We start from the raw sequence: 144179 nt of genomic DNA, 5'->3' as shown, positions 1-144179 counted from the left end.
AATGTCCCCTGAAAAATGAGTGGATCAATTACAATACAGTCGAAACCCGTTGACTCAAACCCAGAGACCGACCAAAATATTTCGAGTCTAACAAATATCGAGCCAATCGGGAATGCCTTCAAAGAGTTAAATAAAATCGGTCCTTTACATCCAGTTTGATCCGAAGAAGAAATCGAACATACGGGTTTCGACTTTAGTCCTACTGCAAATAGACTAACACTTCGCTGATTGTTCCGAACTTTGTTAAAGACGACAACGTTGTTAACGACATCGCTGTCAACTATTTACTGAACTGAATATTCAATGAAGACACTTATTATTTGCAATATTTAACTTTTAAGGTAAACTAAGCTACCGATTACAACAACAAAACAATCGGCCCATTGCTAGTGAAAATATCTTAAAATTGTAACGGAATCACCAAGGCCAATCGACGCAAAAATTGTTAAAGATATTTAATACAATGCATACTATGAAGCTGTCATAGTGATATAGTGGTATTAACCTTTGTAGATATTCTGGCTTAATAATATCCGCTAAAAGGGAGAAAGAATATCGCTAGGAACTGTGAATTTTTCCGGACTAATTGCTTCAGCCGTAAAATCATCATGCACTCTTTTGCTCGAAATTGCGAATAAAAATGTAATCTTTATGTAAAAGCTTAACAAAAGGTGTCATCAGATGACTGTCTTTATGGGCCAAATGAAGATAGACTTAAGATACTTGTTCGCATGCGAAATTTCCCAGACGGAATTATGTTATGGTTATGAAAGTGGTGCGAATAGGAGAAACAATATGTACACATACAAATATGTATCGCTGCATTTTGATAAACTTACATATTCTACGTGATTTCATTAATTGAGTGTATGACTTTTTGATATTTTTGCACATAAACATACATATTCGTCGTGTAATTTGTTGGTTAACTTTCAACTAATGTTTCACTTTCTTCAATGAATGGCACTCACAATGTTTGCAAAATACGTTATTTAGCAGTTACGCAAACACATAAAAACATGTTTGTGGCAAAACTATGTTCAGCATAAAGTCCGATGGCGTAACGTTTTGATTGTAAACAAATACTAATCAAACAAACAATTTAAACAATCGTTTTTTTTTTTTTTGATTTGCAACTATTTATCGTTTGACATAATTTATAGGAATGGAAACGTGTCTAAAATTTTCATATTTGTATTTAATAAATGGCATACAGTTAGTCCTATCAAAGGTAGCAACAGAAGATTAATTACAAAACAAAGAGTGCAGTGCATGTTAAATGAAGTATTTTTTGAAGAAAGGATTGAGTTAAGTTAAAATACATTGTTTATATGGCAATAGTTATATCTCATTAAATAATATTTTTCGGTAGTCAATGTTTAGTTTACCAACGTTCTGTTAATAAAAAAAAATAATTTGAAGATAGTTTCAAATATATCGCCAAATGGCAACCAGTACGTTACATATAACGCGTTTGACTCCTCATGAGGTACGCTGGTACACTGCGTGTTATACATTCCAAACGATAAATGTTAGATAATTTCACTTAAGGTTTGTGTCCTTTAAATAACAAACCATATATCGGCGAATGTACAGCACATTGTAGTACGTATTAAGTCTTCCGCGATGTCTCAGCTCTTGCATTCGGTGATCGCACCCTTTTTTATGTTTGCTGCTGTTCGCCTAAGGCAAATTAATGTTGTCGCCTCTCTTCCGATCCGCTTATAGGCAACGCTATTAATCTATAGAAGTTTACTTTAAAAAAACTCTGGCTTCCTCAGAGTGACAACGTCTTCTATGTGTTGTAATCCCATTGACATATAAAAAGTATGACACTGTATTCTGATTCGAGTTAGAATTGAAGCATGTGTTGATATGCTATGAAAAATCACATTTCAATCTGAGACTCTCTTCATAAATGTCACCAAAGAATTGTATTGTCGATTTTCAGCAAGCTTTTGATAGAACGTATGTGGAGTTCAAACATCTAACATGTGTTTCATTATGTAGAGTCAGGCTACATTACGGGTTTCAACTAAAGGCAGTGCACTTAAGGCACTTTTTACCTGTTATGAAAGGTCAATATGAAGACAAAACAATAAACAGTTTGATAATATCTTTGTGGTTCCTACGTCATGGTATTGCTTAATAATCACCTTTCATGAAACAGAAAAAAAACAAAACAAAAAACCCCACACAGTCTTGATTCCAGTGACGAACGAAACTCTAGCCTTCAATCTTTCCAAGGAATGTCATCAGAATGTTTTCATTGGGCATCTTATTTTGAACGATAACTAAACGGGACATAATATTCTTGCACGAGCGATACTCTAGCGGGAATCCAGTGAAGACGAGATCAACTTATGTGCGCAATATTTTCACCGGGATTTGAGACTTTCGATAAAATGAAATTTAATTCAGTTACCATAAAAGTGATTTTCCTATCCATAATTCCGTAAAATTACTAGCTGATTTTTAAAAGTGCAAGTTATTCTATCTCTGCTAAAATTTTGAGCTTTTTTAATGCAATTCTTTGTTTTTGCTCACTTAAGGTATTGGCCATGTAAAACAACTCGGGAAACATCGGGTAACATCGACATATATCGCCACTCGCCGTAACAGATCGCGACGAACATCGGGCGTATTCGGCCTGTACCGGATGTTGCTATTTTTAGAAACAGAAGGTATTTCCCGGCTATTCATAGGTCAATAATGGAATTTCTACATCGTAGGATTTGGAAACATTGTGATGTTTTTCTCATGAATATACGTTTAAAATAAATAAACACTAAAAGTACACGCTGACAGTTGATTACGATACATCTAACAATTTGAGTCATTACAGTTAAACATGGATTATAAGTGAAATATACGCGTAAGAGAAGATTTTCTCTCAAAAAAACGAACTGTCAACAATCGGCATGGAACTGGGATATTCGTATCAAAGGGCTCTGAATGTAAGTATCCTTGAGCAGTTTTATACGTGGATGTGTTCAAAAACGTTTGTTTTTTAATTTATCTTTGGAATTCTTAAATCATTTTTATTAGCTAAATGTCTAGACAGCATGTTCATATTTTACATGTACTTATGTACATGTTACATATTTTTATATGTACTTATGTACATAACTTATGTTTATGAATAAGATATAATATGAGTATGTAATCTTTAAATTGATTGTTTTATCTTAGAAAAATATTAGACTTAAAATTTTGTTTAAAAATGATGTGTTTTGGTACGTGACCTATTTCTAACATACCACAATACATGTACATACCCGTTATTTGTTTACAAAATGCATATTTTCAAATTTAACCTGTGAATAAAAGTTGTATGTGGTTTGGGGCTTGAAGACGCATCTGCTAGGACACTATTGACATTCATTGGCTTGGTGTTGGTCTCGTTAAAACCCCATACTGTTGTGAATCATTATCAACCATATACACAACAACTACACATTTGTGCCTACCAACCCTTACTCTTGGCTAAAACAGTTTTAGTGCAGAATGTATAATACTTGTGCATTTGTATTTTACGGTGGTAGTTTCTGCTGGTTGATAATCAGAAGTCTAATTTCTTCCAGGCAGGAAAATGACTGAATATTACTGAAAATTACTAGTCAACAACACTGGGTTATGAAGAATTCCAGCCTGCATTAAATACTATTTTGGATCCTTGAGAGTGGATTTGACAGCCATGTCCATCCACAAGGCAGTTGCATCTGATCGAGATGATGTGAGTATTCCATATAAAACATATTTGATTTGGTTTTTGTTTTTATAAACCTACTGTATTCAATAATCAAGTGGTGGTGGTGGTGGTGGTGGTGGTGATGGTGGTGGTGGTGGTGGTGGTGGTTTTGGTGGTGGTGATGATGATGATGATGATGATGATGATGATGATGATGATGATGATGATGATGATGATGATGATGATGATGATGTTGATGATGATGATGATGATGATGAATTTTATTGATAAATTTAATAATTTTCTTTATATATATACATGTATGTATCAGCTTGTTGTTGTTTTTTCAAAATAATGTCGAGAAATATTAAACTGTTTATATTTTATTTTGTATATGTATGGCAGTATAATTATCTATACTAATTAGTTAGAAAGGCTTTAAAGTACAACTTTTTTTCCTTTACAGCACTAAACTTTCTTGAAGTGTAAAGTACCTGAAGGTGCATGAAAACCAAATCAGCATTGACTCAGCATTGAGTAGTTATCATCTGTGCACACACTACAAGTACAAAGCAAGGGAACAGACCAAACTTCAAATATTGAAGAGTGAAGAATTATTGTGAAAAAACTAATTGTTAGAATACCAATGACAAAATAAAACAGATATACATCAAATTACCCACAGAGATTGTTTACATGTTATAATATTAAAAAAAAACAACATTAGTTGAGAACTTTCACTCTGATATTTTTGGAGGGGCGAGCCCACGTAGTGTTCTTATTTCATTACATATTTTAGTTTAAAAGTACACTCAGTTGTTTTAAACTCTGTATTCTGTGTTAGTATCATAAGTAAAATTCATTTATTTGAAAGAGTACATTTTATGAATAAGTCCAATTAAGCTTTATAATTTTTTACAAGAAAATGGTTGATTTTTAAGCATTTTATTAGCTATAAAAATGTATGGTAACATGACATTATGTATATTTTCTTCAAAACTGGACGGTAAACTATCATAAATTGTCTTTTAAATTGTTCAATAGACATCATAGATAATATCTAAAATGATTTCAGCAGCTTGCCTTATAGTTAACTATTTTTTATGAATTTTATAAAACTGCTATATATTTTCAAACATCGAAAAACTGCTCTTTTCCGAAGAATCATAAGATCAATCAAAATGATTTTTTTTCCATGTGTATCAATAATGTGTTCGTTTGAACTTTAGTTTTCTGTTAACTGAAGTTTATTTTACCAGAAACTGTTGTGTTTATTTCATAATCTCTGATAATGCGAAAAAAATTCAAATATAGACAAAATATTTACTTGTCGCTCTTTGTAGCCCTTGGAGTTTGGGGGTGGGTGTAATGAAACATAAATAACTTTTTTAATTCACGGTAAAAAATCTTCAAAATTTGGATAAAAGTCCCATAGTGTACCGTGATTATAACTTTGTTGTCGGTTAAAGCTTTTAAAGAAGTGTGTATTACGCGGCTAAAACCTTAAAAAAATAATTAAATCCAGCGTTAAGTAGTTAAGTGTATAATAATCACATTAACAAAACTGATATTTGATACAATACACATTTTGAGTGTTTACAAATTCTTAGCGTATTAGTTTGCAGAACGATATCATTAATATTGTTAATAGAACTATCACACTACAATTATTCTACATATGTTTTAAAATGATTTTCACGTTCTACTTAATTCATTTCTTACAACTTTGTTTTGAATTTAAAACACTTTTTGCAATTTTGCTTTAAGTGTTGAGTTGCTCATGGAAAGTATAAGATTATCCCGATATGCATGTAAAGTATGATAATGTATGGTTGATAAGTGTTATAGTTAAACAGTAACTCCAACCGCTGTGCACACGACATACTGTGTGTGCTATCTGCTGGTTATAACGTCATAAAGTATATTAAGGAAGACTGTCTTGAAACGATAGACACGATATAGCAACATTAAGTCAACATCCATATAGGTTAGGTAAATATCGAACATTGTCGAAAGCAACTTACAATATTAGCTAGGACCAAACAACCTTGCATGTCATGACCTTACTAATGTCAATGTTGACGGAAAAAAGTATTTTATTAAATGTTTTCGAAAACATTGGCTCGTTCCAGGATAAACAACTAAAAAAGTTGTCAAAACGTTCAATATGTGAGAGTTCAGCTTTAAACTCATCAAGAATGGTTCTCCTGACTTAAGCTGGTAAAAATATAAATTAAAACGTATGTGTTTCAATATAGTTACAAACTCCTGTGCATTAGCAATTACACAAATGGTACCGTTGTAAATTATGAAAACGGTAAAAAATAGACTTTAGAACTAGGAAGATTCCCTGAAATTGACGTCATTGTTGCCAACCAATCTCAATGTATAAACGTGGTCTCTTTTGATTGTAAATTTGTACAATTAAATAAAATATGTTCAAACAGGGCTTATCTATATACAGTTAGGGCAAGATCTTCAGGCGAATGTTGGTCTCAACCCAGTGTCCTGAATACTGTAAGATTTTGAAATTATTTGAACACAATACAAGGAAAGCATTGTTCTCAAAATATAACCTTTTGTGTCACTCCCTCACTGTATTTGTTTCAGGGTTCCGTGAATACGTTTCATGTATACATTTTGGGTCACCTAATCTTTATTGACTCTTCCTGTTTCCTATTCAAGCATAGTTGGGAATCGAACGTGTGTGGCCGCCATCTTTGTTTTGGATAAGTCAGTTAACCATACTCGGTCGGTTATTTATTTCCAAATCACACATTTGGCAGCTAATGGCTAATTATCACTCGAATTAAACGAAATAAAAGGTTGATTGCGGGGACTGAGACTTTTAAAATATATTAATTTAAAATTGTAATTATAAGTAGTTTTGCGTTTCATTTTTATATGAACAGTCGACAAAATATAAACCTCAATTACATTAATATAATGGGTTGGCATATTATGATTTAATAAATAAGACATACGCCCATTTACTACAGATGTAACAATACAATACAATACAATAGTGATTTATTTATAATGCATAAGGCCACCGGCCCAATATACAAATATACAGTGTTCAAAAAGTGATGTACATGATTTCATATAATATAAATGGTATGCACAATTTACAGTTGTATAAATTAAACAAATCAATGGAAATGATATATATATATATAATATGTGAGTTTTAAACAGAATATTTTATAACACATATATCTAATTAATACTATTTATGTAGACCTCTCGTAATTCAAATGATGATTTTAAGAACTTAGATAATGCAAAAATAGAAGTGATACTGTCGTTTGCCATCAATTTAACAAAACGGCGTCCACTGCTAACAATATTTTCTATATTCAATAAATATGTTGCTCTTAATTCATCATACAAAGGGCAATCAATAAGGAAATGTATTTCATTTTCTACAACATACACATTTCGATTGAGACAATATGAACAGAATCGGAAATCTCTTTCAATAGTTTGATGTCTCCCTATTTCAATATTTAGAGCATGACTTGAGCATCTAAAATTGGCTAATATCCTTTTGTATTGAAACGGTATTGATGCAGAAATATATGTCTCTGGCGTCAGTGCTGATTTAAACAGTCTATAACACAAAGCTTTTGGGGAACTATTGATATCCGCCATAGTCTTCTGATTATAAGTGTCCGTCAACCTGTCCGTGAACAGTTTTATGAACATGTCTACCTGTCCTATTTCCTGGGCAATCCAGGCGTATCCGAAGCCATGTTGGAACAGCAGACGTTTAACGCGTGTCGCCCACGTGGTGCGTCCGCTTTCGTCCAGGTGCAGCAACATCTCGTAGCACTGACGAGGGTTGCGGTCACGTGGCATCTGTGTGAGTTTAATACAGTACCGTATACAACGTGACATGTATGTGACTGAGAGCGGATGTCGGCCACACTCACTTAGTGCAAAAAAGTAAGCGACGTTTTAGTTGATACATGACACTCGCTTACAAAATGTTATTTGGACTTTTTCGATCTGGTGGCTGTACTCGTATCCCCATATCTCAGACGAATAAGTCAATATTGGCTTCACCATCGCATCAAACAACTTGAATGCATCATTTAGATTGAAGTAGCCGAATTGCTCTTGATACTTGTAAAGCGTATTTAATGCCTTTGTAGCCTGTATCGACAGTAACTCTTTAGTCTTTGTGTCCACGATAATGTAGGTGTGAAGTACGAGCCAAGATACTTATAACATTCATTAGTTCATACATTCTGCGAGAGATTTCCTTCGGAAATTTAAAGGACATCCAAATTATGAACTCAACAGTTTAATTGAAACTAAGCAGACAGAGTTAAGAATTTTGCAATGTTGCCAACGACCACTAGTATTGTTGTTTAGGTGATTGCCTTGTGTTCTAAACAAGTATTTTTATTGTTGTTGTCCCTTCAGTTTTCATTGTATTGTTAAGAGTTTTCGAGAAATATTTAGATATTCAATAAATAGTTGCAAATGCATTGGAGTCTGTTAAGTATCCAACGAATTATTACATCATGTAACTTCACAAAGGCTAGGCAAGAGAAACTGTATTATTGTCTAGCTATGAAAGTAATAGTTCATGTCACAATAAATGTTAACAGTTAACTTCTGATTATGTCATTGGCTTTCTATTGCATGTTAAAGTTAATTGCAAAAAAGTGCACGCGACATGTTTACATATACAACTAAACTAAACACTGTCAGACAGTGGCTTGTATATATTTTGAATTAGCCACATACATACAATAGTCCCTGTTCGTGATGAAAGCTAGAGACAATCCTTGCATATATTCATTTTAGGTAAAGATTTGCATGTGGAAGGCTAAGAAAAGGGAGATGTCAAATATGTTCATGTGTTAAATCCGGAGCGTTATATCTAAAAATAATGGATTATTATATATTTCCAAACCACTTTGAAAACAATATTTATAGCAAACATATGATTAATTTTGAATCAATTTGTTAAAACAATGAAATCAAATTTAACGCAAAGACTTATGAAGTACGACCAGCTTCTAATATGTAAACATTGCATGTGATATATACATTGTGAAGTACAATTCAGATTTAGCATATTCAATGACAAATATGAAGGCATTTTAATCTCACTGGTACACAACTATTTAGTTCCATTTACCAAACATTCTGTTCAATCATTTCTGCAATCATTTAAGACGCCGGTTAAAGTTTCCGCATTGTCGTAATTGTAATGTAGACTGTAAAATCTCCATTATGTTGTGAAGTCTTCTAAGAGAAGTGCACCATGTACGAGAACCACTAGTATGCAAAGGACTTTACAAACAAAGCTGCGTCGTAATACCTGCGGTGTCTAGTTGTAATTTGTATCTAGGGAAACAATCTAGATATATAAGACAGACGCAAACGCGGCTTTTAGTTGTAATCATTACAACTAATGCTCTCTTTCCATAACCTTGTATGGTGGTTGTCCTAACTTATAGGTACAAACGAGCAACGGTGACATGATCTCTTATATGAATATATGAGTGGTATTAAAATAAGTTTGCAATTATACCTATACTGGTACTGAAAAAAATTAGCTAAAATATATCAAAGTAATGAAGCCACAGTTTGTATAACCATAAAAAAGTCATTAATTTATTTGTATGAAATAATTGCTATGAGCCAATCCAATTGATACACAGATATAGCAATGCTTTAAAATCTCTGCAAAACAAGGAAACATACTGTCTATCTTTCGGGAAAATATACTGCAGACGTAAAACTATAATGCACTTTTCCGCTTGAATCTGCGCAGAAGTGAAATCTGTATGCCTAAGCTTTTACCCAAGGTGTTATCCAATGGCTGTTTGATGGGCCAAATGAGGATAAACGGTCCTTCAGAGACTACTATGATCGCATGCGAAATATCACAGACGACATTATGTCATGATTATGCAAACGAAGTGAATAGGTGTTAAAATACGTCGTATGGTCTGTTGAAATTTTGATATAATTGCATAATGTATGTTTGTTTATTGCAGTTAATATATTTCATATTTGTTCTTAAAACGAACTTCACAATAGCGTATTGAAGGCGCGTATCATACCTATTGCACGGACACTTTGCTGTTCATATTATATGAACACTCGAATCGATGATGCGTATTACTATATTAAGAAATATCACGAAATTCAATAGTCTTAACCCTTTTATCGTTAAGAAATTTACATCAAACACCTTATTTGATTTGAATTGCGGTTACATTTTGTTGTTTTAAGGTGAGAGAATTAATAATAAGAAAGGATACATGTTATTGGGGATAACTGTACACTTATGAAATAACTATTAAAGATGTTTAAGTCCAAGCAGAGGTAAAAATGAACTACTAAATGTCTTAAACGCTGTTCGTGATGAATGATGTTGTACCTGATTTGGTTAGGTTTTGGCTATAACATTATAAATATACGACAATAATGGTACTTTAAATATAATAATTTTCGATATATAATGTTGTTTTCAGTAGCGTTGTCTTAACCGAATAAAATAAGCTTAAGATTATTCCAGATATATCTTCAAATAGCAACCTTCAATTTGCATTCAGGTCTTACAATCAGATTCCCTTTCGCACGTTATTTGTCACGAAAGGAAGAATCATGTCTCTGCATTTATAAACAGAATCAGTCGTTCGCATTTAGTTCTTCATTAGTATGAAAACGAAGTCTCGTCTCGACTCTTTTATTCGACCATGGTGCACAAATTAAGCTTTTGCTGCGGTAAGCCTTAGGCAAAATAATCTGCTCTCGGCTTCTACACTCGACATAAGGAGTTGTCTATTGATAACAAGCTTTTGTTAGAATAAACTACTAACCATGTTATGCATTACGGAGAGTCAGGCAACAACTTGAACCTTCTGGAAAATAAATAGCTGTTAGACAGTTTGGTTAAGACGTGTTTGTTTTTAGGACGGGCATTCCCTTCAGTGTTTTTAATACATACTCGGGACACAGAAGTCTATATTTAAAAGATACACATAGGGTAAAGTGAAGTTTAGAACATTAAGAAAATAATAAAAGTTCTTGGAGAACTCAATCAACTAAACAAATTAATATTTCGTTATGTTTTGCCACAAAACCATGAACTCAGTGTGCGCTGTAGGTCAGCTGCAGCTTACAAAATACCATCCGTCATAAAAGTATTCTTATATGATAATTTCATTTTTTTTAAAGTTTATGAAACAGAGGTTAAAACAGATATAAAACAATAATTTGAAATTATACTTCGTAACATTTGACAATACATAATGAAAAACAAAATATGTTCGTTATTTATTGCTTAAGCTTTTATTTGACAATGTTTAAAAGTAATTGTGTGTAATATATAATGCTTAAGTAATGTAAAACACTACACACACACGTGCGCGTACTCCGTGACGTCTAGGAAACTGCTTGGTAGCTACCATGCTAAATAACAAAGATATTATATTAAGGGGTCTGGCACGATATGTCAATACACATGACCGCTGCAAAAATGTCATAAACTATGTGATACAGCCAATATATTTTTTTTTGATAAGAATTTGCACATTTTAAGTTTAATATATTAAACTTAAAGGAGGTTCTGTTAAGGATGAATATCAAATTCTAGGTGCATGTGTAAAGACATTTAGAAGTTCACCAGTATGGACTCGTTTTGGACATCCTTTGTTTACGGAGTGGATTGTCAAACTGAATAACCAATTATACTAATGCCACCATTGGAATGTAAATCCTTTAATTCAACACATTCAACCTTGCTTCTACTGTTGCCGTACTTTTTTATAATGTATTTTAATATAGAATAATTTCAATTTCACAATATACAATGGTTGAGTATAAAAGGATAAGCCTTTGCAAAAATACATGAACAAAAGACAAGTGATGTATGTATAAAACAAAATACTCACGACAGAATAGGAAAAGAAGCTATAACATTTGACCCAGTTTCATCACCCTGCTAAGCGTCTTGCTGTATTTGATTAAATGTAAAAGAGAACATTGCATTTAACATAAATAAGCTCCTGTCTGCGAAGGGAAAACATATTTACGAAGGTGGAATGTATTTAGGTTTTCGGTATTAATCAATGTGGCATGTCAAAATTGAAAGTAAATAATAATGTTTGATTCATTTTTATACATTTTTAAAGGGAAAGTGTTTTAGTTTTAGATTTGTCATTCCACTATGTACTTTACTTGTAGACCTCTGCTATAAAATCACGACTGCAAGGACAAGTCCGGTATCCACAAGTTAATCCGATTTGAATTTAGAGGGATCAGCGAAATGTCAACGAGCAAACAAACAAGACTTCCACAATCTAGCCAAAATAATTCAACATTAAACTTTTGTTTTATTTTAGTACGTAACTTCATTATTATAGTCAAATATCCAGGTTGTTTGATTCAGGTGGATTGACTACTCCAATGTTAAACACCAACCATATGATAACGTGGATATCTGAAATGTCATTAAGTTCTAAAATATTTAATTGTAAAGATTTATCAGATAACGAACACAGTTGTTTTTCTCAGAAGTGTGTGTAACTATTTTGTTCGCATGTTTGCAAATCATCACAAGTTTAAGAACAATCAACATACGGAATATCTATGAGCATATTTAAACAAAACAATTTATCTTTTTTTGTTCTCTATTTTCTTTACTTATTATAAAGAGAGGCTCTAGCAGTGATTACCAACTATTTATTGTTAAATAGTGTCATTCCCATTAAGACTCGTTATTGTCAAGAGATGGTAGCAATTTTAATAAAAAAAATACTTTTTACTTATCTTTTATTATTAAAAGGGTAAAATATATTTAGTTTAACCAGGACGACTCCTTGTTGAAAGATATTTCCAACGCTTTAATATTGGTAAATGAAAGACAACTGCAACGTTCCCTTTCCTTTTGAATATTGTGATAACAAAAAGTCTTACAAAATATGGGATTCCTGATCCATTGTGAAATATTACTGCATTGCAATGTCTTAATTGTGCATTTCCGAATGTAAAATATCATAATTGTCAAGTGAGACGAGACTTTTCTGAAAACATGTTACTATTGCTAAAAAAATCAATGTCATGGCTTTAATTAATTGCCTATTCAGGTTATATTAAAACTAGAGATTGCTTTTTTGAAAAAGCGCTTGTCTCCCCTATTGTGTGGTCGTAGCTGAGAAAAAATAAATGATGGACATGAAATTTGTAACTTTGGACTGGAGACAAACCAACAGTGAAGTTTGGTTTATTCGATTATATTAAATAGTGAAGAGAAGAAAGTGTTGTTGATTAATCATGGAAAATGTAAACAAAGTTTGCATTGTATGAAGTTCCTGGGCGCAAGCGTTATTCAATTATTGATCGGAAACCATTTTTCAGCTCACAGTCATCGTGACCATGACCTTTTATCTACTGATCACAACATCAATAGGGATCATCTACATAACCAACTTGCATACCAAGTATTAAGTTCTTGGGTGCAAGTGTTCTTTAGTTACTGAGCGGTAACCATTTCTTCAACTCAAGGTCATGGCAACCTTGACCTTTGACCTACTAATCTCAAAATCAATAGGGGTCATCTACTAGTCATGACCGACTAGCGTACCAAGAATGAAGTTCCTGGGTACAAGCGTTCTTAAGTTATTGAGCAGAAACCATTTTTAAGCTTAAGGTCACCGCCAACCTATCATTTTTTACCTGAAGGTAACCTTGACCTTTGACCTTTTGATCTGAAAATCAATAGGGGTCATCTTCTAGTCATGAACAACTAGCTTACCAAGTATGAAGTTCCTGAAACCAAAGGATCTTTAGTTATTGAGCGGAAACTTTTTCTTCACTTCAAGGTCATGGCAACCTTGACCTTTGACCTAGTGATCTCAAAATCAATATGGGTCATCTTCTAGTCATGACCAACTAGCATACCAAGTATGAAATTCCTGGTTGCAAGCGTTCTCTAGTTATTGAGCGGAAACAGTTTCTTAACCTCAAGGTCACGGTGACCTTGACCATTGACCTCCTGATCTCAAAATCAATAGGAGTCATCTACTAGTCATGAACAACTATGAAGTTCCTGGGTACAAGCTTTCTTTAGTTATTGAGCAGAAACCATTTTTAAGCTTAAGGTCACTGCCAACATAACATTTTTTACCTGAAGGTAACCTTGACCTTTGACCTTTTGATCTCAAAATCAATAGGAGTCATCTAATAGTCATGAACAACTAGCATACCAAGTATGAAGTTCCTGGACCCAAAGGATCTTTAGTTATTGAGTGGAAACCGTTTCTTCACCTCAAGGTCACGTTGACCCTGATCTTTGACCTAGTGACCCCAAATTCAATAGGGGTCATCTACTAGTCATGACCAACTAGCATACCAAGTATGAAGTTCCTGGGTCAAAGAGTTCTATAGTTATTGGGCGGAAACGAAGTGTGACGTACTGACTGACTGACTGACAGACTGATGGACTGACTGACGGACAGGGCAAAAACAATATGTCTCCCCATGAATGGGGGAGACATAAAGATATTACACGCAAATGATTTTTACATGGAAGGTCACCACGACCTTGACTATTGACCTTGTTACCCCCAAAACAATTGGGATCATCTAGACATCATGACCAACCTCACTTCAAAGTTTGGTGAACCTAGATCAAAGCATTCTCCTGATATTGCACGGAAATATTTTTTTACATTAGAGGTCACAGCGACGTTGACCTTTGACCTTGTGACCCCCCAAAATATAGGAGTTTTCTAAACCTCATGATCAACCTCCCTACCAAGTTTGGTGAACCTAGGTCAAACCATTCTCAAGATATTGAGCGGAAATGTTTTTTACATTGGGGGTCGCCGCGACCTTGACCTTTGACCTAGTGACCCCATAAACAATAGGGATCTTCTACACCTCACGACCAACCTCCCTACCAATTTTGGTGAACCTAGGTCAAACCGTTCTCAAGATTTTGAGCAGAAATGTTTTTTATATTGGGGGTCGCCGCGACCTTGACCTTTGACCTAGTGACCCCCAAAACAATAGGGATCCTCTACACCTCACGACCAACCTTCCTACCAAGTTTGGTGATCCTAGGTCATGCGGTTTTCCAGTTATCGATCGGAAACGAAGTGTGACGTACGGACGGACTGATGGACTGACGGACTACCGGACTGACGGACAGGGCAAAAACAATATGTCTCCCCCAGAGAGGGGGAGACATAATAACGGCATAAACAGTCCAAAAGCACTGGTATAAAACTGACACAGATAATTGTGTAAAACATGATCCCTTTGTCATTTTCAAGAACTAGACATACCAGAAATATGTATTGACGGGAGTGTTATATGTCTTTTTAGTGATGGCGATTTCTTTATGTTTGCGTTCTTTTGAGTAAATGTTAAAGAATTGGTTGCCAATGAATGTTAGTCCCCATTTACAATATCATGTGTGACAACACCACAAGGATTCAACTATGAGATAATGTAAGGTTAGACATTATTGTTAAACTAAAGTAGTAAGTCATGCTAGAATCAATTATGACAGTATTTTTACTATGTAATTGGGAAACACATATTTGCAGATCACTTTTACGAGGTCAAACCATAATGTAGATGCATCGCTAAAACAATAGCAATATATCAAATGCTACTTTATTTACCAAGATAATGCAGCATATACATTCACACATTGAGGAAACGCTAATGCGATGATTCCCTTGTCCTTTCATTTAGTATGACTTAACGACGTATAATGTCCTAATCAAGTATTTAATGCAAAGGAATTTTGTAACTACTGTGACACGTTCCTTGCAATAAAACATAAGACTTTAAAGTCGTATTGCCTGTATGATATATATGAACACTTAGACGAGCAGTACTGACTTTTGCTTATTTTCTTCTGTAGTTTTTGTTGACATGTAGTCAAATAAGCATGAATGTATGTTTCTTGTAGATGACTTAGGCTTTCATATGTACTTATGCGGTGTCCTATTGCCTTTATGTATGTTATTTAAAATTAGAATGTAGAACTTTTTTCAATCAGAACGCAAAACTCACAACAAAAACGTCTACAACAGACCGGTCATTATTGTTTGAATTTAAAAGACAACCCTATAAAAATCCTAGTTAAGGCGATGACTTTGACAGCGACTATAGCTTTCATTAACAGAAGACAATAATTTGATCTTAAACTTAGAAGACGAGATTCAATTATTTTTGCCTCAAGTCCAGAGTCCAATAGGATATGTGTCAGACTAATCTACTTCCGTACGAGGTATGAAAACTCTAGCACTTTAGGAGTTTTCTAAATATAATTGAATAACCTTTGCTCCTTGCTTTGAGACTTATAATTTCAATACAAATTCCTTCTTTCCGTAAAAGTATTATTAAAATTGTCATTTGGCCTAAAGGCCTATCCCCTTTCACCAAATTAAAGCTATTATCATGTACGTAATACCTTATAATGTAACTCCAACGGTAGAGGGGATAATGTTGGCAGCGTCATAAAGTAAAGGAGCAAACAAATGCGTTTCCCTTTCCCCCCAAATTTCTGTGATCCTGTACTCATTGAAATGAACGGCATCTTATCGACTCATTTACAAACTTCTATGTTAACAAAGTGTAGCGTGTACTAATATCTAACATTAAGTGGCATTTCAAAAATATCTACTGATATTAGTACCATATTATCAGCAATTAGTACCAAAACATATCGCAACTAAAACACTTGTGCTCAATGGCAAAGTGAAACATAATTAATCTTGATTGGGAATTTATTCCAAGCACACCAATTCTAATCGAACAAAACAAGGGTTCATACCAATGAAATAGAAAACATTTCATAAATGTAACGCGAACAAGACATGTGAACATGAAAAGGAGATACTTAATATTACAGATATACCAGTTGAACAACACAGGGGGACAAGCAAAAGAGATAACAACCATTCACTGCAGCAATATAAAGTGAACTAGACAGGGGACATGTACAGGAGATAACAACACTGCTGCAATTTAATATATAACAATATAAGGGGTAATGCAAGGGAGATTATAAGTATCTTCCATGGCCGAGAGCGTAGGGTATTTTGCGGAAACGAGGTTTACCGAGTTTCCGCAAAACAACCTGCGCGAGGGTTGGGATAAACCTATCTTACACATGCGGCTATAATAGATGTTTTTCCTCCCACCTCAAATAAACGAAATTAAGTTGTTTTTTTGGCTTGAACTCTTTTGTGCGTACAGAAAATAAATGCGTATGGATATGTGAGAATTCGTGGTTGTCATGGATATGTGTACAGTGATTCTGAGTATGTTAACAGTCAAATCGGTCTTTAAATAGTTCTTAGGAGAGTGAAGTATTATTCCTTGAAAGGTGCGTGAAAAGTTTTTTATGGTGCCATTTGACGCGAGAAATAATTAATTAGCATTCTAAATATTGCCACAAGACACGGTTTTGTATGATGCTACAGACGACAGTTTTCAAAAAGGGAGGTAATTACATTATGATGACCATTAAAAAGGAGGTTCCATACGGATATTTTGCCCATGGGCAAAATAAGAATGTCTAGCATGGTTGAATATTTGGATCTACTTATCTGAGGTGGGAGAAAATAAATACTTTAACGATGCTAGGCGGATAACACACTGGGACAGGCAATACATCACAAAGAATACAGCAATACATAGCGCGCAAGACAGGGGTATATGTAATTGAGATGACAAAAACTTCCATTTTGAAAACACACATAACAGCAACTCGCTGAAACTGATTTAAACAGAATTTGTTAAAATTAGCCAAACCAAATTATGGAAATTATCAATTTATAATAGCGTTACGAATGCTGTTTGTTCTTATGTGTTTTTTTTAAGTTTTAAACAGGTTTAGAGTTTCAATCATAAATACTAATGATCGATTCTTTACAAAATGATATTCAACTTCAGCTTGAGCGCAAGTGAATATGGTTTAGTTTAAACATACTAAGTGCCCCTCGTTTGCATTATGTTGCGCGAAAGTGTGGTATTGCTGCGATTGTCGTCGTCATCATCATCATCATCATCAACATCATCATCATCATTATCATCATCAGAGATGTACACCTAAATATATGGAAACGTTTTTAAATCATCCTTTAACATGTAAATCTCTCTAAATATGATGCTGTCCAAAAAAGCAACTGAAAGGTTTCTACTAGAGTGAACAACACTCATCGAAAAGATGGATGTTTATCTTCATTAATGAGTTATTATATTACTATAGTATACGTCCGCTTTGTTTTCATTATAATAAAAGGTTGTGTGAACCATTTGTTTTGGGGATTTAAAAGCATACATAATTGCTCAAAGCAAGACCGGCGACAATATATTCTCCCTAGGCTTACTGTCAAGCGCAGCGGTTGTCGTGAATATAGGAAACGAATGACAAGAACAATGGGATAATCGTGTGCCTGTTGTTTGCTTTTAAGAACCAGTGGATAATGCAGATATATGGAGCAAGGACTATGCCAGACACGCCAGTTCCAAAGTACACAATAACAAGAAACATGTTCGGTATCCCGGATGTTAATCAGGTCTAAGAAATAAATGAGACCGATCTGGTTTACATGAATATTTTTCTTACAACAATTAATTGTATGTCCATGAGTTATATTACACAATACTTGAGCAATCACTTTTCATTTTAAGAACTTTTTTTATGAACGACTATAACGGCGTACCTGTTAATAATATGTGTAGCTTATTTTGACGAATCAATGATTAAGCAAAACGGATTGATAGCCTAGACGGTAATATTTGTAGCGCGATGATCTTATAATTTAATACATGTACAGAAAAGTTAAACAAGTCAAATAGCAATAGACATGCGTTGCCTGAAATGAAGCTACGAAATTTAACGCACAAATACTTATACATAACCTAAGGCTAATATTTTATAAACTTCAAGCAAATGTTTATTGTGTCTTTAACATTGCAAAGATGTGTCTATTCGTTTATTTATTAAGATGTTAAACGACTTCTATGACAGATGAGACAAAATTCTGACGTTAATACACAATATCTGCCTCCTTTTACCGGTAATGTCTTTACTTTACATGATGTTCAATCATTTCTGTAAATCTGTACTAATCAAAACTGCGATATGACAGAGTTGTATTCTGTCATATCTGTAAATGCAAATGTTCCATTGAAACATTTTAAGGAAGGTGTAAAATATGTTTTAGTAAACCATAACGAACATAGGATAAAGACACAATTTTGCACATTATAGCGTTTGCCCCCAGGTAACAATTACTGTTTTAGATCGAAAAAACGCAGATGCAAATACCTATTTGAACCTTACATAAGTATTGTCAAACATTGTATGTATAATGAAAACTTATCACATATTCTGTAAGATAGTTCATGTTGACCTGATGAAGTAAGTCAAATTGGAATAGACCTACCGTAGTGATGAACACTAACCTATAACTCTTATTAAACTAAGAGTACGCTTCAAAATTGTTTAGCTGAAGCATAACTGTATACCTTCCCATAATAAAAAGCATCTGCGTCCACAACCCAAGTCTATGACATTTAAATCAAGACGATAGTCGCTGACAAAACTATTCAAGTATCATGTTGTTAACTAGAGTGCAGGGTAAGTAAATAGCGCTCTAATGTATCCGCACGCGGAATATTGGTTTGTTTAACTACGCCTACTTAATACCTTTCCGATATGAGTGTTAATGATGAGATCAACAACAAAAAACACCCTCAAATACGGTTAAATAATAATTAAAGTATATTGCATTGGTATTGCTAGTGAAAATCTGTGATATTCAGTTTGCGTGTATGAAAACAGCACAACGTTTAAAATAAATGGAATATGAATGACGTTCCCCAAGATTTGTAAAACAATGGACCAAAATGATCTTTATTTGCTTCCGTGACAAAAGAAAGAAAGGATATTGCGAGGATATGTCGAAACTGACCGATTATATTCCCGTCATCCGTAATACTATTATGCACCTTTCCGCTTCAAACGTGAATTAGTGTCATCTTTATGTAAAACCTCACACATCGACTCGCCATTTTTATGGCCAAATGAAGATAAACTCCTCTTTAGAGGATGCTATGTCGATCATGCGAAAATATCTAGACGTCAGTATTATATATTATGCAAATGACGAAAATTGGAGTAACAGTGCGTGCACTTAATTGCATCGTAGACAAAATCGACATAATTGCAAAACGTATGGTTCTCCATGAATTGTTTAATGTTGCAGTTCATTATGATCATATATCAGTGCAATGAAAACAACGTAACTAACGCATATATTCATCTTCGTACAGTTGTTTGCCAATTATATATATGCTTTCCATAAATTCATCACGTAATCGCCTATTTGCATTGCCTTATACAAGAACGGAGAAATGGAAACAACGAAGAGAGCCCATTGTTCATGCAATGCTAATGATCAAATAGATTTTTCCAATTCAAAGAACGAGAATTAGCCGTAACAGAGAAACACCTTTGTTCATGCCACATCGACACTCGACACCATGATGTCAATTCAAAGATCGTAACATAGACATAGCGGAGATGCCCCAGGTTCATTCAGTATGAAAGCTCGAATAGGAAATGCCGATTTAAAGAGTGTCATACGCCATAATGCTTTAATAGAGAAATCCGTTATGCATGCAGACTGAACGCTCAAATCGACGATGCCGATTCAAATACCGTTACAAAGCCATATCACAGAAACCCCGTTGGTCGCTTATTACGAACGCTTGTATCCATGAATCCCACTACTTCAGTAGACTTTGGCGAAATTTACTATTAAATTAAACTATTGGGCTGTAAACCTTAATTAATCAAACAATTAATATGTTCTTTCAACTTGTTTTTGTTTTGGGTAAAAAGTCGTTCGTTGAGGACAAATATGAAAGAAGTATTTTGTTCAGCATAATGTGCCAATTTAAATAACAACAATCTCTTTGATGTTCAACGTTCAATAAATGAAATTCCGTTAGTACTTAACGTGGTAATTAATGGATGAAACAATGTGATAATTTAAATAGGACGATATTGGTATTTTTGAATATTATAATCATTGGTTCCATTTATCAACGTACTTTAAATACACCTTAGCTCCTTACTAATATCTTCGACAAACGGAAAGTTCTTCTTTCATGCGACGAGGCATACTGATCATAGCCTTTATGTATCAGAGCCTGCTAGTTGCACATTCAGATTGATGTCATGAAAGGAACAAGCATGTCTCTGCACCATTGGAAAGAAAATTAAAATCCTCATTTAGTTCTGAATTGGGCGACGAAAACACATTTTACATTTGCAGTAGTCAATCGAAACACCTCGATATTTTACATCGAAAACAATATTTAATGTATATGGACGGTCTACAACGTCAGACTTTTCACATTTAACTATGCTGCAACTAGATCACGTAAAAACATATAGAACTGTTAAACATAACGACATAACTCGTAGGAATCTGAAGTAATAATGCAATTATAATCTTCACTGAAAATCTATTTGAACTGAGTAATGCAAAGAACACGCCAAAGCACTACCATTTATTGATAATATTACTATTTATTTAACGGACTACTTCCGAGGTTGTTTCAAATTTTGAACAACGATTTTTTTAATACTCTCTGTTTTTCATCAGATTTATTCATTTCACTTTGCCAAAAATAACACTACTTTTAAAGGTGGGTTTCGAAAACGGCTCCAGATTACCACCCTCATCGTATTTCATGTAAAAGTTGTGACAATGAAAACAATCTAGTTAGGTTCAAGGCAAATCAAAGCATATTCCAAGAAGATTTAATAAATTGCACACCTACTCTATCACTACGACAAAAATATTTTCGGTCGATAACAAGATTCGTATGTTTGGTTCGGACTCTACAAACATACAATATGCACTGTATTGCATAACGGAGTCTCATTACTTATGTGGAAAACTACAGAAACAAGCTCAGTAGCAATTTTTTTTAACATAAACCCCGTTTAAAGACATAGGTTAAACGCCAACGACATAAAACACAAAAAAAAATCACAAACAAGAAACATGGAACAACAGCGCAATACTCCACAAACAGCACAGTGCAATATATACTATATATAAAACTAGGTATTTATCAAGGATTGTTGGGTACCCCTTGGAACTGTCAGTAAAATGTAAATTTACTCATGTTACAAATGTTGTAATGATGTGACTAATGTCGTATCATGCCATAATATTACAATTATGGTTGCATAATAAGTCAATTTGTTACGTAATGAAAGGTCTTTTAAGAAATGTGACCCCTTGAACCATATATAAAATAAGAATATTTTACTTTTTAAAGTCTGGTAATCACACATTATATTATTTCGATACTGTTTGAAAGCAATTATACAGTTCTTGTCAAGCAAATCAAACTAACATACAACGATTTTCTCGAACATGCGATTCTCTCGCGAAATTTGAAGTGACTCTCTTATGTTTTTGCAAAATTCATTTTCTGATTGACGAAATCAAGTGTGAAAAATCATTGTTATTGGAGTGTTAAAACTAAAATCATAGCCTGAACTCTTCAACAAATGTATGCTCAAATTCTGTCCTTGAAATCCACGAATTTGAATAGCGTTAGTAACATAAAATATAATTGTTCTGCAATATCTGTATCAAAAGGTAGAATAGTCATAATATAAGTGTTTTCCGATGCGTAACCGGGGAAAAATCAAAACATGAGCTAGTCCCTTTAACGAGACGAGGGACTCACTGGGAAGATATTGTAGAAGTGCTGTAGCTAAATGGCAAGGTCGATATTTGTTTGGAAAGGTTTAAAATTGGAAAGGGTGGTCGAAATCTAATTATTCTTAGAATTTTAAGAATGCATCACGAAACATTTTGGCGGAGGCAAACTTGTTACGCGCTCGCTAGCATTCAGGAGCAGCCTTTCCCTCATCTATTGATATCTGGAATCAACGAATATTAATGCCTCCTGGTCATTCATGATCTCTCTTGGTAATTGGTCTGACATGATGCACTGATTAAATACGGCATAGCACTTTCAAGTTTTCTTCAATCTCGTTTCTACAGCCCCTCGGAAAGTGTTTACTGCTTTACAAATTCAGCGTACGTAGTGACTAAACATAAAAGCTTTCTGTTGTAAACATAACAGTTGAAAACGTTGCCGAAATTATATTATAGGATAACCGGATTTTATACGAGTCTGGTGTTTGAAAATTAATTAAGAATAACATAAATCTATGTTTTTGCCAATTAATTATCGCAATCATGGCCAGACTGACTTTTCCAAGAAAACAGTTAACATATATACTAAAACTTGGTGACCGGCCGTTAAGGCAAAAATACTGTCCGGTAGCGTTTTACAGACCCAGATGAAGGTAGGTCACGGCTGGAAACAAATATTGCGATTTGCTTTAAACCTATAGTAATAATTATCCTTTCGCGAATGACCGCTAAAATATCTGAAAATGTCAAACTAAGTATCTTCGTATGGCGGTGATAATTTGTAATAAGAGTCTAAATCGTGTTACATGTAAGCGGTTCTAAGTCATTTTACACGAGTTACAACCACCGTGAAACAATTGCTGATTCCCTGCGGATAAATTCAGAAAATTGTTATAATTTATCAAGACCCAAAATCACTACCAATATTTGCTAGTTGTACTTGTCATCTTTACATTGCTGTTATTTTAGGATACAAGACGAATTACTCAACTAGTTGACCAGCAGCACTATTATAGAAAAAAAACAAGGATAAATCAACGCACAATGGCACTTGGATAGTATTAATGGCTTATCAAACTCGTTTTTTTTTTCTTTTTGACACGTAGCAGTCTGAATCATAAACGTTCAATATGGTCACAATAACTATGTTGCTTTGTAACGTATTAACCATATTCTGCCTTAAACACCTACGGCAGAAGATACGTTGAATATGTCAGAAGCCATATCCAAACAATAAAACAGCTTTATTACAAACCTCACAACAGAGACGAGCCACTTTGCTGAAAACGTATCATGTTTCATTAGAGACGTACGTAGGACGAATCTATATTGTCATTTTTATCGACAAATTTTAAATAATTTGAATGAATTGCTTTTAGTTGAATCCAGTTTTTTTCCAGTACGACGAAAACTGTTGTCGCTCCCTTGAAACAAGTTTGTATATTTTGTAATACAAGATCTATAATCTCTTCATGTCATGTAAGTATTTATGAAAATACACGAAGCTGATTGTTGCATGAACTGACAAAATCTAGAATAAATTAAATGCAAGTCATTTTGACCATTAAACCAGCCGATCGACTATAATAAAAGCTGGAATTTTCCCATACCATTCTCTTACTCCGAACGTGACCCTTCCTTTACATAATTGTGTCACGATCATGTCTCAATGGTATTATATTACTACATGGACTGTATATCGACAAATGATCCGAAATTGTGACGGATCCATAGTGAAGTAGTTTGGTGGTAAGACCGCCGTCATAACACTAAACATAACTAAACTGTCATCGGGAGGGAGTTTTACGGAGTTTGCTGGGTGCCAATGTTGTGCATTGGCTATTCTTTGTCACTTTTTAGTATTACAGCTAAGTTATAACTAATTTCAAAATAACAAAATGAGGTCCAGGATGCCCTCTCTAAACTATTTATTGAGAGTGCTACTTCATATTGATATTTTGGTTAAATCTGAGCGATGCACATAATTTATAGCTTTTAAACTTTAAATTCAGTCCAATATCTGTATTTAGAATGATGAAATTCATAAATATATCAAATATTAAATATATTTGCTTGATCAAAAACTTGCTAACCTCCAGCCTGATGCAAAATTTTAAAGTGAGTGAACTGTCTTAGAAGAAACGATATACCTTTTTATTTTTCAAATCAATTAAATTTGTACTGAGCTTCAAGGAAATATATGGTTCGTCATAAACGTGAAACGCTAGAAATAACACTTTTTCCAATCTAAAGTGCTGTTTGTTTGCATTGAATGTTTAGGAAAATTGATTAGTATTGTAAAACATAGAACGGCAAGGAACCAGGTTAAGCCCTTATACAACTTATTTCTGAGGGTAACATCACACATGAAGTACGGTAAGATCGTAAAATACGCACGCATCAAGTAAGGATAATCTGTTGTGAAGTGTATATGCAACATGTTGTTATACATTAAATTTCCCTTCCTCTTATGAGAAACATGTTATAGTATTTAATGTTTAACTTATTAAACAAATAGCAATTCAAGGGTATAAAACTTCATGCACACAAAGTCATGTTTTATTCCATTTGATTTAAAACACATGTCTTCCTACAGCTTTTTGAATTTTTCGCCGGAACGCAGTGAATTCTGCTTAACCTTTTTACCAATAACGTTAATAATTATGTCTTGCATAGTATGTGATTTCATTTGATTTCTTCATTTTGTTCATATTATAATTTTGCCTAATCAGTGAGGATACCTGGTGCCGAAATAAAATGTAATGCTCTGAATAATTTCTGAATAAAACAGACGTTCATGGTGTGTACAAAATTATTTGACTTAATTAACATATACTGATTAAATGGTTTGAATGTAAATGCTCGTTAACGTTCATGGCACTTATAAAATAAAACAAAAACGTTATTTTGGCTATTTATATTTTGTTCATACAGAAATCAAGCTATACATTATTTGCTAGTAGAAATCCTATTTTGGAATTGTGCGAAATGGAACATATCGTTGAGTGACTATTTAAGATTTTAATATGACACAAAAAAATCACAAATATAGGTCAATTTCCCCTTCAACCCTCTACACAATTGAAAGAGCATGAACATATGTCTATGCTTTGTTTGGTGTGCTGTGATAGCTTTTCAATGTTATTCTAAAGCACAAACAGCTGTTAACTGAACGATCATTGCCAGCCTTTGACATTCATGGAGACGTTCTACGGTATGATGTGCGATGTTCGTAAGTAAAATTTATGTTTAAGCCTACACAGCTATCAACAATTGGATTGCCACCTATTACATTTATGAAGACGAATGTGTCTAGGAAATGGGCACTGAAAGTTCAATGAACAATAAACTTTGAAAGCTTGCTTGAATTATTGAAATTTATGAAAGCGCATACCTTAATGTCATAGTAAATAAGGTTTTCTTTAGTTTCAGTTGGGAATAAATTGTTGACAAACGACGAGTTTTTTCTCAACTGAAATGACCGTTCCAAGTTGGTTACTTTCAACATGTACACATGTTTATTGGATCAGTGTTTATTGTCTTGTGGCGGTGGGCACTCTTCGTTGTCTGTCAACTCATCCTGAATCCTTGTGCCATTCGGACTGCATTAAAACATTTGCTTCATTGGATTTTCTGTTTCGTTGGTACAATGACTTCTACCTGTATAGTCCGTACATTGTACTATTGGCTGCGTGGCTTCTAGCTGTATAGTCCTTATATTAGAATAATATGTACATGGCATCCCCCTGTATAGTCCGCTGTATGTTTAGTATTGAAATTGTAAAAATAGATATTATTAGTTGAAACAGTTAATTATGCAAATGGATGTAATCTTACGGGACAACAATTGAAAAATATCAAACACAAAACTATGACTAACATGTATTAAGTATACCATATGTCAAGGAATGGGTCCATATTTACATTAACCAATATTAAAACAAGGTTTTTGGTTAGATGAACTTTATGGAATATTTATATACATATATATATATATTACTCAGTATTACTATGAGATATCCTACACAGGCCAAGTTCATCAACTCTGAGTAAGATTTTCTGTCCATTCTCTCATGAGGTTGACAGTAATGGCACACTTATTTACTGTTATTTGGATCCGTTTAAATCAACTTGTAGTAATTTCCAGAATATTGCGATTATTACTGAGCGCACCAAACACTTTCTAAGACAATTAAGATACTTCTGAATATATTGTGTTTTTTTCTCGAAAGTAGGCTAAGGCCAAACCAAATTGAAATTTTGCTTAGTCTTAGGCAATTCCAAAAACATCATTCTATCAGGAAAAACAACAACAAAGTACCTTAAAACATAGTAAGCTTGATACATTACACTCTTTCGGTGAATTGTTCAATGAAACCCTTATGATTCTTTTGTGTGTCTATATTATGACAAGGAATCTAAATGTTCACAGTGACTGTGAACACAACTTTCTTTGACTCATGTTATCCTTATTATTGTGGCTTAGTTTTGAGTTGTGTAATAATATTGTTTATGTGTTAGTTATTGCTCTCCTCTCTTGATGGCGATACATATAACTCATTTGGCATTAGTTTAATCGCTGAAGAAAATTGATACTCATGCAATACAAATGTTTGTTAGAGCATGACACACGCTATGGGTTCGTCTTTTTTGCGAGCTCTTTTTTCATGATTTATTTTGTTTGGCTCTTAATCGTGGGGTTTGACCAATGTCTGTTTGACGACGGTATAAACCACAACACTTTTAATAATCTACTTTCATATATGTTTTCTTTTTGTATTGTGTTATGGCGTGGTGTGTTTTAAGTGTCTGTTAGGATACTAAACACAGCTACCGTTTACTATTTGGTTACTAGGCTTGTAAGATTTTGGCTACTGAGCTTGTTTCTGTACTTTTTCATATAAATGCTGTATTAACAGTTTAACATTGTATTGCTAGAATCCGGGACGCCTTTTAAATCCCTCAATTAGTGAAGGCATTTGGCTATGCTTTACATACGTGACAAGATAAATTTACTTCAAATCGCAAATATGTTTCGTCGATGTAAAACATACACACAGAACTAGTGGTTTTATATCACTCCCATCACATAGTACATGTATGTGTTTTGAGGCCAATAACATGAATAATACATTTTTTTAAATATTTATACAAGTTCAAGAACAAGTATATATATTTTCCAAGCTACATGGTTATAATTTGATCAGTACAAATCACAAGGAAGAGCTTCTTAAACACTTGATATACTAATAGAGAAACTTATTTACCGAAGAGTAATAAGTCGTGCCTTTTGTCTGTACGCTACGTTGCTACTTCGAGAATGTCGTAGTAAATAGAACAGTCAACGTCAACTTTTTTAAATTATATCGTCATTATGGATTATTTCTGCGGCCATTTGTTACGCCATTTTAAATGTATCTTCGTCCAAAATAATCTAAGAGTAGTGGAAAGTATATTTTTCACAAAAAATACAAAATCAGTTTGTGCCTGACAAGTCACCGGAGGAAATTAAGAAACTGATGAGAAAACCAACATATTCGGATATATGGCATTAATCAATGCGGCCATTTTAAATGATAATGATCTGTAACACTTTCTTAATATATAATTAAAATGTTAAGCATTGTTAAACTAAGTTATGGTTTCCAATTTAATGTCGTGTCCATGTTCAAAATATTATAAATACTGATCATTTAAACCTACTAGCTGAACAATTTCTAAACATCACAATGCAAGGTTTGAACTACAAGGACAAACTGTTTCAATAAGGCATATTAAGGGCCTAATGCAAGCACCCAAATGACAATGACTGAAACGTGAAACTTTTATCATGAAAGTTCTTTTTTTGGGCATTCAGAAAACAGTAAACTATTCCGGAAAATGTTGAGTTACAGACACATATAGCACTCGAAAAGAAAAAGAAGGCAATTATCGGGAATTACAACGTCGTGATTTAAAGATATACAAATTATAGTAGATAGGTCGGTTATTTCTGTCAACGACGTTGAGTTGAAGGGAGAAACTGTGTATCAAGAGGGGTAAGAAAGGCATGTATGATATATCTCTTAACCTACTTCTCCAAATATTGTAATCTCAACAAAGACGAAGATATATACTGTGTATGTGTTGAGAGTTTGGTGTGTGCTAAACGGATCCATCAATTGCCACATAATCCATTGTTCAAAACTGTTTACAAATAAAAAAAAAGCATTGAACGAAATCAACTGATTTAGACACAAGGTGAATGTGTATGAGTTATTACAAGCATACTCAAACAAGCTCTAGTTACGAAACAATTATCAAATGACCTTTGTTCTCATAAATACATTTAAAGTAGCAGACTTACTTAGACGCATGGGACTAAACAATCATTAAACATATTTAGCAAAGTAACGTACTCATTTAATAATAAAGACACGAGTTAATGCAAAACAACGGCCTTGCTATCTATTCCCTAGATCAAGATCAAGTATAAAAGTTTGGCTTATGGGCTTGTCCCTGTAGTTTCCATTGTAGAACTAGTGACTGATGTTAAGCCATCAACTGTTTAACAATGTTAAGTACGCATTTATAGATAAAACAGTTACAGTTAATTAAATAAAAATTGTCTGTTAGGCTTTGATATTTGTGCCTTAAAAGTCGGTCAAAATATTTACAAAAAATTGGTTGTTTGGCCCTCTATAGTTTTCCTTGTACAGTTATGCACATCGGATATACATGTCGTGTTTATATGGTAACTGACGTTACGAAATTATAGCTGTGCTTGTAAGTTTTAACTAGGATATTCTATATACATATAATGTTCAAGTTAAAACCGCCTAGACACTGATTGGAATTGTGATTTGATGCATACAGATGTGAGTAGGGTCGAAAACTAACTACGTGATTTAGTGAGTGGATAAGTAAACGTACAGAGTGTGACTTTAAAATTCATGTAAAAATGCATGTCCGAACACTGATATCTGTACCCTGCAGTGCATAACTAACTAAGTTAATTAACAAAAAAATAACGAATGTAACAGCAAACAATTTCATCAAAAGGAATCGTATTCCAAAGACAACTTAAGATTGATTAATGATTGATTAATCTTGTTGTGTAAACACGATTTGAAAATAACGTCAAGTGGATAATTTAAACTATCAAGATACGATTTGAACAACTTTACGATCCGCCTTACACTGTCAAGGACAATTATCGAGGAATAACTTAATCTGGTATTTGCACTGATCCATAACTTCATTGAAACTAATTGAAGAAATAATTAAAATTGCAATATCTGATCAACATTACGAATGCAGAACCAATTGTCCTTTTGAAGCACAGTATCTGTGATTATTTTAGTTATAGATTACTGAATTAATTCAATTGTGTCTGTTTAAACCGCCATGGCGCAATTGCTAGGCAATTTAGGATACTCAGTGCTATAAGTATCTTCCATGGCCGAGAGTGTAAGATAGGTTCACCCCGACCCGAGCGTAAGGTGTTTTGCGGACACGAGGTTTACAACGCAAGAAATATTTAATTAGCATTCTAAATATTGACACAAGACAATGTTTCTATGATGCTACAGACAACAGTCTTCAACAAGGGTGATAATTACAATGTGATGACCATTAAAAGGAGTTCCATACGAATACTTGTTTTATCTTTGCCCGTGGGCAAGATAAGAATTTCTAACATTGTTATTTTTTTGGATCTACTTATCTGAGGTGGGAGAAATTATAATTTTGGGGGCCTATTACCGATATCCTACTGATAATAAGCTTATCTTTATATTCTGGCTTCAGTCCTCAACCATTATTTGTGCCTGACAGCACGAGGAATACTCGCCAGCATAGTTATTAAATTGTCTATATTTTTGTAGATGTTTTAGTTTGTACAATGATGCATAATTTGGGACACTTTATGGACACACTTTTGTAATCCTAATGATTATATGGGCGAGCTAGGTTGAAGAACTGTCTTTATATGAATGTGTCGTGTTGGTATGCCCCGGTGTAGCTACTGTTTCAAGTAAAAGTTGCACTCATCTTAATTGTATCCTATATATTTGTTGAACCTAGCTACGCTCCGACAGTCCATGTGCGCCATCACTTACTGAGTTCTGGCCATGACCGAATGAGCAATCACTTCACAGTTTTGTATCTACATTCGTTAGGCATCATTTCATTATTCCAATGTTAGGGATAAGTGATCATAATATTTAATGACATTTTACTTTCATTTTTCGCATTTCATACACATGTCATGTATGTACATTTACTGTAGATTGCTCCCAAACCTGCTGATATTGAGTAAGACACATTACACTCCTTTAAAAGGCGTTTACAACGGCATTGTGAAACCGCAAATGACTATTCCCGCGAGAAAATGTATTGATATGATAAAGTTTACAGCTACCGGGATAAGACGACCCGTGACAATGACCTAAATAGACGTTTCATCGACGACCAAAATGACGATGAGCTGCGATTTCAGCAACAGTTTAACAAACATCCGAAAACTTTAAGGCTTTGCATTGCGTTACAGACTATGAACAGGTGATGGAGACGTCGGTTCATTAGGGACGGCAGCGTCATGCAAAAATAAGAGCTAACCGAGGTTGAGCAAGAAACAGGTTACAAGCAGACTGGCAGTTACGACCAGGACAACTCAATAGCGAGAAACAGTGGTGCATTGTGAGGAAAGTAACACTCATACGGATTTAATCTAGGCGGTACTGACCCTTCGGGACAAATGACGGTCCGATTAAGCTGTATCAGTATCTTTGCGACTGGATTCATTCGATGTCTGTACCGTGATAAATGAGGACTTGAGGAAAATAAGTCTTTCAGTTGGTGCGTGCTACGAATTGGTTGAACATTAAGTTTTTCAGGTTGAATACTCACAAATTAGTTTTAGCCTTTCGATGAACTCCTGTTTGGCCGACACTCCCAAGATCGTGACTGTTCTGATGTGGTATATTAATATTTGGTGCGTGTGTGATGTAACTACGATGTCTGTCTCTCGCTCAGTGCATGCTTGGCTTTAGTCTTGTGTCTATTAAAAAATGTTTGCTTACTGTTTGACTATTGGGCTTGTCTCTGTAGTTTCTATTAACATATTAACGTATCATTTACTAATAACGATATTTTGATACTTGTGTCCTGTGTGTGTTGCCTTTCGTTTAGTGTTTCTTTAGTATCATCAATTGTGATCCTAAATAGGATGTAGGTTGTGGTTTTGGTTCTTGTTGATAGAACTTCGGGTATTCATGAAATGATGAAATGTATCATAAAGTAAAGGAGAAAGAGCGAAAGAAAGTTCTTAGCATTATTAAAACTAATTTATAAAACCAAAATCTCCCAACACATCCTCCAATCCCCGTGTTATTTTATGATGTTTAGATTACCTGCGACTCATAAGACTAAAATGGAATCACTTGGAAGTCTTTGGAGTCTTCAGTTGCGACATAGGAACACAAAAATAAAATAACTCAAATCCCTTCTCTTGTATTGCTTTGATTAATTGAGTAACGACCTAGTGTCACTAAAATGAAATAATTGTAAACTTTAAGTTTTTTAACTGAGAATCCCTTTCTTAGATTATACTTATGTATTCTTTATTAGAATTGAAGTGTACAAATGTGTTGGTGTCATTGTAAATTGACGTTCATTTTCAGGTGTGTTAGTTTTTGTTATAAAATTATGTTTTAGATTTTCTTCGAATGATACAGTGAAATACTATAGGAATAAGCAATAACCCTCATTCGAGACTTTTGAATCATTTTAATGCTAATTGTAGCTAGCTTAAGAGTTTAAAAGAGCCTGAAATGTTAAACTGACATCAAATGTTCGTTCCTCAACTATTTATTTATGAACATATTATAATTGTTATGCGATTATAATTTTGTCTGCTTTCTACTTGTGTCCTCCGTTGTAGCGTAATATTGCTTTAAAGTGATAAAATGAATCCACTGAAACGTACAGGTAAGTTAAAGCAACGAAATCAATACTAACGAGACAACAATTGGAGAAACAATATAGGGCAATCAGTATTAGTATTTACCTAGGGAATAAAAAGCGCATTTTTCAACGAACAAACCAATATCTAAACAATAATGTTGGGTACTAGGTGAATTTCGTGTAAAATATATGAGCACCTCATTATTACGATGTTATTTCTATCAGTCTTGAGCACCAAGGTTGAGTTCTCTCTCGTATGGTTGTCAGAAAACGTCTATTCAGTTACTCTAATATGTATCCGTTAAAACTACAACCTGCTAGTTTCCAGCATATTGTGTTTACTTCTTTAAAAATTAATGTGAAACTCAACAAAACCCAATACATTTGATAAATGTCTGATTATATTTTTTTTCTCCAAAGGATGCAAATGGGTTAAAGGCTTAAGAAATAAATGAAACTCATTCACTACGACCAAGATTTGCTAAATATTTAATTTCTCCCCTCGTATGGAAAATTTTCTAATAGCCATTGGAATTTGCCAAACTCCCGCGGAAGATCTTAAATCCAATTTGTTGCCAACGGTAGAGATCAAATTTGGAATTAAAAGGCTCATACTTTATAAAATTTACCATGCAATCTTACACAGTGCTTCTATTGAAGTGGATGTCTCAAATGATAATAAAAAAATGTTTGTAAATAAGCCGGATTTGCTTAATCGATATTTACTTTACTAAACCGATGCAGTTTAAGCAGATCTGCTGCTGTAGTTTGTTTCTATTCGCAATGTCCTTTGAATATGTGTCCTTTACCAGGGGGTTTAAGACATTTATTGTTTGCTCATTCCAATGCATAGGTTATCCGTGTTTGATTATCTGCCATCTTATGTGTTTCTATGTCAGTGTCAGTTACGCCTTAAACATTCGGACCTAATCGTGAATATTTTATAGTTTTGGTAATTGGGCTTGCGAGCAAATAATTTAATACCTAAACGATGGTTTAACAAAACAACATTTATTCGGAATAAGCCAAATTATATGGCAGCAAATCACCGGTGTCAAAAGTGTTTTTTGAAGCGAAAGTTTATGCAGTTTCATGTTCATGTATAAACATTAAATTGAGAAGTAATACGAGCGATCTTCCAGTTTCACCAACCTTGCAAGGACATTCAATGTCAATACTTGTCAGACTTACATAATATTTGCAATTCGAAAAAGCGAAATCATATTCATATAGTATTATTATGTTTTTTAACATTATTTTACCGGCAGTGTCCCCTGACAATGTCAGACCTATCCAACTATGTAATGTTGTGGTTCATCGAAGTTAGCGTCATAGGCTTAGCGTACATCTAAATATTGATTTGGTAACTATTATAACAGCTTATTTACCAAAAGTGCAGAGATACAATTTCAAAACTTAGTTGATACATCATATTTTCATGCCATGATCTATTGCAACACTTTTTTTATCGCAAATAATTCTCCCACCACGCATTTTATTTTCTGTCAAATCTTCGAGAGAGTTATCCTTTTTTTCTGCAAAGTTGCAAAGGAGAAACTCATAAGACGTATACACATATGTATATAAAGCGCCGTTCTTAATAAATTTTCTGCATACTAAGAGAGTGTGTGTAACTGTATGCTGGTTTGTGAGAAAGGGGTTCAACGACTGCACACAATGAACACAACGTAAGATTAGGTTAACATTCGTACAATGATACTTTTAAAATATACTGTAGACGCCACCTTGTAGTGATTAAATGCTTTTCTTTTTTTCAATAATCCAGACAATAAAGGTACTATTTAACAAAATACATCGAATTCATAACTCACCCATACAGAAAGTAAAGAAAAGAGGAATTTCAGTCTGGCTTTGTTCTAAATGCTCTCATTCGGTTTATAAGGTTAGTACGGCATAAATAATACACACTACTAGTAAGTGCATTTCCAATTGTATTAAACGGAAAATTAATCAGACGATGGAGTTAAACTGTGTAATACATCTGATTCGGATCAAAAAGTTCACATTTAAAGGCATTCCACAGTGCAAATGTGGGTGGGGAAGGTAAAAACTTGACACATTTCAAAATGTTATGTTTTATTTAGTTTTGAGCAACGATCTTTTTGGGGAGTAAAACAAACATGGGCGTTTCAAGAAATAAATACGTGGTAACAAATTCCCACGTTAAAAAATCACCCAAAAATCGTTATTTTGTATTGCTATACAAACAATATTTTTTTGTTTTAATTTGATTATTTAAATCGAATGAGGTAAATATAAAAATGAATTTTTATTATTTATCTTTTGCATATATCAAGTGAAAATCTGTATTGTGCCCCTTTAAAGGACCGTGCATGTTGTATTTGAAATTCGTATGCTCTACGAACTATGTATGTTGTGTCTTGACGATGTTCATGTACCATGTATCATGTACAAGTCAATAGAAATACTTCTGTTTGTCAGTTTGCCATGTATTGTTCATTGTACACTATGTTATGCACATTGGAGATACACAGCGTGTGTAAATCCTTTGCGGCGCGTTTATCGTAATTTGGTATACGTTTAAAGCTACAGTAAAAACCACAAAGCCACTAGTCAGAATTGCGAGAGAGTCATACAGATATGCTAAGGATCGAGAACTAACCATGAAATGAACGGATACGTGAGCGTACAAAGAGTGACTAACTGTTTCACTCATTTGTACAAATGCATTTACAAATACTCGGACAACCGAGCTCTCCGTTGTGACTGCACTAATGTAGCGCAATAGCCACACAACTCTCCAGAACTTTCTATAACTCTAAGTCATTAACCAACAAATGTTCCCATGTTCATTCTTTTTTTAAAATGTTCTATCTTAATACAATAATAAAGTTCAAGGTACAATATAACGTCCTCTATCTCATTACCAAAACCTAACTCAAATCCAAACCGTACTCAACCCGGAGTATCCGGCCTCTCCACAATACTCAAAACGAATGAGTTTAAATACTCTGAATATAGGTCAATACTGTCATAAACACAATTCACCATAGTATATATTTTGACAGACACATTAACTAAACTACGCCTATTAAAGCTTTTATAGCTATTAAACGACATCTTCCTTACAAAAATAGCAATTCCTTATACAAATATGTACAATGAACTGTCTTCACAGAATTGTTAACATTTGCCCAAAATGAGCACTATAGCTTGCGTTCTTCAGAAAACAAGGATCTTTTGTTGTAAAACCTACAACAAACTATATCAAAAATACATTTGCCTATAAAGCAATGGAAATTTGGAATTCTCTTCCTACATACATTAAATGTCAAGATAAGCTACCAGCCTACATGCATTAAAAGGCTACTTATTGACAGAATAATATTATCACTTATGAAAAAAAATCTTGACACTTTATTTAATTCACATTATAATAAATAGTTTATTTTTTACATGAATTGTGTTAATGTTAATGTACGTATATGACATTCTTGCAACAACTTGTAATGGATACTACCAAATGTGTAAATGTTGAAAATATATTGATTGAATGTAGTTTTACTGAATATATCTACATTATTTACAAGATGAAATTATTGTAATCTATAATATAATCATCATATTCAACTGAGTTGTGTTTGTCGAAGAAATGTTATAATTATGTTGAATTACATGAGAAAAGTATGATAGTGTTAGTGTGATTGTATGTTTTGTATGTTGCTTAATATGTTAGTTAGTATATGTGTTTTTGTAATACTTTTTGTGTGAAGGCCATGCTGGAAATAAGTAGTATGTATGTAATGATTGTACACTTAGTATGTAACCATCGTTAAAGAAAGTTGTTGTTATTATTATTATTTTTTTTATTATTATTATTATTATTATTATTATTATTATTATTATTATTATTATTATTATTATTAATTGTTTTGAATGGTCATATTCCATTAGACAACCATATGCTGTTGACAATTAACATGCCCAAGATGTGCGCTAATTAGTATTTTGTTACCCATTAATTCTGAATTAACATCGGTAATAATGTGACCATTAGATATTACTTTGAATATATGTTTTGTTAAATAAATGTTAGTTTAATGAAATAAAGTTATCTTTATACTTTAAAAGAGACTCTGTTACTTTAACCATTTAAACTCTCGTTACGCGACACTAATATCCGCGAATCTAACGGATAAGTTGAAACCCAAATAATTGTAACAGTAGTCAATCACTCAACAAAGAACCTCGTTCCTAAGAAAAGTAAAGTAAGATTAAAGAAATTTATTGTTCTAGATGTGTGTGCACAATTTCGCGTCAAGTGGACAATTGAAACTCTATTACACGATTTGAACACCTTTAAAATCAGCCTTAAAATGCAATTGGCAATCTCGAGGAACAACTTAATGTCATTGCACAAATCATTTGCTTTATTCATACTCATTGAGGAAATAATTGAATTATATTCCCTTATCAGCAATCTGAATGCATTTCAAATTTTAGTAATAGATTACGACTTTTAATTGATTGTATCTGTTAGCACATCGACGGGGTAAATTGGAGACAATCGTGATTGTAATTGCGGGCGGCACTGTGTGAAATGGCACGTTCTTGAGTGCCTATTGCCGATATTGTCCTAGATAAATTAGACTTCACTTCCGGCTTCGGTACTCATCCTTGGTTTGCCGATGACAGCTCGATGATTATTGGCTAGCATTTGTATTTCGTTATAGACATTCTATATTATTATATACCCCTCTTATACTCACTGCTTGGACTTCTGAAGTAACGACAAAGTGCCATTATAATGGTGTCATTAAAACCTCGCCACTCCTCTCCTTATATATCTGCCTAGGATTCTTTTTCCTGGGAATCAAGACCGCAAAGTACGTAAATATCTTATCTTAAATGCGTTCTAAATATCAATTTACAACTCAATGTACAATACAATTCAGTGTCCATTTATGAACTTTATGAAGATAAATGTGTCTAAGCAATCTTTGTTAGATATAAGGAAGACAAATATGTTGATTTGTAATGCGTTTTAAATCACATACAACTTTCAACACAACGTGCAATGCGATTCAGTATCTACTTATGAAATTTATGAAGATAAATGCGTCTAAGAAATCTTTGTTAGAATTGAGGAAAACAAATGTGTTGATGTCATAGAAAATTGACGTTAATATTCGTGTGCTTTGTTCGTGTGTGTTTTGTTTCTAAATTAATTATTGTCTAGACGCGTATCACCTGATACATAAAATACACAAGGACGATAGGAATTCGTTATTGAACTTATTGAAAATATGTTTATTTCAATAATTTCAATGATATTTGTTAGTAGGCTAAGCCTTTAAAGAAACTTGAAATCGTGTGACAAAACATACTAAATTCTAAACTTAACTTAAGGTGTGTGTTGCAAGTCGGTAACCCCATCGTTCATTGATGAAGATGTTTTAATTTCTATGTGATATATATTGGTTGCTCTGTGCGTAATATGACTTGAGCCTTGAGTATTGTGTCTCTGGCCTCAATTTCTCGAATCCTTTTTAAGCTTAACAAGCTTATTTCAATAAGATCAAACTTAAATGTGATTAAGGTAAATACAATCTGGCTATAGAGTGAATTCCTATTTAAAATCTAACAAGGCTTTATGAAATTAATATTACGCGAATTAAAGACATAAGATTAGTAAATTCTGTTATGAGGGACATATTAAGTTACGAGAAACTGGGGCCAGGTGAACAGTGAAATTTTGAGTAACTAGGGCTCTCCTCGTGTCTTGTGATTTATCGTTTAAGACTTCCTTTAATTGATAAAATCACAGAAACTGACATCTTATTTAAAGCAACGGAAAAAAACTAATAGGACACTAATTAAAGAAAATCAAACAAAATGGGGCAATCAGTAGAAGTACCTTTCTAGGAAAATTACAATGGTTAAGACTTACAAAACAATATTTAAACAATAATGTTGGTTACTAGCTTTACTTCGTTTATAGATGAGCACCTCAGTATAATTACGATATAATTCTATCAGGCTATGTGCACCTGCTTTGAGTTCCTTCAGGGATATCGTTGGCACTAATGGCACACTCATTTACTCTAATTTGTATCAGTTAAAATCGCGATGTCCTAATTTCCAGCATTTTGCGTTTATTTCTAAGAGCTTTATAAGTATGAAACTAAACAAATCTAAACACATTTAATGGGTGTCTGAAATGATTTATATTTTCTCCGAAGGATGAGAATTGGTTTATGGCTAAAGAAATAATGGAAACGTATTCACTACGACTATTTGTTAAAGCATAAATGCTGCTGTGGTTTGCTTCTATTCGCAATTGCCCTTTGTTGCGTTAAAATTTCGAAGTTTTTGTGTCCATCAGAAGGCGGTTTAAGACATTTTTTATCAATATATCCCCATTCATATGTCCTTGATGAATTTTTACATTGCGTGTTTCTCGTTAAATGTTGGGAAAGGCCTGTAGCCTTGTGCCTCTAAATCCTGTTGTCGTTTAATATATGGTTACTTGGCTTACGAGGAAATCATTTAATTGCTTGGAAATGGTTAAATGGTTAGTTTTTGAAAGTATGATATCTAAAGGTATGTACGGAAAATTAGAAACATCTTATCATTGACAAACTATAGTTATATTATATATTCTAATAGACATGGGCTGTACATTTCTGTAACTATAATGACGAATCTACAAACAAACTTTAATTCCACAAAATAAATTAGTTTATATGGCAACATGATATTGGTGGTAAATTGTTATGTTGCAAATTTTCTGATATTGTTGACTATTGCAATGTTCGACCTAGCATTATGCAGCGTACATTTGTATTAATCATCACTTTTAGAAATACTGACAACGTGCGTCCACGTCAATCCTAAACAAAGTCAGTCAATGTGTCCCAATTGATTTTTTTTACATTAATGCATTGTTCTGAACAAACATCATAACATTCAGCATTCATCTGTTTCAGAATTATCCAGCTATTCGTCATAAATTTCAAGACCTTTCCAACTATGTAAGTAATGCTCTGCGCTGACAATTTACTTCGACGGCTTAGCGTACATCTGTATTATTGTTTTGTCTAGTACAATAGTACAATGAATTATTATCTTAACAGCTAATTCATCAAACGTTCAGAAATTTATATATGAATAATGATGCAATTGATACATAATAAATCAATGCCTAGACATATTCGAACCATTCATCATCGCAAATTAGTCTACCACTGCGTGTTCTTTGTTCTGTTAAATTGTGAAGTCAATTCTCCATTGCCATTTCAATTTGTAAAAAGATAGACTCATTAATATAAACATAGTTCATATAGATAGGAAGTGCAAATTGCACGAAGCGCACACAGGGAGCAGTGATTGATGAAATACTCAAACAGAACGTGCATGGGAATACACATCTGTATGATAAGATACTTTACAGTTTCAAGCTTCAGTAAACTCATGTGCATACATACATATAAAGAGAGGTATATTATATTCTAAAGTGAACTTTGTTTGAAATATGGTTCCTAATCTAACAAAATAAAACATATAACATTCTGGATTCAGTTTCATAACACGTTTAAATGACAATATATTTGGTGTTTTTATAGTTAAAAAGTATTCATGTTGTTTGTCTTTCGTTACTTTATTACAACAATCTAATAAATAATGAAATTCATCACCGATACGATAAGCATCACAAAGATGCCGTTTGATGCATTCAGGCTTATACTTCGTCGACTACGTTAAATCCTCTACGACAGGGAAATGGTTGTTTCTTATTTTTTACTACTAAGTTTGACAGTATGGGCGGTGTTTTGACCAAATTTCAAATTCAAATTCAAACCTTTCTTTAAACAAGGTATAATTTACACAAGTATTTGGTCAAATAAGATCAGACAGTTGCTGCATAACACTATTCTGTATTTTGTATTTGGAAATTTGTGACTTTGCCACACTTGATAAAAAAATATTAACATTTTTAATCAATTTAGAGTCATTAACTTTTACATTTGCACAATAAATGAGTCCACTCATATAACATTTTAAACTGCAATTCAATGCTTATGACAAGACAAATGAACCCATTAATTGGCCATTCGTGATACTATATCTCGATGTGACTTTTTTTAACGTATCAAAACTAAATGTACATTCAGTAATAATGCTGGCTTGGCTCGCATTTCCCGAGGGTCGAAGTAATTTTGCCGGTCCCTCGGAGTTCGAGCCTGCGAGGTTCGAATGTATTTGCACAGGGTTGACACCCGTTTCACAATATGTCAAACATGTGGGCGTGCTACATTTAGCATCTAGTGAATATTTATGAAATTTCACTTGAACTTGTTCTAGAACATAATTTGAACTAAATCCCCAACATTCATAATCGACAACTAAAAGAGGTTTTATCCTTTTGTTAAATACAGACTAGTATTCATAAGTCAATACCTAGCATATATATATATATATATATTGACTTTTTAAGCAGGCAAAATATGCACTTTGTTGCCCGTTTGCAATATTGTCTTTTGTTGATCAATACGAACCACTTTTACCAACACTAACAATTAAATATTTAAATTGGTTACATCTTTTGTTTCATTATATTAAGAAACGTATATTAAGAAACGTATTGTCATTTACATCACCTTTAGAGAAAAACAACAATCTTAAGTTTTCATTTTTAACAGCTAAATTTTACTTTATGAACTAATTCCTTTAAAGGTATAGTGGATTCTGGAAATTTGTAGCTGGTTCAGACAAAATCGTCAGCATAAAATAGTACAAACAACTTTAAAAAATAAAATAATCTGTACTCATTTTCATGTTGATCAATATCAACATCTTTTACGACCAATTTATTTACATTTTTTTTATGCAGATCATAAGCAAAAGTGAGAATATTCCAACTAAGTCTCATTGATTTTTAAACAGCGTTTTGCATGTCCACTCTTTTTCATAACACCATTTTTAAAGGTTTCCTTATAAAAGAGTCTCTGTTGCTTTGTGAACAGGACATTCAACGGATGCACACGATAAACATGGAGTACAATGGCTACTTTTACTTGTACGTGATCAATAATATTGGTTTATTACAGCGTTTTGAGGTCGTTTCCATCTGCAAAGACCCGTAAAATGGTTTACAGATCGAGTGCGAAGCACGAAGGTTGAAAACTATTTTATGGGTCTTTGCAGACGGTAAAGACCATCGACCGAAAAAAGGTGTATTATCGTTATTTTTCGTAAAATACAGACCTTCAGTTACTTTAATGGTTTAAATAGCTGTTAACAGTCATGAAAATGGCAAAAAGATCAATTAAAAATAACCTCAGGTTACTTGGGTGACGTCATTAGCGGTGTAGTTTTTTTTTTTAATCGCTTGATCAGGGCCGACACAATGAACTATAGTTGCAATTGCGTTTCAATGCCGTTTTTAAGTGTTCAGTCGATTAGAATGTGCGTTTTTTTAGAAGTTATACCGTATTTCTTGGATTATTCACACACAACACCTATCGGGTAATCGATATATCATATGTTTCTTCTTTAAACATGGTTATAGTTTTGCCACTAATTTAAACCGGAAAACTGCGTTCAAATGGTCTGGCTTAAACGCCATTGAATTCAATCATGGATTTAACATGTAAATATTTATTTATTGCATACAACGTAATTGAAAAAAATCCATATTAGTGGTTTGTTCTGAATGAAATCGGTTGAAATAAGGCGGGAAGAAGTTGAATTGAAAATTGCAAACTCAGATCGTTTAGCATTCATTGGTATGATGTGGACCCTGACAGGACGTATGTAAAACAAAACAAAAACAATCAATAAAGGCACGTAAATGTACTGAATAATGCGAATTAACTTTCGATAACGCCCCATTAACACAACCATATAACGGACGGAAAACACACATATTATGCAATAACTAGAGTTTAATACACGGCGCAGCCGGGCCGTTTTCTCATTATCCAGAGAAGTGATATATGTGGGATTAAGTGAACTAAAATAATAGAATAAAATAAAACAGTTTATTCGGATTTATGCGTACAGTCCATCATCCATCAACATGGTCATAAATATATATAAAATACTCAATATACCATTTAATGTATTGCATTTAAGATACATTACAAACATATCATATATATACTATTTACTATACTAAGAGGACAATACATCAAAACATGTATATAACCTTTGTTAAAAGCTTAGAAGAAACATATCATGTCAATTAAATATGGCTGTGTCCATACAACACCGTAACCATTGATATACAACACGTTTTTGACATTTGAAAACCAGTTGTTATTCTTTTATATTAAATCAGTAAATCATTCAAGGAACATACATGTTATGTTTTAATTATGCAATTTACAGTCTTCCCAATTCTATATAGATAGCAGCTTTTCTTGCAGACAATTTAACACCGAAAGTCGATTGTAGAGACGACAATGTATATGCTCTGAATCTTAAGATATTGCAGAGCCCCAAACCTCTGATTAATGATTGAGTATAGACACTACAAACTCATTAAAACATTTACATTTTGTCTTCACTGTAAAACTAAAATCTTCAAATTAAACAAAGGCAACATAATGTCAGTTCTGTTAGCTGCTATAAACAAGTAAGATAACGACTTGCAAATGACAGTGGGGAACTTCATCATGGATCCGAAAAAGAAAATGTCGGATGCTAGCGATATGACCTCCAGCAAATTACATGCAGGAATATAACGTCAAAACGTATTTATTGAACAAAAACATAGTTAACAATATGCAGCAAGTCTTCGTTATTGAAGCCGTAAGGTCTTTAGTTTTAAGATAAAGTTTCCATCACGAGTACTCTTATTACCGTTGTGTCTTATCATTCCATGTGGGTAAGAACTACGATAATGCAATGACCTTTATCTATCGTGATGTCGATGAACTCTTGATCTGCATTATAATAGTGATATTTACATCAACCTTTACGATAGCAGTCTTCGTGAATAAGTTGCTGGATGGCATGTCGCTGGCGTCCAACACTTTATTATTCGGATCCACGATGAGTTTCCTCACTGCTATCTTCAAATCGTGTTTGTATTTGTTGGCTGCAGATAGTGGAAGGGGCATCATGTTGATTTTGACTTGTTCCCTTCTTTTTGTTTTGATCAACTCGAAGTCCGTCCTGATATGGGTTTTGTTACGTAAGTTGCACTTGAACAATGGCTTGAAATTCCGAACGTAGCCGGTCATGTGCTGATAGAGTTCCACCAAATATCCAATGGGAACTGTCTGTGCAGCATTGTGCAATTGATCGTTGTAATACCAGATGTAGTGCATGTTCATATTCTCGTACATTTTTGTGTTAATGTTCAACACTTTTGGCTGGTTTGGAACACTGCAAAAGGCGTAGAAGATGGTGTCATTATTTTTGAAGTTCTATAACTTTGTGGTCATGTCCAAGAACTTGTACTTTTCGTAGTTTGACATGTCTGTCTGCAATTGATAACTCCAATACGTATGGGTCACACTTTGAACGGTTGCATCAAGTACACGTAAGTATCTGGTGCAGTCTTGGTCAGCTGTTGAAGCGGGGAACCTCACTAAGACTTCGTGTTTGTCATCATGTATGTTGCTTGTATTCTTTAGATCATGTAAAATGATGTATGATCGTGGCTCGTGTTGACATGTTTAGTGTTGAAATAATGTTTTTGACGATTCTGGACCATCTGGTGTCTAGTCCATAGCATACACAACTCAAAACAGTAGGTGTATTGCCAGTCTTTGCAATTTTATTATGACAAATGTGTCTAAGTGAAAGGAAACTGAATTATTCATGAACAATAAACTGAGAGAAAATTGCTTTTATTATTAAAATTACGAAGACAAATGCGAACATGTCATTGTAAACTAGCTTTTATTTTATATTTAATTTGAAGAGAACTGGAGAAAATTATACCCATGGAGGACAGTGGTGTAAAATGGCATGGAAGTACATACAATATTCTTTGAATATGCCTGAGATATGTAATAACAATTTCCCAAATATAATCCTAAACTTTCACGTTTGTTTTAAGACTGATTTAATATTATTTTAACAAGCACAAAAGAATAAAATTTTACTGATTACTTATGTTTATAAGGAATGTTGTATTACTGCAAACATGATCTTGATGTATATCGATTTAACATATAAAGATTTATATTTGACAACTTTCTTTTGTGCATAAGTCTGATAATTATTTATTTATTGTCTGCCCGGTATGGAGAAAATGCTCCCTCTCTCCCTCCCTCACTCTCTCTCGTTCTCTCGCTCTCTCGTGGCCTTTTTTCATGTAGCTGTAAGTTGATCAGTATGACTAGTAAATAGAAAAGAATTGTTTGTTTCAGTGTCAGATGCTAATATAGTTTACAGAGCGAGCATCAATTGTTATATACCACGCGTAGCGTATTCGCGAGGGAAATACTCATATTTCACAGACCGAGCACTAAATGTTATATATCACGAGTAGCGTAATCACGAGTGAAATACTCATATTTCACAGAGCGACCACCAAATGTTATATACCACGAGTAGCGTAATCACGATTGAAATACTCATATTTCACAGAGCGAGCACCAAATGTTATATACCACGAGTAGCGTAATCACGATTAAAATACTCACGATGTAGCGTAATCACGAGTGAAATACTCACGATGTAGCGTAATCACGAGTTAAATACTCACGAGTAGCGTAATCACGAGTGAAATACTCATATTTAACAGAGCGAGCACCAAATGTTATATACCACGAGTAGCGTAATCACGAGTGAAATACTCATATTTAACAGAGCGAGCACCAAATGCTATAAACCACGAGTAGCGTAATCACGATTGAAATACTCACGATGTAGCGCAATCACGAGTGAAATACTCACGATGTAGCGTAATCACGAGTGAAATATTCACGATGTAGCATAATCACGAGTGAAATACTCACGGGTAGCGTAATCACGAGTGAAATGCTCACGATGTAGCATAATCACGAGTGAAATACTTACGATGTAGCGTAATCACGAGTGAAATATTCACGAGTAGCGTAATCACGAGTGAAATACTCACGAGTAGCGTAATCACGATTGAAATACTCACGATGTAGCGTAATCACGAGTGAAATACTCACGATGTAATATATATTTCTATATACAACAAAGACATTTACTGACATGTCATTACCAAAACATCCCGTGCCAAATTGTATGCGCACGAAACATCATTTCGGAAATGACGTCGTTGATATTCTGGCACAACGGCTAGGCATTTCTGGTGAAGGCCGTGCTCGAAAAGCTTCTCTTGCTCATCGAATGGGCATTTCCGGTGAATATAGCCATGCTGGAAATTCCCCATTCTAGATGAGTCACACACAACAATACGCGCCGCTTTTTATTTCATGGTTAATCAAGGTACATGTGAGCTCAGGTGATTTTGGTTTGTGGTCACCAATCCGGTCAAGGTGATTTCTTCCGGGTACTCCGGTTCCCCCATGACATAAGACCACACTCTCGCGTTAAATCGTGCCAACGATATTGATTAATATTATGTTGTAATAACTTGTTCCACAATCGTTGTCAAATTAATAGGTTTAAATATAAACATCAAAAGTAAAGTATGTCATTTCCAGTGAAGGACGTTTAATTGCAAATGAAAACAAAAAATCGTCAAAAACGCGACTTTTAGAGAAACGAATTGACAATGTTCTTAAATTGCTACGCGTTATGTCGTGAGTCTACAACGTCGAACGCTTTTTTTGGTTAAATGTACAAAATGCGTTCTAGCGACATTTTTTTCCACAAAATGATAATGTTATCATTTTTATTACTGAGTATTCATCTCCCGGAAAACACATAATAAAATATACTGTAATGATATAATCGCAACAGACCAATTGCACAAGTTTTGTGCTAGATTTACTTTTCCTTCTCCTTTCAAGTTGACAATAATGGCTCACTTATTTTCTCTAATTGTATCTTGTAAAATTGTGACGTAGTATTTTCTAGAATGATGCGTTTTACGTATATTGACGGCGCTGATTATTTCCCAGTACATTAAGTGTATATCTGAAATTACATCAAAAATATACCGGAAGTAAGTTAAAGCCATGCCAATTTGATGTTACTCTCAGTCAGGAAAACAACAAAAAAGTACCTTGAAAAAATCATCATCGTCTGGTTTCTTGCATAACAAACGCTTAGCACATAAATTTTTAGGTTCGTATAATACAAACAAATTTATCTTATCCCAGAACCCACTTTTTTAATTTATTAAAAGACATTTTATCACTCCTTATATTTGATAATTGTTTATTTTATTTTTAGGTTTCCTACCCGCCCCCTTAATATAAAGTAAATTTGGCAAGCCCGGCTGGATTTATGGGGTAAATTATTTATTAAACAGATGATTATATTATCTGTTAGAGCAAAACATATACTCTTTAATAGACTTTGCGAGTTGTTTATTTCGTGATTATTTTTATTTTGGCTACGCCAACCATTCCAATTACACTTACGATTTCTGTTTAACATTTATTTTGAAAACGTGCATTTGGTTTAAACAATATTCATTTCGATATAATATTTACAATTAGTTTAGTTCTACAAATTTGAGCATAATCGAAATTAACAAAGACCAAATACGTAATGCATTGAAACAGAAAATCATGTAAATTATGCACAAAACAATAGCGTTCACAGAATTGAGAAGAAAGCCTTGAGGCTTATACTATGTCTCTCTTCTTGCATTCAAACGTGAGCCCAGAAAATAGTTTCTCATTAGTTTATGTTTCACATATTGTAGATCAATGATTATTGACGATAGAATGTGTGTTCTGCTTTTAAATGTTATTAGAAAATGACTAACACGTATCAAAATAATCTATCTTGGATTTAATACAAATGTTTGATATTTTTGTAAGCTTATATATATATATATCAGACGTTATAAATTATTCAATCACAAACTGTTATCCATCTAAACACACATGGTTACATTAGTAACATTCCTGAAAATAAAGTTTCAAAATACTTTTCGATACAATTGCATAAGCATTTATCTAGAAATTTCTTACATAGTGGTTTGGTATAATAACAGCTCATTTATCAACAGTAAAGATATATAATTTAAATTTAATCTTTGAAGATCCATTGAAAACTATATAATCGCAAATAAGTCTGCCACCATATATTTGGTTTGCATTGTCATGCCAGACGCATTAAGATGTTCGATGTACAATGAAGATTGTTCATGCAATTTGCCATAATGTTAAATTTCGAAACAGTCGATAAAGATAAGAATAGCAATTTCAGGAAGCGCATTCAGAGAGCAGTGATTGAGAAATTAGTCTAACAGGATTGCATGTATATACATAATTGCATGCTAAAATATTTTATAATATGACCATCATAAATCTTCACACAATGCCTATCGCAAAATACGGTTAGCCATTCCAGTACAATATTGCCGTATTCCTCTTGACTGACGTCACGTCATAATATGCATCATTGCGCGATGTATGACTTATGAGACCATGTGTCTTATGAAATTATTATTTGCAGATTTGAAAAATCTGAAAAACAATCGCCGCGAGTCAAATACATCATCCCGGATATAAAATCATTACCAATAACACAATCTTATACGATGTAATGTTTATTGTGAAACTAACAGATCCTATTGATGCAGAAAATGCACGCAAAGTGGGATGAAGTTTCAATGAGTACTTATGGAACTTCCCCAAACATAGTTTACTATAACTACCACCTACTATTGTATTTATTTTTATAAACATTAATATATATGCATTGATGTCGAGGGACCAGATAAAAAATATAACACTGTGCCAAAGGTTATGTTCAACTTTTGACACTTACGTGAAGGATAAATACACATTTTGGCCCGTACAATACAAGTAATATTAATTGTCTTCCGGCAGGAACGTCACATTGGAGTCCCGTGTGACAGTGCTATACACATGTGCACGCCACTAAAGAACTAGGTTGGCTCTTACCATAGTTACATTCTGCATGTGCACTATGCTCCGAAAACCTTATATAATTAACAATCATTGTTTTTCAAAAATCTGCTAAATGTTCCGGAAAATGTTGAGTAGCACACATACAGCACTCTCGAAAATAAAAGGCAATTGTCGGGTTGTCGCGGTTTTCCTACATACTTACTATAATAATGAGGAGGCCCTTACTGACAATGACAATCAGTGAACATTGTAAAATTGGTCGACTTCCTACAAGCGCAAAATTATTTGTTGAGATTGTGTTGCAGAAATAAAGCGAACTGATTTTTGTCACTTGCTAACTTTTCTTCGACTGAAGTACAGCCATCATTAAAACTATTTATCAATTGGAGATAACGAAATGTTTACTAGGCCTTGATGTGGTCAACATTTTTTTTACAATCATAGTAGGTATTAAGATTTTCTACTGTAATTTATGCTTGTTGCTTGGCGTAATGTCGAACCAGATAATAATCTACACAGAAAAGATTTCTAGATTTTCAAAATCATGCCTTAGTTTGATCGAATTGTGATTAAAATTGATGATGGTTGAGTTCCTGGTTGTCTCTTTTTGAAATTTTTCCTACCAATATTATCCCCGACCGAACCGGCGTTGTCCGTCCGTCCTTGCGCCCGTCCGTCACATTTGTTTTTGTTTGGAACCATATTTTGGTAGGGGTTGGTCAGATAATGTTCAAATTTAATCAGAATGGTTCCATTGATAAAATCTCTAGCGCTTGTAAAAGTGGAACACATTGGGTCAAAAACTAGGTAACAATTCATGAAACTTTTTTATGATAAACTCTTAGATAAGTTTGAAACTAGGTGTCAAAAACTATGTCAAATTTCAGAAACATTTCGTGAACACTTTAAAGGCTAAATATAATGCAATATGCCTTGTCCAATCTTCACGAAACTTAATCAGAATGTTAACCTTGATGAATTCATGGATAAGTCTTAAACTTTGTCATGTGGGGTCAACAACTAGATCTTAAGTTTAAATCTTAAATCCCATATATCTCAAGGGAAAACGCTCAAGAGGTCACATTTATGGTCAATGATATCCCCTGCACACATGATGGTTTCAAGAGTTGGACATTATTGTCATCTTGCCTGTTTATTCGTTAACACTGCAGGGAGATTGGACTCATATGCACGTTGTATATAACATGTTTAATAGGAAAATTTCGCAACCTTTCTATTTCCATTCCATGTACTTTGCCGTGTTCATTTTTGTTTCAAAGCAATTGTTTTAATCCTACAGGAGGCATAAACTATACTTGACGATTGATGGATCAGACTTGCGAAACAGGTAAAATATCAGTTTTGCAGCCTCTTAGCAGCAATTCTAACTAAAAGAGAACCTACTAAAGTAATATTGAAGGACTAGTTCATGGTTTTAGATGTGTTTGAACAATCTGATAAGCTTAAATAGTTTTTTCCCTAAAGGCCAGAACCTAGACAAATAAAACAATTATGTGACGATTTGCAGCTTTTAACACATCAACAAATAAACTGCAGTATAATTTACCATTAGAAACACATTTTCTGCCATTATCTCAGTAATGGATTACTTATCTTGTCTGATCGTATCTGTTAAAACCGCGGCGGCTTAATTACTAGACAATTGTGTTTGCAATTGAGGACACTATGTGCATAATGTCACGACTTGAGTGAAAAAGCCTATATTCTCGTAGAAAGTTACAGGGTTTAAGGCACTCGCTCATGTTTTTGGACCAACAATTAGTTTTCCCGGAAAGGCATCTGAAAAAAAAACTTATTTTATCACTATTTAACTCTATAATATCCACGAAATTGCAGAATGGAAATATAGTTTTAGTATGAAAAAGTATTTTGTTTTTGTTGGGTATGAACCCACGCCGGTAAGGTCAAGAAAAAGGTGGAACACAGACTCCTTCACCACTAGGCCACCATGACTTATACAAAAGTCGATATTTTGATACGCAACAACAAATCGCTCAGATCCGTCATTAACGCTAATGAAAAGTGTGTTCTTCAAAGACGATATTTAAACAAATTTCAACATTTGCTGAAGGGTTACAGCTTCTGGTATATTTGTTTTAACACCCCTAATAATTCGCCACACTTTATTTCGTCATACAAAAAAAAATACGTTTTAAAGAACCATGAGCGCGTCCTTTTAACCAATGATGAAAATCGAACGTTGTTTTCCGGCATCTGCACACAGCCCTGGTTTACGACTGACAGCTCGTGAATACTCTTTTTACACTAATTTCAATCTGAAAAGAATGTCATCCTTCATAATCACTTGAGTTGAAACGATTCCTGGCATAACATAAGATCATAGTGTTGCATCATTTACTCGTAAGATTCGGTACAACTTTTACATCGCATTCATGCATCGTTTCGTTGTATACGTTTTATACGTTGTTTTAATTTGTCACATTTCCATTTCAAATTTTGAAACTAGGAACTTGATTGTCCTTTATAAGATAAGAGCATAACTTTATTGCATTTATTGGCTAATGCAATGACTTTGGGCACAGATAACGATCAAACTGTCTTGGTTCTGTGTGTGTGTCCCGCGGGTTGTTAGGGCGCGTCTTTTTCAATTATATTGATATATGACAAAAAAAATTATTTTGTTATAGTTTGTTGCCACCTTTTGTCATTCAGGGGGAGGGGGAAATAGTGTATGTTAGGCCTGTAGCACGCAAATACAGATTCAGCCATATCTCACGTAACATGAGACTCGCAGACCACTTAGTCTGATGTATGGCCATTATCGAATAGATGAGAATCGTTTCACTGATTCCCTTTCCAACTCAAGGTTTATCATGTCTTTGTTAAGACTAAGTTATGAGAGAACTGTAACTGATATGGTTATGCTGTGAAATTGGATGACGCATTAATCCATGTAGCCTACGTAGATAGCTTTTCAGGTTATACCAATTCAATTAAGCTGGATTGTGTTGGCCGTTCGAATGTGTAATGAGTCAATCTGTCCGTTTCCAGGGTAAAAAACCACTACTCGTGTCGTTTGTTTTTTTGAAAGGCCACGAAATATACCTTTAGTGGGAAACGCAACCACTTTGTCGTAGATGAGAAGCGGATAAGCATACCACTAAGCCACTTAAAACATGGTGGGGATCGAATCCACTGCCTCGTGGATAAAGGCGGACACGTTTACCACTATACCACTCTCATCGTGTTTGGGATCGAACCAACTACATCTTGTATGAGAGGATGACACGTGTACCACTGTACCGCTCTCACCCTGATGGGGATCCAATCCTCACCCTCGTTGATGGGTGGCGGAAAAGTATACCACTAGACTCTAACCCTGGTGGGTATCGAGTGGCGGACGAGCACTAGGTCACTCGTACGCTGATGGGGAAGTAATCCACTACCTCGTTGATGAGTTGCGAACGAGCACTAGGCCACTCGTACCCTGATGGGGAAGTAATCCACTACCTCGTTGATGAGTGGCGGAAGAGCACTAGGCCACTCGTACCCTGATGGGGAAGTAATCCACTACCTCGTTGATGAGTGGCGGATGAGCACTAGGCCACTCGTACCCTGATGGGGAAGTAATCCATTACCTCGTTGATGAGTGGCGGACGAGCACTAGGCCTCTCGTACCGTGATGGGAAAGTAATCCATTACCTCGTTGATGAGTGGCGGACGAGCACTAGGCCACTCGTACCCTGATGGTGAAGTAATCCACTATCTCGTTGATGAGTGGCAGACGAGCACTAGGCCACTCGTACCCTGATTGGGGAGTAATCCACTATCTCGTTGATGAGTGGCGGACGAGCACTAGACCACTCGTACCCTGATGGGGAAGTAATCCACTACCTCGTTGATGAGTGGCGGACGAGCACTAGACCACTCGTACCCTGAAAGGGAAGTAATCTACTACCTCGTTGATGAGTGGCGGACGAGCACTAGGCCACTCGTACCCTGATGGGAAAGTAATCCATTACCTCGTTGATGAGTGGCGGACGAGCACTAGGCCACACGTACCCAGATGGGGAAGTAATCCACTACCTCGTTGATGAGTGGCGGACGAGCACTAGGCCACTCGTACCCTGATGAGAAAGTAATCCACTACTCGTTGATGAGTGGCGGACGAGCACTAGGCCACCCGTACCCTAATGGGGAAGTAATCCACTACCTCGTTGATGAGTGGCGGACGTGCACCAGGGCACTCGTATCATGATTGGGAAGTAATCCATTACCTCGTTGATGAGTGGCGGACGTGCACTAGACCACTCGTACCCTGATGGGGAAGTAATCCACTACCTCGTTGATGAGTGGCGGACGAGCACTAAACCACTCGTACCCTGATAGGGAAGTAATCCACTACCTCGTTGATGAGTGGCGGTCGAGCACTAGGCCACTCGTACCCTGATGGGGAAGTAATCCACTACCTCGTTGATGAGTGGCGGACGAGCACTAGGCCACTCGTACCCTGATGGGAAAGTAATCCATTACCTCGTTGATGATTGGCGGACGAGCACTATGCCACACGTACCCAGATGGGGAAGTAATCCACTACCTCGTTGATGAGTGGCGGACGAGCACTAGGCCACTCGTACCCTGATGGGGAAGTAATCCACTACCTCGTTGATGAGTGGCGGACGAGCACTAGGCCACTCGTACCCATATGGGGAAGTAATCCACTACCTCGTTGATGAGTGGCGGACGTGCACTAGGCCACTCGTACCTTGATGGGGAAGTAATCCACTACCTCGTTGATGAGTGGCGGATGAGCACTAGGTCACTCGTACCCTGATGGGGAAGTAATCCGCTGCCTCGTCGATGAGTGGCGGACGAGCACTAGGCCACTCGTACCCTGATGGGGAGGTAATCCGCTACCTCGTTGATGAGTGGCGGATGAGCACTACGCCACTCGTACCCTGATTGGAAAGTAATAAACTCCCTCGTTGATGAGTGGCGGACACGTATTTCTATACACTAGACCATTCTAACCGTATTTTGGATCGAACCCAGAGCCTCGGGGATGGCAGGCGGACACGCATAAAACTAGACGAATGCTACCCTGGTGGGGATCGAATATTACCCTGGTTGAATAGTGGCGTACAAGTAAACCACTAGACCACTATAACCTTGATTAAGATCGAACCCAGATTCTCGTGTATGGCAGGCGGACATACATACCACAAGACCACTCCAACCTTGGTTGGGATCGGACCCAGAACCTCGTGAATGGCAGGCGGACACATATACCACAAGACCACTCAAACCTTGGTTTGGATCGAACCCAGAACCTTGTGGATGGCAGGCGGACACGTATACCACAAGACCACTCTAACCTTGGTTTGGATCGAACCCAGAACCTCGTGGATGGCAGGCGGACACGCATACCACTAGACCACTCCCACCCTGGTCGGGATCGAATCCTCAGCCTCGTTTATGAGTGGCGGACAAGTAAACAGTAGGCCACGCTAACGTTAGTTTGAATCGAACCCAAAACTTCGTGGATGGCGGGCGGACACACATACCACTAGACCACTTTAAACTTGATTGGGATCGAACCCAAAACCTCGTTGATGAGAGGCTGACACGCATACCAATAGACCATTCCATAAATGATGGGGATTGAACCCACAACCTCGTAAATGTTTGGCGGACACGCATACCACTAGACCACTCCAACAATGATGGGAATCGAGCCCACAACTCTGTGAATGTGAGGCGGATACGCATACCACTAGACCACTCTCACCCTGTTTTGGAATGAACCCACAACCTCGTTGATGAGGGGCGGACACGTATACCACTAAACCATTCTCACTCTGGTTGGAATCGAACCCACGATCTCGTTGATAAAATACGGACACGTATACCACTATACCACTGCCACGCTAGCGGGAATCGAACCAACAACCTCATAGATCAGAGGCATACACGTATACCACAATAGGCCTCTCACTCAGGCGGGAATCGAGCCCTCAACCTCATAGATCTGAGGCATACACGTATACCACAATATGCCTCTCACTCTGGCGGGAATCGAGCCCTCAACCTCATAGATCAGAGGCATACACGTATACCACAATAGGCCTCTCACTCTGGCGGGAATCGGCCCCTCAACCTCATAGATCTGAGGCATACACGTATACCACAATAGGCCTCTCACTCTGGCGTTAATCGAGCCCTCAACCTCGTAGAAGAGAAGCGGACACAATTAACGCTATACCGCTCTAACCCTGTTTGGGATCATCCACACAACCTGGTGGCTGAGAGGCGGACATGATTACCACTATATCACTCTCATCATTGTGGATCGAACCCACAGCCTCGCGGCTGAGAGGTGGTTGTTTTTACCATCTAACCTTTATTACCCTCTATCATCAAGTGTATGATATAAATTTCATGTAATGGAAATAATGCTTACATGGGACAACCGGCTGAATATTAAACTATTGTAGTATTATTACAACTCCGAAACAAGTTTACTCGAAAAATCTTTTTGCTTAAGTTATGGTAAAAAATGATAGTATTTTCTAATGGAAATAAATGGTTTGATGCGAAACAGTCGCTTCACCATTATTTTTAACAGTACATACTAACAATCTTAAAATGTCGTAGAGGTCTACATTATATTGTGTAAACTACCAACTGCTGGGCCGTCCACAATTGATATGTTACGCTTCATGGCTGTTTGCTAATATAATCAAATATATGAATTGCAAAAATTGAAAGCGGCTACCGTTTCATTAGACAAAGGATGATGTCGACAACTAACTTTGTTTGTGTACCATCGAGGCAAATCTAAATTTGTTTAACTATTGCAGTATCAATGCGAGTGCGAGAGAGAAACATTATTTCGATTCACCATGATTTTGTCAAATTAAATTGTTCAACGTTTAAATTTAGAGGAGAAAACAAATTATCGTGACAAATATTTCATGCCATTATGGTATTGAAATACAAGCATGGAACGTACAGAGACAATCCTTTTATATTCCACGCTTAAATTTAATATTGAACATTTTGACAATTCATATTTTTGTCGTAGTTATTTTCTTAATAGAACTTTATTTGATTGCTGATTTTGCCAGGCTCAACATTTCCAGTGTGATGTCGTAGGTTTAATTTGATAAGTAAATAATAATTCTTTATTTTTTAATCCAGTATTTTGGCTAAAAAGTCTACCATTATTCGCTTTTTTATCTACCACTCTTTGCTGATCATTTGTACATTTTACAATTTTTCATTTAGTAATGTCGAAGACATGGGAAAGTGTATGCAGGTCGATTCCACCCCTACAGAATATGTTGTAATTGTCATTCGTTCAGCATATGTGGTCGTCATGTATGTATAATGTGTAAGTAAGGTGCGATGTCTTAAACTGATTTTTTTTTAAATAAACTTATAATTCCATTGATCCATATTTATATATCTTCATCGTTTCATATTAAATGTATCCCTTTCTCTAATCATTCCATACATGTTGTAACAATACCATATCAATTCCTCATTATTAACAAATACAAAAGCATTTAACTTCGAACCACAGAGTGCTTTTTTAAGTAGAGAATAGTTATATAAAGTCAGAATGACTCTTTTGAATGCATTTATTAACCAGGGGTATTGTTAAATTTAACAAATTATGTTGTATATCTTATTTGATATAAAACATCACAGATTACTTGTCAAATGCAAGGAAATACGATATAATTGTTTAGCTTTATGGATAACGAACGTTTACAAGACCTATTGAACCAGTTTTTAGCACAATAAAGCCTTACATCGACAATACAATCATTACACGTTCCGTCATTATGTCAAGCCAATTTTTCATTTTTACATCCAAACAAAATGATTTCAGGCAATCAGGAGAATTGATCAATTTGCATTTTCATTTCCTTGTTAGAGAAATGTTTCATAGACAATGAAATGTCTAGTTTCTATTAGTTGTGAAATGTTATAACGTGGTACGAAACTGCATAACTGTCTTTTTTCCGCAAGCATAAGCATGTAATATCATTGTAATACAAACGTTCTGAACGTCCAAAGACATTTTACTTCTATGCATATGTTTACAGAAAGATAAAAAACGTTTAAAATTTAGTTGAAATTTACAAATCCTTCTCGTGTTTAGACAATGGCATTCTTTAACAAGAAGACTGCACGTATGTATACGTAGAAATAGGGAATTCTTGTTCTGGTTCTAGAATCAGCCATATTACACATAGCCTGGACACCAATGAGTCTGATGTATGACCAATATCGAATAAAGACGAACTGTTTCACTGATTCCCTTACCAATTCAAGGTTTATCATCACTTCGCTAAGACTAAGTTAAAAGAGAAATGTTACTGATATGGTTACGTCCTGGAAATTGAAGCCTTTTTAATACTTGACGCATACGAAGTTTGTACTCTAGTTTATACTTATGTATTTAAGCTTGATTTTGAATGCTGTTTTGAATATTTAGTTATTTTGCGGGGTCGAAACCAGAACGAGCAGTCTTGTTAGGTGGGTACCTCACTCTCACCCTGGTTGGTTTTACACCCATAACCTCGTTGACGACAGGTGGGCACCTTAACCACTAGGCCACTCTAACTCTGGTTGGTATCGAACCCACAGCCCCGATGACGATAGGAAGGCAACTTAACCACTAGGACACTCTCACCCTGGTTGGTATAGAACCCACAACCTCGTTGACGATAGGCGGGCACCTTAATCACTAGGCCACTCTCACACTGGTTGGTATCGAACCCACAACCTCGTTGACGACAGGCGGGCACCTTAACCACTAGGCCACTCTCACACTGGTTGGTAACGAACCCACATACTCGTTGAAGACAGATGGGCACCTTAACCACTAGGCCACTCTCACACTGGTTGGTATCGAACCCACAACCTCGTTGACGACAGGCGGGCACCTTAACCACTAGGCCACTCTCACCCTGGTTGGTATCTAACCCACATCCTCGTTGAAGACAGATGGGCACCTTAACCACTAGGCCACTCTCACACTGGTTGGTATCGAACCCACATCCTCGTTGAAGACAGATGGGCACCTTAACCAATAGGCCACTCTCACACTTGTTGGTATCGAACCCAAAACCTCGTTGAAGACAGATGGGCACCTTAACCACTAGGCCACTCTCACCCTGGTTGGAATCGAACCCACAACCTCGTTGACGACAGGCGGGCACCTTAACCACTAGGCCACTCTCACACTGGTTGGTATCGAACCCACAACATCGTTGAAGACAGATGGGCACCTTAACCACTAGGCCACTCTCACACTGGTTGGTATTGAACCCACAACCTCGTTGATGATAGGCGGGCACCTTAACCACTAGGCCACTCTCACCCTGGTTGGTATCGAACCCACAGCCGCGTTGATGATAGGCGGGCACCTTAACCACTAGGCCACACTCACCCTGGTTGGTATCGAACCCACAACCGCGTTAATGATAGGTGGGCACCTTAACCACTAGGCCAACCTCACTTTGGTTGGTATCGAACCCACAACCTTGTTGACGATAGGTGGGCACCTTAAACACTAGGCCACACTTACTCTGGTTGGTATCGAACACACAACCTCGTTGACGATAGGTGGGCACCTTAACCACTAGGCCACTCTAACCTTGGTTGGTATCGAACCCACAACCGCGTTGACGATAGGTGGGCACCTTAACCACTAGGTCACACCCACCCTGGTTGGTATTGAACCCACAACTTCGTTGACGATAGGTGGGCACCTTAACCACTAGGCCACTCTAACCCTGGTTGGTATCGAACCCACAACCTCGTTGACGCTAGGTGGGCACCTTAACTACTAGGTCACTCTAACCCTGGTTGGTATCGAAACCATAATCTCGTTGACGATAGGCGGGTATCTTAACCACTAGGCCACTCTAACCCTGGTTGGTATCGAACCTACAACCCCGTTGACGATAGGTGGGCACTTTAACCACTAGGCCACTCTTACCCTGGTTGGTATCGAACGCACAACCGCGTTGACGATAGGTGGGCACCTTAACCTCTAGGACACACTCACCCTGGTTGGTATCGAAACCACAACCTCGTGACGATAGGCGGGCACCTTAACCACTAGGCCACTCTAAACCTGTTTGGTATCGAACCCACAACCCCGTTGACGATAGGTGGGCACCTTAACCACTAGGCCACTCTCACCCTGGTTGGTATCGAACATACAACCTCGTTGACGATAGGTGGGCACCTTAACCACTAGGCCACTCTAACCCTGGTTGGTATTTAACCCACAACCGCGTTCACGATAGGTGGGCACCTTAACCACTAGGCCACACTCACCCTGGTAGGTATCGAACCTACAACCTCGTTGTCGATAGGCGGGCACCTTAACCACTAGGCCACTCTAACCCTGGTTGGTATCGAACCCACAACCTCGTTGATGATAGGTGGGCACCTTAACCACTAGGCCACTCTAACCCTGGTTGGTATCGAACCCACAACCGCGTTGACGATAGGTGGGCACCTTAAACACTAGGCCACTCTCACTCTGGTTGGTATCAAACCCACAACTTCGTTGACGATAAGTGAGCACCTTAACCACTAGGCCACTCTCAGTCTGGTTGGTATCGAACCCACAACCTCGTTGACGATAGGTGGGCACCTTAACCACTAAGCCACTCTAACCCTGGTTGGTATCGAACCCACAACCTCGTTGACAGTAGGTGGGCACCTTAAACACTAGGCCACTCTCACTCTGGTTGGTATCGAACCCAAAACCGCGTTAAAGACAGATGGGCACCTTAACCACTAGGCCACACTCACCCTGGTTGGTATCGAACCCAACCCACAACCTCGTTGACGATAGGTGGGCACCTTAACCAATAGGCCACACTCACCCTGGTTGGTATCGAACCCACAACCTCGTTGACGATAAATGGGCACCTTAACCACTAGGCCACTCTCACCCTGGTTGTTATCGAACCTACATCCGCGTTGATGATAGGTGGGCACCTTTACCACTAGTCCACACTCACCCTGGTTGGTATCGAACCCACAACCTCGTCGACGCTAGGTGGGCACCTTAACCACTAGGCCACACTCACCCTGGTTGGTATCGAACCCACAACCTCGTTGACGATAGGTGTGCACCTTAACCACTAGGCCACTCTAACCCTGGTTGGTATCGAACCCACAACCTCGTTGACGATAGGCGGGCACCTTATCCACTAGGCCACTCTAACCCTGGTTGGTATCGAACCCACAACCTCGTTGACAATAGGCGGGCACCTTAACCACTAGGCCACACTCACTCTTGTTGGTATCGAACCGAAAACCGCGTTGATGATAGGTGGGCACCTTAACCACTAGGCCACTCTAACCCTGGTTGGTATCGAACCCACAACCTCGTTGATGATAGGTGGGCACCTTAACCACTAGGCCACTCTAACCCTGGTTGGTATCGAACCCACAACCTCGTTGACGATAGGCGGGCACCTTAACCACTAGGCCACTCTAACTCTGGTTGGTATCGAACCCACAACCTCGTTGACAATAGGCGGGCACCTTAACCAATAGGCCACTCTAACCCTGGTTGGTATCGAACCCACAACCTCATTGACGATAGGCGGGCACCTTAACCGCTAGGCCACTCTAACCCTGGTTTGTATCGAACCCACAACCTCGTTGACGATTGGCGGGCACCTTAACCACTAGGCCACACTCACCCTGGTTGGTATCGAACCCACAACCTCGTTGACGATAGGCGGGCACCTTAACCACAATGCCACACTCACTCTGGTTGGTATCGAACCCACAACCTCGTTGACAATAGGCAGGCACCTTAACCACTAGGCCGCTCTAACTCTGGTTGGTATCGAACCCACAACCTCGTTGACGATAGGCGGGCACCTTAACCACTAGGCCACTATAACCCTGGTTGGTATCGAACCGACAACCGCGTTGATGATAGGCGGGCACCTTAACCACTAGGCCACTCTAACCCTGGTTGGTATCGAACACATAACCTCGTTGACGATAAGTGGGCACCTTAACAACTAGGCCACACTCACCCTGGTTGGTATCGAACCCACAACCTCGTTGACGATAGGTAGGCACCTTAACCACTAGGCCACTCTCACCCTGGTTGGTATCAAACCCACAACCTCGTTGACGATATGCGGGCACCATAACCACTAGGCCACTCTCACCCTGGTTGGTATCGAACCCATAACCTCGTTGACAATAGGTGGGCACATTAACCACTAGGCCACTCTAACCCTGGTTGGTATCGAACCCATAACCTCGTGGACAATAGGTGGGCACCTTAACCACTAGGCCACAATCACCCTGGTTGTTATCGAACCCACAACCGCGTTGGTGATAGGTGGGCACCTTAACCACTAGGCCACACTCACCCTGGTTGGTATCGAACCCACAATCTCGTTGACGATAGGTGGGCACCTTAACCACTAGGCCACTCTAACCCTGGTTGGTATCGAACCCACAACCTCGTTGACGATAGGTGGGCACCTTAACCACTAGGCCACTCTCACCCTGGTTGGTATCGAACCCATAACCTCGTTGACGATAGGTGGGCACCTTAACCACTAGGCCACACTCATCCTGGTTGGTATCGAACCCACAACATCGTTAACGATAGGTGGGCACTTTAACCACTAGGCCACACTCACCCTGGTTGGTATCGAACTCACAACCTCGTTGACGACAGATGGGCACCTTAACCACTAGGCCACACTCACCCGGTTGGTATCGAACCCTTAGCCTCGTTGACGATAGGTTGGCACCTTAACCACTAGGCCACTCTAACCCTGGTTGGTATCGAACCCACAACCTCGTTGTCAATAAGTGGGCACCTTAACCACTAGGCCACTCTTACCCTGGTTGGTATCAAACCCGCAACCTTGTTGACGATAGGCGGGCACCTTAACCACTAGGCCACTCTCACACTTGTTGGTATCGAACCCATAACCTCGTTGACGATAGGTGGGCATATTAACCAATAGGCCACTCTAACCCTGGTTGGTATCGATCCCGTAACCTCGTTGACGATAGGTGGGCACCTTAACCACTAGGCCACTCTAACCCTGGTTGGTATCGAACCCACAACCGCGTTGACGATAGATGGGCACCTTAACCACTAGGCCACTCTCAACCTGGTTGCTATTGAACCCACAACCGCGTTGATGATAGGTGGGCACCTTAACCACTAGGCCACACTCACCCTGGTTGGTATCGAACCCACAACGTTAACCACTAGGCCACTCTCACCCTGGTTGGTATCGAACCCACAACTGCGTTGATGATAGGTGGGCACCTTAACCACTAGGCCACACTCACCCTGGTTGGTATCGAACCCACAACCTCGTTGATGATAGGTGGGCACCTTAACCACTAGGCCACACTCACTCTGGTTGGTATCGAACCCACAACCTCGTTGACGATAGGCGGGCACCTTAACCACTAGGCCACTCTAACCCTGGTTGGTATCGAACCCACAATTTCGTTGAAAATTTCGTCTTAAAGTGTATTTAAGTGCAAGAGGGAATAATTATTTAGTGTCGTAAATATTTAATGCCATCACGGTATTGAAAAAAACAAACAGCAAGTTAATGTACAGTGCTTAAGTCCTCTAAAGCTCTTTAAATAACATTTCTTTGTCCTTATAAATTGTACAATCATATATTCGCAACGTTGTATTTTCCAGAAAACTTCGTTAATAATTGAGCACTCGAGATACGGTTCTTATCTATGTCTCCGCATTTTCCAGACAATCAAATAACATCTAAACGCTTTGTTTCTTTTTGAAAATAAATGGTTTTGCACTATATAACCCTGACTTTTTTCCACAGAGTATGAAACGTATGGTGTATTTTAACATTCAAATTGTTGTTTTGTACTTTATTTGATTTATCACTTTAGTCTATTTAAGTATTTCTTTTATGTGATATTACTGTACAACTATAATATGGTAAGAACGTGTATGCCTAGTATCAGATTATGAGGAATGCACCATATAAAATAATCAGAGAGGAAATGTTCTAATGTTCAATTTGATATCAGATTGTAAGTGGGCACAATCTAGGTTTTACACTGGATAAAATATAAGCCTGGAGTATAAATGGGTATTCATAAATAGCCACAAATTCCACAGTTAAAAGAGCGCCAACATATCGCTTAAATATATTTGTTGATTTGTACACAAATCATAGTTGTGATCATTAAAGTCAAGTGGGTTAAACATAAAAATGCATTATAGTTAATACGATTTTTTAATACATATATCTAGTTTATACCCATACCTGGTCCATTTAAAAGCCGGATCTATATTACTGGACGGTCCCTCACTTGAGATCAATCAAGAACGCGGACTATGGATTTTTGAAAACTCTAAATAAGTCATGTATTTCATGTGTATTGAAAAAAGGTGATTACTAAGAAAACTTGTCATATGTAGAATTTACAGCCATGTTTAATTATCCATGCATATAAACTTATTATTTTACAAAAAATAACAAAGGCTTGATCAGTTTTACGTTCAGACGTGAATGTTCAAAGAAAACAACAGGGACCAACCAAGATGTCAAACATTCAAGTATAAACCCGGCACAAGAGGCACAAGAGGCACAAGAGCAGCACAAGAGGCACAAGAGCAGCACAAGGTAAAGGCCTAAACGACGCTTAACAAAAGACGCTTCCGTACATACCCACCAAACAGACCACACACACACACGCACGCACGCACGCACGCACGCACGCAAGCACGCACACACACGCGCACGCACGCGCACGCACGCACACACGCACACGAGAACACGCGCGCACGCACGCACGCACGCACGCACGCACACACACACACACGCACACACACGCACACACACATTATAATGGCTTGAAGACGTTCGCGAATATAGGACCAGGACCGGGCAAGCACCCTGAACAAACTTCATCGAATGCCGTTATTCAATGCCGATTCCTTTAATGTTTGTCAGCAAATGTTTTATGAGCTCTAAGCGGTCTGGTTTCAGACGATCAAAAAGTTCAGTAAGAAGCCGTACTGAATTCAAGCCCAGCCCAGGCCTTATTGTGTTCTGAAATCTTAGAAAATCCGTAGGGAGTGAGCAATACAAAGGGCATTTGCGTGCAAACAGAAATATCGGTTTTTGGCAAGACATTTTTGTCAAACTTCTGCATGGAATTCAATATTTGAACAAGTTTTCCATGGTTTTATATGGAATTTGTCTTGGTTTTTAATACATATTTAACAGTATGGTTATGAGCACAAGCGTATCCAGGGGACGGGGAGCAACCGCCCCACCCCCTTTGCATAGTCCAAGTTTGTTTTTTATTTCTATAAATGAGAAAAAGAGTAATGAAATACGCCCAAAAGGCACAATTTCAGACTAGAAATAAAAAAAAAATTGCAACACTTTAAATATTTTTTTAAGGTTCTGAGAGAGGGTCGCAAGTGCAAAACTTAAACCCCTTAATTACGTAAAATCCTGGATCCGCCGTTTTGGGGGGTATATGTTCATGTTTTAGGCTTTGTTGGACCACCCTTTCCACAAATTCCTTTTTATTTCAGACTAAAACTGTGTTGAATAAGTACTTGCTTGAAACACTCATATGCTAACCTTATTGGTGTTTGTGTGGAATAAGTATTTGCCTGAAATACTCATATGCTTACCTTAATGGTGATTGTGTGGAAAAAGTACTTGCTTGAAACACTCCTATTCTTACCTTAATGGTGTTTGTGTTGAATATGTACTTGCTTGAAATATTCATATGCTTACCTTAATGGTGTTTGTGTTGAATATGTACTTTCTTAAAACACTCATATGCTTACCTTATTGGTGTTTGTGTGGAATAAGTACTTGCCTGAAATACTCATATGCTTACCTTAATGGTGATTGTGTGGAATAAGTACTTGCTTGAAACACTCCTATTCTTACCTTAATGGTGTTTGTGTTGAATATGTACTTGCCTGAAATATTCATATGCTTACCTTAATGGTGTTTGTGTTGAAAATGTACTTTCTTGAAACACTCATATGCTTACCTTAATGGTGTTTGTGTTGAATATGTACTTGCTTAAAACACTCATATGCTAACCTTATTGGTGTTTGTGTGGAATAAGTACTTGCCTGAAATACTCATATGCTTACCTTAATGGTGATTGTGTGGAATAAGTACTTGCTTGAAACACTCCTATTCTTACCTTAATGGTGTTTGTGTTGAATATGTACTTGCCTGAAATATTCATATGCTTACCTTAATGGTGTTTGTGTTGAATATGTACTTTCTTGAAACACTCATATGCTTACCTTAATGGTGTTTGTGTTGAATATGTACTTGCTTAAAACACTCATATGCTAACCTTATTGGTGTTTGTGTGGAATAAGTACTTGCCTGAAATACTCATATGCTTACCTTAATGGTGATTGTGTGGAATAAGTACTTGCTTGAAACACTCCTATTCTTACCTTAATGGTGTTTGTGTTGAATATGTACTTGCCTGAAATATTCATATGCTTACCTTAATGGTGTTTGTGTTGAATATGTACTTTCTTGAACCACTCATATGCTTACCTTAATGGTGTTTGTGTTGAATATGTACTTGCTTGAAACACTCATATGCTTACCTTAATGGTGTTTGTGTTGAATATGTACTTGCTTGAAACACTCATATGCTTACCTTAATGGTGTTTGTGTTGAATATGTACTTGCTTGAAACACTCATATGCTTACCTTAATGGTGTTTGTGTTGAATATGTACTTGCTTGAAACACTCACATGCTTACCTTACTGGTGTTTGTGTTGAATATGTACTTGCTTGAAACACTCATATGCTTACCTTAATGGTGTTTGTGTTGAATATGTACTTTCTTGAAACACTCCTATGCTTACCTTAATGGTGTTTGTGTTGAATATGTACTTTCTTGAAACACTCATATGCTTACCTTAATGGTGTTTGTGTTGAATATGTACTTGCTTGAAACACCCATATGCTTACCTTAATGGTGTTTGTGTTGAATATGTACTTGCTTGAAACACTCCTATGCTTACCTTAATGGTGTTTGTGTTGAATATGTACTTTCTTTAAACACTCCTATGCTTACCTTAATGGTGTTTGTGTTGAATATGTACTTGCTTGAAACACTCAAATAAGTATCTTACTCTTTGTGCGTGCGTGCGTGCGTGCGTGCGTGCGTGCGTGAGGGCGTGCGTGCATAAGTGAGTACGTGAATGCGTGTGTGCATGCGTGCGTGCGTGAATGCATGTGTGCGTGCGTATGTGTGCGTGCATGTGTATGCGTTTGTGTGTTGAAAACGTATTTGATTTTGAACTCTCATATGCGTATCAATGAGAAGACTTTGTCATATGTAAAACTGTTGAACGTTTCAAAGTCGTCCTTGTTGTTGGACCTTCCGTATATTTAAACTGTTTTCACACTAAGTACGTCCGGAAAAGAAAAAGAAATTTGAAAATCAAATTATAGAAGTGCTTAAAATCCAGACACTTTAGGCAATAAATGAACGGGATTTCTAAAACTTAGTATTGCAAAACTGCTTAATAACATTTCTGTAAGAAGTTTGCGCATCAATATACACCAACAGTTTGATAATTAAGTAGGAGGAATTGTCAAAATATCACCAGACAAATGATTGGGTTTTCTCTAGGCCTTTAACACTGGTTATAATACGTTACGAAACATGTTGTGAATTTGAGTTATTTGCACCATTTGGCGGCAAAACGTATGCTTCAGGTTCCGCGATCAACCCTAATTGTTTCTTTGACCGTAAAGCTTGTATTGCAGCCGGAACGCATGTGTTAGGGAAACTTAAATGTTCATTTCTCATAATTCTCACCTTCCAGAAGCTGTTTGCTATTACAAGTAAGCAAGTAACTTATTTTCAACAAGTTTCAATAAAAGCGTTGCCAGCAAAATCTTCCAGAATTATTTACAGTATTAAAAACACATCTGAAGTCAATTCCTAGCTTAATAAAACACCTCCAATATTTAAGCATTTCACTCATCGTATAAATATATAACTTAATCATTAATTTACATTTTTAAAGATTCGATTGAAAATTAAGCTTATCATTGGTTTGTTTTGGTGACAATCAATATTCAACCGCTTTAACTTTGTCTTTGAATAAATTGTATGTGTGGTGTGTGTGTGTGTTGGTGTGTGCGTGCGTGCGTGTCACACGTGTACGAATCATACAAAAGTAAGTAAACTCGATCTTATGTAACAAAACAAAGTCTTTATGATGGTTATAAAATAATTTCGATTAAAAGTCTCATAGCACTGAAAAATGAGAAATAAAACGCAATAAATACCAAAATAATATAACGCTTAGCTAAGCTTAACTCTGTTATTTGATGAGAAAATGGAGATTGGTGTTATTTGTCATTCTGCTTCATACTGGCATTGAATGAGGACGCACAGTCTTCCCACTGAAGTTTAATGGAATAAAAACAGACCTTTATGTTGCTTCGTGTTCATAAAAACATTCTTGTCAATTTCAATTATTTTAATTAAAATTTATATTTCGGCAATAAGAAGACACTGTCATGAATGTGACCGAAATTTGCATTGAAATTAAATCTTAAAATCCCAATGAAATAATGAAAGTACATTGACAAATTGACAACTACAGTGTCCTTTACATTTGAGTGTACTGTAGAAGCAAGATGTTTCTTTAGTTCCTTTAAATTTAATCCCATTTTTTCATTGGAATTATTTTGGTTATATACTTATGCAAAATCAAAATCTAACAAATGCTTTTAATAAAAATGCAATAACCTATTTACTAATGGTCATTTGAATAATAAAAAGAATATTAGATCCATCATTTTAAAAAAAATGATTGTTCATGTTTTGATTGATCAACTTGATACAGAGTCTTTTGCAAGTGTTATTTATATTTATCTTTATTAAAAAGCAAAACGGATCAAAGTTCAAGTACAAGTTCACAAATCAAAACACCAAAAATAAAATTTAAGTCGATAAATAATTCATTTATGTCAAGTACCAATGGTTTTAGTTCAACCACTTGTAGTAAGATCCTGTTTTAAGATACACAAGCTGAATAATGTAATTAATACCGACAACATATATAGATACTTGATTGTATCGTAAGTGATTGCTATTTTAGAGTAGTTTGTGATTGACAGTCATGTGCTATTATTAACGAACATAAGACAATGCATTTTGTTGTGATTCTATTAATTTTGCAATGTAAGTACAAAATTAAAATAAATATTAGATTGTACTTCTCTCAAAATCGCATCGCTATTTGCGCTTTGGCTACTTAATTTTGCTGATGAAAATACAGCATGCTTGCAATAGGCAGTCATATTTCTGTTTGCATAAACATTTTTTATACTAAATGTTACGATGATCAAATTTGATTGTTCAATTGTCCCTTATTTCTCAAAATTTCTTTAGCGGTACTGTCCTAAGTATTTTATTTCATTTAGCAAAACTACTTACTTAAACATGATTTTATAACACAAAACTTATTATTTATCTCAAACGTCATTTTATAAAGCATCATGACTCTTTAAAATGAGAATATCTCACGATTTATACGGAATTAAAAATAGGGTGCTAAGGTTGATCCTGTTAATAAGTAAAAGACTGCAGGTGTTTCGTGAAATCGGGGCTCTTGTCGTATAGCTATTATAAAAAAGACATAGTATAGTTTTTACATAATAAAAATATGGTACCAACGGTTTACCTGACGTCATAAATGAACAGCGTTGAAATTGTTCGAATTATACAGCGTCGTCTTGTATGTTCAGCACTGCTAATCATCAAGTTAGAAATAACAAGGAATATCACATTCGTGGTCATTTAAAACGACTTGTATTCAACTTGGTCGTTCGTAAGTGTATGTATTTCTTTAAACCTTGCGGTCAAGGATAACCCGTGAAAGTGCAAGCACTTAGGTGTTGGGTGTGCAAGCTTACTTATACTCGCACTCGGGCCTTGCCCAATCGGCGAGTGCTCGGTTAAGGTTGTAAGTCATTTTAGGTTTTTGGAGCATAGTGCACAGACAGAATGTAACCCTGGTTAGAGCTACCCTGGTTCTTTAACGTGCACCAGTGTATAGCACTGTCACACGGGACCCCCATTTAACGTCCCTCCCGGAAGACGATTTGTTTTTTTAGTGATACGACGGGGGATCGAACCTGCGACCCCTGGATTAATAGTCAAGTGTGTTACTTCAAGACCACGGATCCACAAGTACTTATTACCAACGGGGTCCTTTATGTTGCTGAAGGGTCAGCAGGCGGAAGAAACAGTGGTGGGATACAAGGAAGTTCGGGTGCGATACCGTAGCTCTTTTTCGAAGAGACCCCATGGTTCTTTTACGTGCTCGGTGTAAAGCACGGATACACGGGGTACAACTTTCCTGGGTTAAACCAGTACTGAGTACACCACTTTTCCAAGCACTGCCCTTTAAATTCCGAGCGCCAGACAAGGGAGCTACTTGTCCGCCTGGTTAGCCCAATCGGTAGAGCGTTGGACTGTGAATCGGACAACCCGGGTTCGATTTCCGGGCGGACCAGGTCACTTCTGATGTGATTGGTTATGAAATCCTTTCTACGACCATTTGCACTGTTCCACTGCCCCTGGCATGTACAGAAGTTGTCAGTTCCCTTCAGAGCTGAAGGCACCTTGTTCTGGTTAACCGCTTGATAGTCTGCCCATGATAGGTGTGCTGTGGTTGAACTGTCTCTCTGGGACCATTCAATTTGCCAAACCGGAACCCGGAGTATAAACTACTAACACCACCAGGCAGCTACTTGTCCAAACCTTTAACGCCTTTCGTTATGAAGCGCCGGGGATCGAACCCACGATCTCGCGCTCTGTAGCCGAACGCCATCACCACTATGCAACGGAGACGGTCGTTGGTAAATTGATACAGATATACATTTTGAATGACCACTCGTGTGATATCCTCAATGGGCCGATTGTTCGGACCTTTTTTAACAATATAATTCACGACAGAGTTGTTAACCTTTAAACGTGATAATGTTTTTGATTCGCTGAAATAGTTAGGAATAAACAAGTACAGCTGAAGCAATTGCCTGTAGCAATTGTCAGTGTTGTAGATAATACAGCAGATCACAATTGTATACATTAAACTTTTAGAGCAGTCACGAGTTGAAAGATACTAACAATGCCATTTACAGTTGGCCGATTGTTCAGAATTTGTTAACTTTTAAATCTGTATTGCTCTTGAAGTTTAATGGATACAATTCTTATTACCGCTATATCTTACATGTCTTTTAAATGAAACAACTGTTTCATATGTAACTGTTGTATTCAAACTCTTAGCACATCAGCAAATAATTCATGTTTAACAGTTAACAACGATATCGTTAAATCACGTTTATAAGTTAAACAAAATTCTGAACAATCGGCCCAATGTTGTTAACTTCTAAAAAATCGGCCCCATGTTGTTAAATTTACCAAAGTGCTGAACAATCGAACATTTGTATGACAAAATATATTCAACCTTTCAAACTATAATTAGCTTACAATATATGTATACATTCTAGGTATGCGAATATCCTCACTGACATGTCCTGATGGATGGAAGTACCATACATTATCTAAAGACGTTCCAGGAAATTGTTACAAAGCCTTTGGTCACAAGGCTTCCTGGGAGGGAGCCGTTCACCATTGTATGAGATACCTCAAGAGCATTTTGGCTGACCTCAAAGACGCCCAGGAACAGGCGTATGTAAGAGGTAGCACAATTTAGAAATAAACTCAATATTCCCAAACATTTTAAAGTATAAAACAGGATACATGTTTCATTCAGATGTTATTAAACACGTGTTATGCTCAAACTATGTTGACATGTTCACGCTAACCTTACTTTAATATGGTTATAAGCAAGTTGTAAAGAAATGACACTGAAATCCGACTATATCTTAGGTGAATATTTGTTTACCTGTTCTGCAGATAATCTACTTCCGGACCTAACCGGAAATGACGATGGAGTTTGGCTCGGGGCCAGGGAGAGGCGGGGACGCTGGACGTGGGTTGGTGGCCGATCAATGGATATACATTCATTTAGCTGGATGGAAGGTTAGAGTTGAATTTTGATAATTTTAAGCTCATTAAATGTTTATACACCGTCCAACAACACAATATGTTGTTTTTAGTTCTTTTTACATGAGGCCAATACGATAAAAGCCAATTTTAAACAACTGTGATATACAAGTGTATGTTTGTTTAGAATTGTAACTAATCTCAGTGTTCACGTCTATATAGGATGCCATCAAAATGCTTTCAGAATGTTTTTGACATCAGGAATTAAAAGTGCGTTGCTTTCAATAAATATTTCTCAAAAACGGGATGGAACATAGTTCGCAAACTTTAATATTGAAAAAAAAAAACTTTTTTGTTTATCAATATCAATTATTCTAAAATTTTGATTTTATTTTATTAGTACAGGTCTTTCTTTGAACGATCCACTTTTATTAGTAGTCCTCCATATATACTTCAATTGAGATAGCTGGATTTCATTATGGAACCGTAGCAAGATATATTTGGAACTAGATTAAAAAAATATGTATATTTTAAAAATATTTTATTTTTATCATACAATGTAAAGAAAAAGCTTGCTTTTTTATATTATGTAAGAATATTTTCACCAATTAATGAACAACTGCATATTAATCATACACTCATACAAATACTTATTATGACCAATGAAGTGATTTACCTGTATCAATTGGCAGGAAACCCAGACAATGGAGGATTGTTTAATGTAATAGATACTGAGGATTGTTTGGAAATGAAAAAGACAGGGCTACTTAATGACTACAAATGCTCCGAGAAAAGACCGTTTATTTGCAAGATGTCGAATATTGAGATCCCCTCCACTACCATTGGTATGTTTATAGGTATTCCTACGTTCAATTGCTTTGGAAGTAATTGTGAGAACATTCTTTTGTGTTCAAATATGTTATACCTACGTGTAAAGCACTTGGCACAAGAAAGAGACCAATATCTAAATATATCATCGTTTTTATTTTCAAATGAAAATATTAAGTAAGTAACCAATAATTGTTAACCTAGTTCTTTTATGCTCGCTGTATATGGTAAAACTTATTATACACATAATACAAATGTCAATATTTAAGGAATTACCTGTCTTATCTAAATCTCTGTCACTTTACCGACAATTATTAGTTGTATTTATGCCGTAAACGTAATTAATTATGTATACACAAACAGAAAGTTCTGTTAGAACAATTCAGTTTGACATAAAATTTGACGCATTTTACAAGAAAATATTATAAAAAAGAATCAGTTAAAACATATAAAGAAAGACACAGCAAAAAAATAAAAGTTTAATTGTAATGTTATTTAAAATGCATGTATTGATCGCATTGCTATACTCAGTTACATAGTGAATATAAACAGATAAATAAATCGCGTGCGAGCGAAGTGAGTCTGCGTTAGTTTTAGTGACGCATTTGTGTCTGCAACACAAGATGGCGGCGATAATGTAAAAACCAATAACCACAAATAGTTGCCTTAACCTTTGGTTGTAGACTCAAACACTCCGCTTAAACAAACACAGACTCATTTTACGTTAAGCCCCCTGCAATTCATCACGTATTCAAGATACAAACCTTATGCTTTTAAGTTACAGAAACAACAACAACAACAACGACTACAGAACGTGCTGCTGAGAAAAACGCGCATACGTCATCAACAGGAAAACATACTGGTGCCAAGACCGCAGTTGGAATAGTTGCCGGTGTCATTTGTGCTCTTCTAATTGTTATCGTAGTTGCTGTCATTATTTGCAAGTATGCCTCATTGTTGAGTAATTATGTTGTATTGAGAAATATTATTTTAATATATGAATCACAATGCGAGAAACGATACAATCTGTAATGAACTACAATTTTCTTTCATATTTCTGTAAATCACGTGAAATAGGACAGTCACGACAGTGTATATTAAGTCCATTAAAAGCGTTTAAATTGAACTACAGTCGAAACTCGCCAAGAGACAACTCTGTAATCCCGATATTCTGATTATGTCGAACATTTTTCGAGTGAGTTGGATTAAGTAATACACTTTTTCGCATTTCGGTTATATTGAATGTTCGTTATCTCGAAGTTGTCGCAACGATTTCGACTTAGCGAGTTTTGACTGTATTTTACTGTTCTTCATTTGACACTTAAACAATATTTAATTATAAAAACAAAAATGCAAATTATATGAGTACAGATAAAAAATATGAGCTTCAATTAATGTTTTAATTGCAATTAATAGCTACGTGTTCACAAAATCCTAAGTTAAACGTATCTTTTAAACTTTACCTAACGCATATGCATTGCTTTTTTGTTTTGGTCATAAAAGTCAAATGAGTCAAATACGGGAATGCATAAAAATAAACAATACACTATTTTACATAAGCCTATAAGTGCACCTTTAATACTAACAGATATATAGCATGTTCAATATGCATTATAGTATATATGTATATATGCAAAAACCTTTCAGGAGAAAGTCTCAAAGGAACCTGTATGACACCCCAAACGCTGTGTCATCAAGCAACGAGCACCTCTACGATTCTCTCAGCACATCAAACAAGTTAGCTACCACCGAAGTGCTACACAAGAACTATTCCTCGTCGAAACAAACTAGCGAGCTCGAACACACATATGAATCAGTTGCTTTTTCGATCATTTAGAGTTGCAAATTCACATTTTTGCTTTTTTCTAAAATTTGTTATACGCTTGAGCTTTAGACAACAAACATTCAACTGAGTCAAGGTGGAGCAGAACAGCATTCTCAAAAGTACAAATTTTAAATGAAAATCAGTTCCTGAAACATACTTGGAGTAATGCCTGACTTTCAAAATAAGTCAATGCAAGATTATATAATATTTTGCCTAAATTAACAGTATAACACAGGAATAATACACGGATATGAAAGAGTAAACTTCTATAAACTGGAAAACTCCTTAATATTGCATAATAATTATATAACTAATATACTTCAGTGGAGTGAATACAGATGTACAATGCATGAATAATTCAAAGCGGTTTTCCCCTCCTGCACACACTGCTTTAACAGTAAAAAATTCTAAATGGACAAAATACACCTGAAGCATAATATGATATATGAAAGGACATTTTTTTTCTATATCATTTTCCATTATTATATACCTTAGAATTTACAAATGTATATTGGCGTTCATAATTTTTCTTATGATTCTTAGTTACGAATATTTGATTTATGTATGTACATTTGTAAGTAATTTGTTATACTCTATTTGTCTAAACTATGACCTGAATTTAAAGGGTATTCATTATACTACAACTGTGCTCACATTCGCTTAAAAATGAAGTTGAAAAGCATGATAAAATAACATAGTATAAAAGTTTAGTTGACTCTGAATGCCAATGTAAACCTGCTGCTCACTAAAATGCACCAAATCAGTATAGGCGGGCTAGGTAGTGTGCGGGTTTGAGTGGTGAGTTAGGGAGTGTGCGGGTTTGAGTGGTGAGTTAGGGAGTGTGCGGGTTTGAGTGGTGAGTTAGGGAGTGTGCGGGTTTGAGTGGTGAGTTAGGTAGTGTGCGGGTTTGAGTGGTGAGTTAGGTAGAGTGCGGGTTTGAGTGGTGAGTTACGGAGTGGGCGTGCGGATGTGTTGTCAGTTTAAGTGTGAGAGCGAGCGGGCGAGTGCCATGCTTTCATACATATGATATGTTTTGAATATCTCTTTGAAGGAATTATCGCTCAAGCCTTTCAGCACTTTCAGTGCTTTGACTTTTGTCTTAAAAAGAGCAATTGTTTGTGTGATTGTCTGGAAATCAGTGTTATAAGAGGGATGACTAAAGATAAAAACGCAATTCCCATATTTATGGTTGAAGATTGATGTTTTTTGCTAGAAGCATAACGAATGTTCTAGTGAAATTAAACTTTTCGGATGTGCTCACATGACATCATAGAAGATAGGAAGCGTGAACTTAGCAGCATTTCAGCTTAATAGCGTGAACATAGCAGCCTGGCAGCGTGGAAGCATGGCAGCGTTGCAGCGTGAAGTTAGCATCATAAGAGTATGGCAGTCTGAAGCGCGAAAAACGTACCTTCGATCAACAATGAACACGGAAAGGATGTATGTTTGCGTGGGATCCATTGTTATGGTTATAATACGTTGCAAACCATGTTGTGAATTTCAGTAATTTGCACCCTTAGGCGGCAAAACGTATACTTCAGGTCTCGTGATTGGCTCTTTTTGTTTCTTCGACCGTAAAGCTGGTATTGCTTGTTAATTGCTCATGAGTATACTACTTTACAGGTGCTGTTTGCTAATATAAGTAAGCAAGTAACCTAATTTCAACACGTTTCAATAAAAGCGTTGCCAACATAGTCTTTCAGACTTATTTACAGTATTCATAACATATATGAAGTCAATTCCTATATGTAAGCCAGTTTTCTCCCTGGTCGTATGAATACAAAACTTACTCATCAATTTTCTGAAAATTGTAATGCAATTTTGACTAAAAATACATGCTTAGTATTGGTTTGCTATGTTGAAACATTATATCCAACCGCTTTAACTTTGTCTTTGAATAAACTGTATTTGAAGTGTGTGCGTATGTGCGTGCGTGCATTCGTGTTTGCGTGCATGTCATTTGTTTACGCATGCTATAATAGTAGAATTTCTCACACTCGATCTTATGAAACAAAACAAATAAGTTTTTATAATTGTTCTTAAAATATTTTCCTTGTTATTGTCGTTCAGTCTGGCCTTGAATGATGATGCAGGGTCTTCCCTCTGAATTCTAATTGAATAAAAACAGACCTTTATGTTGGTTCGTGTTCATGAAAACATTCTGTCAATTCAAATCATTCTAAATTTATATTCCGACAATAAAAAGACACTGTCAAGAACGTGACTTAAATTTAATGCATTGAAATTAAATCTTAAAATCCCAATGAAAAATGAAACTACATCGACAAATTGACAACTAGTGTGTCCAATACATTTGAATGTAGTGTATAAGCAAGATGTTTCTTTATTCCCTTTTTATGTAATCCCATTTTATTGGAATGATTTGGGTGATATACCTTTACACTAGTTTTTTTATTACAAACGATAAAAGGTAACATTTGGATTTGGTTTATTAGGGCATTTTTATGCAGAATAAAAAGTCTAAAAAATATTTTCAATAAAAATGCAATAGCCCATTGGGGAAATGACTTTTTGAATACTGAAAAGAGTATCTTGAAAGATTTTAGACATTAGGTCCATCCATTTTGAAAATTTTGATTGTTCAAGTTTTCTATTCAACATTGATGAGATTGTTCAGGTTCGGCACAGTTAAGCCATTTAATATAAGATTTAAACGAAATAAAATATCGACAAAAAATCTTGGTTTTACAGTACGTCAATGACGTGTCATGTTGATGGAACTTTAAATGCCGTTGTCTCTCTCATACTTAATGCAAGTATTGCTGTTGAAAAGTATTTTTAATAGCAGGATTGATTTTATCAAAAACGTGTATTACGTAAAAATGTAATTATATTATTGTATGATACTAATTGTGATCTGACACGCTTTAATGTTGACTTTTTAGCAAACGTTATATTCACAACTTTGTTCCGATTCAATCAGACGAAATTATTATGTTTTGTACATGGATATGTGATTGCCCTTTAAGTAATGTGTTATTTGTACGTCTGACTGTTGTCTGTATATGCTGGTGCGATTTAACACATCCATAGGAAATTAATGATTTATATCCGTGTTCCTTCCTATGGTGTCAATAATGTCGTATGATCTCAAGTTGAATCACTTGTTGAAAGATCCTGTTTTTAAGACATGCAAGCGGAATAATACAATTTATACCGACAAAATAATTATATAAATACGTAATTGTATCGTAAGTGATTATTATTTTAGAGTAGTTTGTGATTGACAGTCCTGCGTTATTGTTAACAAACATAAAACAATGCATTTTGTTGTGGTTCTATTACTTTTGCAATGTAAGTACAAAATTAATATTATATTACATTTTTACTTCTTTTAAATTAACAAAGCTAGTTACGCTTAAGTAACCTACTTTGCTGTTTAAAATACTCAATATTGTAATCAGCAGCCATAATTCTTTTTTGCAGAAATACTTTCTTAAAAATTCTTAAGCGTAACTCATGTAAGTATCTCATTTCATTTAACAAAATTAAATTACTCACTTAAATATGATTTTATGAAACACAAATTTGATTAGCTTATTCAGTCATTTATGATATACAGTACTGGCCCAAACTGCTCAAAGCATCCGATGTCCTATAACAGGATTAAATTCAGCTCCCTTTTTTGAGTTGGTATAAATTGTGCAATATTCTTATTTTAAAGAGTTTTGAAACTTTTGAAGAAAAACTATTTGAGATGATTACAATATTCGCGTTACATAGCGACGTTTTATATACTCAGCGCTATTAATCATCAAACTAGTATTTATGAAATGAATATCAGATTCTTGATAATTTATTACGAATTGTTTTCATCTTGCTCGTTTGTAAATCGATAAACAAATCCGTTTTGAACGATCATTCATGTAAAATCCTTCACGGGTCGATTGTTCAGAACTTTGTTAACAACATAATAAACGACATCGTTGTTAACTTTTTAACGTGGAATATCTCATGATTTGCTCACATAATTTGGAATAAACAAGTACAAATGAAACACTTGCCTCAAATTTTGTTAGAAATAAAGCAGACCACAGTGATTGCATCCTTGAATTTTCAAGAGCAGTCACGATTTAAAATTTAAAAACGATGACAGTGGGCCGATTGCTCCGAACTTTGTTAAAGTTAACAATGTTGTTAATTTCATTGTTGTTAACTTTCAAATCTCTATTGCTCTTAGAGTTCATTGACTACACTTGTGATTATCAGTATATCTTACAATATTAGGAACAAGTTGGAGTACATCATCAAATAATTCATGTTTAACAACGATATCGTTAATCACGTTATTAACTTTCCCAAAGTTCTGAACAGTCGGACATTTGTATGATAAAATAAATAAAGCCTTTCAAACTATAATTTGCTTACAATATGTATACATACTAGGTATGTGGATATCCACACTGGCATGTCCTGAAGGATGGAAGTACTATACATTGTCTGAAGACGTTCCAGGAAATTGTTACAAGGCCTTTAACCTCAAGGTTTCCTGGGAGGAAGCTGATAAGCAGTGCAAGAGCTATCATAAGAGCAATTTGGTTGATCTCAAAGACGCCAAGGAACAGGATTATGTAAAAGCGATTGTAAAAGGTAGTATCATTGGGAAATATACTCAATATTTCGCAACATTTTAACGTATAAAACAGGATACATGTTTCATTCAGATGTTATAAAATACGTGTTATGATTGTTGACATTTTAACACTAACCTTTACTATTACATGGTAAAAAGCAAGTTGTAACGAAATGGCACTGCAAAACCTGGATACATACACGAGATAAATTAATGTTTACTTGTTTTGCAGACAATCTACTTCCGGCCCTAACCGGTATAGGCGATGGAGTTTGGCTCGGTGCAAGACAGAGGTTGGAAGACTGGCAGTGGGTTGGGGGACAGACCATGGATATAGATACTTTTAGCTGGTTGGCAGGTTAGACTTTCGTTTAACTTTAATAAACTTAGTGGTTCAATACTAAGTCTAAACGGTTCAAAATGCTGTTTCTTCAAAGTTCTTTAGAATAAGTAAAAGTTATATATTGTGATTATTATTATTATTTCTCAGCAGAGGCCATATCTAACGAAAGTTTACATGTGTTGTACTGGTTTTATCATTGCTGGCAACCTATCCCCAAATTGGTTTCCATACGAAAAAGCCATTTTAAACAATTGATATTCAAATTTATATTTTTGTTTAGAATAGTAATTACTCTTACCCATCACATCTATTTAGGGTCACGTCAAAATGCTTTTAGAATTTGTTTGACATCAAAAGTGCGTTGCTTTAAACAAATAATTCTTAAATAAGGGATGGTACAATATTTCTCAAACTTTTAGACTGAAAAGCAAAACAAACTATTTGGTTTATAAATATCTAATTTTATTTAATTAATGTATTGTTTTCCTGGAATGATCCACTCTACTTGTCCTACATTTATACTTGAATTGAGATAACTTAATTGCATTTTGGAACCTTAGCCAGTTTATTTAGAACTAAATTAAAAAAAGGGTACACTTAAACAAAATATTACTTTGTACCATATGGTTTTAAGAGGAAGCATGTGTTTTTAAATTTGATAAAGATATTTTTTAATCATAGTAAAGCTCCAAATGCATATCCTTATATAAATACTTATTCAGATCCTATTTCAATTTACAGGAAACCCAGACAATGGAGGATGATTGTTAAATGTATTAAATCCTGAGAATACTTTTTAAACATAGAATAGCTCCATATGCATACCCTTGCATTTAAATACTAATTTATAAAACATTTGACAGGAAACCCAGACAATGGAGGATGGCTTAATGAACTTTCTGATGAGGATTGTTTGGAAATGAAAAAGACAGGGCTGCTTAATGACTACAAATGCTTCGAGAAAAGGCCGTTTATTTGCAAGATGTCGAATATTGAGGTCTTAACCACTCGCGTAGGTAAGTTTATAGGTATTTCTACGTTCAATTGCTTTGGAAGTAAGTGTGAGAACATTCATTTGTGGTTCAAGCATGTTATACCAAAGTATAAAACATCTAACCAAAATTATAGAAAAGAGACGTATATGTAAAAAAAAAAACATCATATGAAAATATTAAGTTAGCAACCAATATTTGTTAACTAAGTTATTTAATCCTCCCTGGTTATGGTAAAACTTGTTATACACGTTAATCTTTTCCAAATCTATGTCTCTTTATATACAATTGTTAGTCGTATTTATGCCTTAAACTAAATTATTCATTCATACACAAAGCGAAAGATCTGTTAGAACAATTCAATTTGACATAAAATATGACGTATTTTAACAAGAAAATCGTACAAAAAATCATTCAAAACATGCATAGAAAGACACATCAAAGATGACAAGTATAATTATAATGTTATTTTCAATGCATGTATTGTGCGCATTTCTATTCTCAGCTACATAGTGAGTATAAACAGATAGATGAATCGCGTGCTAGCGAAGTGAGTCTGCGTTAGTTTTAGTGACGCATTTGTTTCTGCAACAAAAGATGGCGGCGAAAATGTAAAAACAAATAAACACAAATAGTTGCCAAAACCTCTGGTTGTAGACTCAAATTCTCCGCTTAAACAAACACAGACTCATTTTAGGTTAAGCCCCTTGCAATTCATCAAGTATTCAGAATACAAACCTTATGCCTTGAAGTCTCGAAAAGAACAACAACTACAGAACGTGCTACTGAGAAGAACGCGCATATTGGTGCTAAGGCCGCAGTTGGAATAGTTGCCGGCGTCATTTGTGCACTTCTGATTGTTATCGTAGTTGCTGTCATCATTCGGAAGTATGCCTCATTGTTGTGTATTTATGTTGTATTGAGAAATATTACTTTAAAATGTGACTCACAATGCTAGAAACAATACAAGCTGTCATGATTTACAAATTTCATTTTTATATCATTCTGTAAATCACGCTTAGAAAAAGTACACTGTATATAGAGTCCATCAAAGGCTTTTTAATTGTTATTTCGATATTCTTGTTATGTCGAACTTGTTTGGTAGGGTTTAGTTATACACTTTTTGGATTTCGGTTAATATATTGATTTTTTTGTTATCTCGAAGTAGTCGTTGTGACCTGTTTGACTTAGCGAGTTTTGACTGCATGTTACTAGAAATCATTTGACATACCAACAGCAAATGTATTTTAGGAGCCGTATTCATAACGCGCCTTTACGTTAATGCATTAACATGTAAAAAGGGAGAACATTGCATAAGCCTTTATGAGCGCCTTTAATACTAACAAACATTCAGCGATATGTTATAATGCGTTATATTTAAAACCTTCCAGGAGAATGTTTCAACCGAACCTGTATGACACCCCAAACGCTGTGTCACCAAGCAACAAGCACCTCTACGATTCTCTCAGCACAAACAAGTTAGCTCGAATCGAAGAGCTCAACAAGAAATATTCTTCATCGAAACAAACCAGCGAGCCTGATCACACATATGACTCAATTGCTTTTTCGATCCTTTAAAGTTGCACTCTCACAGATGGACTTTTTGACATAATTTTTATTTTTGTGCTGAAATGAGCCATTGTTTGCGTGAATGTCTGGAAATTAGTGACACAAAACGGATGACTTATTATAAAAACGCAGTTTCCATATTCATGGTTAAAACTTGATGTTTTGCTAAAAACGTTGCTAACACTTTAGGGAAATTGCGTTTTTCGGCCGTTTATCGAACAATTGATATCTGTTCCATTGGTTTATACTTATTTAGTTTAGCTCGATTGTGACGAAAGCTGACTCTCGAGTCTCTTTCCTGGGCAGAAACCAGTACTGTGTCCTACTCGAGAGGTCATGAGAAAGTACCCCTGGGGGATTGAACCCACAACCACTTGGCTGAGAGGCTAAAAAACATTGATATATCTGTATTTATTCATCTATTAATGCAATTAATTGCTCACTAATACACTTATCATCGTATATATCATTTACACTTACTCGTTTTTTTCTTCAAAAGTGTCTTCTTACTGACGTGAGAAACCGTTTTGCTAGGACGAACACCAAACAAAACACGAACAACTCGTACTGTGTCAATTACTCAAATCGCCATATAAGTTTTGTAAAAGAATGTGTATATGTATCTATATCAATATGTGTTGAATGTGTGATGTGTTAAAACTTTAATTTATCCAAAAGGATGAATGATTATCGAAAACAGTGGTTCTTATGAAAGATATTGTATTAAATTTAAACGAAAGGTGCGGAAAACACAGTATTTAAACCTTATGAGACGATAATTGATCACAGTAAATATTTTAGCACTCACCAGTAATTTAATATTTGTGAGTTTTTAGCTATTAAATACTTTGTTACAATATTGTTATCAGTAATTAATATTTCCCATAAATGCATTATTTATGAAGTTGCTAAATGTTTATCACTCAAAAAAAATAATTTTTAGACATGTGTTTATATTGTATTTTTTAAATAAAAGTGTCACTTTAAGTAAAAAAGGGGAGAATAGCCTTGTCTGATGTACTAGTTTGGATATATGGTCATCCATTAGTCAATATCTGACCAAATTCGCATAGTGCGTTCTCTTACTTGAACATTTGTTATTCAATTCTTACTACATTGGGTTAGAATATTTAAGTGAATATTATCTAGAACAAATTCGACTTGCTGCAAAATAAAATTTTTACTCTAAAGGTAACTATATACATGGTTATTTTCTATGAAAATATTTTGGAATCTGTTCAACGATGTGTTTCAACATAATGGGGATGGTATGTTTAAACAACATTATGCGGATGATATGTTAAACAACATACTTGGGATGATATGTTAAACATTATATTTGCGATGATATTTTCATCAACATATTTGGGAAACTATCACATAATGTTGGAACTTGTCGCATAATGCTCGAATACCCTCACATAATGTTGGACTTTGTCGCATAATGATCGAACACCTCTCACGTAACGTTGGAACTCGTCGCATAATGCTCGAACAACTCTCACATGAGGTTGGAACATGTCGCATAATGCTCGAACACCTCTCACAGAACGTTAGAACTTGTCGCATAATGCTCGAACACCTCTCACATTACGTTAAAACTTATCGCATAATGCTCGAACACCTATCACATAACGTTAGAACTTGTCGCATAATGCTCCAACACCTCTCACATAACGTTAGAGCTTGTCGCAAAATGCTCAAACACCTTTCACATAACGTTAAAACTTGTCGCATAATGCTCGAACACCTATCACATAACGTTAGAACTTGTCGCATAATGCTCCAACACCTCTCACATAACGTTGGAACTTGTCGCATAATGCTAGAACACCTCTCACATAATGATGGAACTTGTCGCATATGCTCGAACACCTCTCAAATAACGTTGGAATTTGTCGCAAAGTGCTCGATTACCTCCCACATAACGTTGGAACTTGTCGCAAAGTACTCGATCGCCTCTCACATAACGTTGAAAAAACACCTCTCAGTTAACATTAAAACTTGTTGCATAATGCTCGCAAAAATCTCACATAACGTATGAACTTGTCGCATAATGCTCGAACACCTCTCACATAATGTTGGTTCTTGTTGCATAATGCTCGAACACCTCCCACATAACGTTGGAACTTGTCGCATTATGCCTGAACACCTCTCACATAGCGTTGGAACTTGTCGCATAATGCTCGAACACCTATCACATAACGTTGGAACTTGTCGCATAACGCTCGATCACCTCTCACATAATGTTGGAACTTGTCACATAATGCTCGAACACCTCTCACGTAATGTTGCAACCTGTCGTATAATGCTCAAACATCTCTCAAATAATGTTTGAACTTTTCGCGTTGGAACTTGTCGCATAATGCTCGAACACCTCTCATATAACGTTGGAACTAGTCGCATAATGCTCGAACACCTCTCATATAACGTTGGAACTTGTCGCATAATGCTCGAACACCTCTCACATAACCTTGAAACTTGTCGGATAATGCTCGATCACCTCTCACATAATGTTGGAACTTGTCGCATAATGCTCGAACACCTCTCACATAATGTTGGAACTTGTCGCACAATGCTCGAACACCTCTCAAATAATGTTGGAACTTTTCGCGTTGGAACTAGTCGCATAATGCTCAAACACCTCTCACATAACGCTAGAACTTGTCTCAAAGTGCTCGATCACCTCTAACATAATGTTGGAATTCGTCGCATAGTCCTCGAGCATCTCTCACATAATGTTGGAACTTGTCACAAAGTGCTCGAACACCACTCACATTACGTTGGAACTTGTCGCATAATGGTCGAACAACTCTCACATAATGTTAGAACTTGTCGCTTAATGCTCAAACACCTCTCACATAACGTTGGAACTTGTCGCATAATGGTTGAACACCTGTCACACAATGTTCGAACTTGTCGAATAGTTCTCGAACACATCTCACATAACGTTGGAACTTGTCGCAAAGTTCTCGATAATCTCTCATTTAATGTTGAAATTTGTCGCAAAGTCATCGAGCACCTCTCACATAATGTTAGAACTTGTCGCAAAGTGCTCGAACACCTCCCACAGAACGTTAGAACTTGTCGCATAGTGCTCGATCACCTCTCACATAACATTGGAACTTGTCGCATAATGCTCGAACACCTCTCACATAATGTTGAAATTTGTCGCAAAGTCCTCGATCACCTCTTACAAAATGTTGGAACTTGTCACATAATGCTCGAACACCTCTCACATAACGTTGGAAATTGTCGCAAAGTGCTCGATCACCTCACACATAACATTGGAACTTGTCGCTTAATGCCAGAACATATATCACACAACGTTGGAACTTGTCGCAAAGTGCTCGATCACCTCACACATAACATTGGAACTTGTCGCATAATGCTCGAACACCTATCACATAACGTTGGAACTTGTCGCATAATGCTCGAACACCTCTCACATGACGTTGGAACTTGTCGCATAATGCTCGAACACCTCTCACATAACGTTTGAACTTGTCGCAAAGTGCTCGATCACCTCTCACATAACGTTGGAAATTGTCCCATAATGCTCGATCACCTCACACATAATGCTGGAACCTATCATATAATGCTCGATCACCTCTCACATAACGTTGGAACTTGTCGCATAATGCTCGAACATCTCTCACATAATGTTGGAACTTGTCGCAAAGTGCTCGAACACCTCACACATAATGTTGGAACTTGTCGCATATGCTCGAACACCTCTCAAATAACGTTGGAATTTGTCGCAAAGTGCTCGATTACCTCCCACATAACGTTGGAACTTGTCGCAAAGTACTCGATCGCCTCTCACATAACGTTGAAAAAACACCTCTCAGTTAACATTAAAACTTGTTGCATAATGCTCGCAAAAATCTCACATAACGTATGAACTTGTCGCATAATGCTCGAACACCTCTCACATAATGTTGGTTCTTGTTGCATAATGCTCGAACACCTCCCACATAACGTTGGAACTTGTCGCATTATGCCTGAACACCTCTCACATAGCGTTGGAACTTGTCGCATAATGCTCGAACACCTATCACATAACGTTGGAACTTGTCGCATAACGCTCGATCACCTCTCACATAATGTTGGAACTTGTCACATAATGCTCGAACACCTCTCACGTAATGTTGCAACCTGTCGTATAATGCTCGAACATCTCTCAAATAATGTTTGAACTTTTCGCGTTGGAACTTGTCGCATAATGCTCGAACACCTCTCATATAACGTTGGAACTAGTCGCATAATGCTCGAACACCTCTCATATAACGTTGGAACTTGTCGCATAATGCTCGAACACCTCTCACATAACCTTGAAACTTGTCGGATAATGCTCGATCACCTCTCACATAATGTTGGAACTTGTCGCATAATGCTCGAACACCTCTCACATAATGTTGGAACTTGTCGCACAATGCTCGAACACCTCTCAAATAATGTTGGAACTTTTCGCGTTGGAACTAGTCGCATAATGCTCAAACACCTCTCACATAACGCTAGAACTTGTCTCAAAGTGCTCGATCACCTCTAACATAATGTTGGAATTCGTCGCATAGTCCTCGAGCATCTCTCACATAATGTTGGAACTTGTCACAAAGTGCTCGAACACCACTCACATTACGTTGGAACTTGTCGCATAATGGTCGAACAACTCTCACATAATGTTAGAACTTGTCGCTTAATGCTCAAACACCTCTCACATAACGTTGGAACTTGTCGCATAATGGTTGAACACCTGTCACACAATGTTCGAACTTGTCGAATAGTTCTCGAACACATCTCACATAACGTTGGAACTTGTCGCAAAGTTCTCGATAATCTCTCATTTAATGTTGAAATTTGTCGCAAAGTCATCGAGCACCTCTCACATAATGTTAGAACTTGTCGCAAAGTGCTCGAACACCTCCCACAGAACGTTAGAACTTGTCGCATAGTGCTCGATCACCTCTCACATAACATTGGAACTTGTCGCATAATGCTCGAACACCTCTCACATAATGTTGAAATTTGTCGCAAAGTCCTCGATCACCTCTTACAAAATGTTGGAACTTGTCACATAATGCTCGAACACCTCTCACATAACGTTGGAAATTGTCGCAAAGTGCTCGATCACCTCTCACATAACATTGGAACTTGTCGCTTAATGCCAGAACATATATCACACAACGTTGGAACTTGTCGCAAAGTGCTCGATCACCTCACACATAACATTGGAACTTGTCGCATAATGCTCGAACACCTATCACATAACGTTGGAACTTGTCGCATAATGCTCGAACACCTCTCACATGACGTTGGAACTTGTCGCATAATGCTCGAACACCTCTCACATAACGTTTGAACTTGTCGCAAAGTGCTCGATCACCTCTCACATAACGTTGGAAATTGTCCCATAATGCTCGATCACCTCACACATAATGCTGGAACCTATCATATAATGCTCGATCACCTCTCACATAACGTTGGAACTTGTCGCATAATGCTCGAACATCTCTCACATAATGTTGGAACTTGTCGCAAAGTGCTCGAACACCTCACACATAATGTTGGAACTTGTCGCATAATGCTCGAACATCTCTAAAATTAGGTTGGAACTTGTCGCATAATGCTCGAAAACCTCTCACATATCATTGCAACTTGTCGCATAATGCTTGATACCCTCTCACATAACAATGAAACTTGTCGCATAATGCTCGAACACCTCTCAATTAACGATGGAACTTGTCGCAAAATGCTCGAACGCCTCTCACATAACGTTGGAACTTGTCGCATTATGCTCGATCACCTCCCACTTTTCGTTGGAAATTGTTGCATAATGCTCGAACACCTCTCACTTAACGATGGAACTTGTCGCATAATGCTCGAACACCTCTCACATTAGGTTGGAACGTGTGGCATAATGCTCGAACAACTCTCATATAACGTTGGAACTTGTCGCATAATGCTCGATCACCTCTCACATAATGTTAGAACTTGACGCATAATGCTCGATCACCTCTCACATAACGTTAGAACTTGTCGCATAATGCTCGAACATCTCCCACATAACGCTGGATCTTGTCGTATAATGCACGAACACCTCTCACATAACGTTAGAACTTGTCGCATAATGCTCGATCACCTCTCACATTAAGTTGGAACTTGTCGTATAATGCTCGATCACCTCTCACATAACGTTAGAACTTGTCGCATAATGCTCGATCACCTCTCACATAACGTTGGAACTTGTCGCATAATGCTCGAACACCTCTCACATAACGTTGGAACTTGTCACATAATGCTCGATCACCTCTCACATAACGTTAGAACTTGTCGCATAATGCTCGATCACCTCTTACATAACGTTGGAACTTGTCGCATAATGCTCGAACACCTCTCTCATAACGTTGGAACTTGTCGCATAATGCTCAAACACCTATCACATTAAGTTGGAACTTGTCGCATAATTTCAAACACCTCACACATAATGTTATTGAAACTTGTCGCATAATGCTCGAACACCTCTCACATAACGTTGGAACTTGTCGCAAAATGCTCGATCACCTCTCTCTTAACGTTGGAACTTGTCGCAAAGTGCTCGAACACCTCTCACGTAACGTTGGAACTTGTCGCATAATGCTCGATCATCTCTCACATAACGTTGGAACTTGTCGCATAATGCTCGAACACCTCTCACAGAACGATGGAACTTGTCGCATTATGCTCGAACACCTCTCACATTAGGTTGGAACGTGTCGCATTATGCTCGATCACCTCTCAAATTAGGTTGGAACTTGTCGCAAAGTGTTCGAACACCTCTCACATAACGTTGGAACTTGTCGCATAATGCTCGATCACCTTTTGCATAGTTTTAGAACTTGTCACATAATGCTCGATCACCTCTAACATAACGTTAGAACTTGTCGCATAATGCTCGAACATCTCTCACATAACGTTGGACCTTGTCGCATAATGCTCGAACACCTCTCACATAACGTTGGAACTTGTCGCATATTGCCTTAACACCTCTCACATAACGTTGGACCTTGTCGCATAATGCACGAACACCTCTCACATAACGTTGGAACTTGTCGCATAATGCTCGAACACCTCTCACATAACGTTGGACCTTGTCGCATAATGCCCGAACACCTCTCACATAACGTTGGAACTTGGCGCATAATGCCCGAACACCTCTCACATAACGTTGGACCTTGTCGCATAATGCTCGAACACCTCTCACATAACGTTGGACCTTGTCGCATAATGCACGAACACCTCTCACATAACGTTAGAACTTGTCGCATAATGCTCGATCACCTCTCACATAAAGTTGGAACTTGTCGCATAATGCTCGATTACCTCTCACATAACGTTAGAACTTGTCGCATAATGCTCGATCACCTCTCACATAACGTTGGAACTTGTCGCATAATGCTCGAACACCTCTCACATAACGTTGGAACTTGTCGCAAAGTGCTCGATCACCTCTCACATAACGTTGGAACTTGTCGCAAAGTGCTCGATCACCTCTTACATAATGTTATTGAAATTTGTCGCTTGTCTTAAGCATATCCATTAAATTTTTATAGCAGTAGCTATTCGAAAGTCAAAAACGATGATGTAAACAACGTTGTTAACTTACAAAAAGTTTTGAACAATCGGTCGGTAGGGACACAAATTACCATTAACATCGATGGCCAGATTTATTAAACTGGATAACTGATCTGTTGGTTAGTTTGCACATGCAAGCAATCTAATTGGTAAACAGTTAAAATTGCATAAATATTGACCAATCATTGAACATTTCAACTAACTTTAACTTAATTACAGAATTAAGCGGTGTTTTACAATTTGCCCGGCACGTCCCCATTCAACACTCAATCATTTATATTTCAATAATATAAGTCAAGCCTCACCAATGCTTTATTGCGCTTATTTAAATATGACATTTAAAAAGTTTGCACTTCTCTAATGACACCGTTGAGAAAGCTATAAAGCATTTAGAACAAAATATTTATAGAAGCTGATTACAGAAATCAATTTGTTTTGGCTCACTTGGCTTTCATGGTTTCATAGAGATATGATTTCCTCAGAGATGTTATCATGCTCTCAAAGTTTGTAGCCATATTTAGATATTTACAAGGTCAATAATGTCAAGTGCGTCCAGGTTTTCGTGTTCTTCGTTTGGGCTAAAAAACGTCCTCGATTCGGTGAGTTGTTTTCTATGTGTTCAAGGTTATTTTTGAGAAAAAAAACGACCTTGTTCGTTTGGGCTAAAAAAACGTCCTCGATTCGGTGAGTTGTTTTCTATATGTTCAAGGTTATTTTTGAGAATAAAAACGACCATGTGCGCCGTAGAGCAATTGTTTGTTTACGTTGACGCGTGATCTGAATGAAAATGATGTCTGTATTAAAATATCTCGTATAAACAATGCATGTTCTTACCATGCTTACCGACTCACTTAATGACCTGTATTAATCAAAACTACGATTTGGTACCGTTCTCTTTTGTGTAAATCTCATCCGAAACCTTGTTTTGTTCAATGACAGGTATTGTTATTGTTTTCCGAGTGCAGATCGCCAGTTTTGGAGATATATCTGTTGTTTTAGAACTATCTGTGGCACACAAGTATAACGATTAAAAGGCATTGCTTGTTCTATAACACTTATAAAAAGGGTGATTTTGATAAGAACCTTAAATTCTCTACTTAAAGTAGAACTGGCAGTATTTCCTGTCGGTTCAATGCATGTAGTCAGGCGAGACACGGTAAAGTCTTTAATTAAAATAGTGTTTGCATATTAAGTTGTAACGAACTACATTTAATCTTATGAATGTAAAGCCGGAAATGCCAATGGTCTAAAATGGATTTCTATCCATATTTTAAGTATTTCCGTGTATACTGCATACGATTCCGATTATTTTAGTATCTAAGATAGGGGGAAATTGCAATGGTTTGCGAATAACGTATTGAATGATAAATCAAAGGTTCGACAAATGTCGACAATCCCTCCAGATCTCAACTCAAAAGACCAAAATAAATAATCCATGTACATTTGAAACAAATCGGAGATCATATTGTTTTTATCCCAAATCCAATACACAGGAACATTGGTCCATATGTTATCCGAGAACTGTTATATTGATCCATGTTTATCCATATATAGTTACTTTGTCCCGCGTTAAATCCATGAATAATACAAATTAGATGAACTAAATGTGCAACGGACTTTAAAATGTGGCCATAAATATGACACATTTAGATGCTTTATGATAGTTTCGCACTACTGTGCAGGACTTGGAAGTTCCATAAACGGCTTTCCGATCACGAACTCATCATTCAAGTAATTATAGTGCACCTACAGCTTGTAGCGTGTAGCTTATTGTTAAACCATGAAAATGACTGTTCAAATATTGTTTTTCGTATTACTTTATGCGGTTTTGTTGTTGGTTTGGACGAATGTTTCATTGCCTGACAATTGCCCTGGCAATGGCGTTGACGTATCGGACAACGTTTTACGTGGAACCGGTGTATCTTCCTCGATCATTTGGTCTTCAAAAGCATTTGATGTCATTCAATGTTGGCGGTTTTGTGTCCAACGGAAACCATGCAGATCTCTAACGTTTAATTACGTCAGCAAAAAGTGTAACCTAAGTAGAGACACGTTAACGGATGGAATCAGTCAGTCAGGGAGAAGTCTCTTGTACTCGGAGTTGGACTGGTTCTCTTCTGAGGTAAGAGTTATGTTAAGAGTTTTAAATCAAAAGTTGTGAATCTGTACTAAAATAAATACTGTCATTAATGTTTTTACGAAAATCCATGGAAACTAGTCATAAATATAAACTGCTGAAAAAATAAAATAGATCGCAGATTTTTATATTAAAGTTCAAAAAATGATGCATTTTTCTTTAACCGTAAGTAACGGTTTAAACCATAAAAAAATAATTTTCAAACGGAAATATGAAAATCTACCATCTGATCTTCTGTAAGCAATCATATATCATTGGTTTGCAGATATTAACGCAATAATTTGCTCTATGCATGAAAACAAGTTGTTAAAATGGTAAGTCTGTCAGAGGGCAGCTTTAAACTTTTGGTCTTTCGTATTATTAATACTGTTTGATTGCTATACCGGTTAATTCCTTTTCTTATCATTCTGTATTTACACAAGGTAATTAAATTCGTTGAAAACACGACATGAGATGACAAAGATGTAGGGGTTTTTCGACCGTCTAAAAATATCCTGACTTTACATAACTGAACAGAATGCAATTAAGTTTAGTACTGGTCATTATATAAAGGAATAGAAACTGAACTAGGAATTCCATTGGCCATTGTTAAATACTTAATAAAATAAAGGGAATAAAACAAAGGAGAATCGGAAACTAGCTATAAAGATTTTCGATTGTTTAAAAATTGTGCAAGCTGTCATTCCCCGCCGCCGATTTAACCAGAAAAGTAAGGAAGGCCATATTTAAGGTTGAACATAACGATTAAAACTCTAACAAAAGTGAACACATTGTTTTTGGATTTAGCTGTTGTTGGTGTTTTACGGTTCTGCTTTGTTTTCTTTCCTTGCGTTGAGACCTATATAACAAAAAACGTCATTTCGTGATGTCCTTGAAGTTTGGCAGCCTGGCAGCGTGGCAAAGTAAAATGTACATCCTCACAGCGCGGCAGCGTAGCGGCGTGAAGATAGCAGCCCAGCAACATGGCAGTGTGAAGTTAGCCGCGTTACGGCATAGCAGTCTGGCAGCGTGAATATAGCAGCCTAACAGCGTGGCGGTCTGGTAGCATGTAGTTAGTAGCATGGCAGCATAGCAGCAAAGCAGCTTTAACTTATTAGCATGGCCGCTTGGCAGTGACAGGCGTGACAATAGCAGTCTACCAGCGTGGCAGCCTTGTACCGCTAAGTTGATAGTCTATTTAACAGAGTCACAGCTAGGCAGCCTGAAATGTTATTTTACTTCAATGAGTATCCGTATTATTAAATTACAAGTATCGCAAGTGGGCTTAACATTTTAAGTAGAATAAACATTTCTGGCGGAGCAAAGAGGTCGGCCAGGCAAACCGTTACCATTGCTTACACAATATCCTATGAATACAGTTTGGCTCTTGGTACATTTCGGAATCTAAAATTAAAATAGTGCGTATCAAAATACCACATTTTTAAAATACGTTTGTTCAGATTGCAAGGCTAACGGGAATTTAAAACCAAGCCGAAGCTGATTTACAATTGGGATTGATACAGTTGTCATAGATACACTTCGATCATCCACTATCTGATTACTTTAAACACCGAATGTGTTTTCTTGGTAACCTTTCAAAAGGTTACTTTTAAATGCATTATAACGTTTTGAATGTTATTAAATTAAAATATGTGTCGATAAATAATGATTCTGTGTCAACATGCCAACAACGTTATGAACAAATTTAGGTCATCAGTTCGAATCCTAAGATGTGTACTCAATATGCGAAGTTTTGCTCTGTCTTCAGAACATTTGTCATGATGTTTTTGAAATTGTCTAAATATATATCTACACTGCTAAGCGTTAGTTAAGGGAAAACAAGTTCACCTGGACAAATTATATAAAACTCAAGTTGAAGGGTGTGATTAAGTTTGTCTTAATGAAATGACCAACAAAACACCTACGGTAAGGCCACATTTGGCTAGACCTTTCGTAAGAAATAATATCTTCAGTCCGGTACTTTACAAAATTTACAACTGATAAATGCTATTGCAAGAAAGTTATACAAGCGAATAGCATACTGTTTCCAGTTATTACTCTGCCCCCCCCCCCCTCAGCCTTCATCTCCTTGCTGTAACACCGATGTAACCAAATGCTGAAAGTACCTAAAACGACTGGTATTTTATCCTAGGGAGCTTTAATTTGAACTTCATACGGTTGTTACGGCCGCTCCTATTGTAGTAACGATGTATTACCAAGGCTCTTCGCTGACAGAACCTCGAACGCTTCGCAACTCATCTAACGAAGATATTTATAACTGTTTTTTAGTTGGAGCCGGACTGTTATGGCCGCCCCTGTGGTGACAACCAAGTGTGCATTCCTGGACGCCTTGCAGACGGGAACACGGTTGACTGTTCGTATACGTGCTTAAATGTATCCGGTAAGTAATTATACCCTCTTTAACTTGAACTCAAATTTAGGAATTACAAGAACGATTCGAAACTCATCACACAATGGTTACACCTCTTTGCTGTAAAGTAATCACTGCCACCACGCAAATCACGTCAAGATAAGATATTGTTTGGTTTTATTTTTAGTCTTCATTTTTGTATTAAAAATTTTAAGTTATTTAATGGATATTTTATATAGTATTGTATTCTTACCTGTAAAAACACTATATAAATTTCAACAACTAAATACAAAGCTGAAATTGAGCTAATAGTATTTTCGTATGAGGTGGCAGAGGTCATCTGAACTCGCGAAGGGAGATCACTGCGTGAGAGAGATTTCAACCACACGTGGATGCGCAAAAGAGGACTACTTTTTGTGTTTTACGTCATGCTTACATGTGTAATGTGTATACGTATGAATATGGTGTATAATGACCAGGACAATCTTATATATAATTTAAATTTAAATCTTATAGGTATAGCAGGCTCGTGCTTTGGTGAAAAGCTAGACTAGTATATTTGTTGTACATGAACATGCAAAGACTATACACTAAAGAAGTTATATAAAAGCCGTTTTGTTATCAATATGCTTCGTTTTAATTTTACCTTTGGAATAAAGATCGCGTGACGTGTAAACTTATTTTTTTGCCCTTAAGTATAGAATTTGCTTTGCCAATTTTAGCTTTGTCTGTTGTATTTATTCGAACGACACAAATAAACCTATATGTTCCATTACCAGGACCTGTTTGTCCACTTCCGGAAAAGCTAAATGGTCCCAGAACAGCCGGCTCGATTAACACCGTCAGTTGCAATGCCTGGGAAACGGATGGAGGGACAGCAACGTGCGGTAACGATCTGAAGTGGAACGCCGTGATTAAAAGATGCAGACGTATGTTTGTTTTTACCTATTTGTCACCTAAGGAATTACTTTTTAGGAAATCCAAATTGTGTTGTACATCAAATATATTTGGAAACCTTTGTAAATGTTTAACTCATAATATTGATTGATCAAATAGAAATATAACAAGCTACTTCAAAAACCCTTTGTAGAAAAGAAAGTGACTTGTGTCAGTTAACTATTCTAAAGAAACGCTTTTTATTATGTATAAACTATGAAAATATCTTTAACAACGATTAAGTTATCATTTGTGTAAAATATGAGTCCGCGACATAACGACTGCAATATTGTTTGACATCTCACCTTCCCCAGTTAGACTCAGTGCGAAGCAAAACATGTGGTAACCGCATAGCTTGAATGACTAAAAGCACAACAATTTTATGAAACAGATAAAGCCACTCTTACGGTTAGCTCGTGGATCAAACCTGCGGCTTCTAGTATGACACTCAGGTGTTTTAGGTTATACAGTATTAATTAAATGTCCAAAACATTTCAATTCAAATAGGCAACGCTTCAGATTGGAAGAAGTGCATTTTTATCGTTTGACGTATATGATATCCATAAATTCCCATGATGTTCAGTTCAAACACAATTGATTAACACAATAAAAATGGTATGTCGCGTTTCTCGCGATCCTTCGATTGGCAGTCGAGTGGGTTAAAATTAGACCACAGATCTCGTAAAAGAAGCATATTTTATTGCAGCCATTTTTAAACTCGAGTGTAATGACGATGCAGTGTGTGCACCCATCAACGCCCAGTGCCTTAGCGGTAGATGTAAATGTGGAACTCTCACATCATATAATTCAACAGAACACTTGTGCGTTGAAGGTAGGTGGCTGCTTATTTATACGTATTCATTTAAGACTGATTTTGAAGACAGTTCTTACATTATGGGAATCTTTATAGAGACAATGTCATGAGTAAAAACATCGGAATTCCAATGTTCTTTCATTGAAAGTTTAACAACATCATGGCGCTTGAACGCACGATCTCTGATGGATGTTGAATCAAAGACAAATGATAATACATGTTGTCTCCCTCTCTGACATTGGGATAGTTGTTGGTGAATGCAAAACAAAGTTGGTTGCATCATTTAATAACAAAAGACATTGAAAACTATGGGGACAAGTCAAAAATTCAAACACAATCCTAGTTTCAAACGCTGAATAAAAGAAACGACTGTTCAAATACCACAAAAAACACCATTTATATAGCCATTAATGATTAGACTACCGCCTTCGATCGATCAGTCCACTGGTTCATTCGTTCACTAGAGATAAAGTTAGTCAAAATACAAACAGCTTATCAATTATTAAACAATTAAAAGTGAATAACTCAGCGGAGAAAGTATTGATTTGAAGCCAATTAAAAAAAATGTTCAAATCAATACATACACAAGCCCACGTCAGGAATAACAAAAATCAATTTGGTTGATAGACCTTTAACTTCTTCCTAAAAAAGATATAGAAAATATTATTTACTTGTAAAAAGATTGTAACCGTTTATTTAATAGATGTTAACGCAAAAAATGTGAAATGATTGTAAAGTGCTAAAAGATTTACTGTGATCTATTTTGGTCTCATACGGTAGTAAAACCAAGTTTTCTGCATCTTTCTTTCAATTTAAACTCGGGATCCTTCATACGAACATTCTTTTCAAACATTTATTAACCCTTTTTGGTATATTAAAGCAATTGTATTAATTGTGGTAAATCACATTTGGGAGTAAGAGGGCGTCCCCCCATATAATCGACTTAAACAAGCTGAAGCAACTGTTCCAACTCTTAAAAGGTACGATTCAGTCAAGCTACAGATAGCTTTCCAACAACATTCGGAACTCCTTGGCCATTTTCCACGAAAACAACCTCAGATGTATATGGAAGGTTTTCGATGTTCGAAATCGGTACACTTAAACTACACTTCAAGTAGATCGCGTTGTAATTCAAATTTAGCACTTAAAGTTAAAGACTTAACTCTTGGGAATGAATCTGAATTATTTTTGTTGTAATACACTTTACTGACAATTAATTTAAACTTAGATTTAAATAATTCAAGCTAGAACAATACATTTATTAATTATATAATTCAAAATCGTACGAACTACATTCACTGATGTACCAGCATACATTTGAGGTTAATTTGATAAAAAATGGCCGAGGAGTTCCGAATGATCTGACAAAGATTACCTTAGCAAATTCAAAGTTTGGAATAGCCTTAAAGCGCGTAAATATCAATGATAAAAGATTGCTGGAAAAGGACCAGATCGCAGATTTCCATATTTACGTTCGGACATTGATAGTTTTATAGCTATGAGCGTTACTAACGCTTTTAGATTTTTTTTGCAGCAGTTTTCTTGACAATACGAATATGTTCCATTGTGAGTTAACTTATATAACGGAATTGAAGGCATTGATACCAAAATATGCTGATTCAGATACAAAAACAAAAATAAAAAGACAAAACGGTCAATCTGTGAGACCAGTACTTATGTAAACTAATACTGTTTTAAGATCGCTTCAATTATGGTGAAAGTCACTGAGCCGATGAATATGTCTATGTCTGTAACTTTAAAATGTTACGTGCATACACATTGAATTACGTGTTCAGTTTAAAAATCGTATGATGCAGTGCACACAGACGGGTTTTTTACGAGTGAATTCTACGAGTAAATAAAGTTCTTTCTGTGACATTGAATAAAATAAATTTTCTATAACAAAGATCGTAGTTATATTATCTATTTTCCGGTGGTTTATAGAAATTGACCAGTAAAACAGAAATTAAAAGTTTTACTATTTAAAACAGTGAAATTATCTAATTGATATTTTCACTTTTTGATATTTTAGTCCGCTCTCTTTTCCAAATCAAACTTCAGCGTGCACTGGACTTGGACACTATTCGTACCGAACTGACGTTACGTGTGCATACAAATGGCGCGTTTTTATAAACAAGTGCAATCAAATGACCTTTAACTCAAATTTAAGGCATATCATGAAAAGAAAAGAAAATGTTTGATTCGTTATAAGATTGCAATATATTTCACCCCACGAACACTAAAGATGAATGTTTAACAAGTAACATTTCATTTGGTGCTCACTCGGTGAGTTATGTTGATACGAAACAAATAAGTATCCTCTATTTAAGTAAGTATTTCAATGGATTAAACAGACTTCTTTATCACCTTTGATCTTACACTGAAACAAACTAAATGTATCTGTTTTTATATTGATATTAATAAAAATGAATGTCATTTTCAAAATAGTAGTAATAGAGAAAGGAATTACGTCTTCATTGTGACATCATTGTTGAATCGAAGGCGGCAAATTATACTTTATTTTATGTATTATTAAGACGGGAAGTAATGCCCTAATGATAAGTGCAAATATCAACTGATGACTGCTTATTTGTTTTGTCTAAGCCGCTCTGACAGTGTTATATTTGTAATCAGTAGTATCCGATAATTGATCCTTTGGTATCAAACAATACATTCAGTATTCAGCAGAGCAGTTTCTATTTGAGACTGACAACGTTTAAACATTAGATATTTTACAACATTTGTGAAGAAAGTTATGATAACTTTTACTAAGTCACTCTCGTTTGCACTATGTAGCAAGAGAGTGTGGTCTTGTTTTGTGGGGAAAACCATAGTATCCGGAGAAAACCACATGTCCGGCTTTGTGACCACTTACCAAACTCACATACACCCACGCCGAGAATCGAACTAGGTTCGCCTTGGTGAGAACAACCATGTGCCAGAACAATAGTTGACGTATTCTTCACAAAGCAACGAATTATGCGGTGTTAATACTGCAAATTGATCAGGTAATAAATATCCTGTAAATCATAGAATAGTATTGGTGATATAATTTACACAAATGTGCTGTTGGACTTTTGTTTTGGGAATTGTTCAGAAATTATACTTATATTGACTTATATAGACTTGAATTCTCTTGCACGCATACCAGCTATTTTTGTATGTATATTCCTGATGATAAGTTCAGTGCTATAAACATCATTAAAAATTTATTATTATGGTAATATTTTATTTGTTATAACTTATTTTATTTTGATCCGTAACAAACATATATTATATTGACATATTTATCTAAAATATATAACGTATGTCAACGGTTTCACAGCTCTTTGTGTAAACAGCGAGTATCTTGTTAACGGGGCCAGCCCAGTGCTCGATTCCCAGCTGTCAGTGTCGTCGGTTTGGGATAATATTAACGTTCTATGTCGAGCTCCGGGTGCACGACTAAACACACAGCCTTCATTGACGACTTCTGGCTCTTGGTGCGCTGCAGAAAATGACATAAACCAATTCATTCAGGTTTGTGTTTATGTTTTATTAATTATACTTTATTACAAATTGTCGTCGAATTTAATACGTATATTAAAACTTATTTTATGGTTGTTACATCGGAGAAAAAAGTTTAAGTAACACTCTTATTCAAAATCAAGGAATACACATGTATACCAACCATACAGTTTGAGTGATAAACCTTTCAATACTTACTTAATTATGCATTTATGGAAAACACCTATTACTGATAACAAGATTATAACCGTGTATTAAATAGCTGAAAACGCAGAAAATATAAATAATTGGTGAATGCTAAAATATTTTCTGTGATCTACTATATTATCATAAGGTAGAAATACCGTGTTTTCTGCGCATTTCTTTCAAATTTAACTCGTTATAATTCATAAGAACCATTGTTTTTGACATTTATTTATCATTTCTGCTATATTACCACAATTGTATTAACTGTGATTAATATGCTTTGGGAGTAATAGTGCATCTTTAACGGTAACAAAATGTTTCCGGAATAATAGCCTGAATAAGAAGTGCCTTAGTTCAAATGAGTTCTTCATTTCATTTTGCATTTGCAGGTCGAGTTTAATAGTATGGTACACGTAACAGGCATCGCTCTACAGGGTCGGCCTAGCAACCCACAGTACGTTACGTCATACAAATTCCAGTATAGTCAAAACTGTGACAACTTCACTACGTTTCTAAGCACAGATGGAACAGAAATGGTAAACATTATAATGTCTAATGTAACGAAGCTTAACTATGTTTGTTTTAGCCCTAAGCCACATGGGTAAAAGATGGACGCATTGTAATGACGCATAACAGCATCGCCGCATAAGCGAAATCGACAACGTTTATGCGGTGATTTCAACGCATAAACAGGACTTTCTTATGTGACAAAAAGGCATGCATAAAAAAAACACAATAAAAACACATACTAGTACAATAGCGGTTGATAAAGTTTCATCAAGATCGGACTTAGTTGTTTGTGTCACATTGCGAGACGTAAATTCTGACAAAGATTTAGTAAGATCGGTTTAAATGTTAACCAAACCAGTTGATATTTCTGCGAAAACGTTTGAAATGACTGATATAAAAAAAAATCAAACTTTATTTGTTCCAATGTCCATTGCAATGAGTCACTAGTTTTGCACATGTGTTTCGTAACAACTGCACCCAATCCCTAGAAAAGCCCCAGCTAGCCCCCAAACTCACGCTGGGGTGGGGTGGGGGCAGTGGCTACCATTACGTAAAATAAGCAAAGTTGTAAAAAAAAACAATGGGTGCTAAAGGGCAATGAGTCACTAGTTTTGCACATGTGTTTCGTAACAACTGCACCCAATCCCTGGAAAAGCCCCAGCTAGCCCCCAAACTCACGCTGGGGTGGGGTGGGGGCAGTGGCTACCATTACGTAAAATAAGCAAAGTTGTAAAAAAAACAATGGGTGCTAAAGGGCAATGAGTGCCACAAAATAACATTTTTTTTTTACTGACTAGGTAAAGGACCATAACAGTGTCATTATTATATGTATATATAAATGAAAACTTGTGTGCACAACTTCACATGCCAGTTGACATTTGTGTAAAGTTGGTGACTCTATGTGTGGTAGGATAGGAGCTATGTGAGCACTAAAATTATTCTGAAAAGAATATCTTAATTTAGACTGAATAAAGGGCCATATTTATGACTTCACTGAAACAATAAAAATAAAAATAATTAAAGCAGGTACACAGCTTACACCAACGAATAAATGTAAGTGACTCTGGAGACTCCCATGTCACAAGATTTCGGAACGGACGAGCGGACATCATCATCATCATCATCATCATCATCATCATCAACATCATTATCTTCAACGTCATCACCACCATTTTTGTTGAAATATTAGAACGCTATTTTTTTTAGCTTTATAATAAATGGTTAAAAGTTATAAGCAATTTCTGCTTTATGCGCTGAGCGCCGCCGCATAAACGTGGTCGCCCTGTTTATGAGTTGAAAATCACCGCATAAACGAAAATAAAACACGTTTATGCGGCGATGCTGCTATGCGGCGTTACAACGCATACAACGATACAGTTCTTCAAATGTTTACTATCGTAGATAAAGTCAACGCGTGAACATGATCTGTACGTATTACAATATTTCAGCAAAATACTACTGCAGGGTTTCTTAATAAGTAGTTGCTGTTTTGGTATTTTTAAGGTATTCAAAAATGTTTTTTAAGTGTACAAGGTTCAACTTACAAGAAGTGTATTTAAACTGGTGCAATAGCTCCATGTGTTTCATTTAGTTTCAGAATTCGTTAATGAAGATGTTCAAATTAACATAACATTTTTTTTTAATTCGTTTAAACTTTGGCATAATGTTCGTGTGTTTCAATTAAAGGTTTTCATGAACATATTCAATAGTGTCTGAAACATTAACAAGGTGATCATGACTTAATTTTACGTATCAAAACAAAAATTACTTTAGAAAGCATTCCCGTCTGGCTCGATATTCGCGACGCTCGAAGTATTTTGGTCGGTACCTGGGATATCGAGCAACGGATGTTGAATGTATTTTTTATCTATTGTACATGTAACGCGTTTAATACGATGGCACAGAGGTGGCATCCGCAACTCCTAATTTATTTTGTGGCCACAACTTAGTAAATTTTGGCCACAACTAAGTAACTTGAGACTATGATTACACACATTTACTGCATGATTCACTTCAGAAATCCGTGTTAAAACACTGATATTGTTTGACCACTAGAAAGCGTCATTATTATTTTTCAATAATGAATTCAATTGTATGTGGTTCAATTTCATACGACATGTAGACTTTTGTATTTTCAGGTGTTTCAGGGAAATACAGACCAAGATACCGTTGTTACATCCCTGTTGCCCAACCAAATCACTGCAAAGTGTGTGCGCATTAACCCACAAACATGGTTCCACCATATCAGTCTACGATTCGACATACTCGGATGCTATTAGATTTATTGGAACTAGAAATGTGTCCATAGGACACGGATGCCCCAATATGCTGCGTCTGTCCCAAACACAAAGGCCATTATTTTTGTCCATTCTCCATAAATGAACATCAGAATGATGATATTGATATACTTTTTAAAACAGCAAACCAAACCCCAGTTGAACAATGAAATGTAAGGGAAGTGACTCTGGTTAAACAAAGCGAAAGTGGGAAACAAACTCCGAGATTCACCATTTCATCAGCAAGATCACATTCCGCCAAGGGTTCTTGGCTCTTGGCTGAGTATTTTTGGAGTTTTGAGCGACACAAGTTCCCAAAATACTTTTGGACGGGATCACCCACGTGAGTACCCATGGACTTACAATGGCATATGTATATGTCCTCTGTTGTGGGGGCATTAAAAGAAACTGTGCAAAACACAGTGACGGGCTTGAATTGTCTCTGAAATATTTTGTTGAAATAAGTGTTGGTTATGTGCGTTCACAGATGTATTTATATCTTAGAGATTTATTAGTCAAATAACAATGATTATTTCATTTTTTCAAGGTTTTGAAATATATGACTGCACACACGTCCAAATAAATAGAGGGTCTTTAAGTGGAAGATCGCAATATATTCACCGAGCAAGCACCAAAAGCTATATTTCACGAGTGTCGTAGACACGAGAGAAATCATTATTTTCGGTGTTCACGAGGTGAAATATTTGCGATCGGTCAATGAATCAAGTACGTTTTCTTTTTATCATATACTGCAAACAGGATATAAAATGACATTTCATTGTTCTATTTTAGTAAAACATTTCGAAAGGTATGCAAACGTATCGACATTTCGGAAATCACATCGTTCAAATTGTTTCCCAGCCCTCTGCGCACTGATGTTTAATCTGGACGTAAGAAGGGGCCATAAATGTCAAAAGAGTGAATAATATCAAATTGATATCTGTTGATGTTTATGTTTTGGCACATTTTATTAAGAATGGACATACAAATTGATTGTATCAGTGACCGATGTCAATAAATTTGATCACGTGAACACCAGAAGGAATAAGATAACTCGTCGCTTGGACGTAAAATATAGCGTTTGGTGCTGATTTGATATCTTTTATGGAACAAACATTCGAATTATTAGATTAGCTTTCTTAATCATGAAGAAAATACTTCAGGTCATATAATTGACTGAGACTACAACTTTATTGTCTGATACATGAGCAACGCAAAATCTGATGCAGCGAGTGTGTATCGGATGAGTGACAGAATGCGAACACCTGCGAAAGGTGATATTCTTAATGATTTATTCTAGTACTAAATGATTGCCTAACTATCGATTCATTGGCTTAAAATGTTGGTTGTATTCGAAATGTAGGTTGTATTCTAATACATGTTTTGAAGATATGTTTATCACTGTTATCTCAACTAAGTCTTTTTAACATTTGATCATGTTGGATGTTGGTATGATGTCTGACACATTTCACATGTACATATAAGTAACACGCAACATACTTTTTTATTATGGAATTTTCGCAATCATTGTACAACACGACACAATAAATATTCTGCACTTTAAATCATTGCTTTGTTTCATATAATACGTGTGTGTAATTTTCAATATTTTTCATTGGCGACTTCCACGCAAACATAATAACAAATACGTTTGTTTAGCGTTGGATGTAATAGCGAAGGTGTTATTTGCACAGACTGTGCTACCGATATTAAGATTATGTTAGAAAAACTAAAAAAAGGAAGGTAGTAAATTGTTCCTCGCATTATTTATGAAGTTATTCAATAAATGTTATTTGATCTTATCAAATATTTATTGGTCATCAAATATCCGTCCAATTATTTTTAGTTCATTCTGTTCTGAATTCGATTTCATGACATTTTAAGATAATTTTGACACTTACAGCTTTTAAATGGTTTGTGCATTATTCATCAGATTTAGTTATTCGACCCCCATGGGAGAAAACCAAGTATTGAAGAAAAATTGTTGTTTGTTGAATATTTTACGTAGTTTTACTTCCCACTTTAAATAATTTGTTATGTGCTTTGAGATGCGTGGCGACTCCATAACATTTTGATATCGTTTGCATGTTTTGTGTGAATAAACAAACAAAAACATATTTTAAGTATTTAAAGGAACTCGCACATGGTAGGTAAAATGCAGTTTTTACGACAAAAACAATTTAATTACGAGAAAGGCACGGCAAGGGTGTAAAAACTAAAGTACTGACAGCTAAAACCCTTAGACAAATGTTGAAAATCGCTCAAAAACTGTCTTTGAACACAATTTTGAATGCCGTTAGTAACACAATTCAGCAAAATAAAGAAACATTATTTGTTGATGGAAATGATCAAGTGATGTTTCCAATGCATTTGATAAAAGTTGAAACATAAACCAGTTGTATTAGTCTTAGTAGCCGTATCCAAGTAGTGAAAGCGTCAGTATTCTAATTTGTTCTTGACTGTACCAGCATGTGTGCGTATCTCATTACGGCAAGAATATGTTGCTGTTGTTTTGTTTTTGTGTTTTTATTGCATTGTTTCTGCAATTTTACTGTCAAAGAGGAAAACAATTAGAAAATAAGTGTTTGCGGATGCATTTCCGGGAATAAAATGGTTCAAAAGATTGAGCAAGTCCCCTCAAAGCTAAACTCTCAAAGAATGACCGTCTTGACAACGTTTTCTTTGTCTGGGAATGAGCCAATTTTTGCTTGAGTGTCTGGATACCAACGATATATTGACAAGACAGACTCAAGATAAGATCGAATTCTCCTATATTCATATTTGATAGATGATTGTTGTTTTCCCTATACCGTTACTAATGCTTTAGGAAAAGAAACCTAACAAAATCAAAACTGTCAATCTGTGAGAGTGCAACATTAAAATGTATTTCATTAATCAATCATTGCAAAATATGTCACTTATTTCTTATTTCAGTTGAACTAAAGAACAACTGCTGTAACGTGTAATGTCGTCGCCCGTGTAACGTGTCCATTTTCCTCTCTGATATAAAATTCTTTTTTCCAATTTTACCAATCTCTATAACAACATTTATTAACATTATATCTAGACTAAATTCGATCAACAGCCGGATGGAATTATTTGATCTGAAGTTATTGTTCCCGAGTGGTCAAAATCTGACAAATTTCAATCTGTCCGCTTTCTAGCTCAAGCCTTTGTTAAGCAATCCTTCATACACTGGGTAAAAATATTTCAGGGGATTTTATCTAGGAAAAGTTCGACCAACAGTCATATAAAAAAAATACAATGGAATTAGGGCCCTTAATTTCAATTATTTTACAAAATATAATAACAGGGCACATACACACACATACAGATACACAATAGCATTATGTAATATGATGGGTCATTCAAAATGAAAGGGTAAATAAGATGTCTGGTCCAACTGTGAATGGTGACTTCGGATGTCTAAAAAATATAATTCTCAATATTGTTTTACAATTTTTTAAAGGGTTTCTTAACCCTAATCCTAACTATGTAAAGGTGAAATTTATTTACTGAAAACAACAATATGTTTCGACCAATGTATTTGCACATAACACCAAGTCGGATAAATACCTTGCGTACATACATATCATTTTCTTCTTCATTCAATACTGATTTCACTTCATAAGAGTGAGCTTAAATTAAAATTAAAGTGCATTTGTAATGATATAAAGATAATCCCCATAAGAAACACAGCTTTAACCCTTTGCATGCTGGGTAAATTGTCATCTGCTCAAAAATGTTGTCTGGTTTATTCTAAATTTCTTTCAATTTACTTAAAATTTTGGGGATATATTGACTTGCGTGGCAAACAGCTTGGAACCTGACCAGGCACCGAGTTACTCGGCGTCTGGTCTGGTTCCAAGCTGTTTGCAAAGCCTTTAAAATTGTCATCAGCAGCTTAAGGGTTAAAAGAAGAAATATGTCTGCTTAACTCCCTTTTTTCAATTGTTGACAAGTATAAGCAACTACAATCTGGTTGTTATTTAGCCGTCTTATTTCACAATTAATTATTTTTTGGCAGTCTAATATTTTACCCAAAATTTTGTAAATTCATTTTTCATTTTTATTTTTTGTTTGTCAAAACTGTCAATCTTAAATAATCACGCAAACAATGGGTCATTCCAAGACAAAAATCTTAGCACTGATAGTGCTGAACGGATTGAGCGAAGATTTCTTCTGAGTGATATCTAAACAAACCATACTAATTTTATACTATGTTATTTTATAATGCTTCTTAACATCAATTTTAAGCGAATGTGAGCGCAATTGTAGTATAGAAAATATTCTTTCAAGTCAGATCATAGCTTAAACAAAGAGAGTATGACAAACTACTTACAAAAGTACATATATAAATCAAATATCCGTAACAGCATTATATGGAAATAAGAATCATAAGAAAGAGTATGAACGCCAATATACATTTGCAAATTCTGAGGTATATAATAATGGAAAATGATACAGAATGTATGTGCTTTCATATTACATACAATGCTTTTGGTATACTGTGTCCACTTAGCTTTTTTACTGTTAAAGCAATGCGTGCAGGAGGGAAAATCCTCTTTAAATTAATCAAATATTATACATCTGAATTCCCTCCCCTGTAGTATATTAGCCATAAAATTATTATGCAATACTAAGCTGCAATGAAGTCAAAACCAGAACTTCAAGGAGTGTTCCGTTTTATAGGAGTTTACCCATTTATATCCGTGTTTTAAACCTGTGTTATACTGTTAATTTACGCAAAATATTACATACTCTTGCATTGACTTATTTTGTAAGTCGAATATTATTACTTCAGGTATGTTTCAGATACTGGTTTTCATTGAAATCTGGTACGTTTGAATATGATATTCAACACCACAGTTGATTTTTTGTTGTCTAAAGCTCAAGCGTATTACAAAAGTTCAGAAAAAGCTAAAGTGTGAGTGTGCAACTATTAAGGATCGAAAAAGCAATTAATTCATTATGTGATCGATCTCGCTGGTTTGTTTCGACGAGGAATTGTTCTTGCGTAGCACTTCAGTGGTAGCTAACTTGTTTGATGTGCTGAGAGGATCGTAGAGGTGCTCGTTGCTTGGTGACACAGCGTTTGGGGTGTCATACAGGTTCCTTTAAGACTTACTCCTGAAAAGATTTTGAATATATCGCATTTTGAACATCGCTATATATCTGTTAGTATTAAAAATCAACTTATAGGCTTATGTAAATTTCTGTATTATTACATTTTAGTGCATTACTGTATTTGACTCATTTGACTTTTATGACCAAAACAAAAACAAAAACAAACACAATGCATAGGCTTCAGGTACGGAGAAGATATAGGCGATGTATTGGCGCTTTTTTTCTTTGGAATTTGTGACCACGTAGCTATTAATTGCAATTAAAACATTTATTGAAGCTGATATTTTTTTATCTGTACTCATATAATTTGCATTTTTTTCATTATTAAATATTGTTTGTATGTCAAACAATATATATTAAAATACAGTCAAAACTCCCATATTCAAAATCGTTGCGACAACCTCGTGATAACGAACATTCAACATATACCGAAATTAAAAAAAAAGTGTATAACTTAATCAAATACATTCGAAAAAAGTTCGACATAATCAGAATATCGAGATAACAGAGTTCGCCATGGCGAGTTTCGACTGTATTTCAATTTAAACGCCTTTACTGGACTCTATATACACGGTCGTGACTGTACTATTTCACGTGATTAACAGAAATATGAAAGAAAATAGTAGTTAATTATAGCTTGTATTGTGTTTCGCATTGTGCATCATATATTTAAATAATATTTTTCAATACAACATAATTACACAACAATGAGGCATACTTGCGAATGATAGCAACTACGATAAAAATCAGAAGTGCACAATTGACGCCGGCAAGTATTCCAACTGCAATCTTGGCACCAATATTTTCTCCTGTTGATGACGTATGCGCGTTCTTATCAGCAGCACGTTCTGTAGTTGTTGTTGTTGTTGTTGTTTGTGTTTTCGTGACTTCAAAGCATAAAGTTTGTATTTTAAATACGTGGTGAATTGCAAGGGGTTTAACGAAAAATGATTCTACGTAAAATGATTCTATGTTTATTTAAGCGGAGTGTTTGAGTCTACAAACAAAGGTACATGCAATTATTTGTGTTTTTTTGTTTTTGTTTTTTTACATTTTCGCCGGCATCTTTTGTTGCAGACACAAATGCGTCACTAAAAACTACGCAGACTCACTTCGCTTGCACGCGATTCATCGATATGTTTATACTTACTATGTTGCTGAGAATTGAAATGCGCACAATACATGCATTTAAAATAACATTACAATTAAATTGTTCATTTTGCTGTGTGTTTCTATGTATGTTTTGAATTGTTTTGTTTTTTATAAGATTTCCATATTGAAATACGTCTTAATTTTTGTGAAACTGGATTGCTCTAACAGATATTTCTGTGTATAAATGAATAATTAAGTTTACGACATAAATACGACTAAGAATTGTCGGTAAAGTGATAGAGAATAAGAATAGATTTAAAATACTGCAATGTTCATTATATGTATAACAAGTTTTATCATAAACAAGGAGCATAAAAGATGTAAAAGAACTTTATATTTCCATTTAAAAAAAATCTGTTTAGATATATGTCTTTTTCCTATTATTTTAGTAAGATGCTTTACACTTTGGTATAACAAGTTTAAACCACAAAAGAATGTTCTCACAATTACTTCCAAAGCAATTGAACGTAGAAATACTTATAAACATACCAATGGTAGTGGAGGGGACCTCAACATTCGACATCTTGCAAATAAACGGCCTTTTCGCGAAGCATTTGTAGTCATTTAGCAGCCCTGTCTTTTTCATTTCCAAACAATCCTCAGTATCATGATGATACCACCATCCTCCATGGTCTGGTTTTCCTGTAAATTGATTTAATAGGATATAAATAAGTATTTAAATGAGGGTATGCATATGGAGCTATTCTATGTTTAAGAAAAATAAATGTCTAAAACCATATGATACAAAGATATTTTTAAGTAGGCCTATTCCTTTTTTTAAATTTAAAAATAAATAAATAATATAAATAAATAAATAATCAAAATAAATCGTGCTAAGGTTCTATAATGCAATTAAGCTTAATTTAAGTATAAACGTTGAACATGAAGAGTTAAATCCCTGCAAAAATGAAATAAAATTAGACATTGTTAAACAAAAGAGTGTGTGTTGTTTTTCGACCTTAAAGTTTGAGAAATATGTACTATCCCATATTTAAGAAATATTTGTTTAAAGGAATGTACTTTTGAGATCACACATATTCTGAAAGCATTTTGACGTCATCCTATATAGAGTAATTACTATTCTAAACAAAAAGATAAATTTGAATATCACAATTGTTTAAAATGTCTTTTTTCGTATGGACATCATGAAAAGAAACCAATTTGGGGATCGGTTCCCAGCCATGCGAAATGCCACAAATACGAAACATGAACACATTATATAACTTTTAATCATTCTGAAAAACTTTAGAAAAACAACATTTTAATCATTTTATATTTATCATTCCACAATAATACATGTAACGAATATAGGTTTTGTTGTGGCAGTGCTCATATACATTAAATGGACTGAAGTATATTTAAATAAAACGAAACTCTTACCTTCTATCCAGCTAAAACTATCTTTATCCATGGGTCGTCCCCCAACCCACTCCCAGTCTCCCCAGTTCTCCCCGCTCTCCCTGGCACCCAGCCAAACTCCATCGTGTTTTCCGGTTAGGTCCGGAAGTAGATCATCTGCAGAACAGGTAACCAAAGTTATCTTAGACGTAGTCAGGTTTTGCAGTGTCATTACTTACTTATTACCATATAATAGTAAAGATTAGCGTTAAAATGTCAACAGAGTTCAAGCATAACACGTATTTAATAACATCTGAATGAAACATGCATCCTGTTTTATACGTTAAAATGTTTGAAAATATTAAGTATATTTCTAAATGATACTACCTCTTACATACGCTTTTACATACGCCTGCTCCTGAGCGTCTTTGAGGTCAGCCAAATTGCTATTAGGATAGCTCTTGCAATGCTGAACGGCTCCCTCCCAGGAAACCCTGTGGTTAAAGGCTTTGTAACAATTTCCTGGAACCCTTTCAGAAAACGTATGGTACTTCCATCCATCAGGACATGCCAGTGTGGATATCCAAATACCTAATAAGTATATAGAATGTAGGCCAATTATAGTTTGAAAGGCTTTATATATGTTATCATACAAAGGGCCGATTGTTTAGTACTTTGTTAAAATTAACACGTGGTTAACGATATCGTTGTTAACTTTTGTACGTGAAATATTTGCTGATGTGCTCATAATTTTAAATAAAACAATTACATTTGAAACAGTTGTGTTTTTTTTATATTGTAACAAATACTTATAAACACAAGTGTGTCCATTAAACTTCCGGGGCAATAAAAAAATGAAAGCTAACAACAATTATATTAACAACATTGTTAACTTTATGAAAGGTCTGATCAACCGGCCCAATACTGTCAATGTTGTTAACTTTCAAATCGTGCTCTTAAAATTAAATGGATACGAGTTCAGCTGTAAAAGGTTTATTCCTATCTATGTCATCAAATCATGAAATATTTCACGTTTAAAAGTTAACAAGGATGTCGCTAATTACGTTGTTAACAAAGTTTTCAACAATCGGCGCATTGAGGTCATTACATAAGTGGTCATTCAAAACGGAACTTTTTTATCGATTTACAAACATGCAAGTATAATACAAATCGTAAGACATGACCACGACTGTGATATTCTATTGATGTCATATATACACATTTAATGAATAACACCGCTGAATGCATAAAACGTCGCTATATAAGACGAACATTTTCAACCCAGTTCATTTTTGACGTCAGGACACTCGTTGTTACCATAGCTTTATTATGTAAATGCAGAGCCTTTTTTATAATTTCGAAGTCATTGATGATATGCAGTACTGGCCACTATTTCTTGAGACATCTTTAGTCCATATTTTTGATTTGGATCAATTGTGTAATATTCTCTTTTTCACGAGTTTTGAGGATTTATAGGAAATCAACGAGAAATATCAGGTTAGAGAACCATTTACAGCATGGGACTAATGCTCCGAAGATATGTTGTCGATACATCGCATGTCGCAATATCAGGTATTTATCATGATAAATAAGATAAACTACTTTTTGTTTTATGCAATCATAGCGTTACTACATAGAAGTTGTCTCAATGAATTCGAATTACGAAGGCCTACTTGGGTTCATAAAACTAAGAAAGATCGAACCTGTTTCTGTGAAATTGATTAACACCCATCGTGGTGCAATGGCTAACTGTTTATCAATCAGACTGTGAGCAAATAGAAGAAAACGGATTCTGGCCAAGCGAATGTACTGCCGTCGCTGCTACTCGGAACAAGCTTGGAAAGACAAAGTTAACTACGATAGAGCTGAATATGATAACTATAACAATGAATAATACGCTCATTTTATGTTTCCTTGCGATAACATGCAATATATCAACAATGTCTTCCAACCTTATTTCGCATGAAACACGGAGCTGCAATATACTTACGTGGACTGTTCGAGATGTGTATTTACGAGCGTTTCGTAGAATAGCGAAGTAAAAATTGTCTGATGCGGTACTGGTTTATATTGATTGGTTTATGCACGAGATTTTCGTGCAGTATTATATTGGATAATTTGGTCATTCTACCTGACGATTGCATACCGTTCATATCGAATTTTGTACATGTTCATTTTGCCGGCATGGATTCGGAAAACGTGCTTTTATCGAACATTGAAAAACTTATTGACAATAAATTATCTTCATTTGAGCAACGTTTGAATTCAACGCAAAGGGATTTGAGTTCGCAAATTCAGAATACTTTGTCAGCGAACAATACTTATGTATTCAAGAGGAAAGGCAATGAAGCACAGTTCAAGCCCAACGCGCACGTGCTCGACAAGCTGCAGGGAGCGGGCTCCAGTCTACAGGACGTTACCGCAGCTCAACCGGATGACGCTGTCGCGAAGGCACGGGGAAAAATTGTGGAAGGTATGGACTTTCTTAAACATAGACAAAAGTTGATAAAGTTAGCAGACAGTTCTGAGCACGGTTGGAAGGTTGTACAAGAGTACGAGGCGCATCCTCTCGTCGAAGACTCTGACGATGAGAAGAAGATATACAAAGCTCAGCTGAAGGCCGACCGGAAGTTCAAAGATGAGCGTCGCGCGAAGTCTAGGCGGTTCGCGCCGTATACACTATCTTCTACTGCGTCATCAGCGTATCCAGTCCCGTTCCCGACCAGGCGCCCAGGCTCTTGTTTCCAGTGCGACAAACCCGGCCATTGGCGATGCGACCACGTGGCGGACCGTCCCGGGGTGGCGCAGGCAGCGGTACCGGATAACAACAAACAGATAAGTAGCCATTCGCTATGCTCTCTAAACGCTGTAGGCGATGTCGATAGATCAAATAACAGTTTTGGTAGTTCGAATTTGAGTAAAGGAGACGACAAGGAAATTGTACAAGTGAGTGCTGAAAGCCCAGTTGGTAGGTTAAAATCGTGTTATTCACATTGGGTTGAAGCTGGGGCAAATCCTCACATTTTAGACGTCGTCAAAAATGGTTATAAGATACCTTTTAAGGAAATGCCAGAAACAGTAGTACTGAATAATAATAGGTCCGCACGTGATAACGTGCCTTTTGTCAATGAGGAGATAGGTAAGCTTTTAGCTAAACAGTGCATTAGTGAAGTGACTGACGTCCCGCACGTGGTGAATCCGCTGACGGTAGCGTTTGGCAGAACTGGTAAGGCACGTTTTGTATTGGACTGCAGACATATCAATAAGCATTTATACAAGTTCAAATTTTGTTTTGAAAACCAAGAAATTGCAAAGCCAATGTTTCGAAAGGGAGATTTTATTTTTACGTTTGATTTAAAATCAGCATACCACCATATTCAAATTTTTGAGGACCACAAAACGTTTTTGGGGTTTTCATGGTACTTGAATGGAAAAGACCGTTACTTTGTTTACAATGTTTTAGCTTTGGGGCTTAGCACTGCAGGTTATATATTTTCGAAATGTCTGAGGGCAGTTGTATGCAAATGGAGAGCTGCAAGCTACAGAGTTATCATGTTCCTAGACGATGGGCTCGGAGGGGATCAAGACTACATCAAGTCTAAGGCCCTTAGTGAGTTTGTAAAATCAGATTTAGAAAAGTTCGGATTTTTGATTGCTCACGAAAAAGTCCACTGGGATCCATGCTTGTCGCTTGTTTGGCTGGGTTATAGCTGGAATATGAGATCAGGTGAGATTTATGTTACTGAGGATAGAATCGAACGAGCTCTAAAGAGCCTGAGCGAAATTATAAGTAGGGTTGTCGCGGGAGGCGTTTCAGTTCCGGCCCGTAGATTAGCACAGATTGTTGGTCAGATATTGTCGATGAAAAGCGCTGTTGGCTCAGCGGTTAGGCTGCGGACAAGGTCCTTGTATGACTGTATATTGTCTAGGGCGAGCTGGTATGCTCCTGTCATAGTGACGAGTAAAGCTCTAGATGAGCTTGTATTCTGGAAGGAATATTTGAGAACCGAAAATTGCTCTAGTTTAGCAATAGCAAAAGTAGCTGACTGTGTTCAGGTATACTGTGATGCTATCTCTACCAGTTACGGTGGTTACCTTGAGGGTTGTGATGATAGTACGGTAATGGGTTCGTGGTCAGTAGAGGAAGCTCTTTTGAGCTCTACATGGTGTGAGCTGGAGGCAATTCACAGAGTGGTACGTAGTGAATCCACTTTGCTGGAAGGCAACACTGTAATGGTAAACACAGACAATAAAAATGTTGTTCAGATCATTTATAACGGTAGTAAGAAGCCTTACTTGCAAGAAGTTGCTTTGTCACTAAATGATTTTTGTTTAGAAAATGATATCAATATTATGTCCATGTGGATACCACGTTCTGATAATGTTCAGGCAGACGAATTGAGCAGAAATGGCGATTGCGACGATTGGTCAGTTTGTGATTTGATTTTCAGGTCATTGGACGCTTTCTGGGGTCCACACACATGCGATAGGTTCGCTACAGATTATAACGCAAAGTGCGCATGTTTTAATTCCAGGTATTGGTGTCCAGGTACGTCCGGTGTTGATGCGTTTGTACAGGATTGGTCCATTGGAGATAGCTGGCTTGTTCCGCCACCCGCATTGATATGTAAATGTATTCGAAAGATTGAAAAAGAGAAAAGTACATGTACATTAATTATGCCCACATGGCGTAGCGCGCCTTTTTGGCCATTGATTTTTGCAGGTGACCAGGATCGCGTTCACTTTGTGAATGATATTAGATTTTTTCAGCCAGGAATACTTACGAAGCCAGGTCGGGGCAAGAACGGCATATTTGATGGCAGACCGCTTAAGTTCGGTTTTGTAGCATTAAAGTGCAGATTCTGATTTATGTGTTCTATCTCCAGGGCTGCGCATCGAGCAGGCCATAGAGGCGGAAGTTGTCGGTGGTGACGTAGACAGCAGACAGTTTGGGGAATTACCGAAGAAGATGGCCACCATGATTACGAGGAGTAAAAGTGACAATACCAATGTGAAATACCATTCATATTTTAAAAAGTGGGAACAATTTATCATGCCGAAGGGCGGTTCGGCTTTACCAGCATCTCCAATATATGTAGCTTTATATGTGACTGATTTAATTGACAGAAGTTTTTCCGCCAGTGTAATTTCCGCAACAGTATACGCTATTAAGTGGTCGCATAATTTGTGCAACTATTCAGATCCTACGGATACTATGTTTATTAAAAACCTTTTAGAGACTGCTAAACGTTGCTGTTCAAAACCTACAGTTAAAAAAGAGCCAGTTACGTCAGAAATGTTGAAACAAGTGTGCAACAACCATTTGAACGACAATGATTTGCTTGTTGTAAGAGATTTGTGTATGATTGTTTTGTCTTTTGCTGGATTTTTACGTTATGATGAATTAAGTAATTTGCGATGTAACGATGTAAAGCTTTTTGATTCATATTTTTTCTTTGAGTTTGAGAAAGAGTAAAACAGACCAATATAGATTTGGTAAAGAAGTTTTGATATCAAAAGGAAGCTCTGTTGCTTGTCCATACATTTTGTTACAGAAATATCTTAATTTATCCGAGCAAAATACATCTTTAGATAAATATTTGTTTCGACCATGTTTTCGATCTCATTCTAGTTGTAAATTGATATACAAAGACAAACCGCTCAGTTACACTAGAGCTCGAGAATGTTTAGTCAGTAGGCTTAAAGAAGTTGCAGAAAACTTGGAGCTTGGTTTGCATTCATTACGTTCAGGTGGTGCCACAGTGGCAGTAAATTCTGGAGTCTCTGATCGTTGTCTGATGAGACATGTCGCTGGAAATGCGAGTCTAGTAAAGATGGATATATTGCCGATTTTGTTGAGAAGAGACTGGAAGTGTCTCGATCTTTGGACTTGTAAATCTTTGGACTTGTAAAACTTATATCATAAACGCACCCAGCCCGTTCTTTTTATTTTCTACAATTACACGTCTGGTAAAAGCAATTTGCTTGTTGTTTTTCTATGAAAAGTTATATATATTGAGTAAAGCTTAGACGTGTATTTACGAGCGTTTCGTAGTATAGCGAAGTAAAATTTGTCTAATGCGGTACTGGTTTATATTGATTGGTTTATGCACGAGATTTTCGTGCAGTATTATATTGGATAATTTCGTCATTCTACCTGACGATTGCATACCGTTCATATCGAATTTTCCAAGAAATATTTTATAAAATGTTATTGATTTTTCTTATGTGAAATTGATCATGTTTATTTGTTGAAATTATTTTTCATTGGTTTTGTTAAGATATTCAGTAGATGAGGCCCGACATTGTGACTCGTAACCTTTCACCGGCAGAAAGGGACAAATGGGTACACGTTTCCAGAGCGAATTTTTTCATTATGTTTTTTATCTCTGTTTTTTCGTGGCGATTCGAGTCACAGCTGAATATCATTTTGTAGGGTACTGTAACTGGCTCTGTATGTCTCATGGATACTGTTATATTCATATTCATTGTATATGGTACCATGCCGGCTAAGATCACAATTACACGTCTGGTAAAAGCTACAATTACACGTCTGGTAAAAGCAATTTGCTTGTTGTTTTTTTATGAAAAGTTATATATATTAAGTAAAGCTTAGACGTAATGTCGTCTGCCAGTTCACTCGGATACTGGATAAATTTGATATTGATAAAGCATGTGTAACGCAACATAACTTGAAGCCTAATAGTGCGTCATTCACAGTAATTATAAATCAATAACTATATGCGAAGCTTTAAATGAAAATTAATTAGTAGGTAAAGGTGGTGTGAGCGTTTTATATAAAAAAAAAATCCTTAAGTTTTGTGTACAACCTATACAAGACATAACATCGAAACGTATTGTTGGTGTTAAATTAATTCATAATAAGAAAACTATTGCCCCAATATCTATATATATATGTATATATATATATATATATATAGATATATGCTGCATCTATCTTCCCTCTGTTAACTACACTTATGAGTAATACGTTGCATATGTTGATGAATAACAAAGTATATATGACCTTAACTCACCAAGTGGCTGTATTGTAAAATGTGATGATGTAAACGTTGACATAAGTGACTCTAGATAATGCAATCGATCTACTGCTCTAAAGTATTTTACAGAGAACAATAACTTGTGTTGCGTTTTGCCCAAAGGTACACTATATACGCTTAGACCAATCAAAATTTTCTAGATTGTTTTTATTGTGTTCAAATTTGAAAAAAATAATAATAATGGTATCAAAGATGTATGTTATGTGCCGATATTGTGCTACCAATGACAGAGCTTAAAATTGTAAGAAAACCTATTGCATAGGACAAATGCTCCGAAGATATGCTGTTTGCTTATAAATACATGCTAACCGATGAATTGTCTAGCCTAAAACTGGAAAATATAGAATGTTCAAAAAATAATGTTGATGTTATGTATACTTATGTTGTCAACTGTAGCATGTATTATTCATTATCAACACTTCCTGTACGCAATGTTAATACACACAGAAAACCCTATTGGACAACTGATGTCAAATCCGCCTACAAAATACAAAGAAAATGCAAGGGAACGATGGCTATCATCTGGACGACACAGGGGGAGGACTTCGCTGAATACAATGAATATGAACAAGCAAAACATAATTTCAATAACTGACAAAATGAAACAATATCAAAATTAAGTGACTTATTCAAAATATATTATAGTAAAGAATTCAAACCAAAATACAAAGACGAATTCGATAATTCATTTTTGAATAGTCTTGCCTAAGACATGCATGCCATTTAACAAATTTATGGAGTGACTGAAGATCTAATTCTGACAAAATCCTTAGCTTACATAAATTAAATATTGCAATCAAATCAACACAAATACGAAAAGCACCCGGTCATGACTGCGGAGCACATCAATTATGGTGGACAAACATTACGGACGTATATGTTACATTTATACAATATGATCCTGATAACTATTCATATTCCGGACGAGTGTAAAATCGGAATCATAGTACCTATACATACACGAGGCAAAACAAAAACTGAACCGAAAAGCTACAAACCAGCGACTCTGCTTTCATTAATCCATAAAATACTTGAAAAACAGATGTACACCCGTTTGCAGCAATGGCATACATTCAAAGATATAAATTTCCTAAATGCTCAACAAATTGCTTACCAAACTTCGTTAGGCTCTGTCACGGCGTCATTCAACTTACAGGAAGCAGTTTGCCAGAGACTTGAACTTGGTTCCAATGTATATTCGGCAAATTCGGCATTTTTGGACACAGCTGGTGACCTTGACAATGTTCGGCATTCTTGCCTTTTTGATAAGCTACGTAAACTTAGCATTCGCGGTAAATTCCTTAAGTTATTGATATAATTAATGAGGAGCATGCGGGGCGTCGTTATGGTGATGGTATATTGTAATCACAGTTTCCAATATTACAAGGCTGCAGATAGGGTGGGTAATGTCAACCTGGTATTATTTCCACTTAATAAACGACCAACTGAATCAACTGGAGACAACAAGAAATTATAAGAATGTTTGAAATATACATTGAGGTAACCCGACACTAGCTGATGATTTGACACTACTTAATCCTACAAAAAGTTCCTTAGAAAAATAGCTAAACATAACAAAACACAATGCAATTAAATGGGGCTACAGCTTTAACAAAGACAAATAATAAAGTCGCAGTAAGATTGACACTGCAAATTTTGCATTTGGTGGAACAACAATACCGTTGACCAACGTCAGTACTCACGTCGGAATAAATCTACACTCATCACTGAAGTTTTCTGAAGCTGTGCAATCACGCATTACTAAAGCACGCGCATCGTTTCTCTCTACCATGGCTATAGAAGGCTCACCAGGTAATTAAAACCTCATTGTCCTAGCGTCGATTGTACGAAAAGTTACATAACTAACTGCACTTTACGGCGCCGAACTTTGGCATGACATGCACAGGAAAGATATCCTTAATTTTGAACAAGTAATTCGCCTATTTTCAAAACGGATTTACTACCTCCCTGTTGTCACAAGAACTGATATGGCTCTGAGCAGCTTGCCTGGCAAACAATGGAAAGTAATGTGAATAAGAGTAAATAAGCATTCTTTCAAAAACTGTGTTAAGTGGACAGTAAACTGATAACAAAAATATCATACAGTTACCGCCTTCATTCATTTGCCATCAATAAATTTAAAGATCATATGGGTTTTTGTATCGGACATTCTCAAAGTATTATCTACATACAAGCTATTAAAACACACGAACACGTATCTTTCAACGTCTGAAAAGCCAAATAAGAATGAGAATAAATAAGAAACTAATATCAGGCCGCACAAAACTTAGTCATCCAGAAAATTGGTGGACTGCTCGGACCCAAAATGATCCAGATTTCAACCGCTTTCTTAAAGTACACATCTCAAATATCCGTCTGCACTTTATAGCTCAACACGAATACAACATCCGAAAGAGAGCGTGTAATAAGCGGTGCATATGCCCTAACATACAGAAAGTTTTACAGAACTGTTACACGTCAGCTGTGTTAGATAAACACTAGTGACCTTATTTTACATATTCTATGTGAATGTGACTGTTTGCGTCTTACAAAACTTGCTTTTGTAGAATCCTTAGACATAAGTGACGCTTTCGCATTTAACAACGCCTCTGTATTATATTTTTATGCCTTGCTAATTGACCATCAAAGAGATAACTACAAAGTTGCAATGTACTTCATACATGAAATTATGCAAAAATATGGAATCGAGTATTAATCCCTACTTACAACTTGTAGTAGGTGTTAAGTCTGCCTATTGCCTATATATAGTTAAGTGCTGTCTTTTATTAGTGTGTAACTTAAGTTCTGATTAAGTAACAGTACCTTAAAGGTAATATACATAATTTTATGAAGACAACGTCTGATGACAGACACCATAAATGATCTATGCTCTTGTTTATAGTTGCCCATATGTTGTGATTACACATGCTTCATTGAATTTCTCATTATTTCATACCATGCATTTCTTTAAAGTATGTATATGATCCAGTATGTGTATATTCATATCTGTATTTGTTCAATATGTCACTGAAAAGTGGAAATAAACAATAACGATTATAAGAGCTTTTGCTAAATGAAATAAGATACTTAAGAAGTTAGTTTCGCTTTTTGAGAAATTGGGGCCTTGTCAACAATCAAATTCGATCATCCTTACATTTACTACAAGAAGTATTACTGCAAAAACAATTACGACCCAGCAAAGTAGGTTACTTAAACGCATTTAGCTTTGTGAATTTGAGATAAGTAAAAATGTAACATTAATTTTGGACTTACATTGAAAAACTAATAGAATCACGACAAAATGCATTGTTTTATCGTTATAAACTATAACGCAAGACTGTTAATCACAAACTACTCTAAAATAAAAATCACTTACGATGAAATTACGTATTCATATAATTATTTTGTCGGTATAAATTACATTATTCCGCTTGTATGTCTTAAAACAGGATCTTTATAAACAGGATCTGAACTAAAACCACTTGCACATATAAAAAATTATTTCACTACGTAAATTTTATTTTTGATTCGATCACTTGTAGTTGAACTTTGATCCGTTTTGCTTTTTAATAAAAATAAAAATAAATAACGTTTGCAATAGACTCTGTATCAAGCGGTGGTTTTGTTTGAAAACCGATCGTCGATTCTTCTATATGCAAGGTAAAGTTGCAAACCAGCAAACATATATAACGTTTCACATGTATATTCTTGAAAAGTGTATATTCCGGAAGTGTGTTTCCGGTCATGTGACCAGTGCTGGAATAATCGATATTACAATCCGATCGTAGATGAATAACCTTCAATAACGTGCACTTATTCATTTCTTTTTCATTATTCAAAATTAAAATTACTTTAGATAATGCCATCTCAATAAAGCACTTTTAACCATTATTTAAACAAATAGACCTGCACAATTATTAAAACTCTGAAAAACTGTAATGTTCCTCCGATCCCTTTGACTGTGATTTGATCAAATCCGAAAGATGAAGGTATACATGGAAAAGAATATGTTATGAGTAGCCGGCAGGAATGGAAAAGAGGGAACCCTCGGGCACGCTGCCTTTTTACCGGCTTTCGCACTTGCACAGGGGTGTCCATCCCAACTGGAAATGGACATGAAAGGTACCTATAATCCGGATATTTCTAAATAAGGGTTGGGGGTGATGGAGAAAGAGGCAGACGACATTATTGATATCATGCACAGAAACCCGAATATAAGTTAAACACTTCCTGTGCTAGCGCACAATGGCACATGCATATAAAGATAAAAGTCAAAAGTACAAATAACACTTAAGGAAAATCCATGTAGAAAACATAATTATTTCGTCTGCTTTTATTGCCAATGGAACAAATTAATAAAAACTAGCCTTTGCTAAAAAGACAACGCTCGAGTGCATCTGATTGAAATTACTATCATGATAAGTAACATAACATGATAAGAGCAGCATACAACCAAGATTTTTGGCGACATTTAATTTCGTTTAAATATTTAATAAGTGGCTGAACTGTGTCAAACTTGAACAATCTCATCAATGTTGAATAGAAAACATAAACAATCAAAGTGCTTCAAAATGGATGGAGCTAATGTCTAAAGACTTACAGGATATTCTTTTCATTATTCAAAAAGTCATTTGCCTATAGATTATTGCATTTTTATTGAAAGTTTTTGTTTATAGATTTTGCCTAGAAAAGCACTAACAAACCAAATCCAGATGTTACCTTTTATCGTTTCTTTAAAAAACATCTTAAAGTATAAGTATATCACCCAAATAACTCCAAAGAAAAATTGGGATTATATAAAAAGGAAATAAAGAAACATCTTGCTTCTACAATTCACTCAAATGCAAAGGACACTCAAGTTGCAAATGTCGTTTTATTATTGCATTGGGATTTTATGATTTAATTTCATGGCAATAAATTTAAGTCACGTTCTTCACAGTGTCTTTTTATGACGAAATATGAATTTAAAATAATTTAAATTGACAAGAATGTTTTCATGAACACGAGCCAACATAAAGTTCGGTTTCTATTCCATTAGACTTCAGATTCATCCGATGCAATCCCGAAGCAGAATAACAAATAAACGCCAATCCTCAATTTTTCATCAAATAACAATTAAACTTAGTTCAGCGTCATTTTCTTTTGGTATTTATTGCGTGTTTTTCTTCCCTTTTTAGTGCTTGGAACTTTTAATTGAAATTATTTTTAAAATAATCATAAAGACTATGTTTTGTTTCATAAGATCGAGTTTGAGAAAGTTTTAATTTTATATGATAAGTAAAAATGTGACACGCACGCACACACGCACACACCTGAAATGCAATTTATTCAAAGACAAAGTTTAAGCGGTTGAACACCAGTGAGATGCTTAAATATGGGAAGTGACTTAAGCTAGTAATTGACTTCGGATGTGTAATTAATACTGTAAAATAAATCTTAAAGGCTATGCTGGCAACGCTTTTAATGAAGGCTTGTTGAAATTAAGTTACTTGCTTACTTGTAATAGCAAACAGCATCTGGAAGGTAGTCGAAGTATGAGAAATTAACTTTTAAGTTTCTTTAACACCTGCTTTTCGGCTGCAATACAAGCTTTACGGTCGAAGAAACAATTAATTTGAGTCGATCGTGAAACCTGAAGCATACGTTTTGCCGCCTAAGGGTGCAAATTACTGAAATTCACAACTGAATGTTTCCAAACGTATTATAACCGAAGTTAAGGCGTAGAGAAACACAATCATTTGGCTGGTGATATTTGGGAAATTCCTCCTACTTAAAATATCATACTGTAAGTGTATTTTTATGCGCAAACTTCTTATAGAAATATTATTAAGCAGTTTTGCAATACAACATTTTAGAAAGCCCGTTCAATAAGTGCCTAAAGGGTTTTAAGCACTTCTATAATTTGACTATCAATTTTCCTTTTCTCATCCAGACGTATTTAGTGTGGAAACCTTTTAAATATATGCAAGGTCTTATAACGAGGACGACTTTGCAACGTTCAACAGTATAACATAAAAAGTACCCTCATCGATAAGTATATGAGTGAGATTCTTATTTGAGCGTATCATGCAAAAACACATTCAACACAAACACACACACTTATAAGATAACCATATGAGTTTTTCAAGCAAGTACATATTCAACACAACACCTAATTGACATAAACTACTTATACGTTCCAAACTTTGTGGGAGCTTGTAGTGTTGTAAAATATCATTATCAAACTGACGAACAGATTGGCGAATGCCCAACGGGACAATACTTCACCAGTCACACAAGAATTAAAATTTATAAAAAGCAGAAAAAGTGTCCTTGGGCATGCAACTCTATTGTTTGATCGCGCGCATTTTACTAATCGATTTATTTTGTGAAATTTGTGAACACATTTTTAGTTTGAAAAACAAGGGATTTGTAAAAAGGGTGGTCCAACAAAGCCTAACACATGAACACATACACTCCAAAAGGGGCGGATCCAGGATTGACGTAATATAGGGGCTTAAATCTTTACTTGTGTCCCTCCCTCGGAACATTAATTCATTTGGTATAAAGTATTAGCAGGATGTTTTTTTTTTAATTTCTAGTCCGAAATGGTGAATTTTGGGTGCATGTTTATTAATTTTTTCATTTATTGAAATAAAAAATAATCTTAGACGATTAAAGGGGGGGGGGGTGGCGACGGGTGCGCCCTGGATCCGCTTGTGCTCATAACAATGCCGTAACGTACGTTTTAAAAACAAGAACGATTTCATATAGGACTTAGCGTCTAAAATATTCCTTACGTGGTGTGTTGCAATGGAGCGTTGCTTCAGACCGATCTGACCCCTAAACCGCTTGTCCAATTTCTGCAATGCATGACAAGACATATCATTTTATTTTATTATGAAAGTTGTTCAAACATTGAATTCCATGCAGAAGTTTGACACAATTGTCTTGTCAAAAACGATATTTCTGTGTGCACGCAAATGCCTCTTGTATTGAACACTCCCTACGAATTTTTAAGATTTCCCTCATGAGTAAGAACCAAACAAGAAGGCCTGAGCTGAGTTATCTCTATGAAACTATGAAAGTCAAGTGAACTAAAACAAATTTATTTATTAAATAAGCTTTGTTGTAAATGTTTTATCACGTTAACATATATTAAACGGATTCATGTGAGAATTACAATGGTTTTAAACAGACAAATACCCAACTCATTAAAGGATATCTTAATGGCTTGGTTGAATAAGTGTTATGAAATATTGATAAGGCTAGGCTATTATTATTGAAACATGGATGATTAACGGTTCACTAAATGATATCTTATTGGTAAAGTTAAATTAGCGTGATGAAACATTGATAAGGCTAGACTTGTGTTATTAAAACATGGATGCTTGAGTGTTAAAGGCAATACTTTGAAGAGTACTCGCCTACTTGTTTTTGAAGTTGAATTCCTGAAACAAAATATAAGGTTAAATATAGCATTGTAGGACCTTATTATTCCCAGATTATATTTTTCACAGGTATGGAAAAAATAGGATCCTATTCTTCACAGTTTCAAACTGTGACATAAATGATTGACCAAAATAGTGGTTAGCAAGAGAATCATATTATTCTTCACAGATTTTGTCGATGACATTGCTGTTTGATAAATTTGATATTTAAAATGTAATAATAAAAATAAATAAAAAAAATACAATAACAACAACCCCACCACCAATTCTTTAACTTATCTATATTTATCTGGTCGGATTGTGTCCCCGAGGGTGAATTGTTACACTATCGTAAATGCTCGACCATATTAGGCAAGCTCGGGACAGAACTATCTTTAAACCAAAGCTCTTCTAGCACTGCGGTATTCACTGCTTGCCCGAAATTTAGCCGTTGAACACGTTGGAAATACTTTTTTACCAGTACATCTGTCTATGCCAACACAACTCATGACAATAAACACAATACCATTTACCTTTACTAGGCATACACCAACTATTACGGTGCCAACAAGAACCAATACTATTCCTACTTATACCACTAATACCCGTACAGCAACAACATAAAAAAAAACTATCTCTACAACAACCGCCACTGCGCCTGTAACTGCAGCCAACTAACAGCAGCAACAACAAAAACACGAAAACAACATAATCAACGATTCTTTATGACTAGAATATATACACATACATGTATATCAACAAAATATATCTGCAATACTGGAAATAGGAATCTGTGACAAATGTGACTCAGTTGTAAAATTTACTTTTTTTTTAAAAAAATGATGCAATTTTTGACCTGTGAGGAATGTGATTTCATGGTACATAAAAAACCAGCTTCGATCACAGATTTCCCAGGAGCTGTGACATGTATGTTCGAAATGTGTGACAAATGAGATCTAATTTTTCCCAGCTGTGAAGAGTAGGATCCTATTTTTCTCAGGTGGGAAGAATATAATCTGGGAAGAATAAGGTCTTATATAGAATGACTAAACTTTCAGTCCTTTGATTTTATGAAACTTTTGCAGATTCATGTTATGTTTAAAACCTTCTTTGGCTGGCTTGGAATGTTCCGAAATATGACGTATTTTTCTTCAGATATTTTCCATAGGTCACACATATGGAAGAAAAGTTTAGCTAATACATCTCCTTAAGTAAATTTATACTTTGATAAGATTTACCTTTTACGTTTTTTTTCTTTATTCAAGAGTTTATTTATATAAACTGTGTTGCTTATGGAGTTTTGTGCTTTTGTTCCATGTTTCTTGTTTGTGATTTTTGTGTGTGTGTTTTATGTCTTTGACGTTTACCCTGTTCCATTAAACGGGGTTTATGTTTAAACTTTTGGCTACTGAGCTTGTTTCTGTAGTTTTTCACATAAGTATTAAATTGGGACGTGCAAGGGCAAATTCATCAAACATCGGTCGATTTTGTAGTTTAGTTAAAATGAGTAGACATGTACAGTGATTGGTTAAAATGTATACAGTACTAACTATTGACAAACTAGATTGCTTGCATGTGCAAACTATCCAACAGATAAGTTATCCACTTTTATACAATTGGCCACGGTGATGTTAATGGTAATTTGTATATCGGCCGATTGTTCAGATCTTTGTGAAAGCTATCAACGTTATTAACATCAAGGCTGTTAACTAATGAGCTATCGCTTTAAAATATAATTGGATCTGCTTAAGATCTGCTGCAGCCAATTGTATAAAAGTTGGTTATATTTAACCGCTGGTTAAAGTTGTCCAGCGGTTAACTTTTACCAAGTTGGCCATTTTATCCAAACCGTTTATCCGTTTGTATAAAGGCAGAAAATGCGGCGGCTAAGTTGACCAACTTGGACAACTTTAACCTAACCAAAACTTCATAAAAATACCCACAATGCACTGATAAACATGGTTCCGGTCAGTGCGTGTTTACAAAAACTTCAAATTTTATCATCTTGTTTTTTATATGTTGACATTATATGTTATTCAAAGTTGACATTAAAACGTTTAGTTTTATATGTTATTCAAATTAGTATTATTATTCAAATTTAAACTCAGTTATATTATAAGTGACTTATTTCTGGTATCAGTATCAGTACAGAGAAATTATTAGTTGACAATTTAACCCTCTCAGCATAATACAATGTATTATTAATAACTTATTCTCTATATGGCCTTAGATAAACCATTGCGTGAATCCATTTCCACTTACCAGGACCACAAAATCAACAGATATGAAATATAATTTCTTTTCTTTATTTTCATAAAACTATGTAAATAAATTCAAAGTCAGTGTGTAACAACACACACATGTATTTAAGATTAATAAAATCTTTAATGTTAGTGTTGAAGAGAAATGCAAATTTATTTTACAAACAACAAGTCAATAAAACCACACTCTAGCAATAATGTATATATTTTATCATATTTGTTATAAGATTTTTTTTAAATCAATCATTCATCATTTATACAAAATGTTCTTTACTATCCCCCCCCCCTTCGAAGAAGAGGTGTATATTGCTTTGCACATGTCGGTCGGTCGGTCCGTCGATAGACCAAAGCTTGTCCAAGTGATAACTCAACAATATCTGGACGTATGGTCATCAAACTTGACATGAATGTTTGGCCTGACCAGTAGATGACCCCTATTGACTTTGGGGGTCATCTGGTCAAGGTCAAGGTCACAGTAACCTTTAACGCATAAAAGTTAACAAATCTTCTCCCAGTGAAATCTCAACAATGCCTGAATCTATGATCATCAAACTTGACATGGAAGCTGGGCCTGACCAGGAGATAACCCTGATTGATTTTAGGAGTCATTGGGTCAAAGATCAAGTTCACAGTGACTTTGAATGCGAAAATGTTTCAAATGATAATTCGACAACGCCTGCACCCATGGCCCTCAAACTTGACTTGGAGTTGTGTCTGACCTGTAGATGACCCCTTATGATTTTAGGGGTCATTGGGTTAAAGGTCAAGGTTACAGTGACCTTGAACGAAAAAAGCTTGTCTGTGTGATAACTTGTCAATGCCTGCACCCATCCTTAAACTTGACATTTATATTTTTGGTGACCAGCTGATGACTCCTATGGGTTTTGAGGTCGTAGAGTCAAAGGTCATGGTCAAAACACACTCTATCCTCAAACATTGAATGGTCATAATCTTAAAACTGCCTCAACGGCTTCCAATGTCAGTGACAAATCAGCTGTCATTTCGGTCCATGCATATTTCATACAATTGTCCATATAATCCTGACAACATGGCGCTCAGGGGGGGGGGGGGGGGCATAATGTTTGACAAACATCTTTTGTTAAAACTATTTTTACAGTAAATGCAGTCCTGTGTCAATATAATTAATGTCAAATACTGTTGTTTATTTCCCAATCCAGCCATTAACTGTCAAATGAATAGTTTACAAAGAAAATCATAAAGAGTGAAATTTAAATTTGTTTTGGTACATTCCAATTAAAAACAATAATCAAACTAAACATTGTTTCAACATGACAAGTGGTATTTATTATTTCTTTTATATAACACTCCCCATTAGTATGATAATTTGAATTGCAAGAAAAAGATCTAAGATATCAAACTTGATGGATAATATAATAATTAACAATAATCATTTATTATTTAACCCTATCAATACAAGATAGGACGTTGACAATTAAGCCCTCTGGGAGCAGCAATTTGAAACGTTTTCTATTCCTCTCATGAACTTTTAAGTTCCTGTTTGTGATGTTTCCTAAAACAGGAGTCTGTCAGATGAACTTGGTCATCAAGTGGCTAATACCGCTACAATCTGAAGAATAGTAAAATGAATATTTTAAATCATAACAATCGTGTATGTGCGTTTAAATAGGTATTTGAACATATTTTAAAGGTAGATGAATGATATTTTTGCCAATAAAGGGAACGCCCTTTTCAAACACCATGAAAACTAAACTATATAAGTTACAAGAACTGGAATGTCAAAACATGATTTTAATGCAACAGAATGCAATTTGGTCTCTATAGTACTCAAATGTTCAAATTTAAACTATTTAATAAGCAATAAAGCAGAAGTATAAAAATCCATGCTTTTTACATTTGAATGTTCCTGTAAAACTTTCCCTTAAGTGGAGTATTCAAGACAATTTGACATGAGGCAGTCAAACAGACTCTCACTTTATTTTATGATATTTATGTTCATTGTTATTAATGAAGGTTGAATTATGAAGAAGCCAATTATTATATATAATTTAAATATAAATGTATTTTCTTTTATTCAAATGACTGTACTGAGTATACTGCTATATTTTTTGAAATATGTTTTGTTAACAATCTAACCTGATTATGCTATGTATATCCTTACTGCTCGTGAAGTATTAGATCTGGTGTCGGTTCCATTCCCTGCTGTAGCAGACATGTGTAGAACTTATCAACACTGGTTCTTCTGACTTTGGATGGTAAAACCACTCAACTGAAACATACATTTATTATATACAATAAGAGATAAATAATTTATCTGTCTTTTTATCTATAACATGTTATTTGCAGGATACAGTTAGGTCTCAAATTACAATTATGCTTACATTTAGTCATTTATATCACGCACGCACGCACGCACACACGCACACACGCACACACGCACACACACTTCTTTATGTGTTTTCAATAATATAATTACATACTACTGAACAGTAGCAATTATCCTCCTGTGTGCCTCAACAAGGGTGTATTGAAAGAAAGTTGGAGAAATAGACTTTAGAATGGGTAAGATTCCTTGAAAATGACGTCATAGCTGTCAACTTTTCTCAATGTTTACACGCGGTTTAGTTTGATTGTAAATATGTGGAAATGAAACAAAATATGTTTAACGCGAGGGTATATCTATACACAGTAAGGGCGAGACCTGCAAGCAACTGTTGGTCTCGACCCAGAGTCGTGACTTGTTTAAGATTATGGAATAATATGCACACAATAACAAGGTAAACATCGTTCTCAAAATGCAGCTTGTTGTCACTGTTTTTGTTTCAAGGTTCCGTGGATAAGTTTCATGCATAAATTGGGTCACAAATAAGAAATAGATCTTTTCTTACCTCTTAATTCATGACTATCATGGATATCGATGTTATAACATTTGTTTTCTATTTAGGCAGAGTCCATGTGTCTGTAAAATCGTCGAAATAAGTTGGGAATCGAGCTTTTTTGTGTCTGGTCCGCCATCTTTGTTTTGGATAAGTCAGTTAACCATACTCCTAGAGGTCGGTTAAATTTTGTCCAAAAGTTAGCCGAATCACGTGCTGGTTAGGATAACTTATTTTTTATACAATCGGTTTTCGGATAACTTGACCAAACCAGGGAGATAACCAAAAGATAACCGCTGGTTAGGACTTATCCACGTTTATACAATTGGCTGCAGTACTTTAAACAAGATTTGAGACATCTGTTTCGGCTGTACTTCTTTATCCTACAGTGATGTTCAAGTAAGTAACAAAGCAAAGTGTTCGCGCACTTTGCGACAAGTTCCAACATTATGTGAGAGGTGTTCGAGCATTATGCGACATGTTCCAACGTTATGTGAGAGGTGTTTAAGTATTATGCGTCAAGTTCCAACGTTATGTGAGAGGTGTTCGAGCTCTTTACGACAAGTTCCAACATTATGTGAGAGGTGTTCGATCATTATGCGACAAGTTCCAACATTATGTGAGAGGTGTTCGATCATTATGCGACAAGTTCCAACATTATGTGAGAGGTGTTCGATCATTATGCGACAAGTTCCAACATTATGTGAGAGGTGTTCGATCATTATGCGACAAGTTCCAACATTATGTGAGAGGTGTTCGTGCATTATGCGACAAGTTCAAACATTATGTGAGAGGTGCTCGAGCATTATGCGACAAGTTCCAACATAATGTGAGAGGTGTTCGTGCATTATGCGACAAGTTCAAACATTATGTGTGAGGTGCTCGAGCATTATGCGACAAGTTCCAACATAATGTGAGATTTGTTCGATCATTATGCGACAAGTTCCAACATTATGTGTGAGGTGCTCGAGCATTATGCGACAAGTTCCAACGTTATGTGTGAGGTGTTCGATCATTATGCGACAAGTTCCAACATAATGTGAGATTTGTTCGATCATTATGCGACAAGTTCCAACATTATGTGTGAGGTGCTCGAGCATTATGCGACAAGTTTCAACATTATGTGAGAGGTGCTCGAGCATTATGCGACAATTTCCAACATTATGTGAGAGGTGTTCGATCATTATGCGACAAGTTCAAACATAATGTGAGAGGTGTTCGAGCATTATGCAACAAGTTCCAACATTCTGTGAGAGGAGTTCGATCATTATGCGACAAGTTCCAACGTTATGTGAGAGGTGTTCGATCATTATGCGACAAGTTCCAACATTCTGTGAGAGGAGTTCGATCATTATGCGACAAGTTCCAACGTTATGTGAGGGGTGATCGAGCATTATGCGACAAGTTCCAACATTCTGTGAGAGGAGTTCGATCATTATGCGACAATTTCCAACGTTATGTGAGAGGTGTTCGATCATTATGCGACAAGTTCCAACGTTATGTGAGAGGTGTTCGATCATTATGCGACAAGTTCCAACGTTATGTGAGAGGTGTTCGATCATTATGCGACAAGTTCCAACGTTATGTGTGAGGTGTTCGTGCATTATGCGACAAGTTCCAACGTTATGTGTGAGGTGCTCGAGCATTATACGACAAGTTCCAACGTTATGTGAGAGGTGTTCGTGCATTATGCGATAAGTTCCAACGTTATGTGAGAGGTGTTCGTGAATTATGCGACAAGTTTCAACGTTATGTGAGAGGTATTCGAGCATTATGCGACAAGTTCCAATGTTATGTGTGAGGTGTTCGAGCATTATGCGACAAGTTCCGCCATTATGTCCAACATTATGTAGCAAGTAACAACACTTTTTCGTGTTTTACTGGATGTAATATATATTTGGTTTTGATTAACAAACAACAGACTGCATTATTTATTCAAGAGTTATTGCTGTGTTTTAGTCCTTATGCAAACTTCTCACACGCTCACCAAGATATGCTAGCCCAGAGTAAACACCACAGTTAAAACTTCAGCCCATTTATAAACAGCAAAACCTTCTTGAAAACTTTACCCACCACACCTTGCAGCGGGTATAATAACCAATAATGCCGTTATGCCAAATCTGCTTGATTTTAACATGTACAGAGTGACATGCAAGTTTATAAATAATGTCCATTATGATTTCGAACTGTTGATGTTCAAGCACAAAGAAGCGCTTAAAAGGTTGATCTGCGCAAGCGAAGTCCTCAATCATGGCAGTATTTAAGATGTCCCTATGGTTTAAGATGTCTGTCACTTAAAGCGTGAATTTTGTCGGCGGACGCCTTATGTGTAAAAAAGCTATAACGCGAGGAGCATCGCACACGGTAGTTTCTGTCCATTGCAACGTTGCATTATTGCTTCAATTGAAACGGAACTTACTCAACCATTGAGACACTTATTATATACGATTCCTCTAAACTGTACCGACATGTGGTCGTCTTCCTCAGCACTATAATCAATGTTATAATAAATGCTAAACTGAAAAGATAAGTATGCATGAGACAGGATTCAAACATGATGTATGCAACACAAATGCCATGTATGGACATTCAAAGTCAGAGAAAGTTTGACATGTTTTATACGATGTTTACTTTATCCCGTCTGAGCGTCGAGTGACCAATTCAATACAAAGGATCCACGAGGAAACCTAAATTACGCACGATTACCAAGCATATTATAATCCGATACCGCAGATATTTTAAATACATGCATTTGTTAGGATATTAAATATGTTGAATTGTTCAATATAGACGTGCATGTAAAATGATTCTGTTTTGCTAATACTGCAGGGAAATACAAGCAAGCTCGTAACTGTTTGGTGTTTATCTGCCAAAAACGAGAACACCTTGAAAATCAACATGTGAACCGTGAAAAATCATTATGTATCCAGAAACAAAACCTGTAGGGGTTGGAAGCTTTGTTCAACCAATATTCTTTATTATATACGTCACAATTAAAGCTGCACTCTCACAGATTTACCGTTTTGACTCCTGTTTTATTGTTTGTCTTGGAATCAGCCATTTTTTGCGTAGATATCTGCAAAAGACTGCTGATAAAAGATCACATCGCATATTTTTATATTTTCGTTCGAAAATTAATGTTTTATGGCTAAAAGCGTTACTAACGGTTTAAGAAAAATGCATAAAACATCATTTTTTGAACTTAAATATGAAAATATATATTGTTTAGATTAGTAAAAGGATCGGACCTGACACGACATGTTAGTTCTAACTCCGTCTTACAAAGTATACAGCTAAACTACACCTCGGCAGGACAAAGTTGTATCATTTTATTTTGTACTCAAAAAAATGCACGTGAATTTCGTGCACATTATTGAATCGATTTGCAATTTGACATTCCAATCACTGTTTGTTCGGTCGACAAAGAAGCAAGATGGGTTTGAAATGTGGTTTAGAAGTTTTTCTTTGTTTGCAGTTGTTTGTTGTAGTGTTTTCTGCAGGTAAGTCTTACAATTTATTCCCAATAATGCAAATGTAATATACAGAATTCCGTAAAATAATATCCTAGCAACTTATAACTGATCACTTTTGATGTCACTTGAATTGTTTATAATGTGATCATACTGAAACAGTTGTGAAATGTGTTTTAGTATGATCACATGTGAAAATTCATATGTTGTCAACATATACTAGCGAATAGTTTGGAATCGGTTATCCGGTTAGCGCAGTGGTTAGCACACTCGCTTCTCACATAGGCGACCCGGGTTCGATTCCCGGCTTGTTCGCACATGAGTTTGGTTTGTGGTCACCAAGCCGGACAGGTGGGTTTTCTCCGGGTACTCCGGTTTCCCCACAACACAAGACCACACTCTCACGCAACATCGTGCCAATGAGAGTGATTAATATAATGTTTTGATTAACTTGTTTCACAATCGTTGTAAAATAGATATGTTTAAAACAATAGTTTGGAATAGAGGTAAATGTACATTCTAGATTTATTTTATTCGGTTGCAAATAATGAATCCAATATACGGAAATGAAACTCTTGGTCGATTGTTGCTGCTTATTGTGTTATTAATAGTACCGTGTAGACAGACAATGAGTTGATAAAACACGGGATAACTGCACGGGATTAGAGATCCTAACTTATACTTCTCCTGACTAAGACCATCTGTATTCCCACTGAGATTTCTGACTGGTAGATATGCCACAAACCAAATGTCTCAAGAGGAACGATATTGTTTAACTTGCAATACTAATGATATTGAAGATGAATTTGATTTAAGGAATGAATTGCGGGATTGAGGTCATTATCGGGGTGTGGACGCAGTTGGGGTGGTTAAAGTGTGTGGAGGTCTCCACGCGTACTTTGACCAGCCCAATTGAGTTCATATCCCCAATAATGACATCCATCCCGAAATCCATTACTTATATTTACACCGAAAGTGCATTATTTTATTGAAGAATTGTAAAAAAAAAAATCATTTCATTGAATAATTTTATAACAGCCTATAGTATATATTTAACATTTACTAGTACATGCTGTAAATAAACGTATAAACTCTTATGCTTTCCTATTGCCGTTTGTTTCTCTTCCTTATGCTTGATGTAGTACACCATTTGACAGATAAAATAAAAATAATAATTAATAATAATAATAATAATAATTATAATAATCATAATAATGAAAAATATAATAATAATGATTAAAATAATAATAATAATAATAATAATAATAATAATAATAATAATAATAATAATAATAATACATCTTGCAGTATTGACCATCTATTCTACGGGTTAACGGCACAAGAAAATCAAAAGCTTTTCACTTACAAAGTTAAGATTAACGTTGTAGCAAACACATGGCAATGTGTGGACACTTCACGTAGTCGATATCTTATATAGCAAACAAATAAGTCGTTTAGCACAATCAATCCTCGCTCTTTCCCTTACCTAAGTTTACCCACTTACAACCCAGCCTTCGTCTCCTAGTGGTGTTGCAGCGTCTAAGATTGCTGGGGTTGCGTTCATGATAAATGAGCTATGGCAGCAGCTTCAAGTATTAATGAACTTGTCAGAACCAAGGTTGTTTCCTGACAAATAATAAATTGTCTTTATAGTTATGAAGGAAAACAGAAAAGGCGATGCTGATCTATATCTTTTGACCTTTTCTTGCCATGTAAGATTTGTGAGGCTGATTTCATGAATTGCAAAGGCAGTTATGAAGAAAACTCTCTTTAAAAAAATCTTTCGGTCATTTATTGTTGATCTCAGATGTTTTAATGCATTTATATCTGCCTGCGATATTTTATTTTAAAATTACTTCATTATGCTTCAATTAATAAAATAGGGGTATGCTAAATTTCAGTACAGTCGGTTGACTGCAAAGAAACTGTAGTAAGTAGATTCGGGTCCATACTTTAAATGAAACTGTTAAGAATTGAAGCTTAATATGACTACATGCACACAGTAGAACCTCACATCATTAAATACTGATATTCAAGGGGGTACTCCTAGTTATCAAAACTATAAACCATGAACTATGTGATGGTATATGATGGAGCTCCCTAAAGTTAGTTACACCCTCATCGCTGAAGAAAATTAAAACAAGAGCATCGCACACGGATACCAAGTTTTAACGTGGAACAATATTTTGCAGTCCAGTAAAGGTCATAACGCTTGCAAAATATAGGCCGCAGTGATGTATCTAACAAGTTTATCAAGTTTGTAATAATATTGAACGTTTCATCAAGGGTTATACTTTAGTCCTCCAACGACGAGGACATCACAAAGGATGTTGCAGTACCTGACTTTGTATAGTAATGCAATGGAGCGGCGAAAATCACTGTTTGCACTGACTTAGTAAAAGGGTATATTTTTGTAGATGAATAAACACTGACTGTTACAGCGCCTTGGTGCTTTCAACGGAGGTGAGGTTTGTCCTTTTCTTCTGAATTAAAACGAACAGCCATGTCTGGTCATAGACATCTCGACATTTCCGTGCATGTGCGTTTGTTTTCAGAACAACGTCATGCAATGATATAATGCGCTGAACCTTTATAAATAACCTTAAAATATATGTCGTTCTTTGTGGTAATGTTTCCGGCTAATGAGCTCATGAATTTCAAAAAGTACGGCGTACTTCAAAAGGTTTTTAGATAATTTTCTGATGAAATTCTCTGGATACTGTCAATTTAACTTTATTTCTTGAACATTAAATGCACTTTTGTTTTCCCTTTATATTATCTTGGCTCGAATTATTGTAACTCAGTTTAAGAGTTACCCAAGATCGTTTCATTTTAAAGTTGTTGTTTTTGCGATATAATTGTTTCCACACACTAGCTATATAGTAAGTGAAAGTAGTAATTTTATAGCATTATTGCATGGTACATCACTAAACTATTCATGTTTGGACCGAGCAAGTTTTATACACATAATTAAACACCATATTGACCCATCTATGAATAAAGTCTTTTCGGCAAAATTCGTAATGAATAATAATACAACAAAGTCATGCTCATGCTCATTCATCATGCATTCTCAAAGATGCTGCATCGGGTCTCGAGTCAAGGTAACGACACGATTGGCAGCAACGTACTTCATCATAGTCGGCGTCATTGCTTTAAAGTGGTTTACTACTTCTTATGTCACTACAATATCCCTTTTTGTCATCTTTGTCTTTGAACGGCGTTGAAAATCGATTTAAATTCCGTTGACAGTTGAAACTCGAAGCCCAGGAATAGCTTTTACACCGAAAACATGTGTTTAAAAGGTGACATTTCACTTATAAAAAGCAGCTTGTCTGGATTACATGTCTTTACCAGTATATATAGTACTCAGACTTTGTTTCTAGACAAATATCAGAATTAATGTTTTCTTATAATAAAACATGTGTTTACTTGGTAGCTGTGAAGTATGCTTCTTATATGGACCTTTGAAAACCAAACAATGCTCCGAAAGAAGCATATTTATATTTTTACGGGTCAGTCATAATACAAAGTTGAATCACTTATGGAAACAGTCGAAATATGACGAAGATTATCGGTAAATGACGTCGTAACATGATTGGTTAGATCAGTAACCTTTTCGTTTAAAAGTCCTGTATAAACAATATCGTGATCATTCAATAAAGTGATCATGATAAATAATGCAATGTTATGTATAACATTATTTTACAAATAATATATGCATTTACTCTTCCAGTTAAGTTGGCATATGTCACCGGATAATTGATAAGGTGCAAGTCTTTCATTTCAAACGTCTGTCATCACATTTGTATACATTTTTTTGCACGATCGGCTTTGGATTATTGCATTTTTTTTAATTAATACAAAATCTAATTACTATCGGTTGAAATGTGTACTTTCCAGGCGGAAGACAATTTCTCCGGGATATCATGTTTGATGAATACTTTAGCACAAACTACGCTAGCTTTCATGGTGGTCTTCTCGCAGATAATACACAGGAATTATGGCTGCATGCTCGCTGTCTCTTCTTTTAAAAAATCGTCGTGATATTTCCGTGCTGAGGCTTAGTCGCCATCATTTACGATCGACCAGACAATTCCGGACAATAAATTAAGTGTTATAGCCTATTCAGAATACGTCATTTAGACGATAATAAATGCAAATTGATTGTTGGTGGATCAGCGTTGCTTTGGTGGCTTTTCTTGACGGCCGACAGCTGAACATAAACTAGTCCATTGCGTGTTTGCTTCTTTTCTACGACTAATTGCGGACCAAATGTGTCCACTTGCAATGATTTAAACTAAAGGTCATTATAGTTTCTGAAGATGTAACGGTAGAAATAATTGCAAAACTCAAACTTTCGCCACACACGGCAAGACCACTTAACCAGAGTGGATCATAAATGACATTCCAGAGAAAAGAAAACAAGCTGCAATGGTCTTTTTGCACCGTTACGTATAAGCCATCCAAAAGACGTATTTATTTTCTGAGAAGGACTTATTTCATAACATGTTCAAATAGCCTACTAGAAAAAACCTTGCGACAAAAAATTACGATAAATGATATTATTTAAACTGGATACAAAAGTACGAAATGGGGAGAAAAAATTGTTGAATATGGCGTGACAAGGGTTGCAAATAAACAAACATAGACGTTCTATACTTGCAATAGATCTATGTAAAAATGTAAAAAAACATATATAAGCTTACTTAGAATTGTTTATGTATTGCAAAGTTTTCTGGGTGTATATTTAGCATCATTGTATACTATTTATAATATGCCTTCTGGTGACTTATTTACTTATCAGTGCAATATATATATATTTTTTTTATTTCAAACAGTGAAAGAACAATGTTATGTTTCACCTTCTTGCAATTAAGGCTACGCCAAATTGACGTAACATGCTCACACACTATGGCTCATTTTAATGAAAACCGACGATTACATATTTTTTAATATTCTTTGTTGACGTATACAGAACAAAAATGTCTATGTGACCTCGTCAGTACCAAAAGTAATCATTACTTTCAGTGCTCATTTGGTGAACTGTTTTAAGATGTTACACTAACACAAACAATCCCCTGTATTTATTTACATTTTGCTTGGTTTAAGGATAAATGATATAGCAGCTCCCAATGCTTTACCTAGAGAACATAACGGGATTTAGTAGCCAAGACAATAATTGATTTGGTTACAAATGTGCTTCCACACAATAATAGGAATCAAGGAAAGGTGCCCGGCTTTAGTATTTAATGTGTTTTCGACATATCAGACGGCCTAGATTGAGCGAATACTTCCCATAATCACGAGAAGCGGCTACAATTACTCTTCGATAAGAGACCATTAAATAACATTCCTACATATTCTTTGGTCAATTGACCAATTTGCACGCAAAATAACATTGATTTCTAGTGTTTCACGCCCCCCCCCAACACCATATACTGGTAGAAATGTTTTCTTGTATACAAAACATAAAACCAAAAAGGAAAAGGGTTTCTTGTAAGGTAAATAAAATATGTAACGAACGTTACCAATATGTGTTCGATAAAGTGACCCCATCCGGTCTATGAGCACAAACAATGCACTGAAAATGACCATGAACAAGTCGATCAAGTTAAACCAGCATGTTCAGCAATTATTTTAAATCACAAACCATTCAACTTTGAAACTTATAAAACGGGACAATAACAATGGTCTGAGCTGGCATAAATGATGAAATCTCCAGTGTTAAAGTAATGTTACCCTTGGTAGTCACTTTGAAGTTTGTGCAATTGACCCTCCATCGAATAAACATTTTGGTATCAATACTGGTAAACAAACGTCTTCAAAATACCGCATACAGACCTCATACTTTATCTTGAGATTGAACACATTCATTAAACGTATGCATTGGCATAAGCAAAAGACATCCATTTAGATCCTTTCCAACCGCCGGTCAAAGAATACATTATTTCAAGATATGACGAGGCACGGCCGTTTTGCCTGCATCTGTATTTGTTTTCTTGTTTTACTTCTACAGTTCAAGGAGTTAATTTGTTTCTTAATTGGAATATTTCCATCAACGTGATATTTTTTATAGTTTTCCTTAAATCAGCTGGATTATTCATCTCTATATAAAATTGATATACGAACTGTACGTGTTTTATTTTAAATAATTCAGTTAAATATTCAGACAAACTCCACGCTGCTAGGCACGTGAATAAAAATGAACCAGCCTTAATTTTATCTGAAAATAATTGTTCTTGTTAAGCTAACATAATAAGACCCTGTCTTTATTATTAACAAAACCACTGCAAAATCTACATATATTCTACTATGGGCAACGGTGATTATTTGATACCCCATACCAATCAATAACAATACTAACTTACATTCCGACAGCAGTGGCCGTAAATGCATAAGTAATATGATGTATGGAAATGAGCCTATCATGCATAGAACTTCGAATGAATCTTGGTGTGACAGGCGTGTGACAATGATCGTAAATATTGGAATCCGAATTATCATGATGTAGAACTAATATGGTTGATACAAGTTCACAGGATGCCAGATTTTTATCTTACACATTACAGTTATTTATCGTATGAATATGTAGAGTACTAATTAAACACGAATTAAATCATGTGAAAATTCATGGCTTAGCACAGAAGGAACGACGGAACTTGTTTTCATATATCACTGTGCGGCAAAGATGTTCAGTATTGAAATCAAAATCAAACTCGTTCTTTAACATATTGAAGAAGTAAGCACATGCATACCAAAAACAATAAAATATGTGTTTAAGTCAACGAAACATACACAATGGTAAAAAATCAATCCGGATGTCACTTAGAAGTGTTTGTTGCCGTGTGAAGGTCAACTAACACATTGTCATTGAATCATTCTATAGTTTGACCCAGATATTATTACTGCTATTCACTAAAGACGTCATGCAACTTTCCTGTCGACCTATTGTTAATGTTAAATCATTTACGATCGATCAAACACTCCCGGAAAACACATAAATATTGACAACCTTTCCTGATACGCAATTTACATGATAAAAAAAGCAAATTCCTCCTTTGCAGGACAAGCGTTTCTTTTTTTGTATCCCTTGACGTCTGATAAAGGGGGGATTTTTTCCAAGATTCTTTATTTTGAAATTTATCATTATGCGATATCAAAATGGCACGGGTTAACCGCATATTTTATTAAGAGAGACTACAGCGATAAACCAGAAGCCCAGCATATCAATTTGAACCTGTTGTCAGACACACTGACGAAATGCTAACGGTCATACATCGCCAAACATGGGGTTCCTGTTTATTTCGTATGACAAAGTGCAGAGAGAGTTAAACTAAGGTTGTTTGTTTAGAAACCTGTTTAGAAACTATTGCTTGAAGTAACAAAAGAATGGTAGTGTGTACCGTTTCAACAACTTGGTATAGTCTTTACATATAGCAAATATTTCTGTATGATTTATTTAAAACAATGATACCTAGTTTTCGGATGGAACGAACCGACGAAACTGCCCCAGAAGGGGGTTTCGATAGTTTCAAGAAGCAGTTTCGGTTATGGTTAAAGAAACGATAAAACTAGCTTTAACATTATTTGAAATTGTTACAACAAATACTCAGTTCGTGAAACCGATATAAAACCAAAACTAGTTTATTACGAACAAAAACACCCTTATTGCCATTATAATTGCGAAAGACATAAACGTTAAGGCTATTTGGAGGTAATTGCTAAACCGGATACGAATTCCGCGATACACGCAAGGGCCATGTAATTAAAATGAAACAAAAGAGCGAAGCAGAAACGGGAAAACAATGATTATTGGTCAAATGTCATGAAAAAAACAACAACAGTTCAGTCATACTTCTATCCAAAATTCTTTTGACATATGTTTTTCATCTTTAAAATGACCTAAAATAAATAATAGTGCCGAAATTAAGTTAACATAAAGGGTTTTATTTAGACTAGATAACAAAGTACCAAGTTTGGAGGCAATCATTGAGCAGCACATTAAGGAATGCCTTAAACATGCTTGAAAAGCTTTAAATGTCATTGAAGACATCTTACCACTAATTGACCTCACATATGATATTCTCCAATGAACACAGATTATTCCAAGTCTTCAATTGTCGCTTAATTTGCAAGCTAAGCAAACAAAAGTATAATTTAGTTTATCTGACGCCATTAAGCAGCATTCGATTAGGTCGGATAGCTTTCTATCTGTTAGAACCCTAAACGGATGTGAGCAAGACAATCGCTTGGCATTTTCTCAAATAAAACATGTCTGGCTTTGCTGAGATATTCGCACTACGAAATGAAGAAATAAATCATTACAACAAATCTTCTGTGCTTATTTAAGACAACAGCAGTGACAGAACTACGATTCATTTCCATATTTCAGTCAGCGGTCATGTTTATAACATTATAAATTCCATATTTCCATAAGCAACAGATCAAGACAAATCTAACACCCGTAAGCTTTTATTGGCAACGAAAATATGACGAAAAATGACAATCGGCATTTAATGCGAGACTCTCCTTCTAGATCTGACACAAATATTACTTTAAAGCATTGAACCAATATTATTTTATCAGGAATTAAAAATTTGTAGAAAAACAACAGTACATTTATAAAACATCAGTTGTATACAGACAGAAATTGGAATGATTTTTCAGAATATGTTAAAGTTAATGACGATGTAAATGACATGTTGTAAACAATTTAATAATGTGACATAGGAAGCACAAATGAAACGTTCGTCTCAAAATGCATCTGAAGTACGGCAGGTGTCCCCTTGAAACATCCAGGAGTAGTGTCAATATTTAAAATCAAACAACACTTTTGTTGTCTGAACAATCGGCCAAATGTCAGACAAAATTATTTTTTATTGTTCAAAATGTTAGTATCAAGTAAAATGATTTCCTAAATGACTTCAAAATAAATATAAAAAAAAATCCTGATACAAGATAATTATCACAGAGAAAACATTCAGATTATATAATCGTTAGTCAGATATAAACGTGACTGAAAATAAAGCTAAACATTGGTGTCTTATACGTCTTAAATAAGTGATAAAAACGTATGGCTCTTGTCATTATCAGCTGATAAACACTTGTCGATGTGCTCTGGTAAATATCTATATAGACAAAAATGCGTTATGAACGTTGATAGCCAGTCTACTATTGCTACAGAATTGCAGGCCTATATGAAAACATGTTAGTGCTGGCCTTAGTAGATCAGTATCAAATATAATGTAGTATATACTAAGACTAAGGCTAAATAAAACTCTTCTTGACACACAGGCGGCTCCACCTAGCTAGACAAAGTAAAAATAATTACAACAAGCGACAAGAAGGCTAAGTTGTCTGCGCACGAAATAAAACCTTTTAACATCTGGTTCTTAAAGCTTAAGCCTCATCACCGGGAAGAATGTGCAATTCAGCACTTACAAATGCCATGCTCTCGTAAAAGTTTGCAGACAGGTCAGACTGTTTTATTTATTTATGTAAAAGACTTAAAAGTTAAATTTGGTTAAAAATATATTCTTTCAGTGTATGTACCAAGCCTAATGGGTTCCTTCTTTTCAGCTATAAAGCTGTGTTCATTAACTCAATAATATTCATTTTACGCGATTTGATAGTAAAGCGTGAAATATTTGTCTATCGCAAAAGGAGAGGAGATTTACAGTAAGTCATTTTTGTTCACATATTTCCGAAATGCCATTATTTATGTCTCACGACTTTGATGCATTTGAGAGCAGGTCGTATGAATGCCATAAAACGCAAGGCCTTGGTGCGCAAGTTGCAATAGGGAATTACTGATTACAGAAATAATGTCATCTCACAAATCACATGATATGAATCTTACGTTTGACTGACAGATGTGGGCTCTGAATAGGATTGATGATTTATCTAAAACGAGATACATGTAAAAGAGTTGCTTTATCTATTTCATTAGGTCAGAAGGTCTATTTCTCTTAATTTGTTTTTAGTGATTGTAAAATTATGTTTGTTTACCATTTACATTAGTCAGTATCTCAAACAAAAATGTTCCAGAATTAATTAAACTGCAGTTTGATTTAATTGAAATATGGCAATGCTGCCTCGGAAGATAAAAAAAAAAACATGAAAAAAAACACTGCAGTTTTAGTTTCATTGACATATGTCAATGGTCGTTGGAAAGATCAATCAACGATCGACGTATATAAACCTCAGTTTTGTTTTTAGTACTTTTTGGCAAGGACATAAGGGACAAAACAAAGCCAACAGACGCATCTAGAAGTCTAAACGTATTTTTTTTCAAAACGATTGAGAAACAAGTCATTATAACATTATATCAATCACTCTTGTTGGCTCCATGTTACGCGAGAGTGTTGTCGTGTGGGGGAAGCCAGAGTAACCGGAGGTAACCCACTTGTCCGGCTTGGTGACAACTAACCACATGCATCAATACAACTGTTCAACCTTTACAAAATAATAAAAATACATCTGGTAGAATAGTCGTTGCAACTATCTCTCATACAAACTGTGCTTCCCACGGTGTCTCTTTAAATGTATTCATCATCCATTTTATCATGTTACATAGCAAGTTCATTGTATTTTGAATCCCTTTTGTTATGTCGGACTCAATTTCCTGCTATTCATCATTTTACCACTGGAAACAATTTTTCTGAATGGACAACTTATATTACATTTATGGGATATGGTCAGACGATATAAGGATTTGTATTAGTAAGTTAGAATAATATCAGGGGATGTCAAACATGAATATTGATTTCGCATTTGTGTCCATTTTTTATGCTTTAGAATGACTTAAGCAAGAAAAGCAAGTTAATTAAATTTGCAACGAAAGCTGCTTGAACACTTTCCCACATATCGTTGCATAGATTAGTAAAGTGAATGACTTACTTGGAGCAATAACACATAACATTTTATAGGGGCATTAACAAACCTTGGTAGAACATTCACATGGGTCATTCTGTCGAGTTAATGGCCGGAAACACCAATCAATTACACGGGTTGTTCGTTCAGGCATGAAACAGTCATTCATCTGGCCACGAACGTTTTCTCGACAAATCATGACCGGGCATATACCTTATTTCGGCTCCAAAATGTTAATCAAGTTGTCCAAGTGCTGATTACCAGTCAAAGATTCATATAATTTTAGAGCCCTATGGTGACTTCATAATATCTTATTCATCGACGTAAGGTATTTGTATTCTATACCATTTCGTAGCACACATTGAATTGACGATTTACTATGTATTGTATTACATTTGCACTGTGGTCTTTATATTGCAAATCATAATATGATTTAAAACTTCTTTAAGACGGCCTGAAAAACATAATGGTGTCATATCTAATGCTGGAATGTTTCCCCCTATTAAAGATAACAATAAGCGTTCTGTCATTTGCCAATAAATGTAAGACCTCTTTGATACATGTGTTTTTATCCGTGTTGTTTATTTGTTGTGTGTTCCCGTTCAGTGTCTGACGGGCCTTAGCAGTGAGCCTTAAACAGGGTCTTCATTTAAGATGTTGCTACTAGGCTTGTTGCTCTTGTTTCCGCTGTAGTAGTATGCTAAACAGTTCAAGTGTAACTTATGGAGCACATTAAGGAAACAAAATGTTTATTTAAGCTGCACTCTCACAGATTGAACGTTTTGATAACGTTTTTACTTTTTGTCTTGGAACGAGACAATGTTAGCAAAAATCCATGGAAACCAGTTATATAAGACTGCTGACAAAAATTGGATCGCAGATTGTTATACTTAATTTAAAAAAAAATATATGTTTTATGAATTTATCTTAAACCGTTAGTAATGGTTTAAGTAAAAAATATTAATTTTCGAACGGAAATATAATAATCGACGATCTGATTTTTAGTCAGCCATCTTATATTATAAGTTTGCAGATATTTATGCAAAAATTAGCTTTTTCCAAGACAAAAAATTAATATAAGTTGTAAAAATGGTATATCTGTGAGATTGCAGCTTTAAAGACGTTTTACCTTAAAAGATAAACTACAATATCCAAACAGATTCTTAAATAGTTATGGACGAAATGATACATAAATATGATGGTGATATGCATTAGATGAGAGCGATATTGACCTGGGTTAACCTTTGGTCAATTTTGCTTCAACTGGTAAATATTAAAGATTTAACTAGCAAACATTTTATCATAATTTTAAACCAAAGTTAATATCGATTTCTTGAAATAAGAGCTTTGAGATTTTTTTACGAAAAATATTCGATGCTGGTCGTAAAATTAAAAACAAACCGATGTAACAGTGTGTTATTTTGCTATGTCCATATTCCAACAGTTAATAACGAACCAGTTATCAACTTAACCAACGTAACTGCGCGTTATATATCAACTGTTTGAACGGGCTGAAACTATTACATTGTATTGCTTTCCCAATATTGTTGTTAAACGCGTTAAACTTATACAACTATTGAATAGTATCTAATAATGACTTGTTCTTTCGAACTTTCATGAAAATTGTAAGGACAAATTATTGGAAAAAATAAATTGACTAACTGTCTGAGTAAAATAAAT

The 144179-nt window shown here is 35.6% G+C and overlaps 3 protein-coding genes across 5 annotated transcripts; all 3 read left to right on the top strand.

Moving 5' to 3' along the window:
* Positions 1–67539: 67539 nt before the first annotated feature.
* Positions 67540–76093, top strand: LOC128224409 (neurocan core protein-like). Of its 2 annotated transcripts, none has more exons than XM_052934239.1 (6): positions 67540–67638; positions 69972–70163; positions 70381–70506; positions 71163–71315; positions 72083–72242; positions 72946–76093. In XM_052934239.1, exons 1-6 carry the CDS (start codon positions 67605–67607, stop codon positions 73133–73135), a joined length of 855 nt encoding a protein of 284 aa, XP_052790199.1. In that variant the 5' UTR covers positions 67540–67604; the 3' UTR covers positions 73136–76093. The 2 variants fall into 2 exon arrangements, with proteins under 2 accessions (XP_052790199.1, XP_052790198.1); XM_052934238.1 differs by having other exon boundaries at positions 72077–72242; positions 72946–76091.
* A 193-nt stretch (positions 76094–76286) lies between these two features.
* On the top strand, positions 76287–81821 carry LOC128224389 (snaclec coagulation factor IX-binding protein subunit A-like). 2 transcript variants are annotated; one of them, XM_052934212.1, is made up of 6 exons: positions 76287–76438; positions 77531–77734; positions 77950–78075; positions 78924–79076; positions 79805–79940; positions 80444–81821. In XM_052934212.1, exons 1-6 carry the CDS (start codon positions 76405–76407, stop codon positions 80628–80630), a joined length of 840 nt encoding a protein of 279 aa, XP_052790172.1. In that variant the 5' UTR covers positions 76287–76404; the 3' UTR covers positions 80631–81821. The 2 variants fall into 2 exon arrangements, with proteins under 2 accessions (XP_052790172.1, XP_052790174.1); XM_052934214.1 differs by lacking the exon at positions 79805–79940.
* An 8081-nt stretch (positions 81822–89902) lies between these two features.
* On the top strand, positions 89903–102516 carry LOC128224919 (lactadherin-like). Its single transcript, XM_052935023.1, has 7 exons — positions 89903–90357; positions 92641–92752; positions 93502–93651; positions 94365–94490; positions 97798–97991; positions 98555–98701; positions 100814–102516. Exons 1-7 carry the CDS (start codon positions 90016–90018, stop codon positions 100952–100954), a joined length of 1212 nt encoding a protein of 403 aa, XP_052790983.1. The 5' UTR covers positions 89903–90015; the 3' UTR covers positions 100955–102516.
* Positions 102517–144179: the final 41663 nt, after the last annotated feature.

This window comes from Mya arenaria, chromosome 17 (genome assembly GCF_026914265.1).
Source record: "Mya arenaria isolate MELC-2E11 chromosome 17, ASM2691426v1".
Taxonomy (NCBI): Eukaryota; Metazoa; Mollusca; class Bivalvia; order Myida; family Myidae; genus Mya; species Mya arenaria.
The sequence above is the reverse complement of the archived record's forward strand: the minus strand, read 5'-3'. Positions and strand labels throughout refer to the sequence as shown.

What these genes read in the sequence shown, in the direction of transcription:
- LOC128224409 (XM_052934238.1), top strand. Translation starts at nt 67,605, where the DNA reads ATGCATTTTGTTGTGATTCTATTAATTTTGCAAT. An exon ending in GGAACAGGCGTATGTAAGAG is followed by an intron (nt 70,164 to 70,380) that starts GTAGCACAATTT and finishes CCTGTTCTGCAG; the next exon opens with ATAATCTACTTCCGGACCTA. An exon ending in GTTGCTGTCATTATTTGCAA is followed by an intron (nt 72,243 to 72,945) that starts GTATGCCTCATT and finishes AAAACCTTTCAG; the next exon opens with GAGAAAGTCTCAAAGGAACC.
- LOC128224389 (XM_052934212.1), top strand. Translation starts at nt 76,405, where the DNA reads ATGCATTTTGTTGTGGTTCTATTACTTTTGCAAT. An exon ending in TGTAAAAGCGATTGTAAAAG is followed by an intron (nt 77,735 to 77,949) that starts GTAGTATCATTG and finishes CTTGTTTTGCAG; the next exon opens with ACAATCTACTTCCGGCCCTA. An exon ending in TACTTTTAGCTGGTTGGCAG is followed by an intron (nt 78,076 to 78,923) that starts GTTAGACTTTCG and finishes AACATTTGACAG; the next exon opens with GAAACCCAGACAATGGAGGA.
- LOC128224919 (XM_052935023.1), top strand. Translation starts at nt 90,016, where the DNA reads ATGAAAATGACTGTTCAAATATTGTTTTTCGTATTACTTTATGCGGTT. An exon ending in TGGACTGGTTCTCTTCTGAG is followed by an intron (nt 90,358 to 92,640) that starts GTAAGAGTTATG and finishes ACTGTTTTTTAG; the next exon opens with TTGGAGCCGGACTGTTATGG. An exon ending in ACATAAACCAATTCATTCAG is followed by an intron (nt 97,992 to 98,554) that starts GTTTGTGTTTAT and finishes TTGCATTTGCAG; the next exon opens with GTCGAGTTTAATAGTATGGT.